Genomic DNA, 144179 nt, shown 5'->3' with positions numbered 1-144179 from the left:
CACTGGGGGAGAGCATACTTTCTTCTTGAAATGTTATTTCCATAGATACTTTAACCTTTTGCTGCAATAATGACATACCTCCAACGGCTCGGGCGCCGACGGTTAACAACGTTCGTAACAGACGCAGAGCCCGTTGACTTTCATTCATGTCACTGCAGTCAGCGGTCATGACAATGGGATCGCTACCAAAGTGGTCACATCGTCACTATCACAGAAGTCCGGTGTCACTCAGTTGCTGACAGTCTTTGGGCCCTGTAGAGGTTCAGAGGGTGGGGGTACTGACACTCTGCACAAGGAACAATATTAATTGTTCCACACTTACTAAGTTGTAAGCTCTTTGTGGCATTGACTCCTAATGTTTACTTTTTATTTTGAAGCGCTTATTCCCATTATGTATGTATGTATGTCTTTATTTATATAGCGCCATTAATGTACATAGCGCTTCACAGCAGTAATACACGTGACAATCATATAAATAACAAATAATAGAAATAACAGGTCATGGGAATAAGTGCTTCAGACATAAAAGTAACATTTCGGAAGAGGAGTCTCTGCTCCGGGAAGCTTACAATCTAATTATGTCGCCTATTATTCAAATGCATCTTTCACTGCTGAGACGCGCTATGTACATGGATAGCCCTATACTAGAATAATTCAGTGCTCTTTTTCTTTTTTTAATTAGGAAAATGTAATGGTTTTAAATGGGCATTTTCAGCTTTATATACAACAGTTGACATACAAATGTACTGCAGGGCGGTATTTATCTCTCATTCGTTTATACTGTGAAAAATATTGGGGCTTTACAAAGAACCTCATATACTTGTGAAATACACCCGCTACAGCTTGTCAATGTGAATTGAGGAAGTGGTGCAGCGAGGGGCAAATAGGGTGATGTACTGGAAGGCGGACAGAACCCCTGTAGATAGCACTCTTTTCCGGTGTGAGATGATGATTGATTTAAAATTACTATCTTTATTAAACAACTTTATTAAAACAATGGGGTTAAAACAATTATTAAATAGTACCAATTTTGCCAACTCTTGGAATTAGTAGTTCCAGAGAAGTGTGTGATTAATGTTAATGTCCAGTGTTAGGATATTCACTGGCCCTAGTGTCCCTCATATAGAGTGATATACTAGAGATTGGTATGATAGTAGGAACGGTAATTAGGACCATATATGTAGTGCCACAGTAATTGAATACTAATAGGTGCGCTAACACAGTAACCTTTACTTTGCTGCTATCTTTTGCAGTCAGTAGTATAATATTGATTTGTGAATTGCAAATCTAGGTTGTTATGCACCCAATGGTGTCCTCTTACACCAACAGTGGAATTGTTGGTGTATAAGTGCAAGATAGTTGTTTTGTTGTGACGTGTGAACCCCGGATCTAGTAGCAGATCTAAAGTTAACACTAGTATTAATAAATTACTGGTGAAAGTAGTGGCACTGCTGAAACTCCTGCTTATTCTGATACAGAGTTATCTGCTAAGTGCTGCTCCTTGTAGGGTGAAAATACTGGTCATCTGTATAAGACCTTTCCCTAATGGGTGCAGTACTATGCCATATGTGGTGATAGACTGGCACTCCAGGGGTTAATGACTGGATGGGTGCCGTTTGCTAGCTAAATTGTATCACATCTACTCACAGGTGAAGCACCTCCATCTTGTGCAGCCCACAGCTGTATGCGGGGAAGTATCTGCAAAAGAACACGTCCCCCTCCTCCCAATATACTTCAATCTCTGGCAGGAGGTATTTTATGAAAGAGGTCAGGATGACTTATTTGATCTTCCTTCTTTAGCAGCAGTCTCAATCACAGCAATTGAAGGTCCTCCCCCTTAGGATGTCCCTGAACTCACTTCCAGCCAAGGGCACCAAGAGTGGTTCTTGCTCTTCCCCTATTCCCTGGTGGGATAGGAGGTATTGGTTGACCCACACTCATCAGAGGGAGGCCTCAAGCCTGCCAGAGCCCTGACAGCTTGGTACGGGTAACCTTGCCCCTCTCACGGTAGGGACAGACTGACTAAATCAGGAAGTGCCATGCAGTAAGTAGCTCCAGTAAGCACCACCCCGTGTCTCTAATTGGACACAGAGCCTGATGACACTACCTACACTGACTCACTGCACAGCATGTGTGGGGAAAACCCATGATTGTTCCTGGCGACCTGCCCTTACCAGGTATCACAGCCATGAAGAGGGCAGACCTATAGCCCCAAAACTACCCAGGGCTACACTTCTTTTTTTTTTTTTTTGCCCTATTGTTTTTCAGACTTTATAAATAAACAATAATTCTGTCATTGTCACAAACGTACTCCTACCAAACTTAAATCAGGTTCATTATTATTGACTTTAATATGGGTAGGTCCGTTTCAATGTCTACCATCCCTTTCCCACACTAACGTGGTTTATCTTAATTTTATACTTGGAAAATGGGATATCCTTTTTCAAAGAATTATAATAGTTTATAGCTGATTTTCCCAAATATAACAAATATTTATTACAAAGAAGATGCATTATACTTCAGGAGAACCATGATGAAGCCTACAGCTTTATTTTGGTTCTTTTTAATGACTGCTGTATACCTAAAAACTTTCAGTATCTGATTACATGTAGTAATACAGTATGTTTGTATGTATGTATGGTATCGAAACTGTTTATAATTAATTATAGAAGTGGGTAATTAATAAATAGTGGGTTTAAAAGTGTCAATTTCTAATAGGAAAGGTTGACCACCAGTAATATTTCATGCAATTGGGTTTTTTATATATTTATATGCTATAATAAAGTGTATTTGATATTTCCCTTTGTTTTGATTTTTATATACATACAGTAGAAGAAGGTGCATAAGAGTACTATTCAAGACCTTTTAGATGTTTATTGGTTTATGAAGTACTGTATTTAGTATGGGTCTTAACACCATCATACTGTTGTATGGGTCTTGGCACCACCATAAGTGACCCAGAGCACCTCTATAGAGCCTGTTCTGTACCAGCCATAGGTGTGCCTATTTTTAAATTATTATTATTTTTTTTTAAATAATTTTCAAACTAATTCTCAGTTTAAAGCTTGCCTCTGAAGATTAAAACACCTAATTTACAATTAATTCAAATGAACTCTTGAGCACCCTGATTTAGGAGAAAAAGCCTCTCAAGGTATTTTCTCTTCAAACCCTGGGAAATTACAGGAAAATAAATCAAGGAGATGTCTTTCATTCTTTTGAACTCATTACCTTGGTGACAGGCTGTGCATGGCAGGGATTGACCCAGGTGACAACTGAGTTACAATCTGTTTATAAGGGGTAATAGTCTTAACCTGAGTACAGTAAAGACAAAAATACTGAAGGGCATCGACACTTGCATATTCCTCAAGCACTCGTTCACACATACACAATTAAGCTCTCATCCTGCCACCAGTTATTAGACATGTTTCTTAGCTACCTTGCCTGTCCACCAGTCATTCATCATGTCCCCAACCTAATCTCATTTCCATATAATGACTTGTGCTACATTCTAATCTCATTCCTGCGGTCACTTATAGTGATGATAAGAATTTGTCATGCCTTCAGTCTCGAAATTCCCAGTCACATCTCAGTCCTGCAATGTGTCTCTTTCCCAACTCCATCCTACTAATACAGTATACTGTGCTAGACTGAATCATCAATTTGTTGATTTTGCTTTGAAAAGAGTCAGCATGGAATTAATTGTATGACATCTCAATTTTCAGAATGGAAAAAGGAAGGTCACTGATGCATTTATAGCAGGACAAGAGTGACCTTTAGGAGAGGAAATAATGCGTGGAGCATTCTGTGCGCGATAGAATTTGCAATAAACCAAGCTTGACAATAGAGCAAGATATTGAGCGCACTTTACAAAGCTCACATTACAAAAGAATAATCCTTTGCAAATGTAATAAGATAGGTATTGTACAGGCAAAAAAAAAACAGCTTTTATGAAATATAGGCAGACACAGGAGGAGGGAGATAAAACACTACAGTATATCAGGTTAGGTACGTTGGGTGCCAGGTGTCCAGTATTGAACTGGACTGTCCTATATGTGGACACTGTCCAGTAAAAAAAAAAAAAGAGGCAATACTGGACATAGTGACCTGACCGACTTGGGAGGGCCGCGGATTTCCCAGAGCAGGGAGAGAGGGGTGCTGCACAGCTTACTCCATCCTGATTGACTACATTATCCAGCAGTAGCCAATCAGGAGGAGGTGTCAGGAGCCTGGGGGTGGGGCCAAGGAGAGGAGGAAAAATCATGGAGCAAAGAGAAGTGTGTATGTGTGTGTCTCGAGCATGTCACACCTTTCACCATCGTGTCCAGTATTTTTTGGAGAAGCCACCTGGTAACCCTAAGTAGGAGGCTAAGCAAATAATCAGACGTGCAAAGGCCCAAGCAGAAGAAAAAATAGCCCAGTCAGTAAAAATGAGGGAGCGAACATTTCTTTTTTTTCTACATTATATAAATTCGTATAAAAACCAAGAGGAAAGGTAATACTAAAGGCCAAGGCTGTCACATACACGCAACCCGAGGACCGCATGCAGCTCACTAGGTGCAGACAGACCCATTTCAGGCGCTGGAGCCCTGTAGTGTGTGGACAGTAAGCAGATTAGTCTATCCACCGACCGGATATCGGGGAGAAGGGGAAGAGAGGTGATACGTGGGAGAGGGGTACAGAGAGGGAATATGGGGGGAGAGAGAGGGAGTATATTGGGGATAGAAGGGGATATGGTGAAGGGGATATAGGGGAGAGAGGGTACATGAGGGGATATGTCAGAGATGAAGAGAGATGGGATATGGTGGTGCGAAAGATGGGAAGAGGAGAGAAGTGATATGGAAGAGAGGGAGAGAGAAAGTGGATGAGAGGGAGAGGATATGGGGGAGAGGGTATGGGGTAGAGGGCAGAGAGATGGGATATGAGAGAGAGAGGAAGAGAAGGAGGGGATGGTGAGAGAGTGTATATGGGGGAGAGTGATGAGATATGGGAGAGAGGGGAATAGAAAGTGGATATGGGGGAGGAGCATGGGGAGAGAGGTGAGAAATATGGGGGATTGGGGAGGGGATGGGAGTAGGGGAGAGGGGGATGAGGGGTGGAGAAGAGGGAGAGATGATGTATGGGGGGAGAAGGATGGGGGATGGGGAGGGAGAAAGAGGGAATGAGGAGAGAGGGTATATGGGGAGAAAGAGGGCGGAAAGATGGGAGGATGGGGAGAGTAGAAATATGGGGAAAGGGATGAAAAAGATGGGATGGGGCTAGGGTGGGAGAGATGGGGGATTAGGGGGGAGAGAGAGAAAGGGAATGGGGAGAAAGAAATGGGGGTGAAATGGGGAGAGAAGGGGGTGGTTTGAGAGAGGGGATAAGGGGAGAGATGGGTGATGGGGAGAAAGGGTTGATGGGGGAGAGAGATGGTATATGAGGGAACTTGGGCGAGAGAGAGGGATATGGCGGAGAGGAAGAGGGGATGAGGAGAGAGAGGGGAGAGAAAGAGGGGATAGAAAGAGAGATTGGATATTGGGGGATGGTAACAGAGAGGGGTTAGGGGGAGAGATGGGGGATGAGGTGGGTAAAGAAAGAAATGGGATTTGGGGAGAGGGAGAGAGAGGGAATATGAGGGAAAGGGGGCAAGAAAGTGGATATGGGAGAGAGGAAGAGGGAATGGGGAGAGAGAAGGGAGAGAAAGAGGGGAGAGAGAGAGAGAGATTGGATATGGGGGAGATAGAAGAGGGATGGAGAAAAAAAGGGGGTGGGGAAAAGGAGAGCGTGTGGATGGGAAGAGAGGAGGTGGGGGATGTTGGAGGAGAGAAAGAGGAGATGGAAATAGGAAGAATGGATTAGGAGAGAGAGAAAGGGAATGGGGAGAGAGAGGGGGATGAGGAGAGCGAGGAGATGGGAGTGAAAAAGAGAGGGAGATGGAGGTGACAGAGAGAAGATCGATAGAGAGACAAAGTATATCAGTATTTGGTTTACGTGAAAATATGATCTTATCATTAATTACATTTTACCGATCTGCTGGAAACTGTTTATTGTAATAGAAAATTAAATATTAATTCAAGAATGGCAGTTAGTCATGTTTACTAAACAGTGCTATGCCATCTTCAAGTGCCAAATATACCGCACAGTGCCTTCTGATGTTAGAAGGTGTAATGTTTTGCTTAGTATTTCACACTTATATAATGCACTCACCTCTCCTTGTACATTTCACTGAATCTTTAATTTGTTTACAGTCAGAGCCTCTATTGCATCTTACCTCATTTCCTTATTGCTCATAACATACAGTTAGAGGAGATAGGGCAAATCAGAACAGCTAATTAAATATCAAGCAACACAAATGAGTAATTTCAGTTTGAAAACAAATCCCTTCCTGGTGCTATCCTTTTGAATGCCTACCTCTTTATTCATGCCTCTAATTTTTGTTGCCCCTCATATTTCATAAAAGACTGTACATAGTACCGCGCTCCTCCCTATAGAAGTTTGCTGCTGGTAAAAGGATAGGCCCTACATATATAAAAACAAAAAGAATGATTCCTGCGTTCCTATCAATTAAGCTAAAATAAAATAGTGAACGCATGAATAAGGGTCATTTCGTTAAACCCTTTGGCCAAAGCATTATAAGCCTGCAGCCAACGTCAAGGCATAACCGAATTGCAGGTACCTACACTGAATATATGTAATTATTGTCCCTTGAACTAGTGAAAAATGTAAGAAAGCCCTGAAGGGGTTAAATAAAGCATATGCTTTTGTGAGTAGTACAATTAAAAGCTGGCTAAAGACAGTATCATAGTTACCTTGCTATAGAGGTAAACTGTGGGTGCACAAATTCCCTGGTGTGAATATAATAAAACTTAAATATATTTCTCATTCTTTTTGTTCCTGATACAATATTTCATGCCTTTCTTGCCATTCAAATCTCATTTGCATCTTGCCTCTTGGCTTTCATGCCTCCTATCCCTCATGGCTCCCCCTCTTGCCTCTTTGCTTTCTAGCCTCCTACCCTCTTGCGTCTTGGCTTTCATGCCTCCTATCCCTCATGCCTCCTATCCCTCTTGGCTCCAATCCCTCCTGCCTTTCATGCCTCCTATCCCTCATGCCTCCAAACTATCTTGGTTTCAATCCCTCTTGGCTTTCTTGCCTCCTATCCCTCTTGTCTCGTTGCTTTCATGCCTCCTACTCCACTTGCCTCTTTGCTTTCTAGCCTCCTACCCCTCTTGCATCTTGGCTTTCATGCCTCCTATCCCTCATGCCTCCTATCCCTCTTGCCTACAATCCCTCTTGCCTACAATCCCTCTTGCCTACAATCCCTCTTGCCTACAATCCCTCTTGCCTACAATCCCTCTTGCCTACAATGCCTCTTGCCTACAATCCCTCTTGCCTCTTGGCTTTCATGCCTCCGATTCCTCTTGGCTTTCATGCCTCTAATCTTTCATCCTCCGACTCTTCTTTTTTCATTTTAGTGTACACCTTGGAGCCTTTTGTCTCTTGGTGTTTTGCTCCTTATTCCTTGCATCTTTTTCCTGGTCTTCCTTGTTATCTAATTCTTTTTTACGTACTGTAGCTCTTTGAATCCTACTGATTAGCTAATCTATGTAGCCTGTTTAAAATCATGTACAGTACCTATAAATGTGACATATTTTTAAAGTTATTTTTAAAACTGAAACCCAAGAACAGTTGAGCTTCCTTTATCTGTTCTATTTTGTGTGAGTTCAATTTGAGTTGATGACATGGTCTCTCCTTCCATAGGAAAAGTGTCCTCCCGGTCAACCTACTGTATTTGTCTACTAGGAAGAAGAAGTTTGTCATCGACGAAGAAATTATATACTGTATAATCAACCAAAAAGAATAGTTACAGGTGCTGAAACTCTCGGATAACAATATCCACCCATCTATAAACAACAATTCTGTAATGTGTGCAAAAAGATGAGTACTGTAGCATTCCTTGTGTAGTACAAGTGTGGTTCTCCTTTATTGCCAATATTTTGGTCCAACATAGTGGGTCTTTCTCAAAGTTTTACTGGAACGTTGGCAATAAAGCAGAACAAACTAGAACTACATAAGGATGAAGGAAAGTTTAAATATATATATTTGTGTGTGTGTATATATATATATATATATATATATATATATATATATATATATATATATATATATATATATATATATGTGTATATATTTATATATATACATTCAGATTTTTCCTTGTTTTTCTACGGAGAAAGCTTTGTTTTGTTGAAGAAAGATAATGACGTTGTTGTTGTTTGAGCTGAACATCGATTTAAAAAAAAAATAAGGATTTGACATTACAATAACTCCCAGTCCTAATATAATGGGCCAAGGCATGTACATATTGAAAGGTCGATCAGCGGATGATCTGTAAGTGGAAGAATCTTTTGATATCTTGAAATGTGCAGTCCATAACCAGAACTGTCTTATAAAACGTTGAACTGGAAAGCGAGTTGTGACAGGTATATTAGGAAAAGATCCATGTACATTAAATGTGCAATTGCTAATTCACACAAGTGTTAGTCTTACATTGCTTGGAGCCATGACAGAACCCTTACTCGACCATCATAATATCTGTGCTGCACACTATGCATTCAACTCTCAGATTGCCAATGCAAAATCGTCCAAAAACATCATTCAACATATTATTAAGAATTATCCTGCAGGAAAATGACACGAAAAAAAAAATCATTTGCATGCACCTGTCACTCAATTAATGCTTAGTTGATGCAAGTCACAGCAGAAAATATTGCCTACCCCACCGAGAGAGAGAGAGAGAGAGAGGAAGAAGAGAGAGGGAAGAAGAGAGAGGGAAGAAGAGAGAGGGAAGAAGAGAGAGGGAAGAAGAGAGAGGGAAGAAGAGAGAGGGATCTTTTTATTTGGTGTATCCTTGTACTCAATACTCCCAAGTTTTTGTTGAATGGGTTAAACTAACAGAGTTTATGATGAGAATGTAGAGGTGGTGAGCAGAACTTCCCTTTAAATCCTATATGGCAGTGGTGGGGATGTGACATACAATAGCAGCACTGATATTGATGCCAATTCTCTCTGCAATCCGATTAACTTTTTTCCCCCTCTAAAATCTCCAATAAAATGAGTTGTGACTTGACCCAGCAACCTGGTGATTTCTGTTAAAGGGGCAGTGACGCCTTATACCTAACTATCCGTGGTACATATGTATATGTCTTTATTTATATAAGGCCATCCAGGTACTGATGCAGCGGCCGTTATTCGAACACATCTCGGCGCCGATTTTGAGTTCTCTGCTGTTCCCCACTCAGCATGAACGCGGCCAATCGCCCCAGGCACCCGCGCTTATCGCGATGTTTTGTTTGAATTTCATGGATTCTGTTTCTTCGTTTGGAATAAAATGGATGAATTGTAATGTGTACAGTATTGTGCTACTGTGTCAATTTCATGTTTTTAAAAGCCAGAACACTAAAATTCGTTTTTCTGCACTCGTCACGCTCGCATCTTAGTGCGGGAAGGCTAGAATTCATCCCGCAGTTTCAAATCGGGATCCCTATGTACATGACGCGTGAAGTGTTCAAATAACATCCGCTGCATCAGTACATAGCACTTTACACAACATGTGACATAACATTATAACAGGGGAATAAGCCCTTCAGACATAAAACAATAGGACAATGAGTCTCTTCCCTGAAGAGCTTACAGTCTAAGTTATAACTGGTTAAATGTGTGTGATTGACAGCATTTTTGTATTCTATTTGTATTTATGTAGCGCAAAAGGGAAAAATACAAAGTGTATAATATATCAAAGTAAAACTTGGACAAAAAGAATCCCTGCCCTGAAGAGCGTGCAAATCTAACTACTAATCAATAAACAGATCAGACCGGCATAATTTTATTTAATTTTTTTTACATTTTAGTATCTCCATAGTAACCAAATGACTTTTTACAACCTTTACATAGTCTTTTTTTTTGTGATTAGACTCTTTTGTAAACTGTTACAAATACAATCACTTAGACCAAATACCTTACAAAACGTTGTTGGCCCATTATTCTCTACAGAACGCTCCTGTCTGAAAATGTTCTCACTTCTGACTCTCTCCCGCCCAACTTTCACCAATCCCCATCTCCAAGTCACACCTGAAATCTCTCCTCTGCAGCGAAGCATGTAGTTATTTTGGGTGTGTGGCGTCTCGTCTCGCTCCGGACCCTCGGTGCCCTTACTCCCAATCTCTGATTTGTTCTATACTGGCCCCTATTGTATTCCGTACGTCTCCCCTTATTCAGTTCAGATTGTAAGCTCTGCAGGGGAAGGACTCTGTGTGGCCCACGGTTATACTCCTGTTTAATGCCTTTGTGACACTATGTACATGATATCCCTGTACTGTGTACATTGGTGGTGCCATATGAAATAAAACAAATATACTTATATACTGTTGTGGGGAGAATTTGTCATTTAATTTATTAATTGCAGAACACGCTATTACTATGTGAGCGGTTTGTCACTGTGTTCCTGTGATAATTGCAGAACACTGAATTTGCCTGAAGATTCAACTGTACTAATCAACATGGCAATATTATATTGTAACAGAAAAGGGATGGTTCCCTCGCAAGACCATCTTCATACTAATACATCACTACTTTGCGAGCTGCTGTTAGTTTGTTTCTTTCAGGCTTGGTGGGGACCTTTACAGATATTCCTATTTAAGTTTTACTTAGTCATTGAGAATACTTTGTATTTTGACATACATGAGTTTGAAGTAAATAAAGCAAGTGAAAATATCACTTGTGAGCAGAGTCACATGTCTCAGACAGGTCTGCAACCCTGCTTTCCCCCCGTTATCTCCTAGCGTACAGAACTACTATTGCAGCAAGGGATTCTGGGGAATGACAAGCAAACAAGCACATAGCGTCACCTTTTGCTTCAAACCCCTATAAGTATTTTCCTGAAACATTACACAGTTTCTCAGCACAGCCTGTTGCATAGCCAGTAAACTACAGTACAGTACTCACAGCCAGCTGTTTCAACCTATTGGGTCTCATCAGTGTGAGACTGGTTCTACTGGCTTTACAATTTGAAGCTGGGGTAGGTTTCAACCAGACCATATTTAAGTTAAAGTGGGTTAAAAAAGGGGACAAAAACCCTCCACCGTATAGCATACAGCAAATGAAAATATCACTTGTGAGCACATTCACATGTCTTAGACAGGTCTGCAGCCCGGCCTTTCACCATTATCTCCTAATACACAATGCTTCTACTGCAGCTAATAAATAAAGAAGAAATCTTAGCATCGAGTTAAATGTTGGTTCACAAAAACATATTACAAGTTGCAACAAATTCCTAGTCCAGCTAAACCCCTGAACAATCTGTTGAAGATATACCCTGAAGATACCAGAAGGAAGGCCACGTCGGCCCGTCAACCGTTTGGCGATAAGTGGACGTCTGAGTGTGAACGGGCCTTCCTGAAGTTGAAGAAAAGCCTGACTGAAGCACCAGTGCTTGCGTATGCCGATCCAGAACAACCATACATTCTGCATGTGGATGCCAGTCTCAATGGACTGGGCGCTGTCCTGCATCAGAAGCACCCCGAGGGTCTTCGGCCTGTAGCCTACATCAGCCGCAGCCTGACACCCAGTGAACAGAAGTACCCTGTACACAAGCTAGAGTTCCTGGCTCTCAAATGGGCGATCACAGAGAAACTTCCTGATTACCTCTATGGTGTTACGTTTGAGGTAAGGACGGATAACAATCCCCTCACGTACATCAATACTTCTGCCAAGTTGGATGCAGCAGGGCACCGATGGCTAGCAACCCTATGTAACTATGTACTCTCTGAAGTACAAGCCGGGGCCTTTGAACATTGGAGCTGATGCTCTATCACGACGACCAGAATTAAATGCTACTCCCGATGATGATGAATGGGAAGAAATCCCCGGGCCAGGGATGCGAGCAATGTGTAGCATAGCGGGCGTCATCAATGATCAGGTGGCCTTCTCCGAACTACGAGTTGCAGATTCGTTAGGATGCCAGTCGCAGGCTATCCCCGCCGCCTACTGCGATCCCAAGGGAATGAACATAACCCATGACAAAGTCATAAGATGGAAAGACTTAGTGGACTTTCAAATGAGAGATCCAGTAATCAGCATCATTCGGCAAGCTGTTCAAAGAAAGAATCCAGCTCTACTGAAAAGTGCTCCCCGAGACCTGATCGCATTGCTAATGCATGAGGTAGACAAGTTCAAGATAGACAATTACTTGCTCTATAGGGTAGTCCAATATCACAACCACCCTGATAGGCGACAACTGGTTTGACCCCAAAACTTGAGATATATGGTGTTGAAGTCTCTACATGATGAACATGGGCACCTCGGTGTAGAGAAGACTTTTGGGTTAGTCCGAGACCGGTTCTTCTGGCCCAAGATGCGGGAAGCGGTGGAACAGCACTGCTGCCGTTGTTCCCGGTGCGTCCAACGCAAGACTTTGCCTACCAGAGCAGCACCCATGGCTCATCTCAAGAGCTCTGTTCCAATGGACCTGGTGTGTATGGACTTTTTGTGTATTGAACCCGATACCCAAGGAATCTGTAACGTGCTGGTCATCACGGACCATTACACCCGGTATGCTCAGGCCTTCCGCACAAAAGACCAGAAGGCCATCACAGTCGCAAAAATACTATGGGAGAAGTTCTTCGTTCACTACGGTCTTCCAAACCGACTTCACTCCGACCAAGGGCGAGATTTTGAGAGCACTTTGATCCGAGAATTACTCAAAATGCTGAACATCGCCAAATCCCGGCCGACTCCGTACCACCCCGAAGGAGATGCTTTGCCTGAACGATTCAACAGGACCTTGTTGGACATGCTCGGAACCCTGAAGGGTGCACAGAAAACGGAATGGAGTCGACACGTAGAAGCTTTGGTACACGCGTACAACTGTGTACAACTGTACTCGCCATGAGTCCACTGGAATCTCCTCATACTTCCTCATGTTTGGGCGGGAGGCAAGTAGATGTGCGTATTCGAGTATCAACGGATGGGATACACAATGCTACCCATTTCAAGTATGTGCAAAGGCTAAAGGACAGTTTGCAGCAAGCTTACCAACAGGCTGAGAAGTCTACAGCTAAACTGAATGCTGGCAATAAGAGACAATATGACAATAAAGTCAAGTATCGGGAGCTACGTCCTGGGGACGCTGTGTTGCTTCGTAATCTGGGAGTCCCCGGAAAACATAAACTGGCGGACCGATGGATAGACGGTGTATATGAAGTAGAGTCACAGATGCCCGGCCTCCCGGTCTATCGCATCAAAGACACTGACGGCCAGGTAAAGGTTTGGCATCGTAATCACCTTCTTCCCATCCCCCAAGTGGGAGACAAAGAAGCAGAAATACTGGCCACACCGCTCAACGATGAGTCCGACTTATCAGAGATGGGTCAAGAGACAGTAAATAACGAAACCCACTCTGAAACTCCTGAAGACCCTATGGAAGGACCCTCTCAAAGGGACTATTCCACAGAAGGGGCATCTCCCGGAGGAGCTATGGGTAAAGGGCCACGTAGGCCAACGCCTACTAAGGTGGCACCAACAGGCCAACCTTTGGATCCACAGAGCCCGTGCTTTGTGCCTAACAGAGACTGTTCAGAGACATTTCTCCCCTCAAGGGAAGAGGCTGAGCCTCAGGACTGTTCTTATTACTCCCCAGAGGGAGTAGCTGAAGAACAGCTCCGTAGGAGCCAAAGAGTCAGGTACCCTCCAAATCGGGTAACCTATGATCAAATTGGGGCACCCCATTATGAGGCTCAGCAGTGGTCTCGGAGCAAAATCCAATCTCTGATTGTGATGCTCACCGAATTGTGCAACATCGTATAAAGTCAACGCAAATGTACTCAGTTATATAATTGAACTGCATTTTTATTATATAACTGATGTGTATAGTTTTGAAGTTATGTGTCCGAAGCGAGGACTTTGGGGTTTTCACCAGGGGGAGGATGTAGCCAGGTCCCCCTCTGCCTGTCGCCCTCCCTCACCTGGCTGGCGATCGCGGGTGCCGCCGAGCCCAATGGCGGACCCGTCGGTGATTGCAGGGGTGAGGGGCAGACGGGAACCGGAGCGGAGGTTGCCGGGGATGCGAGCGGCCGGTTGTCAGGGCCGCGGGCGCGTCGCTACGGCTCTCGGCGGCTCCCCGTGCAGAGCGCCGCCATCTTGGCCGGGATAGTTGCGCATGTGCGAGCAGCAAGCGCGCGAACCCTAGCCTACCAGGGACAGGCTCTTGTAGGGACTACAAGTCCCATAAGCTTCCGGAGCGCCCCACGTGACACCAGGGAGCCAATAGGGCTAGAGTATCTCCCTGCACAGAGGGATTGATACATTTCGCAGGCTCTGAGCACGTTAGGCAGTCGGCGACCGGAGCAGTTAGGGAAAGGATGTAGGGTGCAGGAGTCAGTGACTCCCTGCACTAGGCCAGCATCCCCCTAGGCCCCAGATAGCCCTGAGTCTCCAGTAGTATTGAGTGTTGTAGGGTCAGGCCCCAGGTTAGGGACCCTGCCCTCTTACTACCCAGAGTCAGTTAGGGACACAGTGGACGCTGCGCATCCATCCAGAGGTTTGGGCTCAGACCTCCGCTACCGCTGCAGCAGCCATCCGGGTGGGATCGCCCCGGACGGTAGTCCCTGTATTCGTCAGTCTTCGGATCCTTTGTGAAGCTCCTTGGCAGGCCCGGGCACTGGAGTGCTCGGCAGGTAACCATCAACAAGTGCACCAACGATCCTACATATATTATATTCATACGGGACCAGTGGCTGCGCAGTCACACATATCACCTCCCTTTAAGGGTGCGGGACCTATTGTGTGGGGTTATTGGACACAGAGTGGGATCACCCGGTGTAGGTGGGAGCGTCCTGCGAGATGCAGTAGTTAGTGTCTCCTCTAGAGAGGGACACCTGTTGATATATGAATAAGTATATGCTATACAGTAAAGTCATTAGTTATTTTACATGCGGTGTGTGGAGTGATATATATAGTTGTCCTGCGAGGAACCACTCCCCCTCTGGTGGGAGCCGTCGCAGGTGGAGGCGTTGCACCACGAGATTGTGTTATATGTATGTACCCCAGGCTCCCCGAGCGGAGGCTTAGGCTCCTGAGAGCCACACAGGTATACACAGCAGGTAGTAGCATCTGTATTCACAGGGAATACCCGTTACATGTATTTGCAACTTGCGACGGAGGTGTGGCCATGCCCCCCTCTGGCGGTTCAGCCAATGAGGGCGAAGCAGCCACGTGAGGTCATGACCACGCCCCTACAAAACCTCCACCATGCCCCCCCTTCCCTCCCCCCCATCGCAATCTCTGCTTCTCTCCACAGACCGCAGATCGCGGTGAAGCGCTGTGCACGCGCCGCCACCCCACCGGGCGCACGTGCTACAGTGCACACTGGGACAGCGGCCTTAGGCTAAGTCCCCGCTGCAGCCGGCGGCGCGCCTCTCACCAACCGCTTACCTCCTCCCTAGCAGTCCCCAGTGACTCCTCGCTTCCTGGCTCACTGCATATTGTGTCAGCCAGCAGGGGATACAACTGGAATGTGTTCCCGTGCGGCGACGCGTCACATGGTGCGCCAGGGAGCCAATGAAGAGGGGAGATCACCGGCAGCCCAGGGGAGGGGAGACCCAGGGGAGGGGGTGGATCTTCCTCAAGTGCACAACACACAACATATCACACACACACACACACGTAGCATGTTGATAGTAAGCGGAACCTTCACTTGGAACAGAAAATGTGCGACATGTCCGCGCCCCCCCACCATGGCTGCGCCCACCTGACCCATTTCGGCCACGCCCCGATGCCTCTAAAAGCTGCCTACAGACCGCAGATCACGGTAAAGCGCAGTGCACGCGGCGCCAGCACGCAAGGTGGTGTTTGTGCTTGCGCGTGCTGCGGGATTTTCGCCTTAGCTTCTCTGTATTAGAACACTGAAGAAATAGCTGTGGACCAGGTCTTGACAATGCCACCTATGGTTATGAGCTTGCTTCATATATTTCTGTACTTCTCATGTTTTACGTGTTTCATATTTTGGTAAAAATGCAGGAAATGATTCCAGCTTTTTTACCAATTCCTCTACCGGACTGAAGCCCGCCATTTCCATGACCATCGCAGACCGTGCAATCGTGAGTTCTTTGATGATTACTCCAAGGGACTGTTTCTCCAATTGCCACTGTGTTTTTAGAGGTATTTCTGGTGATCCAGCCCTATGGACCGACGGATCACCACTTAGGCACTTCAGACGGGATGAGTTCTTTTATCCTTCAGCTCATTCCTCTGTTTGTGCTTATTGGGTCCTTTTTATGGTTTTGTTGTGAGCTCTATACCATTCTTTACACAAATATAGTGCATTCTGGATGGATTCTCTTTACTGCTTATGGTCCTGGACACTAGCTATATTGCTACTACAGTATATACCTGGATATTATAATCACCTTTGTTGGGATTTATTTCCCGTTCTCGGGTGTTTCATATTTTAACAAGATAAAAGGCGCAGAAAAATCAGTAAAACAGACATTGTACGGGTGGAATTTTATTTGTGTGTGGTTTCCATGGGAAAAACTAAGTTGGGAAATTTTTTATGCTTCGTTTAATGCAATCGGCCTTTCAAATACCGCCTGTGATATTGTGATTGCCTAACAAATGTCTTTCAAATACACATATGACACCAATTGTAAATTATTAACAGGCGTTCATATTGCAGGCAGCACGCAGAGGGTTTTAATCTAAAAGAGATTTAAATTCCGTTTCTTTCAATAAAAAACAGAGCATACATTTTTAATAATGCAATATCAGTCGTGTGTTTCATTTTGCTTACGTCAGCTGTGCAGCCACAATGTGTGTCACACTGCACTAGTTCCTTATCTGTCTGTCAGTATTTTTTATTTATTGTACAATTTTGATCATGTTATTCTTTTGAAATAATTGGCTTAAAGAAGTGATATACAAAGACTCCTTTCTGTAATTGAAAATATGCAATCAAAAAAACCTGTTGTGCATTGTAGAGGTATCGGATTTGTTTGTGGATTTTCGCGGGAGCAGGTGAAATTTACAAATATTTGTCCGTGAATGATTTTGGGGGGAAAACTGCATACTTCGCCAACAATTTGGCACGCACTAAAATCAAATATGCATTGCAAATTACAACACAGACGCAACTGGCATCAGGTCAAACGGCGACATTTAAATACTGCCATTTTCACAATATTCTAGTGAAATTTGCGACATTAAGCGGTAATCTGGCAAAAATGCTGCACCTGCGTTTATTTTTGCATAGCTCAACTCATGAGTAATGTAAACTTTGGCAAAAAGTTTTTGACAGCATGAAATTTAAGAGAAAATTATGAAAACATCTTCTAAGTAAATTTGAACACATTCATTCAATGCTACTACATTGCAGCATAAATGTCATTATGTCCCCTCTGCATAGGACCAGCGTTCTAAGGGTTAACATTTGCTTGTACTTTCTGGAACGTCAACCCCACCCACTGGAATGTTAATGAGCCAAGAGGACAAAGAACTTTGTATTCACAGTTGCATTGAATCTGAACCAACCCCAGTCTACAACTGACTTGCCCAAAAGGCAGACAGCCTTTGGCGCAGCCGAAGGGCAGCTAAAGGGTGTTAGCCGTTTGCTTCCGTTCGCTGATGTTTGGTGATATAATGCTGCTCTATTTCAATCTGAAACTCACCAGCCCTTTATCCCTTGTACCCAATTTTCCAATTCTATCTGTCCATGAAATGTCTGTGAATTGACTGTATAACCTCTGTTCATTTAATGTATTGTTATAGCTCGGTTCCCAGTACATACTTTAAAATGAGAGGTAACTCTCAATGTATTACTTCCTGGTAACACATTTTTATAAATATAAAAAAGGGTGTGTGCCGAGAACGCACATTTTAAGTGAAACTTCTTTGTCATTTGTCACAGAAATTGTACTTGTAATGGTACTTGTAATTAAAAATCAAAACGCAGGTGAAGGTACAGAGACAGGGGGTTGTCTGTCTAAGTCCCCCGAAGCAGCCCAGGACCATCCATATAACAGAGTAATTAGAGGATAGTAACGGAGAAGTGGAATGTTGGACCATGTTCATTAAAGAGCAGTAGATGTACTGAGTGCTGTGAGCCTTCTGAAGCGAGTGGGCTTACCATGCGTAGTACATCCTTTAGTAAATGACCCTTACAATGTACATCCAGAACAGGGAAGGGCAATCAGGCAGATAACTAGTAAGACATGCTATGAACACAGAGATGGTACTACAAACGTATGGAGCAAACCAAGCATGAGGATATTGCCACCCATCATTGTGAGAACCTACAGAGTAAGATAATCACGTAAAACGATAAAGTGCTTTATAAAGGGAACATGCAGCTGAAATATAGAAGCAATGTAAGCGAGGATAAGGCATGATATGATAAATCCAGTACCATGTATTTGATATTATTATTATTATTATTATTATTATTATTATTATTATTATTATGGGACAACTATTTATTTCACATAGCGCTTTTCTCCCAATGTATTGTATTATATGTCTTTATTTATATAGCGCCAAAAGTGTACTCAGCGCTTCACAAAGAATACAGTACAGGGAATTATAATAATACAATAAGTGCAGCAAAATCAGACTATAGGAAAGGAAATCCCTGCCCCGAAGAGCTTACAATCTAAGGTTTGAGGGGAACTTACAGAGACAACAGGTGAGGGAATAAGTGCCAATGGAACTCAAAGCGCTTCATTCACAGTTCACAGTACAGTGCGCGGTAAGCCACATTGTGCATAGGATTTTTGCAGACACAGTCCCTGCCCAGATGATTTTACAATCTATGTGTTTTTGATGCCTGAGGCACAGGGAGATAAAGAGACTTGCCCAAGGGCACCAGTATTAGTAAACATGGTTGCTGTATTTTCTTGTTCTCATTTCAGCAAATCTTTACCAGCTTGCCAATGATGTAAGAGGGACTTATTTATACTGCCATATAAGATGCTGCATGGTGAAATACTATTGCAATCCACCAGAGTGATACAAAACTGGCACATAATATTTATCACGGAAAATAAATCATATTGATATCAATGTGATTTTTTTTTTAAATAAACATTATGCTATATTTTGTGCTATGTTTATATCAATTTTGCGGTTCAGAGGCTTGGATGAATAATTCCTATTCAGACTTTCACAAGGAGGCGGCACTGAAATGGGTTTTCTACATTATATCACAGGCAATATCTACAGGGCAGTCGTCACCCATCAGAGCTTAAACTCACGTGGTTTCTAGTACAACAGATTTAAGGATGTACAATATACTCTGTGATGTCGCAATATAATCACCACTCCTGAAAGGAGCTGAAAAATCAATAAATCTTTAAATGACTAAAAATGAGAATTATACTGCGATTAACATGGACACTTGTATAAGCTTTTACCATTAAGTTTCATGTCCCTATTCAATATGGTGAGAACTGCATAATTAGCACCGGTAAAGCTTACATTCAAGTGCATGGAAATCAATGCATTATTAAATGTACTGCAAACAAAGACAAAACTGGAGAACCCACATGAGCAATAAAAAAAAACCTCCAACGATATGTGTACCTTCTAACTATATTGAATAAGGGAGTTATAGCATCATTACAGTGTATGAAACTGATTCTGGGATACAGTATGTATTTTTGCCCCTAGACTTGTAATTTACTTTATTTGACCTAATCATTAAACTAATCACGCCCCCTAATCATGGTGTCTTTCTGCACAGAAATATATCTTGCCGTCCTTATTAAAAAATTCTTGCTATAAACAGCGTTTAATGTTTAATGTCAACAGTACGCAAACTATTTCTGTAAATGAGCACCTCTTCCAATATTAGTTATTGAGATAACATTCTCACTCAAGAGTCCCTTTAACTTACAGTACACTCTAAGTACATGAATAATGTGTAGGAGATGTAATAATCTCAGAGAATAGAAATATTCCCGCATGGAGAATATCTATTATAGTATAATTATTCTCGTATGTACCACTGATTAATTAATAAAAACAATAACGTTTTATAAAGTTTACTATAATAGATATTCTCTGTGCGGGAATATTTATATTCTCTGAGATTATTAAATCTCCTACATTATTTATGTACTTAGTGCAAGTTATAGGGACTCTTGAGTGAGAATCTTATCTCACTAACTGGTTTATGTATCTATTAATCTGTCCCTCCTCTGAACCAGAGTAAAACTAATATCATTTCATTTTGGCACGTGGGGTTGAGCAGTCAGCCCACATTTTAGCTGAGTACAATATTAGTTATTGACATACTATTCAATAAACTAAGGTTGCTTTTCGCAGGGAAATGCTTGTCATGAAATCTATCCGGGTGGGGGGGGAAGCGAGAGAGAGACGCTTATCTCTTTATATACAGAGCTGAGAACATGCTCAGCACTATAAAAGAACAAAAGACAACTACATTGAAATGCTGCCCCCGCATTGAAGCAAGAATCATTTCCATTTTAATTGTGTTATCTTTTATATGCTGCCAGAGGTGCTTGTGAGGTGTCGCCCCTATCCCTCTCCCAGCACAGGGGTTAATTAGAACACTGCTGCATTCCCAGGGCCATCACAGCCCTTTGAAGATAGCAACATGTTTATCAGGAAGTGTTTCTCCCAGGTTCGCTTCCTCTGCTGACACCTCTTGTGAGAAAAACACAAACTGAAGTTTTAGAGGCAACGTCGCCTTTTCCACATGCAGGTTTGAAGCCATTGCAATAAAGGTGCTTTTTTTGTTTTCCTCTTAGAGCAGTAGCAATGTAGCACGGACTCCCACTTGAGTAATGGGGCAGTCCCACTGATGGACATATTTGGAGAGAGAGCTTCTAATATGTAACGGCTGCTTCATAATCCAAGATATGTTTTGTTTTGCAAATGTGGCCTAAAATCCATAATCTCACAGGGCCCTATTAGAAATATCACACCGGCAAAAATGTCTCCTCTTACACGGTCAGCCGTATATAATTGTGTACACATGTGTGGGTCTGTGTGTATCTGTGTTCACGTGAGTGTGCATGTGCCAATATGTGCCTATCATTGTACATACTGTATCAGTGTGTCTGTGTGTATCAGTGTCTGTGTGTATCACTGTGTTAATGTGTGTGCACAGAGGGGGATATCCCTGCAGTAAGAGCCCTTTCCCCCGGATATGCAGGTCTGCGTATTCTGTAAGGCCGAGTCCATAGAAGGACAGGCCGTGCTGAGGCGTGCGGACACTCAGCACTGAGCCCCTGCATCCTCAATGAGGATGCCTTGAGAGGGGGCTGACGCGAGCGTCCGCAGGCGTGCGGAGGCGCTGGAGTTTTCAGCCGAGCGCCAAGCTGTTTTTCAGCGCGCTGCCGGCTGAAAACCTGCAATGGGAGCGGAGCTGCGTCAACGTCACGGCGCCGTGACGTTGGCACCGCGACATCGACGTCAGTGCGTCGTGAGCGATTGGCCCAGCGACGTCACTGCCCCGCCTCCCTCAGTCTCCCCCCGCTTCCGATCGCGGACGCTGGCTCGCCTGTATGGGCATGAAATCACCCAGATTTCAGCTGGCGAGCCTCAGCGTCAGCGCGGCTCGGAACTCCCCACCCCTCTATGGCCCGGGCCTAAGTCCTCCTCACATGTCCAAACCTTGTGAGGAAGGCTTTTTTTTTAGAAGCGGTTTCATTCCAGCTCTCCCAATTACGAGCGCGGTGACAAAAATGGCTCCAACTCGCTGGAATTCTTGTAGTTCCGTTAACTACAAAAAGGGAAAACTGCTTCACATAAACCGCAGATTTTGTCTCGCCAACTCGAGCCTCGCGAGATCACCCCAATAGTTTCAGAATTGCATCACTACAAGTCACACAACCTATGGCTAGGGCCCCAGTGTACACTGTTGCATGCGCGCCTGGTGGGCTGGCGACGCGTGCACGTGTGAAAGCCGTGATCTGCAGTCTCTGATTGAGCTTTCAGTGAGGAGCAGGAGATCCGACGTGAGGGAGAGGGGGGGGGGAGAGGGGTGTGGGGCAGCGGGGGCACGGCCATGACGTCACGTGGCTGGTTGGTCCTCATTGGCTGAGCCGTCGCCGTGACGTGGCCAACGCTCCTTCGCCACAAGAAAACACAACAATCTTGTCGCGTGTCGCGGTCGCTACATGCGCTTGCAGGCAGCTACTGAGACAAGCCCCATTGAGGGGCGGATCTTGTTTCTGCAGCACACGCCGTAGCGAGGGGGCCGATGCCTAATCCAGGTCTGCTGAGCATGCACTTAATTAATATGCCTAATTAACTATTCTATTGTCATTTCTTCACTTTTACACTACTGGCTAACTAATTTGCAGAATTTTTGGGGTTATAATGCAATTTTTTGTAGTCTTTAATACTTCTGGATAACATATATTTAGCTACATTATTTGTCCAAATATTGAGCATATATGTAGTTGCATATATAGTTATATTATATTGCAGGTTGCAGAATAGCTAGAAAGAAGCTACTGTACAAAGCACAACTATGACATCATTAAAAGTTTGCATGCTCCGTTTAAACGTAAGCAAAAATATTGCAATTTCTGTTCATATTGTTAACAAATTATTCTTTAATGTAATTGGTGTTAGAAACAATTTCTTTAAATGTAATATCATATTTTGGGGCTCTGAGGGTGGAAATAACTCATTGAATATTATTTTAGTTGCATTATTGTTATGAAAAATATGAAGCACTTTATGTTGTGGAACATAGGAATGCAAAAGAAAAAACTTGTTTAGAAAAAAATAATACAAACTCCAATACTTTTAAGCAATATTTATTGAGAGCATGTTATTTCCAATACTGAAAGTTATCATTTGTTTCCACCCCTTTTTGGTGCTGTTGGTTGGGCTGCTGTTAATTCCGCTTCAAAACTAAAGTACAATCCGTGCGGATTAGCTGTTTAAACACGTGGAAAATCAATTTGAATAGACGAGGTGTAATGAATGCAATTTCTACTACAGAATACGAGTCGTTGTCAAAAAAAATTCCACGACTTATGACCTTGTCAAGACTCGCAATTTAACAAGGACAATCTCGCGGCTACTAGGAGATCCCACTGTGTGTGTAAAACGTATATGTCACCGTGTATCATCAGTGTGTGTTATTGAGTTCATGTAGTGGGGTAAAAGAGCATCAGGTGAGGACACCATTCACGCCCCTGCAGCCAGAGGGATGAGAAAGGCAATGCTCTTGCAGTGAAGGGGTTAACATGTGTGCTTTCTAACTGTTTGCCCTGTCTAACTTCCCTGATCGGCACAAATACAAAGTAGCTGAAAGTATCCGACGTTGCTCGGGAATTCTGAGAAACCACAAAATACTGAGATTTATAAATGGATAATTAATTGTTTTAGTTTCTTAATGCGAAATCCCCTGCCAAAACTTAATAGTTGAATTGCCTATGGGGTCGTGAAGTGTTCAATTGGGAGCCTCTAATGCATGTTTGTGGGACATTGTACTCTCGTCCCACAACAATGATCTCACACTCTTGAAGAACTTTGGCTGCTCCTGTATTTTTGCTAATGTGCAAATTGGATTTTCAGTAACCAAGATTAAGTGGGAGTTGGAGGGTTGTGTGATTTGTCATGTTATATGTGATGTCAGGTCAAGGTTACCCCCACCTACAACCTTCTTCTTACCTCTCTCTCGCCGCTGTCATGGCAGGTGTTTCTGTGTGGGTTAACCTTGCCAGACGGGGCTCCGGTGGTACTGTGCCTTTGCCATGCGGTGGCATTTACTGGCGTATGGGCAGGGCTCACTGGCTGGTGGGTACCTGGGGCTCATGCTTGCAGCCAATACAGTGGATCAGCCAGGGCTATGCGGGGTTTGACTTGATGGGTCGCGGGCCACCGTATGAGTGCCGTTGTCCTTAGTGGCTGGTGGAGCAATTTGGCAGGGTTTGGAGAGTTGACGTTCTTTTGATGTTGTATTTAATAAAAGCCCTGGCCTTTGATACAGAACCCCCCCCAGACCATTCTTGTTTGTGTTTTATTTAAGACGTTATTCAGGTGGTGGAGGGAGTGACAATACGGGCTCTAAGATCAAGTAAAACAAAACAGACCTACAGTATATTCTTCAAGACAACAACAGCATACAGTGCAATGACAGGTTGTTTTATATTTGACTGGGAGCCATAAAGAGAAGGAATTGTGTTCATGTCATGTGTAGTATGTGCATAGAAAAATACTATTGGAAAGAAAACTAAATGAAGAGAGATTAAAAAAAAACACTAATTAATGAAGACATAAAACATATGACCCACAAAACAAGATGAATTACATTACACTTTAAAATATATAGATGTAGTTTGTGACATTATTCCATCAGATAATACATCATATCTCATTATAACTCAGAATATCACAGAGGTTCCATAGGATTGAATGGCAATGCTGGCACAGTTTATCACATTACATCCCAACTTATCAAGCTAAAACAAACAATAAAATCAGCTCTATCTGTACAGATGTAGCAAAACTTACTGTCCCGGCGCTGGACGGACAAGCAAAAGTCCATAGCGCCGGGGCAGTGTCTGCACGATGGAGCTGGGGGGGATTCATGCTTCTGTATAGGACCCACCCAGCGTTAATCCCACTGTAAGTAGCTGTGGCACCGAGGACAGTAAGCTTTGCGATATCTCTATATGTTAGATATTTTAATTTATGCCCCAACTCCTCCTATTGCTGCGTATGATAGTAATAAGAAGAGCATGTCATTGCCAAGGCTCCAATAAGAAAGATTGGGGAGATCTCAGGTTGGGATCCCTGCCATTGTTTTCTGGATGAGCATTATTTTAACCAGGAGAAAGTACAGTAGACACATTATGCATTCTTCATCTAGAAAGTATCTCAGTTGGTGCTTCCCAGTGCTTAAATAATAAATATATTAAAGTGACTGCTAAAGTGATTTCACTATTTAGTGATATAAATTAATGTTACTGTGATAATATAATATATATATAAAACACATGCAAATTAAAAATATGGAAATAAAAGTGCAATGGCACACTAATGGACAGTGTTTAAATATATACAATCAGTGACAATGAAAGTGTGATAAGGCGCTGTGAATATGCATTATGCATTCTTCATCTAGAAAGTTGGTGCTTTCCAGTGCTTAAATAATAAATATATTAAAGTGACAGTGCTAAAGTGATTTCACTATTTAGTGATATAAATGAATGTGACTGTGATAATATAATATATTATATATATTTATATATAACACATGCCAATGGCGCAATATCGTCACACTAGGTGTGTGGTCTGCGAATTCATATAAAAAATGCTGACTCACTTGTAGTTTGATTAAATGAGCATATCCCATACTGTGGCAAACTGTGGGTCAATCTGTGAACTGCAATTGATCTCAGAGGAAAGCAGAGAAAGACGTAATAGTAAACAAACTGTATCTGGAAAAACTGAAAAAATACACACTCACATAGAAAAAAAAACTTTCAAATCATTGCGGAGAAAATCTCCAAAGTGACAGTCTTGCTGCGATCTCACCGCCTCCTCTGCCTCTTGGCAGCTCTCGGCGTAATATACTCTTGAGCTTAGCTAAGTGCATCAGCGAAATATGTTGAGTTGCTGAGTTCCTGGTCTGCATGGAGAAATGAGGAGACGCATCTGTGTTTCCCGGACGACCAAAACCGGAAGTGCTGATCGCGGTCACGTTAGACACCGAAAGCCTTTGACAAAGCACCGCAGTGGGTGAGAAACGCGTTGGAGTGTTTTTCTCCCTCGTTTATATGTGCCAATAAAGTTTTTGTACTCAGTACCAGTCGTCCAGTTCAGGAGTTTTCTTGTGCTGTTCACCACCATCTATTTCTTCGTTTGCTGCTCTACATGCGGCTGGAGCACGCCTAAGGATTCATTAAATAGCAGGGACTGAGTGAGTACTTTCATCATTTTTTATATGTCAAATTAAATTTTTAATTTTTTAATTTATCTTCGCCATATCATCGAAGGAGGGAACCGTGCATAGACCTCACAAGGGTCGGGACATTCATTTTAATGGAACTCTCTAGTGAGACTCAACCAAACATGATGGATTCACAAGCAAGCTGATTGGTTGATGCACCAGGTGATTCCTCTTATTTTTTGGGTGCTGTGATGTCACCTTAAAGGCAAGGAATCAAAGGGTACACGATTCATTGGTGTGTACATGTGATTCCTTCCCTTTAATGCTCCTGTGCCGCAAACGGGCCACGAAATGTACTGTTTTTGGGGCCGCAGGCAGGCCATGTATTTCGACATGTTGGTTTGCGGTGTAAGAGACAGTAAGTCTTGTTACTTATGAATGTATATTTGTGTGTGGTAGTAGACAATATTTTATAAACATGTAGCGGGTACCCGCTGGTTACTATTCTACCCAATGGGCTGGCAGTAAACCCTGGTAGTAACAGGCTTGCCAGCAGTTGGTATGGGGTTTTCTCCTTCACCTTTGGTACTGCACTTGAGTGACAGCAGAGGGTGGCACATCCTGTTGTAGCTGGGAGAACAGGGTGTCTGTCTTCTGGCTGTACTTAAAGGCAGGACCACCCTAAATTTGGTTGTTGTTCCTTCCCTCTGAGACAGGCATGTCACATGACTGGGAGCCTGAGATTGGGGCCTTCCCATGTGCTCTTCCCTATGGGGAGGAGTGAGTGTGGACCAATACGTCTGCCTCCGCTAGGGAGGTGGGGAAGAGCTAGGACGGCTGCAGGTGCCCTTGGCCTGTAGTGGCGGTCCAGGGACCATCTTCAGTGATAACTGAGCCAAGAGACTGTATCCGGCAGAAGACTGCCGAGTATCTGTTTTGTTACTGCAGACCGTAGTAATAAACCTTTCCTGTTTACAATATATCTCCGGCCTGGTGTGTGATCTAACTTGGGGAGAGGTAATCAGTTCTACCATGGGACATCATCTCCAATTCCCTGGAGCCTACGTCAGATGGAGGCGCTGCACTGCTAAGTATCATGTGGGGTATGAACCCCTGAAGCCTGTTCCTATGTCCCCAAGTCATTGCGGACGACTCGGCCTTCCTGTTGCCACACACCCTGTAATGGCCCCTATCTGTGATTGGGGAGGGGGGCGGGGGGGACGACGACACCGTTACAAACATATTCATGGAAAGAAACAGGTATAGCTATGTAAATCTGACACCAGAAAGAATAGGAATGTGTGGGCCTCAAAATCTTATTGATGTCGGGTTGCAACATATTGGGAGCTATATAAATAATCATTTTAAAAATGAATTGAAAGAGTATATTGCCTCAAAAAAATTAATTTCTCCCCTAAAATAATTAGTGGCATATGTTAATATTTTATGACTAAGGAAGGCCTGATACGCCACGACTGAGGAATGCTGGTTGGGCAATACATTTTTCAGTTTTTATACAACCTGTTTCCCAATTTCTCTGGGCAGTACGCTGCTTTATGCATTTTTTGCATTTTCTCTGCTGTGTTGACCCTTACCTGCAGCTGGATACGCCAGGAATTTAGTTGGCTTAAGGAGTGGATAAGATATAAAGAAGACCTTTTGAAGATTGATGACAAGATTTACTACAAACTTTGGTGAGTTCTTTGGACCTTTATTATACTATTGTCTCCAATGAGGTGAGGCGAAGTGAGAACATCATTTTTCTGTTACCTTCCGGAGGCCTAAGAAAGTTGAAATTATTGTTACTCACCAAGTAGTATACCCACTCTAAATAAGGAAAGCCATTATTCCATGATATTCTTGGTGAAGATTTATTGAATATATTTCCTGGACTATTGGAACACCCATTACCCTATATACTCTAGAAAGTTCATGTTTAATGTTATTTTCCCATTATTGTTTATGCTCTCCCTTGTATTTTAATTTATCTATATACTTGTAATGTAAAAAAAAAACCTGGCATGTTGTTGCTTCTATATAAAAATAAATATATTAATAATAATTCTATACATATTTGAAAATATTTGAATGTATATTTAAAAGTCGCTTTCTGTTCTTCTAGTATGAGCCGTTTAAACCGATATCTAAAGAGTTTCACTATTGACAGGATTGTGTTATCATGAAATTGATCTAGTTACTGACTTAATAAACATTTAGTAGATAAATTCTTAGGTCTTAGGGTTGCTGCAAAGAGAAACTGATTGTCTGGAATAATCTTTAGCTGAAGCCACTTATCAATTTTATGGAGCCATTTAACCGGCAAACACGACAGAGGAGGGTATTCTTCCTACAAGAGGTGCTTGACTGATATTAGCTTTACAATATAATTTATTCTACTAATATCTCCCACTTCATATTTAAGCCATGAGTGGAATACAGGAACATATTAATAGGGCTAAACCAAGAATTGCATAACATTATTATGTTGCATATACAGTAAGTGTTATAAATATGACAGTTTGTGGTTGCAGTGTAACTGTTCTGGACGTCTGGTTATTAGTGAAGAAAGTGCAGTTTGATGATAATGGCACTGTGACAATAAATGAGACAGGACTTTGAAATGACCTTTGCGTGACCTTGGGCACTGCAGGTGTCACGTACAATTGTAAGTGGATTGGAGTCTTTAGAATTGCCTTTTATTTACCTATTTAACTTATGTCTCTAGTACACAAAGCTCTGCTAAGTCACTTAATGTGACATTGACCTACTGTAACTCAATGTCACGTTAACACTAACTGTGTATCTTCGAAGGACAATAACATATCGCTAGGCCATGTTTTCCCCTATAAATAGCAGAGCGTTAACCATGCAAATGAGTCATTATCATAAGATCGCATATGCAAAAAAGTCTATTACGGTTAACACAGTGACTTAACGTTACATTATGTACTGTAAGTCATTCTGCAGCTAAATGTGGTGTTGCTCCTATCCAAACACGCATATACAGTAGGGCTTTTGCAGTGTCTGTATGGGCGTATCAAACAGGTTAAACCAGATAACACACCTACTGTAGACACATATAAAATCAAGAAATTATCTTGTTTAATGAACTTTACTTGGCACTGATCGGGGACCTCTGGTTGTGAAGCACCCACGTTATGTATCAATCATCACAAAACAAACTTCAATCTTTCCATCAGCAAGAGCATTTATATTAAGCAGGCAGTGAAAGGACTAGTCTATTATCTTAGCTGTGCTCCAAAGGAAAGTATTTGAGAGAGAAAATTGTTTCAGTAATGTATGTACTAGGATCTTTTAAATAAGATCGCATCTGAAAATGTGTATTAGTAGTTTGATTTGTTGTTTCACTGAAGCATCAATAATTATGTTATTGCTTTAGGGATAATAAACTACAATGTTAGTGTTCCTGTTGCCTAATGCAAATATCACCACTTGGAAATTGTTCATGGAAAGCACAGCTGATAACATAATCAACTCGGCTAAAAGTATACAGTATATATTTTCTGGTTCCTCTAAGTCTTTGTTAGGCAATGTCCATAAGCCTCCCGACATAAAATTTAGATTGTAAGCTCTTCGAGACAGGGTTTGCTTCTGCCTTGTTGTCATTTGCCTGTTGCACTTAATCCCATTGTTTGTAATTGATTTACCTTGTATTGTAAATTTGTGAAGCGCTGCATACATTGTTGGCATTATATAAATTATATAAATAAAATGATACATACATACAATGTTTTCCATGTTGCTCTTACAGTGCTTGGATGGAAATTATGTGTCAGACAACCAGTGGTCACTAAAAATAGCTATAAACAAACAATTCACAATGATTTGTTATACTTCAATATGCAGTCGATTACAATCATCTACGTTCAATTTGTATTCTCGTTGATTAAATTGCCCATGATTTCAAAAGGATAAAAATGGTGACGGATGTGTTAATTTTCATCTAACACCCATTCACAAAAAGCACAGAAATGCCAAGCTACAGTAAGTGAGCTGCATTATCTTTAACACAGCTCGATAGCTTTGCAAGACTTTTCCCTCAAACCACACACAGTGCTAGCCAACAGGTGTCCCTAAACCAGAATATATTACAGCATGTACACCTTACATTTGTTATACTCCTTTACACAACACAGTATGGTGGTGTTGAGAAGTTGTTTTGATTAAGATAAATAATGCACAAATGAATACAGTATACAACATAATTATTATTATTAATAATAAAAAGCTGATAGAACTGTGCATTAATTCTGATGACCTTTTGGGGACCATAAACCCTCTATATGCTTGTGCTTAGAACCACAATTCAATCAGATCACAATGAATGTCCCAGCCCATCAATAAATGTGTGGGTTTGTTTGACCACAAGAGGCTTTTGCACTTGTAAGCTACTGCAGAGTAAGGGAGAGGTGGAGTGAGTTATTTATATTTAAAAATATCTCCTGGCTGCAAAAGCTGTGCAAGTGACAGCCTTACATTGATCAAACAAAGCATTCTCATGGAAAGCAATTAGGTCACTTCCGGTGGGCGGGCCTTAGCAATGGCCGCATTTTATGGAAGTTCCCTGCAAGCTCCTTCATACGGCCAGGATCAAACGGGGGGAAAACATGCGCAAACCAAGCCAGAAGGACTAGAGGAGCAAAGAATAAGATGGCAGAGAGTACAGCATAATAAAAAACAGAAACCGCACAGCTCTCTGCCACATACAACACAGGAAGACAAGTCTGGAGCACTTGCAGTCAGTGAACAAAGTGACGGCAACACAGGGCACCTAACAAGGGACAAAGCTGACTACATAAAAAGAAAACAAGCAGAAACACATTAAAAACAGCACCTACGAAAAAGCCTTCCACACATCACCACAGCAAAGAAGAGTGGAGCGGCAAAACAGTGGATAGATCAGCAGAATACGAATGACGTAGAAGACCGTAACCGCGTGTTACAACTGAGGGAAAAAAAGAAGAGCGGAGCAGAGCAGCCAGAAAACACAGGTGACAGGGAGAGAAATGAGGATCAATAAGAAAACAATGAAAGCGGAGACCTCTGCGGGATCAGGCGGGAAGGCCACGACCCATATCGACAGAAGGGATTCAAGAATCAGAAACCGGTGCGCGAGTCCTACCAAAGAAAACGGACGAAAAACTCGCGGAGACACCCTGCCACAAAGCCCCACCACATCACCCCCCAACCTGAGTGCCTCACCGCACCGCTGCCCCAACCTAAACTGACTGAGACAAGCCCCCAAACCCAAAAGAATCAATAGAGAGTCAAGATATCACATTAAGTAAAGCAGAGACAAGACAGGCCCAAGCACCTAAAACTAGACCCAACGACCAAACATAATTCATCACAGCCACACCAAAGATCTAGAAATAGATGTGCAAATAAAGTGTGCCTAAGGCAACCCAACTACAATCATAGCAAGAACAGTCAAGGTCTTGCACAGAGCAGCTAGCACTAAGAAGAATAAACAGAAAGAACGGGAACCCAAGAGGAAAAATATAACCCAGAGACATGTGCAGAGGTACAACCAGGGAGACACATTTGGGGAAATAAAACCATGACTTTTATTCAGCCCGTCACTTTAAACAATGCTGGAAACACAAAATAAATAAACATCCTATCCCTTTGTAAGGGTTGACTCACCCAGCCCCTATCCGCAGCGCTGGGAGCATGAGGTTTTTCGTTTTATTAAACCTTTTTCAAACGAATATTACGTCCAGCGTTTCTTTTAACGGTTTTATCAGTGCACCCCTTTTTTCTTCACTTTAAGTTTATTCTATGTTTACGGTTTAACACTAATACTCTTTAGAAATGTTAACATTTTGAAAATAAGGAAATGGGAAATTCACAACACCTAAGACATGGAAGAGAAATGTATGTGTCTGCAATTCTCTCAACTGGAAATTGCAAAAGAAAAAGCTGTAACCATGTAAATGTAAAACAAACGTGTAAATATATGTGGATAAAAAATATGAAACAAAAAAGGAACAATTAGGTTTCTTTCCTTTGCTAAATGAGCTGGTTTTGCCCAGGTTTTGCAGTGGGAGACTTTGATACATATCTCCTCATGAATGGTGGATTTGAAGCAGCTGCTCTACCCATTCACTCCTTGTTGATTTTACCAGGATGGGTCCCCAGAGCTGAAACGTGCTACTTTCAACTTCTGGGACGCCCGGGTTCCAGAGATAGTTTCCTGTTAAAGTAGTGCTGGTACTTTCCTGCTGTTAAAACCCCCTGCATCGCATGGGTCAATAGGAAACTGAAACGGATGATTTTGTAAGTATCTCAGGAACAATTAAAATGGACGGGGCTTAGAAAAACAAGCAGCACAAATTCTGCTTTAGAAGTTATATGTGTGTTTTTCCCATTAAGAACTAGTCATAAAAATAAATCCAGAGAATTCGATATTTCCAATCACAGAGGCACATAAAGAAATGGGTGAATTCTGTAAAAGAGTGAGACTCTCAAGACAATTATTGTTCTCTGCCAGTAATTGCTTGGGTTTACTGTGTCACAATTAATCTCACATATATTTATTAATTTCTTATTTCTTCTCTACTTATTGCTTTAAGCCTTTTTATCTCTGTTTGAATTTGTTTTTATTTCAGTTTTTCCTTCATCTGCTTTCTCTATTGTCACATATGTGTAACGGGTATTCCCCCCCCCCAATCTCACATTGGCCCGGGTAGTCTAACCAGTCCCCATTACATGTTCGTGTCTGGTGGTGCACCTGTAGGCAACAGGGCTCCTGAGTCTCCCGCTTGATGGTATTAGGGGATGTCATCCAGACAGGCAGCTGAGGTAGTGTGTGCGAGTCCAACTTACTTCATGTGCAGCGCCTCCACCTCATCAGGATCTGTGCTTCCGCAGGGAGATGGTCCTGGTGAGGAACTCCTTCTTGGTGGTGCCATCCACTGCTGAGTAACTTCACACTCACACAGTGGAGGTATATTCGAACAGGGCATCTTTATTGATGGTTGGTATGGGCAAGCTGCCCCTCACAGCTAGCAGCTCAGCCACTCATCTCCTTGCAGCACTCCATTAGGAAGGTCCCTTATCCTAATAGATCTGCTTTCCACCTCTACTCTTAAAGAGATTCCCCAGCTTCTCTGGCTGCTGTAAGCTCCTCTCTTGAGCTGCTTTGTCTCTCTCAGCTCCTGTAACTCTGCTGCGTATGCTCACTGACTCACAGCTAGCAGGAGACACTGCAACAATGTTGCAGACCTTCACGTGCCTCTCACTGAACTGAGCAGCTCAACAACAGGAAACTGAACTTCTAACTTTAGGCAGTGCTGTGTCTTATATCACCCCCCGGAGAACAAACATGCTCTGTATCACTAAGTGGGAACACACTGCATGTTGTCACTTCCTTTGGGGACATATGACACCTCACCAGGGTGTGAGGGCAAACCTCATGATTGATGCTGGCAATCCTGCATACTTACCAGGTTTACTGCCAACATGAGAAAGAGATATGTACACCAATCTTAGACATGGCTACATTCTCCCCCTGGTGGAACCCCAACGTCCTCGCTTGGGACCTAAATTTGCGGAACCTTCCTTCAGGTAGCACTGCAAAACATAACAACACATTATTACAGTACATATCTTTTCTCAAAACATTATAACAGATACATCCTAACGTAGATGTGTAACACCCAGAATTATTCCCTTCTGTAGAACCCATGACTGGTACCCCCATACCCTCTCATGGTGGCTTGCGCACAGCATGGTCCACTGGGCTTAGAGTATCAATGCGGTAACACTCTGGGTGACATACTGGACACCCACAATCAGCCCATAATTCTGGCATGGATGCTAATGAAATGAAAGGATCATGTCCATACACCTCCCTCAGGCATCTCCTGGAGATGTAGACTATCCCCTCTTGACTACACCACTTCTCATCTAACCCGCCAGGATCCCAATTTTCTTCTCCTAATCCTTCCTCTTCATCAGTGCCATATCCCCTATCTTCATCAGGGGAACCCCATTTCGAACTTACTTTCTCCCTCCCATGGATGGTGAAAATAAAGTAACCACTTTTGGCGATCCCTAATACCTCTTTCTGACAGTGAGGGCACATAGGGGGTTCCCCGGGCAATAGGCACCATATGAGCAACATTACCCAAATCCCCAGATGAAACTCCCAAAGTTCCTGGAGACCCAAAATTTGACCCAATGCTCTTAGAATCACATCCCACCCCAACAGCACGATTGTCATCATTAGGGCTGTACAACATTCTTTGCATAGCCATTTTCCTCCCCGATCCCTCATCAGCGGTAAAACAGTCACCACAGTCCAGATTTTCCACAGTCCATTCTTCAAAAGTGGCTCGAGACTCCCCAGACAACCCTTGGCTAGACTGGGATCCATAGGAAAAAGTGACAGGGGCATGGGTTTTAACTATGGCCGGGGGTTGGGCATAGGGAAACACTGCCGGCATACGCGGGGCTACGACCCGCAACTTCTCGCTACCTTGCCCGGTACCATCGGACTGGCACTCCGGTTCACTCGCCTCCTTACTTCCAGGCTTCCGCAGGGCCTGCCGGCTCTTCCCGGACCCCGGCAACCTGGTACAGCTGCTTGGCCGAGAGGACACGGCCCTCTCGCTGGACTCGCCGCCATCTTGCGTTGGGTTCCCAACCGGAACCTCTTCCTCCAGAACGACTTCCACCGCCGTAAGTGATGGTTCTGCTCTCTGCTCCGTTCGGGCCTGGACTAGGCCCGTCTCCGCCGTTGCCACCACCGGCGCCTGTGGAGGGTAAGGATGTATCTCACCGCTCCGTCGGCTCGGGATGGAATCTTCTCCTCCTTCCGCGCTGTAAGTCACCACGGCCGTGGGACTCCGCCTCTCGGGTTGGTTCTGCACTGGCAACACGAGACTCTGCTCCGCCGCGACACAGGTAAATGCCGGTTCTTTCACCGCACCGCTGTAGTGGTCCGCCGGTAGGCGCATCACCACCGACGAGACTTCCACCTCTTCCTCGGAGGATATCACAATCGGATCCTCCGCAAGGTAGTCACCGGGTTCTTCTGCGATACAACCAGTGATTGTTGGTACGAAGCTGGCGTGCTCCGGTACCTCCACTGCGGTCGCGCTCTTCTCCGCCGATGGTTCTTTCTGTTCCGTAGCCTGCAGCAGCACAGGCTCTAGGAACTGTGCCCCACAGCAGGCACACTTGGGACCCCAGGTCGGTTTGTCACCTGGGAATTCACACTGGTCACAAGCACATCTTATGCACCCCTCTCCATCCACCCAGGCCACCCGGTATTTTATGGGTAACCTAACATGGTTAAAGTCCATACCACCAGTCAGGTTCAATTTCTTTTGTAGACACGGGCACACCAGAAAGGATATTTTCCCCCCTTTGTATCGCCAGGCTCCATACAACTGCGGGTGTGCTTCTCTGCATTCTGTACTGTCTTTAGTATGAACAGCGGTTGCTGATCGCTGTTCACTGCGCTTGCTCCCCCTGGTGGACTGTAAAGGAGGGGCATGCTCTATAAGGGAGTGGTTCTGGCTCTGCGCTGAGTCACTCACATCACCGGGGAGGGGCTCTGAGTCCGTCACCGTCCCTGAGGGCGTGGCCACAGCTTTCGCGCCATACCCCCCCGCAGGGTGGGGTTTTTCCTTTGGCGCCAATCCCAGCCAACTCTCTGCAATTTTAGCATTTGCAGAATTTCCTGCAACTGGTCCACGCGGTCTCCCAGAGAAGCGGGAACCGCCATTTTGATTCGCACCATCAGTCTCTTTGAATGTTGAGGTAGCATTTAACCGTTGGCATGCCGACTGACATTCAATTTCCACAGGCTCTCCACACATCACTACAATGTCCTCCTCAGTATCCTCGGGGGTATTGCCCCTAGACCCCAGACAGGACAGAAACGGCGCAGCCACAGCTTTAGCACCACTCCATAGCAGGCTCACAAAAGTCGTTTCTGTAGCTTGCTCTTCACCCGCACACACGCCATGTGCGCTCTCTCCATCGGCCTCCGTCCGCCATTTTGGACCTTCCGCACCGCGCGGATCCTCCATTCTTGCGGTCGCCATTGGATTACTGTGTTTGTTCTGATCGTACATGGAGCTCCTCTCTGCGGGGCAGCTGCCATACCGATACAACAAACATGCCTTGTGCACCACCTTGTGTACCTAACGTAGATCTGACTCGTGTTTGCACTACCTCAGGCTAGGCTCACTCTTTCTGTGTCTACTGTATCTCCTTCCTCCAATCTGTGCTCCCTTCGGTAAGTGATCTGGAATGGAGACTAGAGTACTCTTCCATGCAGTACTTGGGCGTCTACCTCCTGTTGGCTAGCCTAGTGCAGATCCTCTCCAGAATTCCTGACCACGTTAACAGGCTATCCCTTCAGGCATCCTACCCCTAGCGCTACCTCAAGGTGACTAGGACAGCTATAGCCCCCGGCTCCAGACTCACTAACCCCTTAGGTCAGTCTAGGGCGTGCTTTGCGAGGTTTTTCGTTCTCCTGACTACCCCTAGATTTTCCCTTTCCAGCACAGAGTGGCAGCAGACACTCTCCCTGTTTCCTATTGTGTGCCTAGCAAAAGCCTGTCCTGTTAACAGGTATCTCAGCAGCGCCTCCAATTGTAAGGGGTATTCCCCCCCCCCCAATCTCACATTGGCCCGGGTAGTCTAACCAGTCCCCATTACATGTTCGTGTCTGGTGGTGCACCTGTAGGCAACAGGGCTCCTGAGTCTCCCGCTTGATGGTATTAGGGGATGTCATCCAGACAGGCAGCTGAGGTAGTGTGTGCGAGTCCAACTTACTTCATGTGCAGCGCCTCCACCTCATCAGGATCTGTGCTTCCGCAGGGAGATGGTCCTGGTGAGGAACTCCTTCTTGGTGGTGCCATCCACTGCTGAGTAACTTCACACTCACACAGTGGAGGTATATTCGAACAGGGCATCTTTATTGATGGTTGGTATGGGCAAGCTGCCCCTCACAGCTAGCAGCTCAGCCACTCATCTCCTTGCAGCACTCCATTAGGAAGGTCCCTTATCCTAATAGATCTGCTTTCCACCTCTACTCTTAAAGAGATTCCCCAGCTTCTCTGGCTGCTGTAAGCTCCTCTCTTGAGCTGCTTTGTCTCTCTCAGCTCCTGTAACTCTGCTGCGTATGCTCACTGACTCACAGCTAGCAGGAGACACTGCAACAATGTTGCAGACCTTCACGTGCCTCTCACTGAACTGAGCAGCTCAACAACAGGAAACTGAACTTCTAACTTTAGGCAGTGCTGTGTCTTATATCACCCCCCGGAGAACAAACATGCTCTGTATCACTAAGTGGGAACACACTGCATGTTGTCACTTCCTTTGGGGACATATGACACCTCACCAGGGTGTGAGGGCAAACCTCATGATTGATGCTGGCAATCCTGCATACTTACCAGGTTTACTGCCAACATGAGAAAGAGATATGTACACCAATCTTAGACATGGCTACATATGATTTTGGTAAACCTGTAAACTTGCATGGTGTAAAGGTATACAAACACAGGCAGAGAAGTGCTCCTAGCAACAAGTGGTAGTGACAATAATAAATCAAGTGAAATTGGTGAATAGTGGATTAAAGATGCAGCTCCAACCTGCAAAGGACTCTGTTCAGTCTGTTATAGATTTGGTATTCCATAGGAACAAAGCAACCAGTATCTGGCTCCAACCTCAGGACTCAGACCTCCGTTGGACATCAGATGCTGGAGAGTCAGAGGTCTGAGTCCTCAGGTTGGAGCCAGACACCGGTTGCTGTATTCCTGTGTTCCTGCTGTGTGCTTTGCTAGACTAAATGCTTATTTGCACCTTACAAAATGTCAGTGAAATGGTTGTATTTTAATACTTGCACTATACAGAATTCTTATGTGATAGACAATGTGTTGCCTCTCTTTATTTGGAAGCAAGACCCCTACAGACAGGAAATAAGACATCTGAGTTTGGATCCTTGCAAAACACCTGCCATGAGGGGCAAAACCTTGCTTTATGTCAGTGTACTGACCCTCATTCAACTGTATTTTTTATCACTGAAACTTTGATCCAATTTTTTCTCTTTTTTTTTCACTTTTTGTTTTACCTTTTCACCTTTTTATTTTCCGCTCCACCATCCTATAGAATATTATGGTATACAAGTATATACAGTACGTGCTTCAATGAGAACTATTCAGACTATAATGAAGGTTCTACACACCCATAAGACTTTAGGGTACTGGGTAAAGCTGACCAAACATACTCCCAAAGATGCCTAAGAGATTATAATTTCAATTTGTAGATCTGTCTTCTCTCGCTGATTTTTAGTGAGTCTCACTGTCTTGCAGTCTCTCTTAATTAAATGTTTAATACAAGTGGCTTCATATTTATATAATATTTTACCAGGAAAGAAAAACGTTGAGAATTCCCTCTTACATTCAGGTATGACATACTGGACACCTAACAAGCTCCTATTGAACCCCCAAAATAACCACAACATATATATAAGCATATGAGTGTCACAGAGGAGGGCTACTGAGCATGGCAATATATATTTAAAACCAGAGACAGAACATAAAACACAGACAGAGCTCAGTGCACATCCAGTGAAATTCATACACGGTACAGTGCCTAAATATAAATGTATAAATATCTATTAAATAAAATGGTCTTTTAGTTTAACATTTTTGGCCAAAATTGTTGTAAGCCCCTAAGCCACTGCACGGCAGACCACAATTCCAGGGGTCCCTAACACTAACATAAATTCTTAATAACCTGTGCAATACCTGTACCGTGTATGAATTTCACTGGATGTGCACTGAGCTCTGTCTGTGTTTTATGTTCTGTCTCTGGTTTTAAAAATACATTCAGGTATGTCCTGACTACAGAATATTAAGATGCCAACTACATATATTACATTTACAGATATTTTTAAAGTAAGAAATAGCCAAGGTCTTCAAAGCTCTTAAACAGCTGCTAGTTTTGAGAGCCTCGTGTAAATTGTTCCAGAAATGGGGTGCCAGGTAAGAGAAGGAAGAGCGACCTGATTCTTTATTGAACCTTGGGAACATAAGCAAGCTTCTGGAGGCAGATCTTAGGGGATAAGTGCCATGTACAGTATTGGGGAGAAGCCTGCTCAGATGCTAAACTCTGTCCGTGTGCAGAATCTTGGTGTTGTCCTTGACTCTGACTTGACTCTTAAACATCAGGTGTCCGCTATTATCAAATCTTCATTCTTCCACCTAAATATCACAACCAGGATTAATCACTTGATCCTCCCAGAGGATCTTACACCACTTGTCCATACATTTGTGTCCTCACGCCTGGACTACTGCAATGCACGATACCGGGGTCTTCCAAAAAAAGAGCTGCCCACTTGTAATCTGTGCAGAATTCTGCGGCCAGGTTGTTAACTAACCAGACCCGTCCTTGCCACATGACACCTGTTCTTTGTTTTCTGCACTGGCTGCCTGTAAAATGGCAAATGTCTTTCACAATAGGCTTGTTGACATTCAGAGCACAACATGACCAGGGTTCTAGCTATCTGGAAGAGCTTCTAGTTCCCTACAATCCCATTCATTCATTTCAATATGCAGATGAAAGACTCCTAACAGTTCCCAGAATGTCCTTGACTTCCTTTGGGGCCCCGAGCCTTTAGCCACACTGCCTCCACTCTTTGAAACAGTTTGCTTGGTTCAATTTGAGAGGCCACTTCTCTGGAAATCTATAAAAACAGGCTCAAGACCTACCTGTTTACCCAGGCATTTAATAAATGAACCATAACCTGTACGGCATTTAGCTACAGTACCATCCTAACCTGTATTTTGTCTTTCCTTGTGTTTGGTCTCTTTTATACCCTTAAATGTTTTCTCCTTTTTTTATTTGTGTGACTGTGAAGTGCTTTGAGTCGCATTGGGAGAAAAGGGCTATATAAATAAAGTTATTATTATTACTGGGTAGCTTGTGTAGCTTGTCCAGTATTTGAATATTAGACAGGAAAAATGTACCCTACATCTGGATTCCCAGGACAGACAAACTAGTCTTTTTAACATATCAGAATGATAAGTATTTAAGTTACATAATGAGATAAAATGGAATATTGAATTATATTGAGTATCAAGTTTGCTGAGATGAATTTGCGATGCCACACCTTGCAATATGTTTGCATAGTCAATAACTGGCATTAGCATCTGTTTAGCAATGTGCTTTCTGGGACTGAGGCAAGATTTATTCTAGAAAGTGCACCCATTTTGCTCTACATTGCAAACTAGTTTACTTGGATAGTGTTATCCATCTACTCGAGACAACAGAGATTCCTCGCATTACCAGAGGAGGTTTAACCCCATTATTATCTATCCCACAAGGAGTTATTTTCACCCTGATTAGAGAGTGTGGGGTAGGTTATGTAGGTTGTATATTTCCTATATTAAACACATTAAGGTTTTATATACCCAAGCATCTACTTAGTGCAAAATTTGGGTACAGTTCATAGATCGTCGTCGTTACTACTCCATTATTTTAAACCAACTTATTAAAAGTGTTTTTTATTTATTATCATCAATTCGTTACTTAAGGTGACTGAGTGCCCATAACTGAGTTTTCTTTCTCTGGTTGTAGTCTCCACATACACCTAGCCCAGAGGGGCCCTTCCCCTTTTCCCTTTAGGCTGAGCGAGGGTTACCTTTCCTGTATATTCTACTGGGTATACTGTAGTCCTCCCTTTCAGATCCCAACTCATTGGTTTGCAGCACACTGCAGGGTAATTGTACAACGTGCAATTTCACAGCGATTTAAGTGACTTAAAAAAAAGTAGTGGCACTGATCCTCACTTTCAAATAAATGCTAAACGTATTAAACATTGAAAAATGGCTATTTGGACCTATTTGGATGCAGGACGTCTGACGGGGGGAGATGAGGGCCCACCTGCTTCTAGCCTTTTTCTTCCAGCATAGGAAGGGGCCCGGCATCTCGGCCGATCCAGGAAGCCGTAACCTACTTCCTGCCTGATCCAAATTCTGGGTTCGACCAGTCTGGCCCAATCCCAGCCGCTGGGGCCAGGGCAGTTGTCTCAATGCTCCCTCCTTGATGGCGGCCCTGAATGCAATGGAACACAATATTAACAAACAGTGGGAGTGAGGTCCTTTTTCTTTAAATAGAAAGTGGAACAGTGAGTGTCAAAATAAGAAAGTAATGGTACAGTGCGGGTGCAAATAAAAAAAGAGTAGTGGCACTCAGTGCCCCCTCATAGCATCGTCTTTCAGCCCCTACAATTTCATACATGCACAGTATACTGTTTGCTGCGCTCCTGATTGTTTTGCTTCACAGTTTGACAGGCTTTGGATTTATCAACAAATCAAATGTTCACGTCTTTCATTCCCTGCTGCTGAGCTATATATTTTTTTCACCGATTGCATTTTCAGTCAATTTATATGCATGGGAAATTTGCAACAACAGATTTACAAGAACCCAGTTATCACTGACGATGCCTGTTATAAATATGCAAAAGGTTCTCGGAAAAATGTCATAAATAATAGGATACTGCCAAAAAGCAGAGCCCCATGTACCAATAGGGAATGGAAATCATGATTGCTGATGAGGAATGACTTGATTTAGTAAGAGGTTAATAATTGGGCGGGAAAGCTTGCAGCATTTTAGGTTAGCAACAGAAGAAGTAAGTTTCACAGCTGTCCCTTCCAATTAGGTTATACAATGTTGCATTTCCTGGACACTAATCACTATACAGGCATACCCCGCTTTAAGTACACTCACTTTAAGTACACTCTCGAGTAAGTACATATCGCCCAATAGGCAAACGGCAGCTCACGCATGCTCCTGTCATCACGTCCTGAACAGCAATACCGGCTTCCTACCTGTACCGAAGCTGTGCGCAAGCAGGGAGAGTATAGAGCCTGTTACAAATGCGTTATTTACATCAGTTATGCATGTATATAACGATTGCAGTATAGTACATGCATCAATAAGTGGGGAAAAGGTAGTGCTTCACTTTAAGTACATTTTCGCTTTACATACATGCTCCGGTCCCATTGCGTATGTTAATGCGGGGTATGCCTGTATATATAGAAAAAGATCAACACACAGTTGAAGTTAGCTATCAGGCTTAAGACGCTTTGGCCAAAGGGTTGAACTAAATGACCCTTTTTGAAGAGAATATATAGGTATTGCACTGTGTATTTTTATCACATTGGAAGTAGTTTTGGGCATCTTTGTTTTTTTTTGTTGTATACATTTAGCCACACCCACTAGCACTCCTTTTGACACTATATATATATATATTATGTGGTAATGTTTTGGGATTCTCAGAGCTTGTTGGGTATCTGTGTGTTTATTAACTATGTGCAGCTGGTTTCACCTGTTTTTGGGAGGTTAGTGGCCCCTCCCCCCAAGGTTTAAGCTCGCCCCTCCCCACTTTCCAAGTTGGCAGGTCAGTTTCATTTTGCTGTGTTACGACAGATCCAATGCTGATCATTCTTCTTGTAATTATACAGGTAAACAAGAATTTTAACTCAGGGAGTGTTAGGACCTAGCCTTGAAGTTGGCTAGCAGGCTTAAGACGCTTTGGCCAAAGGGTTGAACTAAGTTACCCTTTTTCAAGAGAATATATAGGTATTGCACTGTGTATTTTTGTCACATTGGACATTGCTTTGGGCATATTTTTTTGTGTTTTGTTGTATATCAGAAAAAGATGACCAGACAGCACCCAATGTTAAATGGATAAGAGATTGCACATGTAACTACCCGATACAATGTGTAAATAAGGTGAATAGTGCAAAAGAACAATCTGTGATTATGCTTGTCTCAAATCAGGAAGCGGACCCGCAGGGCTGAGGTAGGGATGCAAATAAACCGACCACAGCCCAGGGACGATCCGACCACAGCAATGGACGATCCAAGGCACTACGGATTTAAGAAATGTATTATTCAAAACTAAGCACAACGTTTTGACCTTCTCTGAGGTCTTTCTCAAGTGACTGGCGTGTAGAGTGAGCCCATCTGGTCTATAAAATACATTAAAAATGGTGGAACTTCGTTTGGCGATTGTGTGCGTTCTCCACTTAGCCGGCCTACATCTTTATGTCATTACATATGTGCTAATGCCCCCTTTGTGTTTTCTTATCTGGACTACACTGCACTATTCACTTTATCATTAAACTGTACCACTTGTTGTTTTGTATCCTGCTGCCTTTCCTTTAACTTCTGTACTCTTTCAAATGCACACTTGGACAGGTGACTAAGAGAAGTCACTAAAAGCCCTAATAATAGCACTCAGAGTCACCATACATTGATCTGTATGGTGGAGATGGATATACAGTGAAATCACTAGGACCAAAAAAAGGAGGTATATAGCCTCCAGCCAACGGACTACAAACACCAATTAAAACCAAAAATAATAAAGTTTTATTAAGTAAATGACCGACGCAACTTAACAACTATGGGGAACAAATATAAACACACACAGGATTTAAAATCCTCACGGACTGAACGGTGATGGGCTAGTAAATGGGACAGGTTTATGTGTTAATACACATTTGTATCAGATAAATACACCATACTGCTGAAGGTAGGTATATAGCTTGGTAAAGTCGCAATAGCACTGTTTTACGTATATGCTGGTGGTAAACTGAAATTCATACTATAAGTATACAACATAGCATGAATCCTTATTGGAGATATAACTGTTACTACCCCGTGTGTAGATGTAAATACAGTGTGTAGCGTAATAAACGGGGGTACTGCCCAACAACAGAAAACCAAACATAAGGACACCAGTAACAGTGATGTAACTCTACTGGACAGAATAGCTTAGAATCGGCTATAACTTATCTCTAAGTGTCCAGACTGCTACCGCATAACCAAAGCAGCGTGTTGCTGTGTATGGAGGAATACTACCTTCGCTGCATGTCCCTGCCCATACAGACCGTTCTTCCTGGTGACATGCAGCGAAGGTAGTATTCCTCCATACACAGCAACACGCTGCTTTGGTTATGCGGTAGCAGTCTGGACACTTAAGTTATAGCCGATTCTAAGCTATTCTGTCCAGTAGAGTTACATCACTGTTACTGGTGTCCTTATGTTTGGTTTTCTGTTGTTGGGCAGTACCCCCGTTTATTACGCTACACACTGTATTTACATCTACACACGGGGTAGTAACAGTTATATCTCCAATAAGGATTCATGCTATGTTGTATACTTATAGTATGAATTTCAGTTTACCACCAGCATATACGTAAAACAGTGCTATTGCGACTTTACCAAGCTATATACCTACCTTCAGCAGTATGGTGTATTTATCTGATACAAATGTGTATTAACACATAAACCTGTCCCATTTACTAGCCCATCACCGTTCGGTCCATGAGGATTTTAAATCCTGTGTGTGTTTATATTTGTTCCCCATAGTTGTTAAGTTGCGTCGGTCATTTACTTAATAAAACTTTATTATTTTTGGTTTTAATTGGTGTTTGTAGTCCGTTGGCTGGAGGCTATATACCTCCTTTTTGGTCCTAGTGATTTCACTGTATATCCATCTCCACCATACAGATCAATGTATGGTGACTCTGGGCCTCATGCAGAGAGCATCGTTATTTCAAAACTCGCCATTTTTTGTTCAATTTCCTTCAGAAAACGGCATAAAATGGCGAGTTGCGAAAAACGCGCCATTTTTTTATTTCTATGTTTAAAACTCGCCTCGCGGCTGGCGAGAACCTCCATCGCGCCATTTTTAAAACTCTCCGAATGCAGAGAGGTGCGAACGGCAAGTAGCGGCTGTTCGCGCCAAAAAAAGGCGCGATTCTCGCATTTTTGCCGCGCCACGAAAATATGGCAAGATGGCGCTCGCCGCCTATAGTAAAGGGGAAAAAAAAGGCGCGAATTTGTTTTTACACGTTTCTGAAGCGCGCATCTCGCCAATTTAAACTCGCCACACGCATCCATGTTAAACATAGCAGAATTCGCACTTTTCTGCATATGGAGAATAAAACTCTCCAAAAAAGCTACTTTTTATGAAATTCGCCATTTTTAAAATTCTATGCTCTCTGCATGAGGCCCTCTGAGTGCTATTATTAGGGCTTTTAGTGACTTCTCTTAGTCACCTGTCCAAGTGTTTATTTGTTATAATTCCCTAAGCACCGAGGTTTTAATCTCCATATACTACTAGGAGAGCGACGAGTCACTCTGTGTTTGTGAGATAGTGCTAGAGATACTTGGTATCTCTTACAAATGCTCAATAAAATCTAAGTCTTCCAATATAAATTGGAGGAACTTTTATGGGGTCACAAACCTACTATTGCTTCTTGTTTTCACAAATACAAATGAATACTAGGATAAACCCATATGTAGCAGCACATACACGTTTTATACTTTTAAGAGAATTTTTCTCCTGAATACTTGGGATTGTGTAAGGTTTAAGAAACCTGTTAAGCCATCTAACGTAAAACTGCAGGCTCTTCAAAGTTAGCCAATCAAATAGTATTTAATTCTAGTATAGATGTATGGTATTCCTCTGCAGTATATTGTAAATTGTTTTGTCCTAACCATGAAAGTGCAAATTGATGATGCTATGCACACGGGGGAACAAGCTATCATACTACTGCAGCTTCATAAACATCTAAATCACTGCAGCAGGCTCAGGACGTCCTATTTTTCATGCATATTTATATGGGATTTTTACTAGAGTTATTGCGATCGGCCGCTTCAGAGCATATGCGCCCCTCAGTGTGTGTTATATTCTTTTCAGGGCAAACAAACAGCATTAAATGGTCCAACAAATTGTGTCCATAATATTTTTCTATTAATTCAAACTTTAAAATGCAAAATGCTTGACAGAATGTTGTGTTAACACATTTTTCGAGCACGTTGTTTGATTTGACGAAATTAAGTGCAACTGAAAGAAAATTGGGGAGAAGGAGTAGCTTTATAAGTGGGCAAACCCATTTCAAATCTCAGTGTCCTTATGACCTTGGGTACGTCACTTTGTTTCCTCGTTATGTAGAAAACAGCTGCGCTGGTGCCACACATATTAAAATCAAAATGAACCTGCATATATACACGTATACATTTTTATGAAAAATATATGTCATAATGGAATTATACAATAGTCAAGAACGCAATAATGAAAGAAATAAAATGTAAAAAAGCAAGAAGGGCCAGTAGAGTTGTGGAAAAAAACATAAAGGTAAACAAAAAATCCAAAGAGTGGACAACAACAATATTTCTAAAGGATACCTATAGGAGACATTGTTTTTAGGGGAAATCAAAATAGGCTTTTATTAGCTGTTGGGTTTAAGCAACAAAAGCACAACTTAGGTTTCAGCAAACAGGGAGGAGCAAAATAAACAGACCTATAAGGAGCTCTGACTAACATCAGTCTTTAGTCCCTATCTGAGGGTTGGGAGGCTAAGCCCCTTTCCAACAACAAAACACCATAGTTCAATGGAAGGCAAGTTTTACCTTTGTCTACACTGGGGTATGGGAGGGGAAACCAGTCCAAAGGCAGGGCGCTCTGCACAGCGGTCCAGGGTCCAGAACCGTCATAGATCAGAGTGACGTAGTCCCCGTGTGATCTCTCCAGCAGTCCAGGATGTCTCCCTGAACTAGAGATCCCATAGAAATGAGAGCTTTAGGCTTTTTTAAAAAGTAACAAGCCAGCTGAGCAGGTTAATTAGACCAGTCTGCTCTGAATTAACCTGCTCAATGCTGGGCTCAAGCTCTCCACACAGCTTTTTCGGTAATGCTTTTGATACAGGGAAGGCACCCTGTTACATATACAAAATTGCAATGTGAGGACATCTTTCAGACACCAATCAATACATTTGTGCACCTCTTCCCAAACCTGTAATTGTAGGTCGGTTAAATTATGTTTGTGTGAAGAAAACTGTTTTCCTACCGCTTCTTTCTTCTTAGAATTTAGGATCAAAGTTTCTTATTCTACTTTTTTTTTGTGTTCTGTAAACCAGTGTTTAATGGATTTAAATGTTAGTCCAACATATCCCAGGCCACATGGGCATTTTAATATAGGACGTACTTTCTGCTATAAGTCCTAAATAGTTTTTAATGGTATTCTGAACTTTTTTAAGTGGTGGGTTCCAGTCTTCCCTTTGATAATACTAGTGCAATTGCCACAGTCGGGGAATGGGAACATGCTATATTGTGGAGTAGATACACAAACTGGTAGTTTAATGTCTGCTCTTATTAAATAAGTTCCTATGTTCTGACATCTTTAGTAGGCCAACATTGTTTTGCTGTAAATGTTCCATGCATAGTATCATTCTGTTATATTCCTCAGTAACGGGTAGTCATTTTTTGTAAAGTTATCTGCCCATGCATCAAATTTACTTTTTGTGGAGTCTAATAGTTCATTATGTGGGATCTGTTTAAATCATTGTTTTTGTGCAATTAAAATATATTTATCGTACACTCTGTCTATGAATTGTTTATCATCTCGTGATCTGGTGTCATATGTTTATTCTTCTCATACAATTCCTCTCACCCTGGGAAGTTCTTTTACCATAACAGGGAGGAGAAACTGGATAAAAGTAGCATATTGTTCCTATCTGTGGGTTGTTTTTATATGGATGTCAGTTTCAATTGAACTACATTGTTTTCTAGTGATCATATCTCAAAATACATTTTGTTGGGACTATATTTTAAAGTGAATTTTCCTGTATCATGAGTGGTCTTTGCTACTTCTCGTTTGAAAAATGTCCTTTTTATCTTTAATGTAGTAACACTTTAACTTTGAACTCAACTTGTGAACATTTTAACGGTACAATGTCAACCAATTATCTCACTATAGCCTCTACTTCCACTTTCTAGGTAGTACACCCCAGCTCTTGCTTCGTCTGTTTTGGGCCTCTGTCAGTCTGATTAAAATATTGATATAAGAAACTCTTCAATCTTATAGTTGTATAATTATACCGTCTTCACCACTCCTGTACACCCCTTTCCCATCCATCTGATGCCTTAAACTGTTTTTTCCACTATGACACAACATAAGGAAAGGGAGGGGAGGAACACTCTCGCTACTATCAAGTAGAAATTGAGGTGCTGGGGCTAATAGCATATAGACAAGGAGCCCTATAAACGAATAGGGTTGGAGAAGAAGGCCCCTATTACAGGTATACCCTGCATTAACGTACGCAATGGGTCCAGAACATGTATGTAAAGCGAAAATGTACTTAAAGTGAAGCACTACCTTTTTTCCACTTATCGATGTGCAATTGTCATACTGTATACGTGCATAACTGATGTAAATAACGCATTTGTAACAGGCTCTATAGTCTCCCCGCTTGCGAACAGCTTCGGTACAGGTAGGGAGCCGGTATTGCTGTTCAGGACGTGCTGACAGTCGCATGCGTGAGCTGCCGTTTGCCTATTGGGCGATATGTCCTTACTCGCGAGTGTACTTAAAGTGAGTGTCCTTAAATCGGGGTATGCCGGTATAGCACTCCCAATAAATGTAATGATGGGGTATATTAAAAGAACAAACTTTCTTTGGACAAACTGGACAAAAAAAACACCTTATAAATAATACATCTCAGCACTACTCCGCAGTGGTGTAGCGGACTTATTCAGAGGTGTATTTAAATGGAACAGAATATAAACCTCCTTAAGTCCAAATAAGGACTACATACCATAGCACCTTTATTTTTACTGAGAATGCAGTATATCCAAAATCCAAACTTAGGCTAGATACTGCAACTCAACATTTACAAAAAGCGATGTTCGCCAATAGCTGAGAATGTAGTGTTAATACTGTTACGGTGTAACAACATTAGAATTTAAAAGAGCTCCTTGTGTGACAGGAGTGGTATTGTTAAGTACAATGCCATGAACTACCATGTTTGTAACCCCCATAGAGCGAATTATATGCTCAAGTCAAACCGAGTGCCATGTGGTGTAACTCATATATTGGTCTCCCAGAACTTGTGTTTGGCTACTTCTGATAATTAGTAGCTACTTACTCAGTACTGCAGATATGCTATTTTGTCTCTGTATTTATAAACGCTTAGACTTTGTATCTGCTTTCCCTAGTGGTATGTGGGTGCAGCTGCAGAGTGATCTACTGTAAGCCATTGATACCAGACTGCTCCCAAGGGTAAAAATATCCCCTTTTCTTTATATACATAGATATAGAGGCACTATGCTTGTAGCGTTGTTTTAATGAAGTGGAGGGTCTTGAACGGGTTGTTTTGCAACACGTATGCTATTTAAAGCTCTCTATGGTTAGGTATGAGTATCCTTTGAAAAAGTTGCCTTGAGTGACGAAACGCGTCAGGACGTACGCAGCGTCACTGTGTCATCACTGGGGGACGGTGTATCGTGGCCGGATCGCGTCTCTGGAGCTGCAGGAGGCTGTCAGCACTGAATGCTCATTGGAGTTATCTGCCTTGCTAGGACTTTCTATGTTGTGGATCCAGGTTCTTCCCGGAGCTTTGTAAAGCTTGTTGAGGACATCACTTGCGGTTGCCGACGGCGTACCAACCCGATGTGGCGGTGACTATTTGTGTTCACAAATGCCTGATATTTTGCTTCCCTTGTGAGTGAGCCTGTTTCCTCCCCTTCCCCTAACCCTTTCCATTAAATGTTAAAGATTTTATGCTATGGGCCGTGCACTTTCTTTTCTTTTGTTTTATGTCCCTATATATGTATATATAGTGAGCCTTTGGCTTTTTATTCTGTGTACCTGATGAAGGGAGGTTTAGCCCCTCGAAATGCGTTGTTCCCGGTGTTCCTTGCTCATATGTTATAAATAAAGGATGCTTTTTAGCTTGTGTGCACCTTATACTATGAATGCAGCTGTTTTCTTCATAACTGCTGACTACCGTTGAGTGTTTATGTAGAGCATTCATAACCGCATGGCACTGGGAGCCAGACAGGTGTGTCACTGAAACTAATCGTAACTTAGTACAGTGAGTGTGCCAGAACGTGATTGTTTATGCCTGTTTATCAGGAATCAAAATTAGATTGCCAGCCAACTCTGTACATTGTCATCACTACAAAGTATTTAAACATTTTAATAAATGTAGGGAAAGCTATCAATCGATTTACCCACCTATATATTTTCATATATACATGTGTATATGGGTGTAGTAATTTATGTTTTATGAATTCTGCACATGAAAAGGGAAATATTAATTCCATGAAACTGAATATTTGCTCATTCTAGGAAGCAATAAATTCAAATATATATATGAATTCATAAATCATCTTAATTGTGAAATGAACTGCACTGCCTTCCTCTGAAGGATCATTAGAAAACTTTAATTAGCGATTTGCATTCTACATCTAATAAGTATATTTATGCCAAAGATTTTAGTGCAATTGGGAATCTTATTTATGACACTGAAGATGTTTAATCAAGTTTGTGATTAAAGAATGCACAGTGTCGCCTTCCCGTCTATACAGCAAGGAAGTGATATAGATGTCATATTGTTTAAAAAAACATCTACATTTTAATTAAACTATTTATCACTTTTTACTAATACGACTCAGAGTAGCAATCTGTGCTAATGGGTTTCAAAATAGATTCAAATCACAGGCAATACAGAATACATACTAAAAGTGTATAGGACTCCACAGGGGGCTATTTAAGAAAGTAAAAATCGGGCGGAATCCTTGAGCACTCATGCACAATGCTAAATTACCTAGCGCATCAAGCAATTGGCATTTTTCAAGCTGAATCTGATTTTATGTCTGCTTTTGCATGCTACCTTTATTTTCATGCAATGACTATTCATTTCAGGTGCATTTTCAGTACAATGTCAATAAATATTGTATAGAGTATTTTTTTTTTTACAAAACAAAATACACGCACAAATATAGATAGAGATATAGATAATTATCATGTTAATATACTATGTTTTCCTTAATATCCCTATTAGTATTGCCTTGCGATTTTTGCTATTAATACAATCCCTCGCTGAAGTGGAAACATTGCAGGCTAAGGGATAATGGGGAACGGCAGGGTTGGATGTGCTCACAAGTGGTGCTTTTGTGTTGTACACTGCACTGTGGAGGGGTTATTCACTTTTTCACTCTCCATAACTTACTTTGTGCCTGGTATTAATACTAAATTAGTAAGTTATACACCAATATTCACATACAGTTTAAAGAAAAAAACTCACATACACACACACATATCTATACATATCCTGTTTGATTGACTAACAGTCACAGCACAGCCTATTTAAATGCCTTGTACTCTCACTGCATAATTATTTTTTTGCATAAAAAAAACCCCACAATTAAATCTGCATATACTAGTCTACGTGTAAATGTGACACAAGCGCAGATGTAGCCAGGGTTATTGCACCCGCTGGCGCATGAGGTGGGATATTCTGTGTTATCACTTCCAATGAAACCTATGCTAATACACCCGCTAAGTAAAAATAGCCCCCCAAAAGTTTTTCAGAAAGGCACAGAAAATGATCAGTTTCAGCACCAAAGAAAAAGGAATGAAGATGGGGCACACGGATTTCCAAAAGAAAGGTAATTGTATCACTCTTTATCATATTGTGGTGTGCAGCATTTACTCTTTGTTATATCAGCACCAAAGAATCCATGCATTGCAATCCGCTGTGGTTCCCATTCATTTCCCCCGGGAATATTACAATTCCGCACGTGGAGTAATTGGCCGACAATATGCTTATTGTGTAAATAGGAGCTATTTTCTCCTGATCCTAAAAATTGCATTCTGCATCTCTGGAGTGGTTCAGCATACGCATGAAAGTGAATAGATCCGGCGTGGCCAACTGCAGTCCTCAACAGGTCAGGTTTTCAGCATATCCCTGCTTCAACACAGGTGTCTCAATCAGAAGCTCAGCCTGGGCCTCCGATTGAGCCACCTGTGCTGAAGCAGGGACTGATTGAGCCACCTGTGCTGAAGCAGGGACTGATTGAGCCACCCGTGCTGAAGCAGGGATATCCTGAAAACTTGACCTGTTGCAACTCCTTGATGACTGCAGGTGGCTACCCCTGGAATAGATACTCATCTAGCAGGGATTGCACCTTCAGCAAAGCAAACTACCGAATCCAATCCATGGATGCCAGGCTTTTGGAATGCTATTAACTCCTTCACTCAGTGGTTCAAGTAGTTTTAAAAAGTAGCGGTGTTGTGCCTGATTTTGAAAAAGATCCACACTCCTTTAACATTGGGGCAAATCTCCTTGAACTTCATTTTACTAAGATTTAAACAATGTTGATGCTGTAAAATAGGAAGCTCTCTAAACTAAATCACATTTTTAAAGGAAGTGTAATGGTTTGTGTAAAAAAAATAGTGTTGCTCTGGGTGTGAAAATAAAAAAGCAGTGGTACCCTGTACACCCTGTCACACTTTGTCCAATGCCTCCATTGTCCTTCAGCACCAAAGGGGTTAATGTTGCCATTATATCAATTAATAATATAGCTCTAGACCAGTAGTTTCCAACCTTTTTTAGTTAAGGAACCCTATAATTATATTGTTAAATTCTGCAGAACCCCAACCCTCTCTAATAGCGCGTCTGAGATCAGATGCATTGTAAGGAACCCCAACCCTCTCTAATAGCGCGTCTGAGATCAGATGCATTGTAAGGAACCCCAACCCTCTCTAATAGTGTGTCTGAGATCAGATGCATTGTAAGGAACCCCAACCCTCCCTAATTGCGCGCCTGAGATCAGATGCATTGCAGGGAAACCCAACCCTCTCTAATAGCGCATCTGAGATCAGATGCATTGTAAGGAACCCCAACCCTCTCTAATAGCGCGTCTGAGATCAGATGCATTTTAAGGAACCACAACCCTCTCTAATAGCGCATCTGAGATCAGATACATTGTAAGGAACTCCAACCCTCTCAAATAGCGCATCTGAGATCAGATACATTGTAAGGAACCCCAACCCTCTCTAATAGCGCATCTTAGATAAGATGCATTATAATTTATCCTGTATTTGGTACCATTTACAAATGCCCTGAACATTGCAGGGACTCCTGGTTGAAAAACACTGCTCTAGACATTTTTGCAATAATTGCCTTCATAAAAGTTTAAACTTTCTCTGCTTGAGGGATGTGCAAAGCATTAAATAGCATTGTGAGTGCTTAATACATGTATACCCAGTCTGGAACCTGCATCTGAAGGCACAGTAACAGTTGTTGGTGTTATCATAGCAGAATAGGACATTTGGACGCGGATGTCCCACCACAAACAACCCGCCTCCGGCGTTTAGCCGCAGAGGGACCCTCCGGAGCCGCCCACTTCGACGAGAAAGTACGTTTTAGGGTAGGTGGCTAGCATTAGGGTAAGGGGTTAACTTAAGGGGCTTTAGCGGATAAAGATAAACACGTACTGTAAAGGGTTTTAGGCTAAGGGGCTAACTAAAGGAGCTTTAGCGCTTAGGGTGTGTACAGTAAAGGGTTTTAGGGTAAGGGGTTACGTTTTTTAGTGTAAGGGTAGCATTAGTATTATGGTTAACATTAGAGGGTTTGGGGTGTGGGCTAAGGTTAGTGACTTACCTTAGCACTCAAGCAGCCGGCGGGTGAGTGCCCTGGCGATTAAGTGATCAGCAAACTAATTGCCGGCGTTCATTTGGTTGCGGTGAAATGGCTGCGTCCAAACGTCCTAGACTGTTATGTTGCATATTGCAATTATAATTAGTGCATGCTGCAATCAAGATTTAATTCAGTTACCACACAAATGAGAGATCTGTCCATTGCTGTCAGTGCTGATTTATAAACCTGGAAGGGATTATTACTTGTTATTAACCAGCACTGACTGCAAAACTGGTGCAAAACCAATGCAAAAAATACCATTAGATGTAGCAAAGAGCAGGAATCCCACTGAAAGCAACTGGTGTTTTTCCTTTGATAAAATGCTAAAAATCATTTGCCCTGATTTTGCAGCCTGGAGACTGTAATACATAAACCCACAAGTGTTTTTTCTCAGCTTTAAACTGCACTTACTGTAGAAAACCTGTGACCAATGGCCTCCTGACGTTCCTGTAAAGCTGCAGTTCAGTCAATATCCTGCATGTGTGTTTTTTTTAATAAATCAATTCTGTAGTAAGAAAAAATACTTTTAGCATTTTCTGTTTAAAAAAAAAAACAACTTTGAAAGACCAATTTTCTTGTATTCTATTTTAACAAGCATGCTTGTTCCTATAGCAACGATTTACATTCCCCATATTTAAAGATGTCGCCAAACTTTGAGGATCAATAGACGGAGAACGAATTGACCGGCAGCTATGCAGTTCTTTAGGTAATTAGAGATTGCCCACATGAAACTATTGAAGTAAAAAAAAAAAAGAAGACTGAACTGCAGCTTTAACATCACATTGTACATCACATTGTACATGATAAGCAGATCCTGCTGTGCTGACCCATAACCAACAGTGTTTGTTTTTCTTGTTATTGTGGCATCTGTTTAAACCTTGATAGTAATATGTGGTGTGATTTGCTACATTCAATGTGGATGTAAAACCTGACCTGTTGGGAGTACTTGAGGACTGGAGTTGGGAACCACTGTCCTTGAGAATGACACAGGGAATCATTTATCCAAGTCTCCATGGTGCAAACTCTAAACAAGCACAATGTTTATCAATGGAAAGAAATCCCATTAAAAGCAATATCATTTTTTTCCTGTGTTGATGTTTCCTCCCCCACATTGTACCAATTGTGCAGTAAAGACATGCTTGGCTAAAAGAAAATTAACCCATTTGCTGCCAGAAGGCTCAGTGAAGTGGCTGGGGTTCATTTTATCAATCACAGAGGGTCATTTTTGGGTTTTATTGCAGTGAACCTGGCCCCATAAAAGAAATGACAATTGTTTGGTGGTTTTTTTTTATTTAGAGTTTAAAATCAATGTCATCATATTGATATAAATATGTAAAAGATAAAAGAAGAAATGTCTGTTAAAGTGCTGGGCCAGCAAGTTTCCTATATACACATCAAGTGACATACAAGAGCACATTCACAAACAATAGTCAGCCATTGTACAAAATAACAACATTTGAGTTAAAAAATTAAAAAAAAAAAAAAAGCAATAGGTGAATTGCCTATTACCGTGAGCCATGAGAATTCCCATAAAATACCTCTTCACAATGCATCAACATAGAAAAGGGAACTACACATTGCAGTTAGTGTCTTGCACAAAGAACTAAAAACACTCCAGTCTAGAATAATGTTCATCAAAAGGCTTTAAGAAGGTGCACCATTAGAACGTCCATCACTCGAAGAGCCTCATGATCAGCTTCATGATCAGTCTGACTGAGGTATTGACATAGTTCTCTGTATATCAGGATCCAATCCATTGACCAGAACGTGTCTCTTTGCTCAGAACATTGTCCATGTTTATGTCCCCTTGACATTGTTGAGTAGGTCACTCAGTTCACTGATGTAGGAGATGGTGCACTTTAAAGTCTGGATCTTGGTGAGAGGCTGCCTCCCCTGGCTGTAAATCGGTGGCAAGTTATTGCGGAGGGTCCGAAGAGCCTCAGAAATTGCCCTCATCCGCAGCTTCTCCCTCTCACTGGCCTTTCTCCTGCGCTGTGTTGACATTGAGGCTTTGTGACCACGTTTGCGTCCCCCTTTGGCTCGCCCTGTCTCTTGCAGGCAGTGAGTAGGATAGTGCAGCAACCTGTAGGTCACCATCTCACTGCCGAAAGGCATCTCCTTCAAGCCTGGTGGGTGAGAGCAAGCAGAGAAGGAGGACTCATAGGAGATGGCAGGAGACAAGCTCTGTGGAGATGGAGTCTGGCTCAAGGAATAACTCTCACCGCTGTTCTTCCAGTCCCAAGAGGCTGACAAATAGGCAGAATCGGGGTCAGAATCTGAGCCCAAGACGTAGTCTTCTTCCATCTTCAGGATAGGTTGGTGCATGGTATCCATTAGAAAGAATACTTATTTCAGAAAATAAGTAATAATCCTTCCCAGAGTATTGGCAATCAGGATCAGGAGAGCAGTAGAGAGTATCACAATCAGAGTTTTGCAGGGGATTGCAATGAGGAGAGCTGTAGAAGACACTCCTGCCTATGTATGACAAGAAGTAGATTAGTAGAAGACCCCTCTCCTGTTGATTGCTGACTGAGCTCTCTGTGGGGGGTTGGGGGGTGGGGGGAGAGACCCTTTTATATAGATCTGCCAAATCTGGAGAGGGAGCTCAAATGGAAGAGTTCAAAGGAGACAACAAAGTGTTAAGATGGAAAATGAACTCCTGAAGTGTGACTTTCTTCTTAATGAGAATTATCATCCTTCAGCTAAATTGTCTTTCAATAAACAGACTGGGTGAGGAGGAGGAGAGGGACTATCTTTATGATGCAAATTAACATATATTTTTTAAAAGCAGGTAAATGCAGTTTGTTTTCCAACTAATTCTAATTTCAAAAGGTACACACAGAGATTGTCTTTGAGGCACTGTAGGGCTATGCAGAATATTCGTGCAAATAATATTATTACAACTGAATTAAATCAGGTTTTGTGAACAACTATTTATTTCTGGGAATTTAAAACAACTTGATCCTATTCTGGGATATCTCTCAGTGGTCCTCCTATATTAATAGACTTAATTACTCATAGACATCTTACTCCTACTTGTGACAGTTATGGCATTTTGGGATAGAAATTATTTGCTAATGTCTTAATTAAATAATGAAATTTTAAAATAAAATAAATGCAGGGTTTATACAGTATAGTTCAAATGTCCACAGGACCTGTGTGTGGCTAAATCTTGCTACTTTTACAGTACATTCATGAAGCAGCATTTTTAATTGCAATGGGGAATAAAGTGACAGAAAATAACTTGAAATGCAGTATTCGTTTTTATTTATTTTGTCATATATATATATATATATATATATATATATATATATATATATATATATATATATATAAAAGCATAATTGTATTTAATGACAGTATCATGCTTACACACACTAAACATTATGAAGTGTTCATTTACAAAGATGAGACAGGAAAAAAATATGGCTATACAGTATTACACAATTTGTTAATGAAATGTATATTTCTAAAGGGAAATGAAGGACTGCAGTAGTAATTTCAATGTATGCTTACTTTTATGCTAATTGCAGGCTTTTCAACCTTTTGCTAGATGCCTGGATAAGAAATCCAAAGTAGAGCGAGGGATTCTGGGTGTGGTGTAATTATAATAGATGCTTGGTACTGTACACTCCTAATCATTTGTTTTTTTTTTCCTAGAAAGAGAAATAGATGGGATGGTGCCAAATATCAAAGAGTTTATTATCAGGTCTGTTGGAATATAATTAGGACATTTTCTAATATGTTACATATTGCTGAATAATAATGGTCACAATAAAGTGTAACCTGCACACTTTATAAAACTGTTCATATATGTATAATTCTTAATCTGGCTTAGCGAGGAAAATATCTCAGTCTGCTACCAATCCATTATAGTAGATACAGTTTATTGTTTATTTATAAAAAATGTTTTACCAGGAAGTAATACTGTACATTGAGAGTTACCACACGTTTTCAAGTATATCCTGGGCACAGAGTTGAAGGACTGTACTGTACGTATCCTTTTACACAAACAAAAATAATACTATTCAGATTTTTTATTTGTGCACAGTTCTGCTAGTGCATTTGGGGTTTTAGTATAATACTATTGGTAGCGTCTCTGAAACAGGAAACCCTGTGTGCGCTCCTCCTGAATTTGTGAAAGTCAATTTGGGATTTAAAAAATCATAAGAAAAGCTACATGGGGCAGCAATGTATAACACCTGTAAAGTCAGTACAATGCATTGTAATCTGTCAGTACAGTGTTTATTATTATCATTTATTTGTAAAGCTCCAACATATTCCACTGTGTGGTACAGTGGTGGTACAGAGTGTCAATTACATACTGTAAACAGAATGACATACAAATCAGAACAAACAAGCTCAACCACATACAGAAGGTACTGAGCAGTGGTTTTCAACATTTTTTGGTTAGGGAACCTCAGAATTAGATTGGGAAATTCTGGGGAACCGTAACCCTCTCCCCCCCCCCCTGTATCTCGCCACCACCCCCCTGTCTCTTGTCTCTCCCAACCTCGCCTCCCCCCCTTGCACACACACACACACACACACACACACACACACACACACTCTCTCCCCCTCTCTCTTCTATACACACTCTCTCCCCCCACTCTCTTCAATACACACACACTCCCCCTCTCTTCAATACACACACTCTCCCCCTCTCTTCAACACACACACACACACACACACACACACACACACACACACACACACACACACACACACACACACACACACACACACACCCTCCCCCTCTTCAATACACACACTCTCCCACTCTCTCTTCTATACACACACACACACACACACACACACACACTCTCCCCCTCTCTTCTATACACACACACTCTCCCACTCGCTCTTCTATACACACACACAAACACACACACACACACACTCCCCCTGACTCTTCAATACACACACACACACTCCCCCTCTCTCTTAGGCTGCGGCCACGCCAGTGCTGAGCGCGCTGAGCATGCGGTGCTTACCAAGGTTCCTTTGTGCAACATGAATTCTGACGTCCCCACTCACGCGGCGTGCGTGGGCACGTAAGCCCTCCCAAGCTTGGTGCTTGGGAGACACTTCAGTTTGATTTTTGAGTGCAGAGCAGGGTCACATGACCCTGCTCTAACCAATGGGGAAAGTCAGAATAGACTGAGTGGAGAGTGGTGGAGGGGGGGGGGGACGGAGAGAGGGAGGGGGATGAAGATAGGTGGAAGGGGGGGGGGGGGCGGAGAGAGGTGGAAGGGGGGGGCGGAGAGAGGTGGAAGGGGGGGACGGAGTGAGGTGGAAGGGGGGGGAGCAGAGAGATTTTTATTTGCACAATTTTTATTTATTTTATTTTTCTTGCACAATTGCCATTTTTGGAAGGGGGGAGGGAGAGAATGGAGACACACACACACACACACACACACACACACAAAGCCCCGATCCAGCAAATGACACCCCCCTCCTTTCATAGCCCGCCCCCCCTCCCCCCGCTCTAAAAATTTTGCAGGACAGAAGAACTCTCATGCTTGAAGAGTTGGTGACGTCACCACTCTCAAGCATGAGCGCAGTCAGCGCCTGCGGGGACTCAGCCTTACACACACAGACTCTCCCCCTCTCTCTTACACACACACACAGACACACTTTAAGGGAGTAGCCAGCTGAGAGCGAACGCTCTTACCTGATTTTCCCCCTCCTGTCTGCCGGAAGTTGAACACGATTTCCGGCGCCAACGAGCAGGTAGAGGAAGGATAGCAGTGACCGGGCGGCTGCTGCTTCGGAAGCCGGGAGCTGCCAGATCACTGCTACGTGAGGTGCCGTCATGCAGCCAGGCCTGGGACAGCTGGGAAGAGTTGTCCCAGCTCTCCCCCTCTGGCGGCCGTGGAACCCCTGAGGGGTGCTCGCGGAACCCCGGTTGAAAATCACTGGTCTAGATGGAATATGGGACAGTGTTGAAACAAAAGGTGAGGTGGCTGCTCCTTGTGGGACGGAGTGTGCCCCAGGATAGTGTATGGTCCAGCCACACAGCTGGATCTATTGAGGTTTAGGGATGTGAATGTTAGGGGGTATTTGATAACATGGAGTTTGTTCCATGTGTTTGATCAACATATTCAGGGCTGGAGAAGAAGTGTCCATAGAACAATAATAATTATATATATATATATACACACATAATTCATTTTAAGTAAAGTTATAGGTTGATTGCCTATATCCAGAAAATTATTGTTACATGATTAGTATACGTTAGATACAATAGTAGTTGTACTGAATAAGTTTGAATAGTGCCCTAGTACACTGTGTACTGTTAGTATAAAGTTACGGTTTACATTTGCTGCTCTTTGATGTTCTCAGGTTGAATGGATAATAACATTGCAGTTTAGCATTGATGTTATCAGTGATTTATAGTCCATGCAAATACATTAACTGTTTCAAAACAGTTTTTTCCATATTAACCCATTAGCCACCGGATGGGTCTGTAAGACATTGCACGGCGATCTTTTGCTGATGTCCCAGGGCACTGAACGCGTAACTGTTTCATGTCTACGTCAACACGTTACTCCTGTTTAATCAGTCACTAATTATAATTGAGTAAAAAATTGGGAGGAGCGCACGAACCGAATGGAGCAGGAAAGGACCCAAAATCAAAATATATAAAAAGGGTACTTTATTGTGTCATGAGACCCATCCAACGCGTTTCGAGGATAAAGAACGCTCTGACGTTCGAAACGCGTTGGATGGGTCTCAAGACACAATAAAGTACCCTTTATATATATTTTGATTTTGGGTCCTTTCCTGCTCCATTCGGTTCGTGTGCTCCTCCCAATTTTTTACTCTTGTATACCAGCATTGGAAGCTGCACAGCCAGCCAGCCACACCAAGGAACGTGAGTACTTTTGCTAACTTAGGGGAACCTACCAATGAGATTGATCGTGGGTGGGCTTGTACTACCCACTACCTGTCTTCAGGAGGACTGTACCCATTATTGTTGTTGCATTATCACTACTCTATATTTGTGATTACGGATTTCCTTTGGATGGTGGTTCTGGCATTATATTATCATTGGCCTGGCATTTGAGTGCTTTTGCCATTTCTCTAACTAATTATAAGTGACCAAATTGCCCTTTTCTTCTTTTTTTCCCTCCCATAGTTCATTTTGTAGTACTTTTCTATATTTGTGAAAAACCGTGTTATTTATTGGGCATTATTAAAAATGACACCTTCAGGGGCCATCCCCACGGAAAAAATATACATTTATACGTTTAAATTAAACAGCTTCCTTATAAATATTTAGTCACCCTTAAAATAAACCTTTTTAACTCATTTGTATTCTGTGAAAAATTACTGTTTTCATTTTCATTGGATCTGCTAAATTCAGTCTTATGTATATGTGTCTTTATTTATATATCGCCTACAGCTGTACTTAGCGCTTTACACGAGAAACAATACAGTACAGGGAATTATAGTGCAATAAATTCAACAAATAAGATCAGACAATAGGGAAGAAAATCCCTGCCCTGGAGAGCTTACAATCTAAGGCCGGTTCTATACTGCGTGCGCGCGCTACACCGTGCGCGCGCGAGCGGCTGTTTTAGTTGGCTGAGGTTAGTCAGCCATTCTATAATGGTGCCACGCACGAACATGGCAGTGAGAGTGGAACCGGCCGACAGGGGAGAGGATGAGAAAAATAAAGAATTTGCGCCGCTACCGCCGCTGAAAATATATGCATATGTGTGTATGTGTGTGTATGTACAATGTTATTAAAACATTTATTAAAGTATTTATTTCGAAACATATTTAAACACACACATATAGACACAAACACACACACACACATACACACAGTACCTCACTATACACACAAAAAGCGTGCAGCACACGCATTCGCACAGGCACGCGCGCTCACCGCCGCACACAGTATAGAACGGTCCTAAGTGTTATGATGGGAGACGTACAGAGACAGCGAGTGAGGGAATAAGTGCAGTCACAGTAGATGGCAGTCGTTAGGAGTGACTGTGGGTGTGGGCTTATCGGCTATTTATGGGTTTGATTTAAGAAAGCATCATAATGAATTTCCAAACTAAGTCTAAAAGAAAACAAAAATCAATCTTACTATATATTTCTGAAAGCATTGTATGTTTCTCTGTCTGCACTGTCCCTAGCGGCAATCTCATTGGTCCCTTGGCCCGCCCGCCCCCGCACACCTCTCATTAGCCTGAGGCGGAGTGATGGGCCAAAGGTCCAAACACACACACACACACACACACACACACACACACACACACAGCACCTCAACTTCCACACACCCCCCACCCTCCCTCTCCCGGTGCCCGAAATAATTCGGCACGGTGGGTCCCTTACCCGGAGTCCCGTTGGGCCTGCGCGGTTGATGGGGGAGAGTGTGATCACTAGGAGCCGTTCGATGCAGGTGGTCGGTGGTGGTTTGGCGCCAGGGTAAGTGTGCTCGGGTGGGAGCGCGTGTCTCCTGTGTGGCGGGTGGGGGCTCCGGCCGTAATCGGGGGCGGGTGCGCAGGTTCCCCCCGCAGGGTGCAGCCTCCAGCACAGCAGGAGGGCTGTGGTGGTGTGTTTGGGGTGGGTGGCGCAGGGGGAGCCTCTGACTAACGGCCTACCCACAGGCCCTTGGTGCCGGGGACCGAGGTGAGGGGGGGGGGGGGGACAAGCATCGGGACAGAATAACGCTAAGCCCACACCACTCACCGCTCACAGCCGCCCCACACGCACACAGCCACTCTGCTGTTCTCCTCCTCAACCCACGGGATGGGACGCTGACCGCCGCCGACCAGGGTGAGGTGGGTGAACGGTCACGCGCGCCGGAGACCGAGGTGAGGGAGGGGGGACAAGCGTCGGGAAGATTTGCGGAGCGCCGCCTTCTCCTCACCCGCGGGACCGGGGGGGGGGGGGGGCGAGAGGGGGGGAAGGAGTGCCGGGGACAGGGTGACCCCAGTGCCGGAGAGGGGGGTGGGAAAACAAGCGCAGGGGACAGGGGGGGGACAACCACCGGGGACAGGGGAGGGACAGTGATGAGGGCCGCAGGGGGGGAGAGTGATGTGAGGTGCAGGGGGGGGAGAGTGATGTGGGGTACAGGGGGGGGGGAAGAGTGATGTGGGGTGCAGGGGGGGAGAGTGATGTGGGGTGCAGGGGGGGGTTCAGGGGGGGGGGAGAGTGCCGTCTGGTGCAGGGGGGAAAGACTGATGTAAAGTGTCCCGGGGGGGGAACGGAGCTTTACAGGGGGGAACCGAGCTGGGAAGGGGGGGGCAAATAAAGCTAGGAACGGGGGAGGGGAGCGGAGACAGAGGGGGAGCGGGAAAATGTACTCCCGGGCAACGCCGTGTATATCAGCTAGTATACTAATAAATTAAATGAGCTGGCAGACTTACTTATCCCAAAAAGATTTCAGAAAAAAATTTGTAAAAATCTTTTATTTGTTTAACATGGAAACATCAAAACGTTAACAATTGTAAAATACTTACACTCATCTAAGTTTTAAAGACGCCAATCTCCTACATTTAACATGTTACACACGTCACTGCCATTAGGATAACGATGGTCCTTTCCTAGTGGGATTGGAAATTTGGAAATGATGCAGTGATGTACCAGCAAGGGGTTAACTTTTACTTTGTATGTTCCAAGGAGGTTTTGGAGGCTAAATTAGAAACATTTGTAATGAGAAATGGTTTTTATTCCATGGGCTAACATAAAACCACCCTCCGAACTTGACCCACTAAGGGGCTTCATTCCACACCGTGGAGACCTTTCGTTTTTCATCATATTTTACATATTTCTCGCTCAATACCCATTACATTTGCACAATTGTAGGTCTGTTATGTAGATTAACACTAGATAAGAAGCACAATTTAGCCAATCAACGGATGTTAACTAAATTGATGCTGTATTATGTCAACAAGTGCCAGATACACTGCGGTAGGTTCATGTTTATTAAAAGAAAAATAGGAGTTTTTCCTTCATAGCTCTTAAATGTGATAAACGTTTGTAATCTAATCTGAAACACTAAAATGACTATAAAGTTTGAATTCAAAATGTCCTCATGCTGAAACGCGCGCCCGAAAACGAGAGCGCTACTGTCTGATTGCATAGTTGATAACGCGTTGATCCAGCTGCTCCCACTCCGGAACGACACATTGTTTTACGAATTCATTTTTTCTGTCCTCCGTGCGACCATCCTTTATCAGGAAACATTTTATGTGTTTTGGACCATAATCTGTGCTCTTTTTCAAGCATTTTATAACGTGCTTACAGATGCAGCTGCCGTTATTTTAACAAATCAGGCGGTGTATACCTCGGAATACCCCTGTCATGGCGCGGGATTTCTTCCAACCATACCGCCTTAAGACACGAGTGCATAAAATGGCATTTTAGTGTTCTGGGTTTTAAACACCTGAAATTGACACAGTAGCACAGTACTGTACACATTACAATTCCTTGCATTTAATTGCACACAATCCATGAAATTCAAACAAAGCAACCGCAATAAACACGTGTGCCTGGGGCGATTGGCCACGTTATGCCGCGTGGAGTACAGCAGCGCACACGAAAACGGCGCCGTGATTTCTTAAAATAACGGCCGCTGCATCTGTATATTCTTCGCTAAACACTATTTTGTAACTATGCACTTGATGAGGGCATCACGCCGTCACCAATCCCAAAGAATATTTAACAGATTATCAAATAACTCTTAAATGTAATAATCTGCCGTGACAGATTTATAATTGCTCAAATTTTCATGAAAATTTCGTGGTTTTTTTCGGCAAGTTGTGATGAAAAATAAAAAGGGTCCCTTTTTTTTCTGAACACTGTGCATAATCGTAGAAAATATAGAATAAGATCATATATGTTTTCAGCCTTCCTGTCTTTGTATTATGTGTGTCCACGTTCCTGATTGAAGGTTTTGAAAAAGAAAATCCAGCAAATTAAATTATACATTTATCTCCGAGCAGTTTTTATTTTTTTTTAAACCTGCAGTGCATTGCAGCATTGGAGGGGTTAAATGTATTCTTCTGCCAATTGGTTCAAATAATTTGCAGAAGATAGTTTGCAAACTAACTAAAGAGAACATTTCTAAGACTGGTTTAAAAGAGAAATTCATGTGCTTCCCCCCCCCCCCCATATGATTGAAGCAGGGGGTCTCCGGAGCTGAACCCCATACATTTTAGCTCTGGGGACCCCCTGCTTCACGAGATTGACCTCCTAAGGGGGTACCGGTATGTCAGCAAAGTTTAAAGCTCCCCGCGTCACACAGGCCTATACGAAGCAGAACCTGATGACATCACAGCTTCCTATTGGTCCACAGGGCGAGGGTGCTTTAAAACTCCACTATTACGCGATCCCTGCTAGGTCTGCATGTCTGCAAGCACGGGGTCTCCGGAGCTGGAATTAAGAGGGTACTGCTCTGCAGACTCCCTTCAATGCCATGTTAAAAAAAAAAATGGGGGGAAATAGAGTTGTTAGGATTGCCTCTTTAAAATGAATGTAAATTTTCGTTTACACAAGTTAAATGTAAAAAATAAAAAAGCTATGTAAATATTATCTGTGCCTTGGGGGTTCGTCTCCTGCAGTAGAGCACTAACTTCGAAGCTATGACGTGTCCTGAGAGGTTTAATATGTTGTGGTCAGTGGCACATATTACATCTGAATTTAAAAAACCCAGCATTGACATCACAGCTCGTGTGCAAATCTTAGCTTAAATTTGTCACTAATTGCAAATAAGGGCATTCCAGAGTTTTTTTTATTTCGCAAACTTCTTCGGCGGCTGAGCTGGTATTGCACTTAGAGCTCTCCTTCAATCAAAGGGCCAAGAAAAAAGGATGATATGATCCTATTTATATCAGACCCTATTTATACATGGTCAATTTCTGCAGATTAATTCAAAAAGCTTGGAAAATAAACATAAGGGCTAAATAGGTACATTACATTGCTGGTAAGAAAAGCCATTTGAAAGTTCAACAATAAAACACAAATGGATGTACATTTTTACACAGATGTAGCCAACGGTATTGTAACCCGTGCAGTGCCCCAGCGGGAGAAGCGGCCACTCTTTTGAATCAGCCGCTCAAGAGAAGGGGACGTGGCTAATGCCTCAATTCACCCGCGGGATCGCGCTACGGGTTGCAATAACGCTGGCGCTTTACAAAAGATACAATACAGGGAACGATACAATAAGTGCAACAAACATAAAATCAGCCAATAGGAAAGGAAATCTCTGCCCCGGAGAGCTGACAATCTACAACACAAATCTTACAGCCTAATTAAATGTTCATTAATAATATCTTCTTTATGTTTCACTTCATTTATATACTATAGAAATAGACACAGCGGGGCACTACAAAATACAGAGGTGTTTTTGTCCAGATGCAGAGGTGTAAAGATGCAGATACATTTCTGTAAATTAATCTATAAATAGCCCACATCCCAATCACGGCCACGGCGACGACTATTTAGCGACTCTTCACATTACTCCAGAAAGAGTGACGGATTTCTGTAGAAATGTTTAGACACTTTAGAATTTGTATCTTGACTTATTAAATAAAAATATTATTTTCACACATCAGAAGTTTCCAAGGAAGGAATTATTATTATTATTATGCGTGAGTTACTGTTGCATTTCTAATCCTTCATTTAACGTGTGTATATTTTAGTGCAAACAATGGTTGCTTTACAAAATAGGCATTATAATACAGTGAGATATAGTAAGTGATCAAATCACGGTAAGTAAAGAGATCCTTGCTGCACAGATCTTAATCTAAGTGAAGGAGCCAGAATATTCTATATTGCAAGGCATCCCAATTCTAGTGCAGACAAAACTCTTTGGACATTATTTTCAAAAGGTTTAGCCAATGATGCTCAGCTACGAGAGCCCTCTTACTATTCATGCAGGTCCTTGGCAGAATCTCTTCACTGGTTTCATCTTTGGCTGCTTGGAGCTGTAGTTCTGCTGATATAATAATTCCATTCTATACATTTCACTATTTGTTAAATGTGGTTCTTATTCTATTTCTAAGATATACAATATTAAAAGTTACATTTCATTGTGTCAGTGTGATATGGTCACGTGAGTGCATGATCTAGAGCAGTGTTTTTCAACAGGGGTTCCTAGAAACCCTTGGGTTCCCCGGGCGTTCCTAGCAGTTTTCAGGTCTAAGGAAAATTATTCCAAACGCAGAAGAATTTACAATGCACCTGATCTCAGACTAGCTATTAGAGAGGGTTGGGGTTCCTTACAATGCATCTGATCTCAGACGCGCTATTAGAGAGGGTTGGGTTTCCTTACAATGCATCTGATCTCAGACGCGCTATTAGAGAGGGTTGGGGTTCCTTACAATGCATCTGATCTCAGACGCGCTATTAGAGGGGGTTGGGGTTCCTTACAATGCATCTGATCTCAGACGCGCTATTAGAGAGGGTTGGGGTTCCGCAGAATTTCACAATAAAATTATAGGGTTCCTTAATAAAAAAAGGTTAAAAAAAACACTGATCTAGAGGGTGGGTGCTTTTTTTCTTCATCGAGTCCATTCTATAAAAGTCCGCAGGATAACATGCTATCTCTGGTTATATTTGATGGGCTGCTGCGTGAACATTTATTGAAGCGTGCATGGTGTGTGGCAGGAGAAATGTTTGTGCGTTGGAGGTGGTTCTGGTGTAAATTGGGGCAGTATTTTCAGTCTATACCAATTTTTACCTTCATGAAGTTTAGCAGGCACCAAACAGGAGAAGCTTGTAATCATCATGCCCTATTCATGCTGTAATTTCCACTACGTTTAGGATAAAAGATGCTTTGCAGGGCATTGTAACGCGGCTTTCTGAATTTGGAAAAATCTCTCAATACTTCTGTAACATCTCCTGTCCTGTGCCAAGTTCTGCATCATCATTTACAAATGTGTTATAGTAACTCCAACACAAACACCACACAACATTCAGCACAGATTTAAGCCACTGATTGAGCCTCCTGTGCTGAAGCAGCGATATCCTTAAAACCTGGCCTGTTGGTGGCCCTTGAGGATTATAGTTGGTCACCCCTGAGCTAGAGGGAAGTTCATTCTTAATTACAGAAAATGTGCTGCTGCAGTTCAGGTTAGTGATCATAACGAGGGCTGTGTTATAAAGCAGTACTCTTATCTTTTATTAGTGGTACATTACCCAACATCAGTATTTCTCCAGGAACATCAAGACTGAAACCGGAAATATCAAGGCAGCTTGGGGTGTAAAGTTAACTTCCATTTCAGAAAGCAGCAGATAGAAAAAGAAAAGGAAAAAAAAAAGACAAATGAATGTGACAATGACTTGGGACGGATTTAATCTTTTCATGTCTACAGAGGTGCTGATCCCTGCTACACTCTATCCCCAGATAAAAGAGAATCCCTGTTAGCAGCCCTGCTAGACTTGTTCAAGCCCAAGTGCTAGTGGCAAAACCATAAAAGTCACGAGTTGTGTTAGCACTTTCCTCCCCAGGAAGCAAACACTCGCTATACCCTGTGCATACACTTATTAGTTCAGACCCAAAGTGTCCGTCTCTTTAAACTGTGAAACTAGCAGCTCAGTGAAAAGAAAAACACAAACTGTTCTCTTGCATTCTTGTGAGGATATAGGAACGTTAGAGGTGCCTGTTACTTATTACTTACACAGCCCCCAACATGTACAGGGCGCTTTGCAAATTACACCCGGAGACAGATTAAAGGGTGTGATAATATAACAGAGATACTGCAAGATATAAAATGTAAACAAGGTGGGAAGGAATTAGTCCTGAAAACCTTACAATAAAAGGGATTATAATATTACATAATATTAATAACTTCATTTTATATAGCACTTTTCTCCCAATAGGACGCAAATCGCTCCACAATTACAGTATAGTGCGCGGTACGCAGCACATAGGAATGTTATGACACTGCTCCTGACCAGATGAGTTTACAATCTATGTTTTGGGTGTCTGAGGCACAGGGAGATAAGGTGATTTACCCAAGGTTACAAGGCCCTGACACTGGGATTTGAACCAGGTTCTGTTAATTCAAACTGCAGTGTCATTGTTTACAGAGTTAGTGTCTTTACTCACTGAGCCGCTCCTCCCAGTAAACTAAAGTAGGTGAAAATGATTCATCTGCATAAAATGTGTATCTAATTTTGAAAGCTGAAGCCCATGGCGATAAATGATATTCCCAAGGTCACATTTATCTGGCTCTGGCCTTTAAAGTCGGCATTCTCACTTCAGATTTAAATATTTTAATCAGCAAGGCTTCTCCTTAAGGGCTGTTATATAGTGTATGCGGCCATGCGCGCGCGTGCCTGTGCGAAGGCGCGTGCACGTGCCGCACACGTTTTGTGAGTATACTGTGTGCGCGACTCTGTGTTTGTGTGTGTGTGTGTATTTTCAAATAAATAAAACCTGTAATAATTTTTTTAATAACGTTGAACACACACACACACACACACACACACACACACACACACACACACACACACACACTTACATATTCAGCGGCGGTAGCGGCGTGATTGCTCTCTTTTTTTCTTCTTTCCCCGTCCCACTCTCCTTGCCGTGCACATGCGCGGCACCATTATAGAAATGACTATAAATGACGCGCGAGCGGCGTAGTGCGCGGCGGCACTATAGAACGGGCCTAATATGTTATTTTCTATTGTTATATTCCACAGGCCATGAGGAGGCCTTTTGAGGACATTGATTCCTGCAATACCTTCCATTCAATATGTTATTACAACATCTCAGTTCTGGGGAAGAGTTCATCTCTCCATATAATAGATTTAGGGGGAGGGAGAATAATCACATTTTCGAAATATCACCGTGCGCAGTCATAGAGAGGCCTGGCGTGGGACAGTGCAGGCCAGCAGCTGGGGAGACGCCAGGCCCGGTGGCATCAAGAGGCCCGACTCCAGCGCCGGCCGCCCTCCCCCTGCAGCCGGACAGTGAAGGAGGCCCATGTATCATCATTATCTAGCCATCTGGATAATTGAATCAAGATGATCAACTAATGATATTCCCAAGGTCACATTTATTACTTTTTCACTTTATGCTAAAGTCTCTAGAAGTAAAAATAAAAGTTTGATTCATAGCTTTTAATATGGGATTTTAATATCTGACATTAACACAAAATAAAACATCAATAATAATAAAATAGAAACATGTCCAGAGATATAAAATTTGTCTGCATGTATTTTTTGGAACAGACCTACTATAAAATATCTTTGCAATCAAAAGACAAAACAATGAAAAACAATAGGGACACTAAAACAATGTACTGTAAAAGCTTACAAGTAAAACATAGTACTGTATATTCCTGCAATGTATGGCATGAGTCTCTAAGCTGTCGTCTTGATTCATATTTTTACAATTGTGTCTACATCTAAGGGTATTCCAGTAAGTAATAAAAGGCACGATACAAAAATCTAAACCACAGGTAATCTTGCAGGAGCTCATGTTTGAGAAATCATGCTGTTTGCAAAATATAAGTTATATAGGCAATTTGGTGCACCCAAAACAACCTTCTCCTTGCTGGTGTCTCAAAGAAACCCGATGGGCACCTCCCATATTTTCATCCGTTGGCCCTATGGCCTTAATGACAGTATTATGGAACAGGACACATTTCTCCTTTCGCTGACTGCTGCAGAAACTAAAATAAATGACATGCATTCTAGACTTTGTGTCACATGGCCCCATAATAAAGGCGACTGCCTCCTGACTCCACCATTGAAAATGAGATTATAGCAATCATTTTATTTTGATTTCGAAGACTGTGCCACTGAGCCACCTGCGCTGAAGCAGGGATATCCTGAAAATCTGACCTGATTGTGGTCCTTGAGGACTGGAGTTGGCCACCCCTGATGTATAGTGTATATATTTTTAGAAATATAGAATTGAAAAGAAAAAGAAAAAACCTTGAAGGGAAATATTACGTCAATTGCAAATTCTGCGCGTCAAGACCGTTTTGTCACAATATACCAGTGTAACGTCCTAATAAAAGTACCAGTGACACAACCGATTTGTAGAGCATGATTGGTTCTGTGTTATCCCCTCTAAAAAACTCAGTACTGTTCTTTTTTATAATGAAGAATTTGAATACATTGTGAATTTGTTTCTCCAAAAAGTCAGCACCATTGTTGTTAAATGAAATACATTTCAGAATATTCAGAAAACGCAATTAAAGTCTGTGCATTATCCAATAGCCAATAGCCAATACAACATTATACCGTACACAGAAAAACAGGAGTTTTTGTTCTCTGATCAATGCTACTGTTTTAAATCAATTCTAACTATGCAGAAATCTCCAGGCAAATTCTGGATATGTGAGCGCGTCGGTTGCTACCCTATGATTTTGATCCTCGTGCGTCCACATATATTAAATTTAAAAAAATGATAATTATGAGAATAGTAATTCAGAAAACGAACCAGTGGAACAAGACAAGGAAGAGAAGGACACAAAAGAGAATAACTATGTCTCATAAATTCTATTAAAAAAACCAGAATTGAACATATGCTCCCAGCATTAACGTGTTAATAGGGAACTAGCATTTCCGTAGTAATCTTAGTTTTAATCTTTCAGACAATGGCAACGGACTGTCTATAGAAACAATAGAGTCGTCTCCATCACTCTGCTCTTCTGCAGAATGTTCAGACTCTGCGCTGGCGGACTTCTGCCCGAGACTATGAAAGCCACAACTTACACTGGAACTGTGAACCATACAAGTGCTTTGTAGTGAAACAACTGTGGGATTTTGTGTGGTAAAAAGACTTTTTATCACACCGGGCTCAGTTTTTGATTTAGCCTTTGCAATTCTTGAGTCACTAGAACTCAATGTGCTGGAGCTCTTGTACTTTATCTGTGTTTCATATTTGTATTTGTTATTCCCAGTCTCCTCTGATTCATTCTCTTCACTAGATGAGGACCCTTTATGGCAGACACTCTTCTTCACCTTTAATTTTGGGACAGCTTGGTTTTCCATTCTGTTACCAATATTGCCATCTAGGACCTCTCTCACAGGCAGGAGAGCTATCTTCCGTGGATCATTTACAAACGGGTCCGATTTTGCGTGAGGGCCTCCAAGAGCTCTAGAGTTAGTGTCTATGCAGGTCATTTGTTTTAAGGCCAGAACAGATTGTTCTCTATGTTCTTGTTGACTCAATTCTCTTGGTACCTTCTGTTTGTTTGGTTGCCCCCTTTCCATAACCCCAACACTAAATGAAACAGTAGCAGAGGAGCTTTCAGAACTAGACTTTGTTGGGTCCTTCTTGTGGAGACTTAGAGGTAGAAGCTTCATAGGAACAGATCTGACATTGAGGTTTTGAGGATAAGAGGCACCAGACTGACAAGCATTCTTTAAAAGTATCCGTTCCTTCAATGGTAACTTCTGAAGGCGTTCCAAACTTGAATCCCTTGAAGCAGAATATTCAGGTTTATTTCCCACACTAGGGATGTTCAGTCGAACTTGTGTAACCATTGTTTTACTACACTTATCTGAGCTACCTCCTATCATTTCCAGTTTGTTAGTGGTTGGTTTATGACAAAAGGGTTCCTCAAGCTCATCTGCCTCTGAGCAGCTCACTGCATCAGTGCAAGCTAGCACTTGGGGAGACTTGCTAAAGGAGGTTCCTTCCCAATCTATACTGCTCAGCTGCAGCTCAGAAATCAGGGAAGTGATATTTGGTGAAGCAGCAATAAGCTGCTGTGAGTTGCACTGTACTGGTGAAGAACACGCATCAATGACACTCTCCTTGTTACCGGCATTGTACTGATGTGTTGTGGAGACTCCCGTTGCAGTTTCTGTATCTAACAAAGACTCTTTATTTGGTGGAGGAATTGCAGCAAAGTGCAAGTCACTAGAGTGGGAAACGGCTTCTTGTTCCTCCTCCATACCGGAAAGGGTCTTTATATCAGCATCTGAATCTGGTGAAGACTGGATCGCTGACACAGATTTTAAGCTCATTTCAGACAGCAGAGAGGCAACATCATCAGGATCAGGAAACGACTTGCACTTAGGTTTGTTCTTCTTGCCTGAAAAATGACGGAAGGATATGAATAATAATAAAACAACTGTGGTTATCTTTTATGGCAGCTGGCGGTCTGATTGCATATTGCGCTCTGATAATTAGAATGTCTTTTAACAATGACCACTTTCCAATGCACTGAATCCCAAATGAATTCAGACTTTATGTATTCATTTTTTAGCGTAACTGACTAACAATAGTACTAACATAGGAGTGGAAGAGGGACATGAAGAGGGGGCAAAAAAACAATAGGTAGTTCATTTCAGTACATCAGCGTAGTCAGGCCCTCTGGGAAGTATTATTTAACCGCCTGTTATTGGGTGAAGGCGAATATGTGATAAATATATAAGTAAACGCAGAGAACTAAATCTGAGCAGCTTTGGTGTTCCAAGCTACTGATATTTTACTGCAAAGAGAACATCACAGCTCAGCAATTTCCAGGTGCCTTGCGTGATATTTCACCTGTGCGAGTCTAGTAATAAATCAGAGAAAGAAGGAGTATATAGCTAGTTACAAACAAATGTTTAGAACATTTATGCACTGAGTGAAACTATCTGATCAGCAGCCCTTGTATTAAGCAGCACGGGCGTGTACTCTGGAAACCCAACAGGAGCTTCCAAATTTAAATTAGATCATTTTGCGATCAATTTTTTTAAAAATTAAAACCTTCATTCTCTGATGTATTTTTTTTAGTTGCATCTCAGAACGTGTAGACATCTATAGTAAATAATAGTTACAAAAATAAAATAGATGTGAAAACAATGGGTACTTGATAAGAAATGTGGATACATTAGGGAAGTTTTAAAATGTGTTGTAAATGCTCAAAGGCCAGTTATTCAATATGCTGTGAATCGGGCTAATAACTGGGGCGTCAACGTTCCCTGAGAAGGAGATGGCAGCTTAGCAGCATAGTGAATACAATGCAGTCAGGAGGTTTCCCTCCCTGAGGAAGTTCTGTATGATCCCTCCCTGATGAAGTACAGTATGAGTAAAGAGTGTATCAGATCCTCCAGAACAGGCGCTGTAAATGCATTATATTTTGTTATCTGTTTGTAGTTGCATCCATTGCGGGTAAACAAAGTGCATATATCAGGGATCATATATCTGCAAGGAACACTCAATGATTATTACAGAAGCGGTGCAAATGTAAGAGGCACGATACAAAAAATATAAATAACAGAAAATATGTTACTTTTTTTTATGATCGTTGAGATCTCAGGCATAACTGAGGAATTAAAGTCTGAGCTGTAAAACAGTTTTTAGAAAAGATTCATAATTGCCAAGTCCATTAAAAAAAAATGCACATTTCTACAAAACTGGACACTATTGGCCAACTTCACATGGAAAGAGGAAGATTTTGGGGGGCTGATGTTTTAAGTTATTTAAGCAGCTGCAATCTGGTATTTCTGCCTTTTAACAACTTCCTCTCTCTATGGTTCACCAATGATAATGTGAAGTGAGGAAGAAAACATAATTATTATTATTATTATTATTAAAAAAAAAAAAACACCTTGATGGTGTCCAGATAGTTGTACAAAGAGCGACTTGCACGCTGACAATGTGAGTGTAATCACAACACTGACAACATACCTTTCGGTTTCTTTTCTTCAACTTCCAGTTTCTCCTTTTGAAATAAAGCAACAATTTGAGGGTAGGCAGCTTGGAAGAGCGATTCCTCCTCTATGGTCACTGGAGAGGACTCGGAAGGATGGTCATCAGCAAACACATAACTACCTGGAATCGATAGATTTCAGTCAGTTATTGAGGAATAGGATCGGGATTTGGGTAGACGTGTGTGGTCACTAGATTTCTGTGGAAGAGGATCCAATAACAGGACTCTTTTGAGGTTTTATGGGTCTACACAGGCAAGTCAAACTGTGTTTGTTTGAGTAGCACCTTTGGGTCCAGTGTCGGCTTCCTTCCCTAACCACTCCTTCTTCCATATTGTCATCTTGAAATGATTTTTCATGCTTTACTTTACAGTCACAGCGAAGTTGACATATAGCAAGCGCTTTTCAATTGTTTATGAGCAGGGGTAGATGTTTGAGATGCCATAAATGCCATAATAAGGGCAATAAACGGTTACACACAAAAATGAACACAATATAACATTAAGGTAAGATATGCCTGGAGAAGGAACATGGGTAGGATTAAGAGACTGCATGTTTCTTTAAAATATCAGTCATGTAATAAAGGTATTACTGTAATTGTATTTTATAGTGGGCGAAGAAGGGTGGGTAGCCGTGCTGGTCTTTTCTTCCATGTAGTGGAACCAGGGAGGGAGAGGGAGTAGGTGGTATGATACCTTTTATTGGATCAAGTAGTTGATATGTTACAGGCTTTCAAACATCTATGGGTCCTTCATTTGGTCCTACTCCAACCCTGAGAGGTTCAAAAGCTTGTAACATATCCACTACTTGTTGGCCCAATAAAAGGTATCATACCCCCTTACTGCCTCTCCCTCCGTTGTTACTACATGTATTTTATATTGTGCTCTCCATTATCTGAAAAATTAATTGTAGACTTCTAAAGTATTCCCTGTAGGAATATTAGGATTATTGAACAAGTTAAACACTACATACACTTAAATTGTATGCTCTATGGGTAAGGGACTCCTTTACCTAATGTTTCCTTTGATGTGTGAGGTGCTTATTCCCATTGTATGTCTCATTATTTTGTTGTACCTATTGCTACCTTGAAGAGCTATGTACATGGATGGTGCTACACAAATAAATATATACCACACATACATGAGAGCAATGGGTGGGTTGGGAGTGGGGGAGGGGAGGTGAGATGATGGAAACCTCTTCTACAAACTGGTCTGACACATGAAAAATAAGTGATCCCACAGCAGTGACTACTTCCCAGTGATTATCTGCTGCACTACGATATCCAATGGGGATCAGTGTACGTGCTGCCACCTCTCTATCAGGTGAGGATTTTTTTTTAGATGACGTTTATGGTACTTTGAATAGCATCACTAGTGGCAGATCTGATCTCAATAAGTGTGCTAACTATATACAGTATATATATATTTGAAGGCATCAAAATAAAAAAACCTTAAAAAACTAATCTTTAACACATCAGTTCTGCAGGGACCATCCAGCACCAACAGGGTAAACTAGGAATGATATGGGTACAAACGGTCTTATAAATTCTAAAGTGTGTGTAGTGATATTTTTCTGTGTGTATGTATATGAATCAGCAGCCTTGTGAGTAACATCATTTCACTGTCATCCCAGAACAAGGCAATCATTTGCTACCTTCCTCTCACAAATGCTACCTACGCTACGTGACTATACAGTATAAGCTGTATGGGCTACCATCACATTATTCCCCTGACGCAGTCACGATGACGAAACGCGTTGGGACATAGCGAACAAGGTGACGTCATCACCTTGTGGAGGTCTGATCTCTCCCTGCATGCTAGCAGCTGAGCGTGGATGCCGGGCTGCTTTACACATAGTGTTTGCTACAGGAGTGAGAGAGCCATCCACACAGCCATGATTTCAACCCAGAAGGCACATTAATCAAAGGCAGGATGACCCCAGTCAGTTTCCTGAAGTGCTTAGCTGTTTTGGTTTTGGACTGGGACTACCACCGAGTGATGTTACCTTCTGAGAGATTAGTCTCTTTTATATCTCCAATCCCCACTTTCTTGTTGGACTCTAATATTTACCTTTAAGCCAGGATTTCCTACTTTGGAGTGTGAAAAGCCCCAGAGTACTATCCTGTTGAGATAATACATCTCTACTGTAAATGCGCTATTTCTTGCTATACTTGTGAGTGTGCCATTTTAGATCCTTTACTTTTGATAATAAATGTCAACGCATATTTATGCTATGTGGCACGCACCTCTTTTTTTTCAATGTGTTTGTGTGTACACACGATACCAAAAGTCCATAGCAATCAGGAAATTATGGTAGTCAAAATAAGTGTATTTTGAAAAAGGCACAGTGCAGTGGAATGACTAACGTTTCGGTCCCAGAAAACGAGACAAAGATATGAACACTTTGTGAGACATATATACCCTAATCCCAGGTGTAGACAATCAACAATCAATCAAATAATCAAAAGAACCACGAAAATCAGCGTCCAGTGGTGTCTCGGGTGCATCTCCGTCAGCCATGATGTTTGTGTTTGGGCATGCGCCGGGCGCCTTGGTGTAGGAGGCCAGCGTATGACTGGGGTTCCCCTGGCATCCCTCGTGTCTTGGCAACCCGCCCGGAGGCGTCCTGTGGTTGCCTGGGGAATCCTCCTGTGGTAAGCACCTCAGTGCGCATGCGTGTTCGAGACTGGCCAAGTGCGCATGTGTGGAGGAGACTATCAGAGCAACCAACATTGGGCTTGTGTGCATTTTGGATGTAATAAATGTATCTTTTGCCCTAAATTTGTGTTGTGCCGGTAATATAGATTACTTGTGATCTTATTCTGACTGTCCCTTATCTCGTTTACCTTGCACCACGACTGCCTCCTGAAAAGGCTCCTTACCCCGGGTGATATTTTCCCAGCCCTGTAGAAGTGTGTGTGTATGTGTGTGTGTATGTATGTGTATATATAAATAATAGAATTACAGACCTGGTTTTAGCCATTCAATTTCAAAACAAGAAGTTCCATTCCGGATACGCGTCTTGACAATGCTGGCAAAGAAAATTGAGGTGTTATTGATTTTAACAACGTTAACAGTTCTATCAGGGCCTTGCATACATTTACAGTATGGTAGTCCAGCTAACACTTTCTCTGCCAAAGAGGCCTCCAACACCCTTTCTGGGAGAGAAGGGGTTAATATAAACAACGACCTTCTGCATTCTGAAGGCACCAGCTCATGGAAGATGATCTTTCCAAAAACACCATGATTCTACTAATTTCTTTGTATATATTTTAAAGATGAAAAACATTGGTGTTGCTAAAATAAGCCACAGTAGGATTTTTGTTCAGTTTTGTCCAAGGGGATTAAACTAACTGCTCATAAAGATGGCTTTAGTCTTTACAAAGTTGGTGTCTATTTTCAGAATTTCAGCTGTAACTAAACCCTGAAGGATGTTGCATCTCCGGGGTGAGAGCAATCTGTAGCGTCACAGGATTAAAAACATCAAATATGTATTTCTATGGAACGGACCCGTTTCTATCCTTTAACAGTGTTACCGTAGTGCCGCCCTCCTGAAATTGGTACGAGGTGGTGGAAGCAATATCATTTCTAGATGAAGCCGACATGATGTAGGGACATGAAGTGAATTCCAACGGCGCTAATGATGTTACCGTATTGCCCGCAGCTGTGTGGTATGCTCTCTGCCAGCCTTTCTTTCATTCAGGTCGTAGTGCGTCAGCAGCACCAGTAATTTCTCACAGGCATAGTGCTTGGGCCACTCCATCCGCTCTGAAGCAAAATTCTATTGGGGGAAAAATAGCATAATGGTGGTGGTTGAGGTGTGACGGATGGGGGGAGAGCGGGGGGGGGGTGTAAGGAAAAGTAATACACGCTGCACCTTCACTTTCTTTTTGATAAAGATGGTCTGGCTCTACAACCACACACTCCTATGCTGCTCGTTTAGCACAGGGGTGGCAAACTCCAGTCCTCAGGGGCCACCAACAGGTCAGGTTTTCAGGATATTCATGCGTCAGCACAGGTGGTGCAGTCATTATGACTGATCCACTGATGGAGCCCCCTGTGCTGAAGCAGGGATATCCTGAACACCTGACCTGTTGGTGGCCCTTGAGGACTGGAGTTGGCCGCCCCTGGTTTAGCATAAAAAAGTCCTTAGTAACCTCTGTAGTGAGGAGGGAGCCTGCAATGCATTATACGTCCCCTCTCCGTTACTTAAAGGGTGAAGTTGGGATCCAGAGAGCTCCCCAACACAGTTTGAAAATACAGACCTCTCTTTAAATTAGTCACAGTAACACGTGTTGAAATAGCACTTTGACTACTGCTGGCAGGTCATTTTGTCATTAGAAATGGCTTTTACTTGTTTTTTCTAATCTGGGTCACATGCTCCAGCAGTTTTCTATGCTACACATACAGTGGGGGGACAAAACGTACCTGAAGCTGGGACACTGAAAACTTGGTAGGAGCAACTAGAAAGCATTAAACAGTACTACCTGTTTTTTTCTTCATATAGTATAATGGACCAATACTGAGAGATGGTATGTAAACTGCAAGGCAATAATCAAATAGCTCTGTATATGCAGAAGACTTTGTGATAACTGATAAGTATTTGATGATCTCCTTTCAGATAATGGCAAATACAGCAATAATGTCATCAAGGTCAGTGTAATGTAGCCCAGTGGCACAGAAGAGGCTAAAAAATAAATGTAACCCCTCCCCGCCCCCAACGTTATCACTTCACAGCCTATGAGGAATGACAAAGCAGATCAACAGGGATGTGACAGGGGAGGGCTGAATCCAGCACGGTGCAGGGGACAGCTGGTAACACTTGCAGCTGTGGAACTTAACCCCTGTAGGGCTAGAGGGGTCTGAGATACTAATCCTCAATCCCCTCAAGCACAAGGGGTTTATACTTCAATTGTGGCTAGGAGTTAAGCCTGACTGCTGTAAAATAGATGCATTTTTGGGCTTGGTGTATATGTGTATGTATATATAGGGGACCATGTCATATGGTTTTGAAGCAAAAGGTGGCACTGTGTTCTTATTTGCATGTCATTTTCCAAAATCCCTTGCTGCAGTGGAAGCACTGTGTACTGGGTGATAATGGTGAAAGGCGGGGTTGCAGACCTGTCTAAGACATGCAAATGAGCATACAGTAATATTTCCAATTGCTATATGCTTTACTGTAGAGGGTTTTTATCACTTATTTTACCCACCATAACGTACGTACGTGTACGTATACGTACACGTGTGTGTGTGTACAGCAAATGGAAATATTACTGTATGCTCATTTGCATGTCTGCAACCCCGCCTTTCACCATTATCACCCAACACACAGCACTTCCACTGCAGCAAGGGATTCTGGGAAATTACATGCAAATGAGCACACAGTGTCACCTTTTGCTTCAAAACCATTTTTAACATGGCTCCCTATAGGCTTAAGCTTGCTGCATGGTCACAGCTTTGAGCACAGCCAGGGTTAAGATGCATAGCCAGTGAACCCACCCACAGACAGCCGTTTCGACCTTAATGAGTCTCATCAGTGTGGGGCACAGTCAGCAGGGGCATACAGACCGCAGCCGCAGATTCGCCGTATAGTACCCGGTACGCTGTGCGGATGGTGTCAGCAGATTTGTAGATATTCCGATCGGCAGGAGATACAAAACAGGCATCAGCAAGAGTCAGCAGTGTGACCACCCTACGCGTTTCGGAAGTGCCATTATACCCCTGAAGAAGGAAGTTGGCACTTCCGAAACGCGTAGGGTGGTCACACTGCTGACTCTTGCTGACGCCCGTTTTGTGTCTTCTGCCGATCGGAATGTCTACAAATCTGCTGACACCATCCGCACAGCGTGCCCGGTACTATACGGCGAATCTGCGGCTGCGGTCTGTATGCCCCAGCTGACTGTGCTGCAGAGAGCTGTTCCCACGCGAGCAGGGGGGCGCTCCATCCGGAAACGGTTACGGAGCACCAGCACGCCTCTGATGTCAGGAGATACGCAGCGGAGCTGATCCGATCAAGACGAGAGGGGATACTCTCTAATTATCCACCGCCTGTGACCATCTTACATCTGGTAAGTGGTCATTTCAGCCACAGCAGGAGATTTCCAGTGGGACTCATTCCATTTTAGCACATGTTTTGTATTTTATTCTCATTCTGTGTCTAATATTAAATGTGCACACCTGTTTATTAGAAACCCAGTGTTTCTCAGCCCATGGCATTTGTTATTTGTTGGTTAGTTGTGTTATTAGTACATATGCTGTGAATTTTCACATTTTACAGTATTATGCTATGTGATCTTCCTATTTTTATTTTCATGCAATACTGCTATCGTGTGGAAAAGGGAGACCAAAAAGCGCACCAGCACAAACGGAGCAGGAAGAACCCAGGACAAAAAATGATTAAAAGGGCACTTTAATGTGACAAAAGACCCATCCAACGCGTTTCGAAAGTCACAGCGTTCTTTTTCAAGGATATCGTGTGGAGCCTACCATTGGACCCGACGAAGCCACCATTACGGGTTGTATATATCCTTTATACCACAATTTGTGTATGTATGGAGCGCCATTAATGTGCATAGCACTTCACGGCAGTAATACACGTGACAATCATATAAATAACAAATAATACAAATAACAGGTCATGGGAATAAGTGCTTCAGGCATAAAAATTAACATTTCGGAAGAGGAGTCCCTGCTCCGAAGAGCGTACAATCTAATTGGTAGGTAGGAAGAACGTACAGTGACAGTAGGAGGGAAGTCGAAGACTGAGCCACCTGCGCTGAATCAGCGATATCCAGAAAAGCTGACCTGTTGGTGGCCTTGAAGACTGAATTGAGACCCCTGGTCTAACCTGATGGGTATCATAATCTATCAGACAATGTAAGTGGCTATATTTTTACACGGACACAGAAAAATTACATTTGCTTCCATTTCTGCCACTAATAGTACAACAGGATAATATGAACTGCTGCCTATAATAAAATTCACTCCTTTTAGTATCCAATACTTGTTGATCCATTAGGGGACCAACATTAACCCATTTGATGCCAGAGGAACCCACAGACAGTGAAAGGGTACAAATGGTTGCAATGTAGCTGAAATGAAAGTTTTATTGTTCACATTTGTGGATTTGACTACAGTGTATACCCAACAATATCCGACAGGAGCTCTGATGTGAAATCAACCTCATTCAGGCTTAGGTATGCAAAAATAATAATAATAAATAAATTATATATCTGCAAAAGAAACAAGAAAAAAACAGGCGCACTCCTAGTGTATTAAAGTATAAAAATATAGTTTATAGGACTGAAACATATAAAAAACGCACTCACAAACAGAGATATATCATAAGCATGTATGAGATTTACTCAATCGCCAGAGAGCTGCATGGATCATGCCAAACGTTCAGTTGGTAACAAGGAGCCTCCTCTGCTGCAAACAGCAGTTCAGCAGGATGTGTAGATCTTCTGTAACCCGGGTGGTGTCACCACTCTGTGTCCCATGGAAAAGCTTCCTCCGGCTACACCTCCTTGTGTTGGTATTGGTACCTCAGGAACTTACAATGCAATAGTAGATTGGCAGTCCATTCAGGACCCCCTGATGAAGTCATTCGTGACGAAACGCGTAGGGCGTTTAATGAAGCTACGATTGTAGCAGCTGTTTTTATTACTTACGAACAGAGAGTTGATTTGTGGCTATAGAGTGGTGAATGGACTGTCAATCTACTATTGCATTGTGAGTACCTGTAAGTTCCTGAGGTACCAATACCAACACAAGGAGGTGTAGCCGGAGGAAGCTTTTCCATGGGACACAGAGTGGTGACACCATCCGGGTTACAGAAGATCTACACATCCTGCTGTTTGCAGGAAAAATCCCACGCTCCACGGATTTGCAAAAGTATCAAATTTATTGCGCCATACACAATGACCATTTTGACCTTAGTAGGTCTTTTTCAAGTGAAAAGGCACTTTTCACTTGAAAAATACCTACTAAGGTCAAAACGGTCATTGTGTATGGCGCAATAAATGTGATACTTTTGCAAATCCGTGGAGCGCTGGATCTTTCCTTTTCACAGTTCAACCTTGGATATTTGTGGCAGGTATCCCTTTGAACCAGCAGCACCGGTAATCTGTTTTGTTTATTTGACTAATGGTGTGCAGCATATCACTGTTTATTTGAACTAATGTTTGCAGATTTCCCCACAAAAAATCATTATACAGTCCCCACAAGAAATTATATATTTAATTCAAGTGTGGGACAAGTTCGGCATTTGAACTTCCCCAAAGGTAAACAACTGTGAGCGCTGCTATAGCTAGGCACCGGCTCCAGCGAGAGGATCAGTGTCTTCCGGTTGGCCGGCTCCTGGTTCACTTCCGGTTTGACAACCGGTTGGTGATCCGGATCAGTTGGAGGAAGAGGGGACTCTGCGGATCTCACTGTGTTGGTATCGGCGGTGTGAGGGGATTTGATCGATCAAATGGCGGAACTTAATTGTAAGTTTTTAATGTGTGTTAATAAATGTGAACTATTTCTCCGACATCCTGCCTTCTCTGAGCTCCTATCTTTTTTTAACGAGACCTCTGGTTCGGCCTCTATTTTCTCCATAGTGTGACACCATTACTAGAGTATAACATGGCCAGAGTGAATCAGCAGGAGAATGTCCCAACTCATAGTCATGTTCCCGTTATTCCCTGGCATGTCGCCATTGAGTCGCCTGTGACCATACTTTCCTCAGAATCATGCCTGGAGAGGATAGTCAGATCGTGGCAGAACTGCAGGTCTTGTTGAGGTAACACTAGAGCATTGAACACGTCAGGAGATCCAGAGGTACAGAAAATTGTATTAAAACAATGAGCAGTACATACAATTGCTTTAAGAGGGATCTGCTAGAGAAGTCGGATACTATCTCTAGGAAGCCATATCAGACGACTGAAAATAAAATTAAAATATACTGTACCTGAAAAGACAATAGATTTGGCCTCACCCATTTCATCACCTTCACCATCTTATCCTTGTTTCGAAGAAATTCCTGGATAATCTAGGACAAATGAGGACGTTAAGAGGAAAGTCCATGTTATAAAAACAATCCCCATCTCGGCAGAATTGGATAAAGAAGCCTTCTTACCTCGTGGAAAGGAAAGCCTTCACATCTCCTAGCTTTCCTGCAAGGAAACACACACACAGAGAGACATTACAGGTATGGACTTTCACACGGGATTAGTAAGCAGGTGCTGAATAAAGTCCTCCATACTGCCTGATGCTGTACTCTACAGGATTGTCTTGTTTCTCCTGCTCTGCCCTATGCCACTCACAAGGGCAGCAGTAATTGTAGTCGTGCGGCTCACAGTATCGATCACTTTCGCACAGCTTACAACCATTTCGCTCGTGGTCTTTAGCTGAACCTAAAGGGAGAGACGTTACTGTGTAAGCAGCAATGTAATCCACCCCACACCATGCCAGAGGTGCTTGAAATGCATGAACGGGTTAAAACGACTAACGCGTTTCATAATAATAATTTGATAAAAATCGGGAGAAATAAAAGGTCACGTTTCTGTCCTCAGTAGGACCTCTCTCCAAGGTCCAGGAAAGATAAGAAAGGTTGGTCCACAATAAATCCCCATTTGATTTTTATTTGAGAGCGCAATAACAAGACGTAACATTGATCTTCGATTAATCGGATTTCTTCATGTTTTTTTCAGTGTGCAGTTTCCTGTTCTACATTATATTCTTCCGTGCACCTCATCATAGCCCGTTGTAAGGAGGTGTGTGTGCGTGTGCGGTGTGTGCGTGTTGTGTAAACAGTGTAAACAGAGAAGTGCCCCGACAAACACCAAATTAAAATGTGGATAAAAATGTTTTCATTGTTAAAACAGATTTTTGTAAACAAAATGAAGACACCAGAAACAAAACACAGATATATATATATATATATATATATATACACACACACACACACACACACACACGTGTGTGTATATATGTGTGTGCATATATATATATATATATATATATATGCAAATATAACTGTATGCTCATCTGCATGTCTTAGGCAGGTCTGCAACCCCGCCTTTCCCCATTATCACCCAGCATACAGCACTTCCACTGCAGCAAGGGATTCTGGGAAATGACATGCAAATGAGCACACAGTGTCACTTTTTGCCTCAATAACCATTTTTAACATGGTTCCCTATAGGCTTAAGCTTGCTGCATGGTCACAGCTTTGAGCACAGCCAGGGTCAAGGTGCATATCCAGAAAACCACCCACAGACAGCCGTTTCGACCTTGATGGGTCTCATCAGTGTGGGGTTGATTTTACTGGGAATGCAAGAGAGATATATATACTGTGTAGCCATGCTGTAAAATGGCTAGTCATCTCTCCTGCTGACAGTAAGGCCTGGTAAGTTATGGGCATGCCAGCAGTAATTATGGAGGTTTCCCCTCACACCCTGGTGAGGTGCCCTATGTATGGATGGGAGTGGCCACATGCTCTGAATCCATGATTAGTGATGTCAGAGTTGTGCCAGCCCCCAGAGGATACATAAGGCACAGCACTGCTAAAAAGTTAGTGGATCAGTGGAGTTGTTGGAAGGTGGTTCAGAGGTTATGAGACAAGGAGCAAGTCTGAGTACAGGCTTGGGAGGAGACATCTTATGAGACTGTGACCAGGGACCTGGCACAGGGAATATCTCCCTAAGGGGAGATAGGGAATCCACCAATTTGGGAAAGGACACCAAAGTGCGGTGAACATGAGCGGCTGAGTACACCCACTGTGAGGGGCAGCTGGCCCGCCGCAAGTCAATAAAGATGATCTTGTTAACTCATACCCTCGTGTGTAAGTGTGGAGTGATTACACCGAGGAGTGCACCACAGAGGAGTTCCTCACCAGGACCATCCACAAGCGGACGCTGGGATCCTGATGAGGTGGAGGCGCTGCACTGGATATAGGTAGGACTCATGCACACTACCTCAGCTGCCTGTCTGGGTTGGCAATCCCCACACAACATCATGCGGGAGACTCAGGAGTCCTGTTGCCAACAGGTGCACCACCAGACACTACACTGTAATGGGGACTGGTTAGACCACAGGGGCCAATTTGAGATTGGGTGGGTCAGGCTAGGCCAGAAAATCCGTTCCAACTGTATACATGATAAAAGTAATGATGCATGTATTCACACATTATGCAAACAAATCAACAATGTAATCTACTAATGAACGTAGAGAATGTTCTCCTTATCTATGCATATCATGCAGTCTCACTTGCACCAGCCGGAGTAATCACTAGGTCTATTTTTAAAACCTTTTCGCCAGCCAATCAGGGAAATTGATGGATGGTCATCGACCAACCAGAAAAGAAAAGGTTTTAACATGGAGTGAAAATAAAACAGAAGCCAGTGCACAGTAACTAAAAATAAAGTGCACTAAAAGAGGAGGTGTCATTTAAAAGAAACCAGATGGGGGATACCGAGCACAGCACCCCGCTTAAGGCCCCCTGGGAGGTAAATGTAGGTACCTGCCCCAGTGGCCGCAGCGTGGGTGAACTCTACTCGGATACGGGAGCGCATAAGCACCCAGAACAGAGCCTGGCAGGTAAGGGATACCTCGCTAGCCAAACACTGCTTCCTGGACTTATATACAGTATATAAACCTCCAGGAAACCATACAAGCCTCCGGGAAACCATGCAAGCCTCTGGGAAACCATGCAAGCCTCTGGGGAAACCATGCAAGCCTCCGGGGAAACCATGCAAGCCTCCGGGGAAACCATGAATGCCTCCGGGGAAACCATGCAGGCCTCCGGGAAACCATGCAAGCCTCCGGGGAAACCATGCAAGCCTCCGGGGAAACCATGCAAGCCTCCGGGGAAACCATGCAAGCCTCCGGGGAAACCATGCAAGCCTCCGGGGAAACCATGCAAGCCTCCGAGGAAACCATGCAAGCCTCCGGGGAAACCATGCAGGCCTCCGGGGAAACCATGCAAGCCTCCGGGGAAACCATGCAAGCCTTCGGGGAAACCATGCAAGCCTCCGGGGAAACCATGCAAGCCTCCGGGGAAACCATGCAAGCCTCCGGGGAAACCATGCAAGCGTCCCGGGGAAACCATGCAAGCGTCCCGGGGAAACCATGCAAGCGTCCGGGGAAACCATGCAAGCCTCCGGGGAAACCATGCAAGCCTCCGGGGAAACCATGCAAGCCTCCGGGGAAACCATGCAAGCGTCCCGGGGAAACCATGCAAGCGTCCGGGGAAACCATGCAAGCCTCCGAGGAAACCATGCAAGCCTCCGGGGAAACCATGCAAGCCTCCGGGGAAACCATGCAAGCGTCCGGGGAAACCATGCAAGCGTCCGGGGAAACCATGCAAGCGTCCGGGGAAACCATGCAAGCCTCCGGGAAACCATGCAAGCTTCCGGGAAACCATGCAAGCCTCCGGGAAACCATGCAAACCTCCGGGAAACCATGCAAACCTCCGGGAAACCATGCAAACCTCCGGGAAACCATGCAAACCTCCGGGAAATCATGCAAACCTCCGGGAAATCATGCAAACCTCCAGGAAACCATGCAAACCTCCAGGAAACCATGCAAACCTCCGGAAACCATGCAAGCCTCCGGGAAACCATGCAAGCCTCCGGGAAACCATGCAAACCTCCGGGAAACCATGCAAACCTCCGGGAAACCATGCAAACCTCCGGGAAACCATGCAAACCTCCGGGAAACCATGCAAACCTCCGGGAAACCATGCAAACCTCCGGGAAAACATGCAAACCTCCGGGAAAACATGCAAACCTCCGGGAAAACATGCAAACCTCAGGGAAAACATGCAAACCTCAGGGAAAACATGCACACCTCAGGGAAAACATGCAAACCTCCGGGAAAACATGCAAACCTCCGGGAAACCATATTTCTCTAAACAAGCAGAGAATTATTGAATATTTACAGAGGTACAAAGAACCATTATACAGTACAACGGATTCACGATCAAAGTGCACTGCCCCACAGCACTAGATTGAAGGTAGTGGCATGTTTAAAGTGTTGATCTTTGGTAATTGATGCCTTTGAAAAATACTTGGGAGCTGTCAATCTATTAATTATAATAAAACTATTATAACTGCCCACCCCTACAGGGTTGTCCTCTGACAGGGTGGGATGTGCATAGAATGACATTGTCACAAAAGGAAGAATAAAGTTATTAATTGTCACTTTGGTAGATTGTTAAGAAATGTACTAGCAAACAGTTTAGTGCTATTCATTTGAGAGCATATTGGATAGGGGTCTTAGCACGTGGTGGAAATAAGATAAAAAAGCAATAGGACAAAGAACTCGTTGTGAATATGTAAATATGGGTGCATTTCCCAGAATCCCTGGCTTCAGTGGAAGCACTGCATGCTGGGAGATAATGATGAAAAGCAGGGTTGCAGACTTGCCTGAGGCATGTGAATGAGCTCACAAGTGATATTTTTATTTGGGTGAATATGTACAATATCAGGCCATTTGGAGACTTGGTGTGAAATAGTAGAAGGAAGCAGTAGAAGGAAGCAGAACAAGAAACTATATACCTGGATGGCAACAAACAGAACAGTGAGTAATTTTCTTAGTGGATTTAGTAACTATTGTACGATCATCAAACTGTTTCTTCCATTGGTAAAACCTTAGAGGGGAACAAAAGACCAGAAGATTAAACCATTCGGCGACACAGGGTCCTACAACAAATTGTAATATGACCTCCTTCCTTAAGTTTTGTCTCCACATATACTCATGCAGCAACGAGTATCCGAAAACTTGCCTGGGAAAATCTGGGGCAATCTCCCAGTAATGCTGCAACATTTCTGCAGACAGACTAATGGCCCATCGGATTAGCACAGCGGGGGTCCGTAGCAGTCCCATTCAAACTGAATGGGACTGCCAGTGACCCCAGCTGTGTTAATCCGATGAGCCATTAGTCTGTCTGCAGAAATGTCACAGAAATGTTGCAGCATTGCTGGGAGATTGCCCCAGATTTTCAAAGGCAAGTGTTTGGATACTCGTTGCTGCATCTGTATGTACTCTTTTGTCATACAGTATAATATTATTGCTCTCCCTCCTACAGTGTACTACAGAATATGTTGATGCCAGACAAATAAGTTGTTTTATGTATATCTTTATAGGTATAGCGCCGCCCATGTACATAGCGCTTCACAGCAGTAATACACCTGACAGAATAATCGTGACATAATATGCAAAGATATTAATATATATATATATATCATAATAATTATTGTTATATAATTTAAGACGGCAATTTGAAAACCCCAGAGTTTTACCTAGCCGAGATACAGTGTATACTGCAGTAAAAACACTGAGCCATGTGTGATAAAAAGCACCAAGTGATGAATGCCATCTTACAGTATGGGTATCCCTTACTTATTTTGCACGCTGCAGGCACAATTACAAGAGTGAATGATGCAATGATTCTTAGTATGCAACGGTGGTGACCAAGTTCTAAAACTGATGTCAGCTGAAATCATTTGCGCATCTCAAAACAACAGCTGCAATTATCAATTTTATTTTTTGAGATGTGATCACAACACAAAAGTAGTAGAAGTATATAAACACGTGTGTGTATATAGATATATTTGGTCTTGAGTGTAAAGATGTAATAAGGGTTACTGCTCCCGCTGATGCTTTATGGTGGAATATATATATAGTACATTTCTGCCATTGAATCCCACGGAAACTCTGATATTCTGCATTACTACGCAATATTCTGTGTTATCAGTAGGTAAAATAAAGCTTGCTATAAATGTATATCTTTATGTATACAGTAACCACAGCTGTACTATGTGCTTTATAAGACAGCCAATACAGTACAGGGAATTATAGTGCAATAAGTGCATCAAATAAGATCAGAAAGGAAATCCCTGCCCCGGAGAGTTTGCTATTTAAGTGGTATGATGGGAAACTTATAGACAGCAGGTAAGGGAATAAGTGCAGTAGATGAGACATTGGTAGGAGTGGCTGTGGGTGTGGGACAGTAGCCTTGAGTATAGGCTATTGGAGAGCTTCATTTAAGAGGTGAGTTTAAAGGTTTGTCTTAAAGGTGGGGAGAGAAGGTGCTTGGCGTATGCTAAGGCAGTTCCACAGGTAAGGGGCAGTAAGTGAAAAGGTTTAAGGCGAGAGAGAGCAGTAGAGGTGAAAGCGGTGGAAAGGTGACCACTATGGGTAGAGCGCAGGAGACTAGCAGAGGCATCGCGAGAGATCAGAGTTGATATGTAGAGAGGAGCAGATGAGCAGCAGAATTTTGGATAGATTGCAAAGGAGAAAGTTGTGAGGCAGGGAGGCTTGTAAGCAGTCTGTTACAGTAATCCAGACAGGAGAGAATAGAGGCATGCATTAGAGTTTTAGCAGTAGCTTGAGAGAGGAAAGCGCAGATCTTGGCAATATTATGGAGAAAGAAGCAACAAGTTTTAGCAATGCAGTGAATAGAGAAGGAAAGGGTGGAGTCAAATGCCACTCCTAAGCAACGCGCCTAGGTAACAGATGGTAGTAACAGGAAGAAGGTGTGTTGGCGGTGCTCAGCACAAAAATTCAGAGCTGGACTGCCGGTGCTAATAGCAACAAAACTTTAATGGCACATAAAACAGGGAAAGAGAGCCACTGTAACGCGTTTCGCTGGCTATGGCGCTTTGTCAAAAGTATGGGCTCCAGTACTCATAGAAGATTTAAATAGCCGCATCACACCTGGTCTGCTAGTATCCGCAATCAAAAACATCAGGTGCACATGAACTACTAGGGAATATGGGAGGAACCCTAACTCCCATGCAATACGCAACCGTGGGACAGGTGTGATCCTGACCAATAAAAATGCAGCACTTAAAATTAACCCATTAGATCACGGTCATCAGAAAGACAATCTGGATCACCATGGGAATAGAGACATCAATAATATGGTAGTAACGTTCACTGTGATGAAAAAATGGACATTAGGTCGGGTTTAGGGGGAAATAGGTCAGTTTTAGACATATTAAGTTTAAATCGGCACAGCGCCGTCCATGAGGATATAGACAGGAGGCAGTGAGAGACTTGGGACTGGATTGCAGGAGTGAGAGTAGGGGTGGATAAATACAGTTGCAAGAAAATTTTTGTGAACCCCAATAATAATTATGGAAATTCCATAGTTTTTCCATGATGACCTTCTTGAATGAAAACCAGTCTTTTCTATAAATATCCAATAGGTTTGATATTGACCAAGTCCATGTCTTTTGAAATAAAATGATGTATGAATTAGACAAACAGAGTAATTGAGAGTCAGGGTATGTGAAAAAAATAAGTGAAACCTTGGTTTTACCAGCTAAATGAAAGGAGATAATTAGAATCAGGAGTTTAAATAATTAGGTACAGTAGATCTTCAGGGTGAGTTTGGGAGATCCCACACAATATAAAGATCAGAAACTTTAAGAGTTTGTCTTCACCATACAGGTGTGTAGAAAAACGTCATGCCACGAGCAAAATAAATATCTCAGGACCTCAGAGAAGCAGTTATTGATGATTATCAGTCTAGAAAAGGTTACAAAACCATTTCTAAGGATTTGGTACTCCACCAATCCACTGTCAGACAAACTCTCGCCTTGGCTAATGTGAGTGTTCATGAATCAACTATCAAAAATAGACTGAACATGAATGGTGTTCATGAAAGGATAGCTAGGAGAAAACCACTGCTCTCTAAAAAGAACATTGCTGCCCGTCTGAAGTTCTCCAAAGAGCACATGGATGATCCACAAGCCTTCTGGAACAATGGTCTCTGGACAGGTAGAATTTTGGCCTCAATAAAAACGTTATGTAAGCCCCAAAATGTCACTGAGTTGAAGCAGTTCTGTAAGGAGGAATGGGACAAAATTCCTCAAAACTTATATGAGAGAATGACAGCAGTTACAGGAAATGCTTAGTTGAATTTATTGCTACTCAAGGAGGTGCCACCAGGTACTGAATCTAAAGGTTTACATACTTTTTCACACATGGATATTGAATGTTGAATCATTTGTGGATAAATGTTGAAAAAGTATCATGTTTTTGTGTCATTAGTTTGATCAGGTTATCTATTAGGACTTAGATTAAGATATAATAACATTTTAGTTTTGAAATATATAAAAATCGTAAGGGGTTCACAAACTTTTTCTCACCACTGTATATCTGCATATACTCTGCGTAGAGATGATACCCAAGACCGAAAGAGTTGATGAGGTCACAAGTGATAGTGTGTAGAGAGAGAATAGGAGAGGTCCCAGAACAGAGCCCTGAGGTACACCAACAGAAGACGAAGACATGTTAGCAACCGAAAAGACATGTTAGAGACCGAAAATGTGATGGGAGAAGTCGGATGAGAACCAGGACAGAGCTTTGTTGCGGATACCAAGGAAGTTTAGAATATGAAGATGAAAAGGGTGATCGACATTATCGAAGGCAGCAGAGATATTAAACAGGATTAGTAGGAAAAAATGATGATGGGATTTGGCTTCGTGTAGATCAGTGGCTACTTTAGAGAGCACAGTCTCTGTTGAGCGAGCTGTGCGAAAGCCAGTTTGTAAAGGGTCCAAAAGGGCATGGAAATTAAGAAAGTAGATCAAACAGGAGAACTTGAGACTTTCTAGCAGTTTGGAGGCAAAAAGCAGGCGGGATACAGGAGATACTTAGTAGGCACGTAGGGTCTAGATTGTTTTTGAGAATAGGTGTGACCACCACATGCTTAAAGAAGGAGAGGAAAATGGCAGAGGGAGGAATAGAAGATGTGGGTGAGAGTGAAGACTAAGACAGGAGTAAGAGATCTGATAAGGCGTGAGGGGACAGGATCGAGAGGGCATGTGGTAGAGGGAGAACAGACAATCAGCTTCCAAAGAGAAAAGGAGTCAAGAGTGGATGAATGAGGTTTAGGTAGAAGCAGAGAGGACGGGAAGGAACAGAAAGAATCTCCTTGTGGATAGCATCCATCTTGCCTTTAAAGTGACCGGCACATATATATATATATATATATATATATATATATATATATATATATATATATATTTATATGTGTATATATATATATATATATATATATATATATATATATATATTTATACTGTGTATATATATATATATATATATATATATATATATATATATATTTGGACTTGCATTGCACTGCTGCTTTTAAGATGTACAATATATCAGAGGCCATGTGAAGTTTAGAACAGAAGTTCATGTCTGCAGGAGCATTTTTTTTGTCTCACCCGTAAAATTAATATTCAACATACTGTAAAGATGCTATTTTACCTGTGCAACACGCTTTGTCCATTCAGCAGCTCTATAAGCTTCAAGGCATGTTCTTTTCCAACTCCTGGGATTCCCTTATTTTAAAAAAAAGTGTTAAAAAAGATGCAAAATTAAAATGACTAAAACATTTTTTTTTTAAAGCAGCAGACCAATTTATTTTTTAAAAAGCATCATTTATTTACTCTACTGTGTACAGCTTTCAGGTCCTTATTCCACATGCCTGGAAGTGGTTAATGCTTGCAGTCACTTAAATATTTCACTAACAAGGCAATAAGAACTTTACAGCCAATTGAACAGAGCATATCTTGTTGAGCTAAGCATATTGGGGCTTTAATAGTTCTTTTTTTATCTATTGACATCACAGAGCTCAATCAGTTGGAGCCAATAGTCTGTGCAGTTTTCCAGCTAATACAGTAGCAACATCAAGCTTGGTATTCAACCTGAAAACAGCTGAGCAACGGGGCCATAAAGACTTCTGATGTCGCTGCAGAATTCCTTACACTAACTTTAAACCAGCAATTTTGGCAGCGTTGGCAAGACATCTATGACAGATCATTTCTATCTAACAAATAAAACAATACTTGGGCACAAAGGCACACAGCTGGAATCACTCTCCCTTCCTCATCTCAACTGTCCTGGACAATACGTAAACAATAACATGAATAATTGTTTTGTTTTTTTCTCCTTGAATGGCGATGGCAGTTTACACAGCGCTGTACATAGAATTTTACACACACAGTCCCTGCCCCGTGGAGCTTACAATCTATGTTTTTGGTGCCTGAGGCACGGGGAGATAAAGTGACTTGCCCAACGTCTGACACCAGTGTCACTGTTTTCAGAGTCAGTGTCTTTACTCACTGAGCCACTTCTTTAGTGTGAATCATGAAAAAGCGGCACATGTGGGAGTAAGGCTGAGTCCCCACTGGCGCTGACCGCGCTCATGCTTGAGAGTGGTGACGTCACCAACTCTTATAGCATGAGCGTTCTGCAAAATGTTTAGAGCGGGGGCGTTGCTATGTCATTGGCTTGGTCGGGGCTGTGTGTATGGGCCTCTGTGTGTCTCCATTCTCTCCCTCCCCCCTTCCAAAAATGGCAATTAATTGTGCAAGAAAAATAAAATAAATAAAAATTGTGCAAAGAAAAATAAAAAAACATCTCTCCGCCCCCCCCCTTCCACCTCACTCCACCCCCCCCCCCCTTTCACCTCTCTCTACAGCCTATTCTGCCTCTCTCTCCTCATTAGTCAGAGCAGGGTCATGTGACCCTGCTCTCCGCTCCAAAGACAAAATCTTTTGTCTCGCCAAGCCCCAAGCTGGGGGGAGCGTGTGCGTGCCCGCCCACGCATGAGTGCCCGCGCACTGTGTGCGCGTGGACGGGAGGATTAACTTGTATAAAGGTAAGCGAGCCAAGCGCATAGCGCGGTCAGTGCCAGCGGGGACTCAGCCTTAGACTCTCCATGAATTTCTATGACACTGTAACGGGCATCTCATCTTCAGACTTTTGATGCATTCACAAGTTTCTTGGAAAACAAATATTTCCTTAATGTATCCAATGGCATCGAGAGGAAATGATCAGGGAGAGGGGCACAGGTAACAGGTAAGGGGACTCACCCTATAAAAGCAGTGTGAGGCAGGTTTGAAAAACTGATGGTGTGGAATAAAATAATTTAAAAAAGGGTGTTGTCCCCCCCAAAATGGACTGCATCTAGCCACTATTAATGTTATTAATGTATCTGCCAGAAGTATCACCACCAATTGCTCTTGCATGTTAATAAAATGAATGCACATTAATAGTTTGCAGTGTGCTAAATAGGCAGCACGCTACAAAGTGTCTAACTTGGCGACACATACTGCCCCTACCTTTCCCCAACAGAAAATGGTGTTTTTACAATGTGACTGATCAGGGGGCAATAAGCTGCCAGCAGGCACTGGTCCCACCCATTTAATGCAAGACGTAAAACCTCACACTAGAGCAGGGGAGCGCAAACTGGGGGGCGCGGCGGCTGCACGGGCCCAGGGCTCTTCCCCAAGACATTTAAGTTAAATGCCGGGGGATCACGCGAGGCCTCTACAACTTACCTTCTCTTCGGCGACACGTTGGCAAATGACGCAGCAGGTGTCACGTGATGTGGCCACGTGACCCTGCAGCGGCATTTGACGCCGAAGACAAGATAAGGAGGGGGGAGCGAGCAGGGGTGGGAGATCGAGCAGGGGTGGGAGATCAGGCAGGGGGGGCGCGGACTGAAACGTTTGCGGCCCCCTCCCTGTACTAGAGCACTCTGCTGCTCAGCTCATCAGACAAAGTTTTACAGTCACTTGATGGATGCATCTTTTGGCAAATGTTAATCTTTATATTTGCTGTGCATTTCCTGTATGCTTGTGACACAAACAACCCCCTATTGTTTGTAGTACAGTACATGTGTGCATATAAACAGTCAGTATTTACTGATATTTATACATAAATGAACACAAGTGTCTGCTCTCACGTGGGACATTTCTCTTTTGATGTTCACATGGCATATCATTCTGATCTAGCGCACGCGCCGACCATCACCGATGCTTTAACACAGCGTTTCCCAAATGGTGGGTCGCGACCCGGCACCAGGCCACGGCACCAAAATTGCCGGGTCGCAGCGAGGCTGGCCGCGCGGTGCCTCCCCCCGCTCAAGTTGCAAAAAATGGAAGCGATTCCCCCCGCGGTCCTGCGCGCATGCGCAGGACAAGCTCCCTTCCTCCCCCCCGCTCCCAACGTGGGACGGAGGAGGAAGTACCAGCTCCTCTGCGGCCCACTTCCCCACGCGACCCGCTTCCAGAGCTCGCCTCCCGTGGCACCCCCTCCCGAGCTCACCTCCCGTGGCACCCCCTCCCGAGCCACCCCCTTCCGAGCTCACCTCCCGTGGCACCCCCTCCCGAGCCCACCTCCCGTGCCACCCCCTCCCGAGCTCACCTCCCGTGGCACCCCCTCCCGTGCCACCCCCTCCCGAGCTCACCTCCCGTGGCACCCCCTCCCGTGGCACCCCCTCCCGTGCCACCCCCTCCCGAGCCACCCCCTCCCGAGCTCACCTCCCGTGCCACCCCCTCCCGAGCTCACCTCCCGTGCCACCCCCTCCCCGAGCTCACCTCCCGTGGCACCCCCTCCCGAGCCCACCTCCCGTGCCCCCAAGCCCACCTCCCGTCCCAGGCAGCAGGGGATATCGAGGGCAGCAGGGGAGAGCATCCGGCGGCAAGGTAAGTCACCCCACCCAGTCACTGTCACCCACCCAGTCACTGTCACCCACCCAGTCACTGTCTCCCACCCACCCAGTCACTGTCTCCCACCCACCCAGTCACTGTCTCCCACCCACCCAGTCACTCACCCACCGTCTCCCACACACCCACCCAGTCACTGCCTCCCACCCAAGTGTCTCAGTCCCCCCTCCCACCCACCCAGTCCCCCCTCCCACCCAGTCCCCTCCCACCCACCCCCCACCCAGTCCCAGTCCCCCCCTCCTACCCACCCAGTCCCCCCCTCCTACCCACCCAGTCCCCCCCTCCTACCCACCCAGTCCCCCCCTCCTCCCTCCCACCAGTCACCCCTTCTCCCTCCCACGAGTCCCTGCCCCCCCCCCACCAGTCACTCACATCTGTCATTGCATGTAATTCACTGTTTGTGTCTGTGTGCGTATAGGGGAGAGCGAGTGTGTGTGTGTGTATCAGGGGCTGTGTGTGTGTGTGTGTGTGTATCTGTATCAGTGTCTGTGTGTGTGTATCAGAGTGTGTGTGTATCAGGGGCTGTGTGTGTGTGTGTGTATCTGTATCTGTGTCTGTGTGTGTGTGTATCAGTGTGTGTGTTTGTGTGTGTGTGTGTATCAGTATCAGTGTGTGTGTATCAGTGTCTGTGTGTATCAGTGTGTGTGTATCAGTATCAGTGTATGTGTGTGTGTATCAGTGTCTGGGTGTGTGTATCAGTGTCTGTGTGTGTGTATCAGTGTTTGTGTGTGTGTGTAGTAGTGTCTCTGTGTGTGTATCAGTGTGTGTGTGTGTGTGTAGCAGTGTCTCTGTGTGGCTGCGTGTGTGTCAGTGGCTGCGTGTGTGTGTATCAGTGGCTGTGTGTGTATCAGTGTGTGTGTCAGTGGCTGCGTGTGTCAGTGGCTGTGTGTGTGTGTATGTGTGTGTATCAGTGGCTGTGTGTGTGTGTGTGTGTGTATGTGTATCAGTGGCTGTGTGTGTGTGTATCAGTGGCTGTGTGTGTGCCTGTGCAGGCCCTATAGGCCAGTATAGGCGATAATTCAAAAATAACCGGGTCACGGAAAAAAAAGTTTGGGAAACCCTGCTTTAACATATTGAAAGATTGCATCAGTTTTCATGTCCAATGACCAAGGGATCGGGATGTTGCCACACTACCCTTATGGATATAGCATCTTTAGCACTACTTTAAATGATTGTTAAATCATACAATAGATGTTTGTTTGTTTTTTTAACAAGTTTACATTTCTAGACACAAAACCGTAAATGCAAACAGCACAAAGGCAAATACCCAAAAGTATTAAATCTGTATTGCATGGATCTCATGACAGAAGAAAAAAAATAACAATAGCTTGTTGCAATACACGTTTTTATTGTGCACAGCACTGTACATAGCACATCAGGCACAACCAATCCCTGCTGTGAAACGCTTCCAGTGTCATTTCTGGTCGCGGAGGCACAATTACACTGGCGACACACTTTATTCGAGCTCGGCTAGTCCCACGAATTCGGGTATACTCGGGTGTATTGAGGTTTGTGACTGTTTTCTGCCCGAGTGCATTGGGTTATTTTCCAGGCAGGGATTGAAGCATTTTATTCCCGCTGGCTGCAATACTGCACAGTATATATATATATATATATATATATATATATATATATATATATATATATATATATATATATATATATATATACTGCATTACAATTCATGAATTTATGCCATCTGGTAGACACGCGAAGCATTGCAGCCTATTAAATCCTAATCATTATCATTTAACAGATCAGCCGCCCGTCAGCCAGGCATGAACCCAGGCTGGGAAGGCAAACACAACGGGGCTTGTCAGAGGTGAGGAGCGGCGCATTCCAGGTATCTGCCAGGTACCTGCCAGGTACATACTGGGTATTTGCTCGAATAAAGTGTGTCGGTGCAGTACTTGCTCAAGGTTACAAGAGGCGGGCGAAAGCACCTTGCACCAGGGTCTTCAGTGCTAACCTAGTCTGCTTTGCTCCCGCTGAATTTAGAGCAATTCGAATCTAGCAGCAATCCTGGCAGCATATGAAGCAGCTCAGAAACAATGACGTGGCAGCCATTTTACTAACCCAGTGATTTTATTTCTAAAACAATGTTGGAGTATTTAACCTTTGTAAGAGTAATATATATATATATATATATATATAGAGTGTGTGTGTGTGTGTGTGTGTGTGTGTGTGTGTGTGTGTGTGTGTGTGTGTGTGTGTGTGTATGTATATATATATATCTCTATATATATATATAGAGATATATATATATGTATATATATATAGATGCAAGGTATGATCAGTGAGACAAAGCAGATTATCAACACAAGCAACAAGAAAAAAAACGAAGGTGGCCTTATTAGTAATTAGTTATTAGTATTAGAGAGGATAATGATCCGATATGCTAAAACACATACATTCGAGAAATTACAACACAATTAACTCATTCCCTGCCAGAGGGGATTTGCCAGACTTTTTGTTTAAGTAGTGAATGACTCATGGTAGATTATTAAACTATATTGCTATTGTTTGCTCTGTCTGTAATTAAAAAGTAAGCAGGGTAACACAAAGATAAGTGAAACCCATATTAACCTCCATGTTACAAAGTTTACACAGGTTTTTTTTTTTCTTCCTTATTTCAAATGCCTATGAGATAAAAGAAATACCGCCAGGAATTACATGTATAGATATATAAGAACATATTACTATCACTGTCATTTTGCCTTCCATGGGACTGCACCTTTCAAGGTATAATAAAGAAGCAAGTCTCACTCTACAAAGCACAGCGGTCTCATTGGGATTCTTCAAACATTACCAAATAGGAAGTACTTCCCGGGTAATTAACACTTGGGACCTCTCTCTTATGGAGGTGAAGCCCATTTAGCACAGGTATGAGAGGCAGACTTATCAGAAACAAATTGCTGCCAGATGCAGTTTAACGAACACATTCTGACTGCTCAGCAGTAAAAGCTCACAGTGCCTCACAGTTACTTCTCTGTGTTATATGGACAATGCTCTCTATGGATAAGCAGTGCTATTTATTACATTTATCTGGAGTGTCTTCATAACCCCCGAGTCTGCCATAATGTGTCTTCGGACTACAGGGGCAGGCCACAAACTAGTTTACAGGGTATAAGCCTTACTACTCTTCATACTCATTTTTATTGATCACCAATCCGTAGAATTAATCCCGGTGTTCACAACATTTTCCTTCGCACAGACCTTTTGAATGGTTCATCTTGGTGCAGATGACCACCACATTGATTTTTACATGGTCTTGTTCGGTTTGTATATTAAAAGTGATCTTTTTTACCTGTGATTCTGTAATATTGGGAATTAGTGGGGAGAAGGAGTAGCTCGGTGAGTAATGACACTGACCTTGAATCAGGGGATCATGTCCCGGTCTTGGCACAATTAACATTGGGCACTTTATCTCCCTGTGCCTCGGGCACCAAAACCATGGATTGTAAGCTCACCTGGGAAGGGACTACAGTATACAGTTATTGTGAAGCGCTTTCTAATCCTATAGAGAAATGTGCTATATGAAATAAAGTTATTATTATTACTACAATCCGAGAGCTTGGGAAGAATCCCTCTCTGTTGACCACCTTACACCCTATTTTGGATTCTCAGGCTCATTGCTTTAGAAATTGTGTTCTCTTTCTGCTCCTTACACCATAAAGTACACACTGATTAAAGAATGACACACTGTGGTAAATGTGATTTTACCAGCACACCTAGAAGACCAATAAGAAGCAACAATGAATCACAGCATATGTTGGCCTCTTCACTGCCACATATGTAGTTAAATCAAATGCCACAAGGGATACCTCATAAGCAATGGCTAGTTTGGAACATAAGCAAATTGCAGACCTTCACATGTGATGCCATCTAAGGGAGGTGCATGTATCTAGGGGCCACAGCCAAACCTGCCACCCCTGAAAGCACAAGAATTGTCTGTCGCCTGCTTTCTATTCCTGCAACATCCCGAGCTTTATAGTTGGCAAACCGCATTGCCGTGTTTATCAAAACAGAGTTGACATTATATTTGGATAGAGTGCAAATATCTGCTCCTATTCTGCTGGAGACTGCTTCATTGCTCAAGCATAAGTCTCAGAAGTTGGAATTCTCACCTAGACCTGTAATACTCTATCCTAGTGAAAGCATGGCTCAATAAAAGCGCTCTGTGACTTAGGGCCTTATTTACCAAGTGAAGCCAAACTGTAGGGGGCCTTACGGCACATACACTCTAATGGGCTGCAAGTTGCCTTACAGCTCATCACTGCTTAATGAATATGGCCCCTAGTACTTTCAAACAAATACCGAGCACCTCAACAAGAATGTCACTGTGCTGAAAAGAGCGAACTGGGTGGGCCATACAGTACGTTACCATGAAACACAATAAATTACTCACTTTTGGAAGGTAATCACAGCCCAGAAAGATTGCCAGGCCTACCAGGGCATCTCTGTCCAACCCCAGCTTCTCTTTAATAGATGACACTTCATAGCAGTCCACATGAGGATCCTAAAAATTAACCAGCGATAAGAATGTTATAATTGGTATGAAAATGTCCTTCAATGCAGCCCTTTTTTCTGAAACCGGCTTTAATAACTTGGCCTGAAATCCGCAGCTGTAAGAGAGCTGCATTCCTTTCTCATGTACTTTCCAATCAAACGTGCAAGGGTTATACATTGCGTGTTACCACTGGTCTTTCATGCCTGAATTGGATTTGTTTTACTAAGCTGCAGCCCCAAAGTACGTTGCCAAGTTGAATTGCAACTTTAATTAGAAGGAAACGAGCATTGCTTGTAAGGATTTTGTCTGAGCTTTATAATGGGTATGGCATCAGAATGAAATACGGAAGGTGTGTCCAGGAGGTAATGCAGAAGTGTTCTCTTTAATTCCTTATTGTGTGTCTACATTGATTGATTTTAATTATATGGCATTTTGTTATACATTATACATGTTGGTTATTCCAGTAGATAGTACATGTAACAGAATGAGTGTTTTCCTGCTCTTTGGATGACATCTTAAGAAGACAGTCTTTTTGTTCGATGGACGGGTGACCAAATTTAATTCTGATTTAAAATAGGTAGTTCTGCGTGTACCCCAGAGTAGAACCCTATGCGGTTCTAAAGTTTCTACCTCCGTAAACGACCTTTCTTTTTACACATTAAATATCACTGTAGATCATTGATTCCATTTGTTCATCCTAGCAATGGTCCCTATTCAATATGCTGTGAAGCCACTTTCCTGTGCTGGAGAATATTTTAGTTACATTGAACAGGGGCTTATATCTTTTCAGCATGCACATTTGTTATAATATACTTCTTCTGAAATCCTAGTGGTGAGAAGGGCAGTCAAAACACATCAGAATTTCTTAGCCAATATGCCCAATATAGTTACCACACACACACATTGATCATTTCTTCAGACCTTGGTTTGGACAAACAGCACACGAGTCTTCTGTGAAAAATATATCATTGTAGCCCAAGAGAAAGAGCTTTGGACTACAAATATAAATATATTTTTCACTGAAGATTGTGTGCATAATTTCTTCACACCTTGGTTTGGGTAATGTATGTTGTAATTTACGGAGATTGCTATACACACTGTATATTATATTTATGCTTTAAAGCAGCAATACTACTCCATCCCCCCCTTTTTTTCTTATTTTATATGTACAACATGTGACAATGAATATTTATACATTCTTACCTACACTCGCAATTGTTTGGTGCTCCTGTTATAAATCTGTAAAAATTCTGATTGTGTGCCTAACATAATGGCCGCCTTTCAGTTTTAATCAATCCTTCAGTTAGTGTAACTCAGCAGCTACAATGTATCCTTATATTACAAAGGTATCATTATCAATTGTTACAGTTTGCAGCTCAGACTGCTAGAAACATTGGCAACAAATTATCACAAACAGGAAAGTGTCGCAAAGATCTTGCACTGCTTGGGAGGTGGGCTAAGACCTCGTATAGAAATTAAAGGATGCTTTAAAGAGGCAATCCCAGGGGGTGGCAAGCAGGGATCTCATAATGGCCACTGTTCAGATATTTCCTGGCCTACGAGTCAATAGGAAGCCGTGACGTCATTGGTTCAGCTTTCTATTGGCCCATGTGACGCGGGAGCTTCAAACGTGAAAGCTCTGCTGCTGAGCTGGATCAGCTACAGGCACCTACTTTATTGGCAAGTATCTCCGGAAGAAAGGGGTCCCCGGACCTGAAATTAACCTAACTTGTCGGTGGCCTGTGAGGACAGGTCGTTGACTGAACCACTGATTGAGCCACCTGTGCTGAAGCAGGGATATCCTTAAACCCTGACCCGTTGGTGGCCTTTGAGGACTAGTGTTGGCCAACCCTGTTCTAAAATGTTGGGTTGGCCAACACCAGGTTAAGTGAAACTAGAAATCTAACAAATAACCAATCACATGAAATCCTACTTCGTGGCCTACTCATGCTACCATCATGCTTATATACAGTCATCGAACATGTGAGAGACCCGTATTATAAATGAAAGAAGGTCTATTTTGGAAGGAAAACATTGGTATTGAGGCTGTGGAGGGGATTTGGTCGAGAAAAAAAAGAAAGAAATATATATATAAACAGCTGAGAAATGATAAATTATTCAACAGAAAAATCATGAAAGGAAATATACACGGACCGCAGCACAGAATGATAAAGGAGAGAGACTGGAGAGGAACCATGAATAAACAAATCATGTGAAACAGCAGGAAAGCTGTAAAATTCAAGATAGCAAGTGCTCTTAAAATATTCAGCACTATTCTTATTTCTCCCGAGAACAAACCTGGGCACAGCACAAGGATAGAGACAAAGCACGAGAGGATACAAATAAATACACAGCCAGAGACTGTCGCTTACTCTCAAAGAAATGATCTTAAATAAATACATTTACAATGTTAGAGATCCAGGAACAATGAACAAAATATGCAATAAAATTGAGAGCATTCAGGCATATAACACAGTCTTATATACTACAACTATAATAATAATATTACTATTCGTAATGTTTGTTTTAGAATTTGACCTTGAAATGTAGTCCACATTTATTCAGCTAGAATTATTTTACCGGGAAAGATACACTGAGAAGTACAATCTTGTTTGTAAGTAAAGTGCAGAGCCCCAACGAACAGGCCCCGGAAAGCACAGCAAAGCCCATAAACAAAACGGGAACCAGACTGAGATGCCAGCAAAATGGTAGGTGTTTATTCTGTGCTAAAGCACTTCACAACATGGCTGTTTTGTACAAAAAAATCCTCTTACGCGTTTCGCGCACCAGGCGCTTTATCAAAGAGTGAATTACCTTAAGGATGGACTTACTATAAGTACGAGCTGCGGAAGTAGCCGCCCCACCTCCAAAAACTAACAGGCCGATGGGAAGAAGCCACCGCCCCTGCTCAGGTGAGCGCAATAAGTCAGATGGCAAAAAAGGGAAGGACAACGGACACTCCCCAGGCCGCGCAAAAGTCATAACAACAAAATGGCATTTGTGAAATAAAAAGTATTTAACCAATTGTTTGTAGGTATGTCCTGGCTTACAATGCAAAGTCAGAAGATTCATTAAAGACGTAACGGACTGTCACAAGCTTAATTAGCGTCCGACAGTGAGTACAAGAGACTTCGGACGGGATTCCCTTAACTCAGATAAGTGGTATCACAGCTCATCTTGTGTTAATTACCATTCAAGTTAACGGGTGTTAATGCAGATCCAGCTGCCATAGCTCTTATTGGCCCTGTTTGTCAGAATCAGGTAGACAATTGCGTAAGTATTGGGCCAATATAAAGATGAAGACTGAATGGCTTCTTTGTGAAAAGAAGTGTCAGTAGGTATGTTTCTATATGATAACCTTGGGTGGAAAGTTCTGGATTTAGCGGTGACAATGTTCATTTATTTTGGGAGCAAAAAAAGGGTGGGTAGCCGTGTTGGTCCTTTCTTCCATGTAAAGAAGGGAGAGGTAGTAGGGGGTATGATACCTTTCATCGGACCAACAAGTAGTTGATATGTTACATGCTTTCAAACCTCTCGGGGGTCCTTCTCAATTCAAATCCCAACCCTGAGAGGTCCGAAAGATTGTACCATATCAACATGTTGGTCCAATGAAAGGTATCATACCCCTTACTCCCTCACTCCTTTGTCCTCCAATGTTACCACAGCACACATCACTGCGAAATGCTCAAAGAACTAGGTAGATCATCACTCGAGTCTACACGCAAAGTTCATCTTTCCTGTCTTGCCTTCAAATACTTTCTGGGCAAGCTACCCTTCTATCTGAACAAGCTCCTCACCCCTACCACATGCAGCATTTATCATCTGAGATCTGACTCCAAAAGACTGTTCATGGTCCCAAGGTTCAGCACAGTATCCCAACCCTCCTCCTTCTCTTACCGTGCACCCCACCCCTGGAACACCCTACCGGAGACCATCACAGCCACCACCAGTCTAAGTCCTTTCAAAACTAAAGCCGTCTCACATTCTAATCTGGTCTGTAACTGTATCATACGCCTAGATGATAAAATATGTTAAACTGTGCGTGCAGTGTCTTTATACATAATATATAACCCTGTTCAATAATGTAACCATTTGTTATCATAACCCTGTGCCCAGGACATACTTGAGAACGAGGGGTAACTCTCAATGTATTACTTCCTGGTAAAACATTTTATAAATAAATAAACAAAACATACTAGTGGTTTTACATCTAAACATGAGATGTTTTTGACATAATCCCTACAATTTAAAATAAATAAATATCACATTCAAAATATTTTAAGAATGTTTCATTTTCACGATTCTTCTGAAGAAGCAGCTTTCCTGGAGTGTACATCAGCATTAGAGTGCAAGCTTTGCGTACCACAATGGTCCCTTCTTCAGGTAGATTACACAGTCAAACAAATTGTGTGTGCCGAGCACGCGCATGTTAAGTGAAACTTCTTTGACTTTTGTCACAGAAATTGTATTTGTGTTGGTGATGTTTTAATTAAAAATCAAAAAACTATTTCATTGACAAAACGCAAATAAATTTGACTTAGAACGCGCGTGCTCGGCACATATCCCCTGTATTAGCTAGTTGCACTAACTGTGAATTCCTTGTGTGTGTGTGTGTGTGTGTAATAGTGTCTGAGTGACAGTGTGTGAAAGTGTGTGTGTGACAGTGTGTGTGACACAGGGGGTGTGGGTGGGTGGTCTGCGCTCCGTGTCCTCTTCTCCTCTGCTGCCCATGCGCGACGCACTGCCGAGCTCCAGAAGCCTCTGCACATGCACGCCGGAGAACTGAGCGATGCCAGCCGCTTCTGCGCATGCGTGGCGTCCGTCAGCGGCGCCATCACTACTGCGCATGCGCGGTATGTGACAGCGGGCGTGTGGGGGGAGCGGCGGCCGTTAGGAGCGTGACGTCATTTCCGTTTCACATTTTCGTCTCCATGAAGGAGTTTTGTTCCATCAAAATTGACTAGGTGCCACTAAAGACGTTTCACTACAAAAATAAATAAATCTTCTTTTGTGTTGTGGTTCTGAAAGCTTGCACTCTTTTTAACCACAAGTTTGCCGTTAAAAAAGGCATGACTTCTACCCTACCTTGGTGTGTCTATTCTCTTGCCTAACACCATGCCCCAGCTCATCCGTTCCCAGGAAAGAAAATACAAGCATGGGAGAAACTGAGTTAATAGCGCCACCTAGTGACCACAAGCCAGATTTCCATTTTTCTACTGCGTGTTTAAACCATTAGTGGGCAACAGGCGACCTGCTTTACAGGTGGTCCCCCAAGCACTCCCTGTCCCAGCAGCGTGCTCGCTCTTTCACCAGTGCAGAGGGAGGGGATGTTGCTGCCACAGATCGCAGCTCCTCCAGGCTCCCTCAGTTGCTTAATGACAGTGCACTGATAAATATAGGCCCTCTCCTGTGCTACGTGCTAGTTCCCAGTGCAAGAGAAGCACACTGCCATTAAGCGGCCCTGGAAGTAAATCATGTTGTCCATCGCTGGTTTTCAGCCTGTGGTTCCATCAAAGGAATAATAAGGTAGTAATGTGTTGGTGTTGATAGCCCAATTTAATTTAAATAAATATAGTTGCAATTACAGTACTAAATATTTAACAAGCACAGTGCAACCTTGCATTTTATTGTTTTCACTTTATACAGCTAGACCACTTGTGGAATTGCCCAAACTCATAAGGGATTCGTGAAAATGACTTAATAAATGAATATACATATATTTTTTCAAATCTCCAAACGTCACCATGCACATACATATATACATACATACCATACATAGTTTAAGCCAGCGGTGCGCAAACTGGGGGGGTGGGAGATTTGTCGGGGGGGTGGAGGGGCGGTTGCAGAAGCCCCGCGCTCTTTTCCAAGGCATTTAATTCAATGCCGGGGAATCGCGTGAGGCCCCTGCAACACTCCACTTACCTTGATTCAGCCGGCTGTGGGACGGCGTGGGGTCACGGCATGACATCACATGACCTCTGCACGCTGAGAGGCGCGAGGGGGGGAGGGAAGGGGCGCGAGCACCAGGGGATCAGACAGGGGGGCGCAGCGCAAATAGTTTGCACACCCCTGGTTTAAGCATTCATTCATTAGATTCGTGTATTCAGAATCTTTGCTTTGTAAGCCAGAACATACTGTACATAAAAATGTACTTACTGTCTCTTTCTTGGTAAAATAATCTTAAATTAATATATTTTGACTAAATTTGAAGCTCAAACTAAGACACACATTAAAAATAGTAATATCATTGCAGATTAGAATACTGTATTCATATAAGCATTCATTTATTAGGGGTGTGTATGTGTGTATACATATACACATACATACATATATACACACACACACACACACACACACACACACACACACACACACACACACACACACACACACACACACACACACACACACACACACGAAAACAAAATACAAAAGGCGCAAATCAGAGACAACAGGTGAATAGATACACAACACCTGTGGGATAAAAACGCTGAATGTCCTTATAAGAATTCCTGGACGAGGTAAGACCTCTGTTGGACACTGCTCCTGGTTCACTGTGGTGGGGGAAACCTTCACGCAGATTGGACCACACTGCTTGTCCACTACGCCGATAGATTTTGGCTTCTCCATGCCTCGGTTCCTTCGCCAAGTCGTCCCCTTATACCACGTGACCCCCAAAAAGTCGTGAAGCAGGTAAACCGGTTCCACTCCAATCTTTTACACGCCAAACTGGAGTGGAACCGGTTTACCTGCTTCAGAGTTCTTACCATGTCCAGGAATTCTTATAAGGACATTCAGCGTTTTTATCCCACAGCTGTTATGTATGTATTCACTTGTCTCTGATTTGCGCCTTTTGTATTTTGTTTTCCTCATATATTTCTGGTGTTGTGCACATCCATTACATTGTAGTTGCATTGATTTGATACACACAGACACACACACACACACACACACACACACACACACACACACACATATAATTTTTTAAGCAATATAGCTACACTATCTTGTTCAGCATAAGTGTCCAAAATATCTCACAGTTGCCAACTAACTCCTTTCTGTGATAATGAACCAGTACTGGTATTCTATCTGGTATAGTAGAGTGAGATCTAAAGAAAAGCTGGACTGTTTTTCTATCACACTAGTGGCGTGCAGTCAGTTGGCAAGTATGGTGTCACTCTAGTTTCCCTCACTTTAGCCTCTACAATTATGAAAGTCCAATGTTACAGGGTTCATGCGTGTATGGAGACCAGTGTTGTTTCATAGTGTATATGTGCTTCCAAGATTAATATGTGATTAATAATGCCTACTGATTCACACCATCAATGTTTCGATCCTCACAGATGAGACATTCCACATATGAAACAATGGTGAACAGAAGAAGTTCTATTATCTGATAGATCTAAGATCCCTTTGCAGTTTTAGAATAAGGAAGAATACAACGTACCTTCACATTCATGGTAAAATTCCTATAAACCGTACGGGCTCCATATAGAAAGACGTCTCCATCATTGGTGATGCAACCATCCACATAACCATTAGCATTTAGGTAAGCACACATTGCTTCGGCTTCTCCAGCAGCCTGAACCCATGGGATTCCCAAACAGTCCAGCAGCTGAAGACACTGCACAAAGAAACAGACACAGAGAGAATGTTCCGTAAGCACAACTATCGTACGCAAGAATGTTATCCAACACTAAACATCCAATATCTGGACACTGCAAGTCAATACAGCACAGATCGTACCAAAACACAAATTAAGGGAACACACTTTTTTTTTTTTTTTAACTTGAATTTTTATTGAGCATTTTTTCATACAAAATAAGAATTAACAAAACATATAACAAATAAAAAAAGGGGAGGTGGGAAGGTGGGGAGGGGAAGCATTTATAAAAATATAGCATTGTACACAACATTTTAGTTACAACATGTTCCGAATATTCTAATCTATATATGGGGATATACCTGCATGGCGAAACCAGGGGGCCCAAATCTCAGAAAATCGCGAGGTAGAACCGTTCAGATAGGCTGAGAGTTTTTCCATATAAACTATATGCCAGATTTGATTGTTTATTTGGTTTAAGGATGGGGGGGCAGGTTGTTTCCAATTTTTGGCAATTGTACACCGTGTAGCATTTAACATTTGGGCTAGTACTCTAGATTTTTTTCGGGGAATATTGGCTATTGGCTTGTCTAACAATATATATACTGGGTCATGTGGGACAGTAATTTGTAGGATCTTGTGTATTAAGGTGAACACTTCCGTCCATGTTTGTTGGATTTTGGGACATGACCAGAATATATGCAGAATATTCCCCACTTCGCCACAACCACGCCAGCATAGTGGGGAGACCCCTGGGAGAAAAGAGTGCAGTCTGGCAGGAGTCATGTACCATCTGTATATTAACTTGTAAATATTCTCTTTTATTACAACGCACGATGAATTTTTGGAGGCAGCTTCCCAGATGTCTTTCCAGGTATCAAGATCTATACAAACGTTAAGATCCTTTTCCCAGGATACCATATATTTATCGGGGGTTTGATTGCTCTTGATAGAGGATAGGCTTTGATAAATTCTGGAGATGATACCCTTTGTGTGGGGCTGGTGTAAACACCAATCCTCAAACAGAGTTAAAGCATGGGGTTGGCTCGGTTTATAGGCTGATTGGATATAATGTCTAACCTGGAGAAATCTGAAAAAATCGGAAGAGGGGATATCATAATTCATTTGCAGAGAGGCGAATGGGGGGACTTTCCCTTGAACGAGAATATCTTTGACTCTCGTGAGACCTTTTTGAACCCAGGTATGGGAGAGCGGGTTTTCTGTGTAAAAAGGAAGAGAGGGGTCCGAGAATAGGGGTTGCATGAGGGAAGGGGTACCGGTTAATTGAAACTTGGATTTGAGGGAGTCCCAGATATTACAGGCAAAGGATATCACCGGGTTCTTGAAACTCTCGGGTGGTCTAGACTTTTTGTTGAGCCAGAGAAGATTTTTTATTCTGCATGGGGAGCAAATTAAATCCTCTATCTTGACCCAACACATTTTTTTTAATGAATTAAGTTACACAGAGGCAGAGACAGAGGAAAACTGCCATTTTGTCTGCAATTATGCTGAGTTTATAGTCTAACCAGTACTGTTACATGCACATTTGCAAGAAACACTGTTTTATCTGTCATACAGAAGGTGCATTCCCTCTTGGTCAATGTCAAAATCTACCTGCCTTCTGTGTGTTGTTTCCAATGGACTTACAGTAATGTAAAGACAAAAGGAAAAGCAATTGTTGTAAATTACTTTCAGTGATAATAATTCACTCCCTCAGATTCCCAAATCTGAGCAGCTGCAATGAATAATTATAATAATAATAGCATGTTCTTGTATAGCGCTGCTAGTTTTACGTAGTGCTTTACAGAGACATTTTTAAGGCACAGGTCCCTGCCCCGTGGAGTTTATAACCTATGTTTTTGGTGCCTGAGGCACAGGGAGATGAAGTGACTTGCCCAAGGTCACAAGGAGCTGACACTGGGAATTGAACCAGGGAGTGCCAGTCAGTGTCTTTACTTACTGAGCCACTACTTCTCACTAATAATCTTTACTGCTCTGACTGTCTTGTCAGTCAAGAAAAAGAACCTATGGGTTATTTATTTATTGTGCCCCAATGAAGTTGCACAAACCTCCTCCGCCTCGGCTATTCTGAATGTGTTTCCTTTATGTGGAAATTTTGAAGAATAACCTAGAATCATAATGTAATAATTCCAATTTTGGCAAAATAGCCGCCTGGTCAAAAGAACAAGAATAGAAAGGATCGTGACCCAGGACCAACTAAATGCAGAGAGCTAGAATGTGACAGCAGCACTATTACAACGAACATAGAAATGATTCAAGTCCCCTGGCTTCAAATCTTTCCAGGGTTTTCAGTATCTGTTGTGCAAGGGGCATTGCAGTTGACGTTATTGGCTGTTATTGGGGACTGTTTCCCCTCCTCTCTCGCACCTTGCTGTTATCCACCTACGTTACTCTTTCTTTTCTGAAGTGGGCGGTTTGCGCTTCTCCAGTCATCTGGAACTGCTCCTGTTAATAGTGACTGGTTAAATAGTTCTGTAAATAGCGGGGACAGTGTGTCCACTATGCTCTTTAATTCGCCTTGGATGTATCCCTCTCTGGCCTATTGACCTGTCCACTTCCAACACTGGATCAGCACTGGATCAGCACGATTAAAGGAAAAAGCATTTTTTTTAATTTTTATTATTTTGGCAATTTAGGCAATTTGTTGCGTAACTACAGTCCGGGAAGAGGAACTCTTGTGTAGCCACGACTGCTTATGTAGTCTCCTTGGAGAAAAAATAGCATAAGGAGTAAGCATTGTGTAAGTGTACACGTAACCACATAAACGGTAGTCACACCGTAATTTGCGCAAACTGCTCAACTATAGCGGGAGTTTTTGTTTTTTAAAGAACAAAAATGCTTTCAAACGCATTGTGCAGTGCTGGCATGATTTCTCATGCCAATATTGCGATAAATCAATTGTGTTTAACATAATGTGCACTGCAGCTGTAATTAATCTATTATTGCTTCATTGTTAGTGAGCTCTTTCATCCATTGCTTGGCTGATGCCCCTTGCAAGAAATCCAGGTAGTCCAAGCTTGTGGCTACAGATGTAAGAGAGATGCCAGTCCACATCTGGCAGCTTGAAGTCTGCCATAAATCCTTTCATCTCCTTTAATTGTTATTTTAGTGATGTCCTCTATTAACACCATGTCCAATTATTTGTCTTTTCCCCATTTTCCCCAATACCGTGTACTAAAGTACTGTAGCTTTTATGTTGCTTTTCACAGAAATGCAGCTCCAACTCCCTACCCTGTCCTTTATTGTATAGAGTATAAGCTGGCACAGCTGCTTTGGTGCTGATTTTCACTGTACCCACATAACCCAGTAATAGCTACAATATTCAAATAATCCCATCATTATTGCAGTTAGTTCTGGTATTTTATTTCCCAAACTATGAGCATTTGTACACATAGCCCAATGACTGTGGTTACCGCTCTTAATCCCTCCTGTACACCACATTCTGCTTCCGTTATTCATCTTTTTTCTATTCATAGGACCTTTGCCTTAAAAATAAAAAAAAGTACCTACCGATATTTCATTTATTTCAAGTGTTCTATGGCAGCCATAACAGCGGGGATGTATAACTCCTCCTCCTAGCTGGGGTAGGCAAGAGTTCTGATGTAAGAAAGGATATCCCTTGAAGAAGTGCGCGCATGCGCACGAAATGCGTCGGGAAGATTTGAGTGTATTAGAGCTTCAGACTGGTTTGTGGAAGCAGTTGACAGTACAGAGAGTGGAGCCGTGTTGGAGCTGTGGGAGCCAAGTGAAGGAGAAAGTCAGCGCTGGGGACTGTCGGGTGGCGTGACGTCATATCCGCCCGGTAATCCCGCGATTCGTGAGACTCACCTTCCACCCCTGTCACGTGGGGACGCCGGAGAGGACACTCCGGCCGCCATCTTGGATATCCTCCAGCACGATTGCTGTCTGTTTGCCTGCTTTATCCAGCTTTCTGTGAGTAGGGTTTAAATTTTACCCCTCCGGAGGCGTGATTTTATCCACTTTAATAGCCAGTAATAAATTAGCTTTGACTTTTACTGAGCCTTGCTAAAGTGTCTTTGTTTGTTTGTCTTGTGTAGTTTGTTTGTCTGTTTTTAGCTGTCATTGTTGGCATACTGCACCATAATTTGTTTCTCTTTTTTTATTTCATGTATTGCACTCCATGGACATGAGATCCTTCATTCACCAGCCTTATTAGGATTCATTTGGACTTTACACCACATGGTTTGGACTTTTTATATTGGTTTGTGGCGCCGGTATTTTCTTTTTTTCTTGTGTTCTTTCACTGACTGTACTGTCAGTTTTTACCTGGCTGCCAGTGATTATTTTAATAGTAATTATTTATTGTTAGCGCTGTTTACACTGTCTTTTTCTGTTAAGAGTTCTGATGTAGGCATAAAGGAGGTGAGGCCTGTTTCCTAATCAGTTATCCAAGCTTCCAAAAAGAAGCACAAATTAACCAAAATAGACAGGTAACAAAAGAAAAACAAAAAGGAGGGAAGTAGGATGCCATAGAGGACTTGAAGAAACTGAAATATCGGTAGGTACATTTTCTACTTTCTTAAGTGTCCTCTATGGCAGCCATAACCACTGAGATGTCCCAAAGCAGTTAAGTAGATTGGGTAGGTACATTCTTAGTAGCTGACGGAATTACGGCTTGTAAAACCTTCCTCCCAAATCAGCCGAGGCCTGGAGATCTAACTATAATGCCTAGAGAAGGCATGCAATGAGTACCATGTTGCAGCCATGCAGATGTCTTGTGTGGAGGCCTGTGCTTTCTCCGCTCAAGAAGTTGCCATAGCCTTCGCTGAATGAGCCCTAATCGACTGTGATGGTACTTTCCCTAAAGAAGCATAAGCTTCGCTCGAGGCTCTTGTGATCTATCTTGAAATAGATGTGGCTGATGCCGCTTGTCCTTTCTGGAACCTTGGAAAGAACAAACAGCTTTAAGATTTTCTAACACTCAGCTGTCTTCTGGATATAGGCACTCTAACTACATCCAGATTATGTAATATTCTCTCCTTTTCATTAGAAGGGTGGGGGCAAAAAGATATCCTGATTCATGGCAAACCAGGATACCCCCTTAGCACGGAAGTGAGGAACTGTTCACTGGAATTTGGAAATACGGTGAGAAATACAGTCTAGATGGTGAGTGGTTTAATGGATAGGTCACTCAAAGGTTTAAACGCCGCTGAAGTGAAAGCTTCCAAAACTAAATTCAGATCCCATGAGGGTGTGGGAGCCTTTGTCCGTGGTTTGAATGGGATGGTTGGCCTCATGAATCTGGCGACCATAGGATCGAGAGCAATTTGCCTAATAAGAGGGACGCTCAATGTGGATACTTGTACTGTTCCTTCAGTGAAACAGGTTTGAGCTCTTTTTGAAACCATAGTAGAAACTGTAAAATCTGTGGGAGTTGTTGCCTGGAGCGAAGAAATCTCCTGATTGTGACACCACTTAAAAAATATCTTCCACATTCTGTAATATAGAGAGGAGGTGACATGTTTCCTGGAGTTCAGTAAGGTATCAATCATCTGGTCTGAAAAACCCATTGCTCTGAAAGATCTCCCCTCAACCTCCACGCTGTTAACTGAAGTAAACCAGGATTGGGGTGGAGAAACTGACATTGCGTCAGCAGGGCAGGAAGTGGGGGAAGCCTCCATGGAAAGGTTCGTAAGGTCTGAAAACCATACCCGTCTGGACCCCAAAGTGGCAATATTAGTATAGCATTCGCCTTTTCTCTAAGGATTTGGCCTATCAACATCTGAAGTAACAGAATAGTAGGAAGCACATATATATGAGAGGGAATGTCCATAGAACTGTCATGATGTCCCAAACTATGGTTTTGTGGTGGAGGCTACGGGAGGGGAAACCTGCGTCTCAGACAACCAATGGAGCAGCCCTGTACTTGGCTGCCAATTCTTCAGCACAGTCAAAGGGCGCCATGAATGGGACCCTGGCAGTGAAGGTGGTCCTTCCCTCGTGGACAGTTTAAGAGTGGCCAGTTTGAGAGAAAGCCTAATCCACAATGCCATTTCCAAAAATAAATTAGGGGAGGAGATATACATTCTTCCCCCAGCTTAGGTATCACAAGAATAACTGACCAGGGAACAGGCCACACCTCCTTTATACCTGCATCAGAACTCTTGTCCTACCCCAGCTAGGAGGAGTTCTATCCCAGCTGTTATTGCTGCCATAGAGGACGCTGAAGAAGAAAAAAAATTCCCTTAGGTTTGAAGCTTAGGGTCTCAGGAGCTGAACCTCATTAATTTCAGCTCCGGGGACCCCTGCTACCAGAGATATTTACATCTGAAGGTGCTGCCAGTTTAAAAGGTCCCGTGGTGCCGTTTAAAGGGTTCTTTGTCACACAGGCCAATAGGGACGCGGGACCTTTAAAACAGATATTTTTATGTACCCAGCTAGGACTGCTACCAGCAGCTCCTTCCGATGTACTGTAAGTGTCAGCCAGTTTAAATATTTTATAAGAAAACACCTGAACTGCGCATTGAGTATCTTGGGGGGGAGGGAGGGCAAAGGAAGAGTCGGGACGCCCAAGACCTGGCGGCTGCGGGGGGCGCGACTGGCTGACGATGGAAATTGGAGAGAGAGGGAGAGAGAGATGGGGATGTGAGAGATAGGGGGTCTTGCAAGACCTTCGGCATTGAGGGCTTGGGGGCTGTGGAGAGTCTCTAGCCCTGGGTTGAATATCCATATTCAATACATCTAAATCTCTCCTCTTTACACCACTTCCTCAACCCCGCATGAAAGTCTCTGGTGTGAAGAGTCCTGCTTTCCCCACCACTTCGGCACTGTAGACGAACAAGCAAAAGTCTGCAGCACCGGGGACTGTCTGCCACGATGGAGCTGTGGGGGGGTTGGGGGTTTTCAATCCTTCTGGATGGGGAGCGTTTATCCTCCAGTGCCGTGTGACCTCGCGTCGCAGTGGCACCGAGGACAGTAAGTCTTGCTACACATGTACAGGTACAGTACCAAAGAGCTGCCCCTAACTTCCTATATTCTTCCTGCACGACCCCAACGTCATCCCTAGCCAAGGTCTTGGTTCCTAGGTTTAAAATGACATCAACCTCACTCTTCCATCTTGCTGCCTTAACTCCCAGAATGCCCCCTATCCCTCAGAGCTATAGCTTTGGGTAGGCAGCTGGGCACCTTACTGCTATTTTCCCCTCACTACCAGCTCCCAAATCTATACCTCTTACAAAAGAAATCACCCAAGAGGGGACCCCCTCCCCCAACCACGTTTCTTAGTTACAAATGGTCTAACATGCTGCATGGAGCCTACAATTCCCCCTTATCTCCTACTTAGTTCAAAAGAGGGAATATTTATTTCATATTTCGGCCAAAATATAAAACGCCTGCCAACCAAGGTCAGGTATTGTAAGTTCCAAAAAGTATAATTAACACAAATAATACATTCTGGAATCACAGGCTGGATTTATTTAGTTTAGTTGTATTGCCACATTGGGCTTGAACTTGCACCTAGCTTCTAATATATCAAGTTGGGTGTACTGGTCTAGAAGATGTTATCTTAAATCTTTACCAGGTCTTCCAAGCCAGTTATATTTATTTTCTATTGTTCTGCACATTAGATAACACCTTCATAGAAATCATTATTATTATGTACTGTACACGGGGTGACCTTACTAAATCTATGGACTCTAAATTAGGCCTTCGTGAGCCATTTTAAACACTGTTGCAAACTACGACTATCCCTTTTTGGAGGAGAAAGGAGTGTAAGGCTGCGGCCATGGTGATCGTAACGACGCGCAGGAGGGCGCGCGCTGCCCGATCACATAGATGTGCCTCTATGAGGCTGTCTATAGAGCACGCCAACGCACGTGGGAGCAGAGGCGCCGGCGCTCGCGATGCAGGAGGAAACAGAAAAATCTGTTTTCATGTGCGGCGGCCGGGTCACGTGAGCAGTTCGCCCAATGAGGGCGAACCAGCTTCGTGACGTCATGTCCCCCGACACGCTTCCCCGTCTCCTCTGCATGCAGGATACATCTCTCCTGCTGCAGGCGGCGGGGAGAAGCCGAGTGAACGCTTGCGCCCTCTCCAGTGTTCACCATGGCTGCAGCCTTTGGGTCCCAGTCCAGACTTTGGCTGGAACCTGCCCTTACATGGCTGCTGTGGACATCTTGGTTGCTGGCAAGCCTCTTCCTGAACTTTGTTATTGGCTGCACCTGTTCAAGAGCTTAAATAACAGCCAGTGACTTCCAGCTCCTGCTTGAGCACTGTATACTTTTCGTTGTCTTCCTGGCTACCCTGGACTCTAGTTCCTGAGCCTTCCGTGTGCCTTGCCAGTCCTTGTGGCTTGCCTGTTCTTTGGATTACCAATTGCCAACCTTTTGCCTGTCCCCTGGATTTTGCACCACTGCCGCCAGCCCTGACCTCCTGCCTGCTTACCGACTACGGATACTCTAACAGGACTCTGTCCCTGGGCTCTGGTCGGTTAATTTGCATCCTTACCTAAGCCCTGCTAGTCTGCTTCCTGATCGGAGACGTGCAGCATCACAAGGAGAAATTATGCTTATGTTTGAAGGTTCTACCCATGACTTCTTTGGAGAATGAGGGTAGAGAAATACTTTGTATGTTTTTCAAGCAATAAAAATGTTGGTCTATGGGTATAGCTAAGTAAATGATTTTTTCTTTGGAAAATTAAAGCCATACTAATACTGGTTGCAAAGCTTTTATGTATCACAGAAAATAGACAGTATATTTAAAGCATTGAGCTTAAAAAAGTATCCCCCCATTCAGACCAGCCATGCTCGTGCATGAATGCAGTAATGTTCATTCTTAAGCTAAGACATCGCCACCATACACCAACATCAGAAAGAAGTTACAATTCATCACTGACTTTCTACTGCGGAAATGAAGGGCATTTTAGCCACAAAATTGAGTACATTTATTATAAGACATAAATCTCTCGGTAAATAGCCACACTAGGCTTTCATTGATATTGCACTCTCTTGGTGCCTTTGAAAATAGCAGTTTATGAATAAAAACAGGAAAAAAAAAATTGTGATAGTCAGAATACAGAGGACACCCACAAGTGCAAATACAAGACCATGAAAGTGAAATAACGTCAAATATGTAGAGAGAGCAATAGCAAAAACAAGCTGATAAATATATCAGCAGAACATCGTATTCACTACACTTAATAAAGTTGACATAGAGGCTTCAATGTTCTACGTAACACCAACAACTACAGTACTTAGCAGAGCGCCATGTTCTTGAAAGGATCTATATCTGTCTGTTCCCAGCTAACAAACATCAATCAAGAGGTGCATTATTGTTACAATTGTATAAATTCACTGATCAGAATGCAGTAGATATTGTTCAAAAGGACATGCCGCGCAACCATTATTTTATGGCAGGGCTTGACCAACCCTAGAGAGAGGACCGCATTGCTGGCACAGCTGTCAATCACCACTCTACTTTCCAAAGCCGCACAATGCCTTGCACAGCTCTACATCAATGTGGTCAATGTGGTCCTTCTATGCACGCGTCGTCTTCCAGTGCCATGAACAGAGGTTACCGGTCCTTGTGAATAGAGAGGAAAGAAGGTGGGGTCTTTATTGGACCCACGTAGCAGGTACATTTTTTATAAAAAATAAATAATAATAATTATATATATACATGTATATATTGTGATGCCGTCACTGCCCTCTAAGGGTTAGAATGGGCCAGTTGTGGGACTATACAGCTCCCATAGAGTTAATCCTCTTGGAAAGGTCTGTTCAGCTGAGAGTTAATGAGCTAATTAGCCTAGCCTGTACAGTCAGGAAGTGATACAGAGATTCCCCCCCCCCCCATGCTGCCAGACACACACTGTTGAGAGTTATACAGAGAGGGTGAGAGACGCTGCTGCTAGACTGATCTGAAGACACACAGACAGCCCTGTGAGAGACTGAAAGGAGACCTGCTGCAGGTACACTGTGTAAAGTGGGGAAATAGTTTAGTTCTCCCACGATTAGTTAGGGACTAAGCAGTATTAGTCAGTAATCCTGGAAGGAGTTAGGTCTTTTGTTTCTGTTTTGTGTTATGAGCTAACCCTGTACCTGCTTTGTACCCTGTAAATAAACCCCTGCTTAGAAAGTACAGTGTTTCCTGCCTTTGATCTGGACAAAAGATCCAACAGTGGGACTGAGACTGAGACGTCACAATATATAGATATATATATATCCCCTGATGAAATCACCTAAGTGTGAAGAAACGCGTAGGGATTGCTAGTGTGAGCTAGTGACAGCTATCACACCAGACCTACCTACACTCTGGACTCTAATATGACTCTAATATGGCGTTGAAGGTCTATTTCTGCTCAATGTGTGTGATGTCTTAGTAAAGAGCAAAGGAGGCTCCGGTGTGGCGATGGTGGCAGAGAGGAGGTGTGGCGCTGGTGGCAGAGGGGAGGCGTGGCGCTGGTGGCAGAGGGGAGGCGTGGTGCTGGCGGCAGAGAGGAGGCGTGGCGCTAGCGGCAGAGAGGAGGCGTGGCGCTGCCGGCAGAGAGATGTTATCTTCTCAGTTATATTGAAACACTCCATTGCTTTCTTCCAAGCACACTTGCTAGACACAAGAAAGTATGAAACAAACTTATGTATTTTACATAACAGAGTATTTAGTGATTTGTCTCAAGAGCAGCATGGAGCTGTGTCCAACTGCAACAAGTTGTCACTCTCTTTACAAGATGGCTTCCATGTGTCCTCTTGTTTACTTCAGTCATTCTCTTGCTTGTACTGTTTAAGGCTAGACATTACAAGAGGGACACACAGTGAAGCAAGAAAGGAAGAAGGAATATTTATGCCTGTAACAGAGAGGCACAGGCCAATCTCTGCCACTTGCCCTATCACATCTGTGAAAAAGGTCTGAGACGTAGAGGTGCTGAAAGGGGGCAGAAGCCACTGAGACACTGAGCAGGGAGACGATATGTCAGTGGGAATGTGATGGATTTGGGGGATTTGAATAACATAACTTTGCATTGAAAGTTCAAATACTAGCTGGCTAATGAAAGATCTATTTATTTCAGATGTATTTAAGAGTAGATCCAACCTGTTGACTAACATACAGTATACCTAAACCTTACGGGCAGAACGGACATATGGTTAATTGTTTTTCTCTTCCACCACAGGCTTTACTTTGCAGGTTGTTCTGAGATCACTTACCTCCTTCAAAACAGACTTGAAATAGGACCTCCCGGTTCTTGCAGGGCCTGGTTTGCTGGAGGGCCCATACCTCATCTCATTCCTTTTGCTCATGGTGTCCGCTTTAATCCTTGGGGCCTCTCCTTCAGACACAAAGACCAGCTTCACTCCCATTAAACTTAACGATGACACACGGAAAAAGAGGTTTCTTTCAACAGAAATTAAAAGAGATAAGATATTAGCCTTCAAAGAAAAATAAAAATGTTAAAAAAAAAAATATATGCGTACATTGGTGTGGGTAGAATATCAATCCAAACACAGTTTCACCGAATTGTGAGCATAACATAAATGAATGAGATTGCAGGTCATAAAGCAGCAATCCTGGTGACACACACACACAGGTTTTTTGTTGCCTTTTTCACTCACCATAACACACACACACACACACACACACAAAGCTGAACCATGTTAATTTCAGCTCCGGGGACCACCTGCTTCCCGAGATACTTACCTCGGATGGGGGTGCCAGTAGCAGCTCCGGATGCGCTAGTTAGGGATAACATAATGGCAGATTAAATGTCCTGTGGGCCAATAGGAAGCAGTGACATCATCCTGGCGGCTTCCTATTGGCCCACGTGACGCGGGACATTTTATACCCAGCAGAGACACTCGCACCCCCTTTCCGAGGTCTATTTCGGGATGCATGGGGTCCCCAGAGCTGAAATTAACACTGTTCAGCTCCGGAGACTCCACTGCTTCAAACCTACATGTCCCGCTGCTTTAACGGTGGTTCACCACCCTGTTGTTTACATCCGTAGCTGTATTTGGCCTGCTGTACAAGTTATACTTGTGCTTATGCCCCCTATGTCTTTGTACTTGGGACCTGAAAGGTCAGAGTGAAAAACATCCACCATTTCTCCTGCAATCCTAACGATTTTCATAACGTAAGCAGGTTGTTAGTTTCTAATTACACAAGATTTGGCATAAGAATGGCTGTTGTAGATTAGGCTATGAAAGTGTCAAGAAGTTTAACAGTGTTAGAAGTTAAACCCACTAAAACCTGGATTTTTTTCACCTTTTAAGCAGAAAATGAACATATCCGCGGGTGAAATAGAAATGCCAGGACAATGGCATTAAAACATACAGAATTAATTATAACGATGTAGTATTTCCTAAATGTCCTTGTCAGCCTTAAGCAAGACTGAATCTGTCAAATAAAAAGCAGGTGCGTCGTTTTATGCTCGTCTCAATGTTTCCATCAATTCACTTGAGCGTGCAAGTGCAGGAAAAGATCTATGTGAAGCGTGTCCACAAAATAGTAACTAATAACAGAACCACTAACTAAAACATACAACAAGGTAAAACAGTGCCCAGTGCACAAACAATTACTCAAATGTGAAAATATATAAATGTATCAGAAGGAATTATTGTGGTTAATTCAAATGGGAATGGCTGCCAAGGGGAACCTCATATACAAGTTCTCTCAGGGGACTTGTTACAAAACAGTAAACGAAAAGGAAATGCAATCCCCGGCGCAATAAAGATGGTATAAATACCAATTCCCACTGTCCATAAGAATGTCCTTGATGGAGGAATCAAGTCCCAAAAAGTTCAGTCCTTTGATGCAATCCAGACGGAACTTCCTCGTCGATGGTTATCCTCCTATTGCAAAAAACAAAGGGAACACACCATTGCGCAGTAGTCAGAGACAGTGGGCACCTCCACCACAGGGACACTGTAGCGCGTAGCTCACCACAAACGAAGTGGGACCGCGGTGCTGAGGTAGGGAATTGGTTAATGCCGACCCACAGCCACGCGGGCGCGCCTAGGATGTAGAGTAGTCGTTCAAGCCAGGTCAGGATTACAGATTCAAGCCAGGTTCAGGAGTGGAGAGTTGCGGATCGTCGTAGTGCGTAGCCAGCTTCAGGAATGGAGAGTAGCGGATTATATCATCTTTATTGCGTCAGGGATTGCATTTCCTATTCGTTCACAAAATAGTAACGTTGTAGGACTGAAGGGCAGATAATAAACCAAAATGACCTATACAGTATCGTTTAAAAGGAGAGAGCATGAAGAATCGGAGAGGCTTAGCTGCACCAAGGCCGAGTACTAATATTTTTATGTTTCTATTCTTCTTTAGCAGGCACTCAATACTAATAATGTGAGAAGTATTGTATCTTCACTAAAATATAGCTTTTATTTTATAGTCTGAAAGACAAAATTTTTAGAACACCAAACAAGAAACGCAAAACTAATTTAATTAACAAGATATTATCATTCTGTTGTCTTTAGAATCTTCGAGTGTGTTCAATTTTTCAATCTGTCTAAACCCCCTCAAAGTATTTATTATTCTGACTCATGCACACTGTGGCAAGTGGTAGAGTCATGCAGTTAACTCCCTCCCCGCAGATGCACACCGGGTCCTTCTTTTCTTTCGTGCTTTTATTGCAAAACAACAACAATAACAAAAGGGTGAGGAAACTGGGCAAGTGAGGGAGAGGTATATTATATTACCTTTACCAGGAGACGGGGTTCATGACTGTTCCTGAAGGCTGCTGGTTTAAAGACGAAGCGGATATGACCTGACATGCAGGAAAAGGGACAGGGAGAGACCAACAGCCAGGAGTCCTAGATCAGGGGTCTCCAAACTCAGTCCTCAAGGTCCACCAACAGGCCGGCTTTTATGGATATCCCTGTTTCAGCACAGGTGGCTCAGTCTTTGACTCAGCCAATGATTGAGCCACCTGTGCTGAAACAGGGATATCCATAAAAGCCGGCCTGTTGGTGGTCCTTGAGGACAGTGTTTGGTGACCGCTGTCCTAGATCATACCACTCAGCCAAAAGGAAAAGTTGTTAGGGTGAAGTCCCAGTCAGCACTATGGCACGGGACATTTATACACACTATGTTTTTAGGTAGGATGTTATATTTCTATACATGAGGACTGGGGAGGGAATTGGGCTGAGTGGGGGTGTATCTCTAATCTATCCTTCTTTATACAGAACAAACCTATCCTACGTATTGTATATGGCAGCCCCGTGTCACAAGAACAAGAGGGATTAGGAAATCATCGGAATTTCCTGTAACCTCTGATACTTCTGATGCCACCAACACAGCACAACAATGTTGAAATATTTCAAGGAATTATTATTATTATGTTTTCAAATAATTTTCCATAGGTTTTATAGTGTCCATATACAGTATGTGTGTCTTAACATTTTGAAGTTACGTTTTAAGGAGGAGTATACACTCATCATTTTACACATGCAGCACATACAGTAAAAAACACAAAGTTAACACAAAGTTACCTGAGATGAGGTTTGGTAACTACACCAACCATCTTCTTAATCGTTTGTGCCTCGCAGACCCAAATGCTCAGATCCACTGCGAGAGTTTTCCCACGGAGACTGTGCAATGGGACATGCTGCTTCACTGGCTCCAGGATGGACCACAACTCATGCACTCCCATTCTGTTTCCTTGTTTTCAGGTCGTACGACCTCAGCTGTAAACACAAGCAGTATGCACTTAGGCCCAGATCCACAAAAGGGCGCTAAGCTTTAGCACACCTTTACTTTAATTAACATGACTGGGAGTCAGCTGAACACCTTTTGTGGATCTGGACCACTTACACGGAGATGACAATTTCAGGCTTCCATCAGCAATTTTAGGTTCACATGGGTTAGGATAGTAATAAGCATTCCCTTGTTTTATTGTTCTCGGTTACCTTGCTGTCAAACCTCGTTGAAGGATTCATTGCACTCGTATATTTATTTACAATTACAAGGAGGTTGCTTATAAAGTTTTTGAGATAACTTAAGTAACGTTAATGCCCATAGTTAGGTGGCAGCAAATCACTGCTTTCCTATACAATACAGGACCATCAAGCATTTAACGGTTACATTCTTTTTTTTATGGAAAACCATACAATGTCAGCCATGTGGTCTTAACTTAAATGCAAAAACAGAGTATTAAGCGCAAACTGGATGTAGATATGTGAATAATAGTGTGATTAAACCCAGTAATTAAAGCTGCAGCTCAAGCAATATCCTGCATGTGGTTTTTTTTAATAAATCAGTTCTGTAGTAAGAAATAATACTTTTAGCATTTTCGGTTTTAAAAAAAAAACAACTTTGAAAGACCAATTTTCTTGTATTCTATTTTAACAAGCATTTCTATTTTAACAAGCATGTTTGTTCCTATAGCAACCATTTACATTCCCCAGATCTAAAGATGTCGCCAAACTTTGGCGATCAATAGAGGGAGAACAAATTGACCGGCAGCTATGCAGTTCTGTAGGTAAGTAGAGATTGCCCACATGAAACTATTAAAGTTAAAAAAAAAAAAAAACGGGAGCTTGAACTGCAGCTTTAAGGTCAAAATACAGGATCAAGATACTCTCACATACTGTAGCAATATCCTCCGTAGAGGAACACGCTGGGTAGAGGAACACGCAGTAATCCTCATGCGAAGAAGACAAAATGGAACAACATAGTATAGTATTGTAACGTTTTTACTGTGTTAAAGAACCTACAACACAGAGGGGAAAGGACATAAACTCACACTTTCCCCGCTGGAAACAGTGACAAATCCCAATTTGTAAGGCCACCGTACCAGCAGTTAAACCTGCAGCTGTCCCAGGGCTCCCAGACTCCAATGCGGAAGTGAAGTACCAGGGAAGCTGTGCGTACAGTTTGCTGCCAAGGACGTGACCGGAGTGGGTGTGGGTGTGCCCTAAATCCCTCAATGCTTGCTTCCAGCGTGGAAAGTGTATATATATATATATATATATATATATATATATATATACACACACACACACACACACACACACACACACACACACACACACACACACACACACACACACACACACACACACACACACACACAGTAAATATTTTGTGTGGGGGTTTAAATCTGCGGGTATAATTACAGCAGCATGGCAGCCATTATCGCTGGTTAAAGACCATTTTTGGAAGATTGCCCATTTAAAATGTGAAACATCCGTGCTGTTATTCATTTAAGTGAATGGCCCCTAACAAGCGTTAATGCCTATCGAACGTTAGTGATTATGTGCATGGAAGTGTTTGTACACGTGTGGCTGTGTTTGTTTATATATGTGCGGAGGTGTGTGACCACACACACATTTATAGACGTGGCTTAAAAAAGTTATGGAGATGTTGCTGATGGCACTGTGGGGGACCACAACATTTTAACTTACAGTCCCCTGGTACTGCTTCTTTTTTACTGACAGACTAATGGCTTCACTTTGTCTTTCTGGTTTCTTGGACTTGGACACTGAAATAGAAACATTGAATAAAGAGCCCACAATATTAATTTCATGTAACCATGCTGTAAAATGGATTACAGTCATCTCTCCTGCTGACAGTAAGGCCTGGTAAGTTATGGGCATGCCAGCTGTAATTATGGAGGTTTGCCCACACACCCTGGTGAGGTGACCTATGTATGGATGGGAGTGGTCACATGCTCTGAATCCATAATTAGTGATGTCAGAGTTGTGCCTGCCCCCAGAGTATACATAAGGCACAGCACTGCTCAAAAGTTAGTTGTTGCTGAGTGTTGGAAAGTGGTTGCAGAGGTTATGAAGCAAGGAGCAAGTCTGAGTACAGGCTTGGGAGGAGACAGCTCATGAGACTGTGACCAGGGACCTGGCGCAGGGAATATCTCCCTGGAGGGATAGGGAATCCACCAATTTGGGAAAATACACCTTTCAAAGGGAAGTGCGGTGAACATGAGCGGCTGAGGGGCCGCTGTGAGGGGCAGCTGGCCCACCGCCTTGCAATAAAGATGTTCTTGTTAAATCATACCCTCGTGTGTAAGTGTGGAGTGATTACACAGAGGAGTGCACCACAGAGGAGTTCCTCACCAGGACCATCCACAAGCGGACGCTGGGATCCTGATGAGGTGGAGGCGCTGCACTGGATCTAGGTAGGACTCATGCACACTACCTCAGCTGCCTGTCTGGGTTGGCAATCCCCACACAACATCATGCGGGAGACTCAGGAGTCCTGTTGCCGACAGGTGCACCACCAGACACTACACTGTAATGGGGACTGGTTAGACCACAGGGGCCAATGTGAGATTGGGTGGTCCGGCTAGGCCAGAAAACCCATTACATTTGGAGACGCTGCTGAGATACCTGTCAACAGGACAGGCTTTTGCTAGGTCACTTGGAAACAGGGAGAGTGTCTGCTGCCACTTTGTGCTGCGTTGGGACGGACCTAGGGGTAGTCAGGGGGCTGATGGAGTTTGTCAGTTCGCAGGGACGACCTAGGGGCCTGAAAGGAGTTGGAGGTTTGGAGAGGGGCTATAGCTGTCCTAGTCACCTTGAGGCAGTGCTAGTTGGTAGGATGCCTAAAGGGATAGCCTGTTAACGTGGTCAGGAATCCTGGAGAGGGTCTGCGCTAGGCTAGCCAACAGTAGGTAGACGCCCAAGTACTGCATGGAAGAGCCAGAGAACTCTAGCCCATTCCAGACCACTTACCGAAGGGATCACAGACTGGGAGGAAGGAGATACAGCAGACACAGAGAGAGTGAGCCTAGCCTGAGGTAGTGCAAACACGAGTCCAGCCTACATTAGGTACACAAGGTGGTGCATCAAGGTAATCTTTATTGTACTGGTGTGGTAGCTGCCCCGCAGAGAGGAGCTCCATGTACAATAATCCTAAGTACAGTGAAAGAATGGCGACCGCAAGAATGGAGGATCCGCACGGAGCGGAAGGTCCAAGATGGCGGACGGAGGTTAATGGAGAGAGCGCACATGGCGTATGTGCGGGTGAAGAGCATGCTACGGAAATGACTTTCGCGAGCATGCTGTGGAGTGGTGCTAAGGCTGTAGCCGCACCGTTTTGGTCCTGCCTAGGACCGCAGGGTACTACTCTGGAGGACAGTGTTGAGGACATTGTGATTGTGGCTGGTGGAAACGAAGGATCTGCTTGCCAGCCGGTGAGCGCTATACAGAAGGCTACCTCAGTAGCTAATGTGATTGGAAAAGCAAACCAAGATGGCGGCTCCCGCTTCCCTGGGAGACCGCGTGGGCTCGTTGCAGAGAATTCTGCAATTGCAAAAGTTGCAGACAGTTGGCCGGGATTGGCGCCAACAGGAAGACCCCGCCCTGATGGGGGGTATGGCGCGAAAGCTGAGGCCGCGCCCTCATGGACAGTGACTAACTCAGCCCCAGTGCTGAGCCAGCCGATCAACCTGTGGGACCTCCCCCTAATCTCAACCAGGGGGAGTGGTTTCCAATTGTGCCCAGTGGGAACGGATCTTGCCGAGCGAGGAGCTGGTGAGCCGGCCGCACCCTTACAGAATGTAATCACTGTAATTGGTGCTGCCTGTGAAAGAGTGGATAAAGAGGCTGAGAAAATTTGGCCGGGGATGGCGCCAAATAAGGAGTGGTGCTCGGGTGTTGGCACGAAACCTGAAGCCGCGCCCTCCCGGACTGTGAAAGGTGCGGCCTCAATTGCAGGACATCCTATTAAGCTGTGGGACCCGCCCATAATTGCTACTAGTGGGGGTGGTTTCCAGCTTTGTCAGATGAGGGTGGAGCTAGTCAAGGGAGTGGCTGGCAACTCAACCCCTGCTTGCCAGTCACGAGGAGCCAGTACGCTGAACAGACCGTTACTGCGAGTGCCTCCTATCGTGACTATGGCCAGCAAGCCAGAAGAAAATACAATGGTCTCCACTCAACCCTATTCAGCACCAGGAGGCTTACTGGTGATTCGGGTGGCGGGCACCGAGACTGTGGTGTGCCTCTGTCTACAATGCAGGCTACCCGGCGGTACCGTGGGCGCGGCGGCGCGCTGCCCGCAATGTGGTACACAGTACTTGTGGCCTATGCCTACATTTGTGCCCATGACTATCGAACCCGCGGGGGATACGGCTAGGCTGTCCGCCGAGTCCCCCGGTGCACTGTGGAAAGAAAGTGCGGATCCCGGAGAATGGGGATCGGGGCCGGTTGTTAAAGCCGAGCCCGAGAAGAAAGGAGCGGTCGGTCAGCGTACCGACCGAGAGACTAAAAGGCGGTCGCCACGGACGGTGACCCCGAGCAGAGTCGGAACGGATTCCTCCCATGAAGAACCCAGAGTGTCGTCCAGTGCAGTGATCCGGCCTGTGGCAGTATCCTGTGGAGAAAACGGGAGGAAGCTACCACTTACCGGGAGTATCGGTGAGAGGAGTCGGGTGTCGCCAGTGGAGCGGAAGGCCGAGAGGCGAAGTCCTTCCATTCCTGGGACCGGCGGGTCCAGCGGTGACGGCGATCCACGCCCACCCTGCGGAGCGGTAAGAGCAACCCTTGTTCTCACCAGGCTCCGGTGACGGCATCCGTGGAGGAGAGGCGGTGTCAGGCCCAGGCGGTGCAAGAGAAGGCAGCGGAACTTCCGGATGTCGTCCTGGAAGAAGAGATCCCGCATGGGGATCCATCTCAAGATGGCGGAGTTTCCGGTTCCGGTGATGACGTCACTTCCGGCGGAGGTAGCGGAACGACCGGAGAGATGACAACAACGCCTCAGCGATCGGGCAGTGCTTCCCGATCACCTGTGACAACCAAGAGCTGGCAAGCTGCGAGGAGAGTCGAGAAGGGTGAGGCTCAGCCAGCGGAGAGTCCTCGCAGTGATTCTGGACACTCTAAGGGTAGAGAGCGGGTCGGAGCCCCACGGATTCCATTTGCCCGTCCATATGCCCAAACCCATGCCCTAGATAAAGCCCCTGTCCCCGTCAACTTTTCCCGAGGGTCCTCATCCAGTTTGGGAATGTCGGGAGGGTCCCAGGGAACTTCGGAGGAACGGACTGGGGAGAGACTGGCGAGTTATACGTCCGATGATGGGTCGGTGGGTGGAGGCTATTCGGGGGAGGCATCCATGAGTAGTTGGAGCCCTAGCATGGCTATCGTGAAGTTGGAGGAAAGGCCAAAGCTTGTGGGGTAGCCTAAGTCCCGATCTACTGGGACATCGGGGGTGTCTTCTTGGGGGGACACAGAGGAGGGAGATTCCCTAGAATCAGAGCCCAAGAAGGTTAGGGAGAACCGGTGGTGGGCCCCATTATTCGAGGGTTATGTGGGATGGATGGACCGCACTCGGTTCCTACTACAAAGGGAGGATGTAGTAGATTACTGGTGGGCTAAGGGAGAATTTACCGCAGAGAAGCGGCAAAAGGAGATGCAGGAGCGGTGGTTTCAGATCTGTCACGGCAGTATAGAGCCCAAGGGTCCCAGTATACTGACAGACCCCGTGGACCCAGACGAGCCCCTGTCATGGGTGTTGCCAGGGAAGGCAGGGAATGCTAATTTGACTCGGTGCAGCCGGGGTGAGAGGGCTATTACCGCCAAGTACAAGTATTCCCATGGCTTGGAATATCCCTACGTTCCGGAACGCCTCATGCAGGAGATCGAGGACAATAGGGACAGATGGTTATGAGAGACCATAGAAGAGTATATGGTAAATAAGGGGGGTGCCATTAAGGGCAGCAGAGCTGAGGAGAGGATAGCGCACCTTATGCGGGTGTGGAGTATAGGCAGGAATGTCTATAAGCATAAAGTGGTGTATAGACCTGAGAGGGGCTTGCCACGTGATTACAGTGTGACAGTCCTGGACATGGGGGGTCAGAAAGTTAAGAAACCCGATCCTCGTCACTATTATTAGGGGGAACAGGATGGCTGTTGCGTAAGTTAGTGGCTGCTGGTCAGGGCTTGCTTGGTGCAATATGTTGTGAAATCTGTCAATGTTGTGACTAATTATGTGTGTCATTCATTTTACAGTGCTTCCTGAAGAAAGGTACTTCAAATTCCTGAAGAAAGGTACTTCAAATTTAGGTCCCAGCCGGGGTCGGTGGGATTCACCAGGGGGAGAATGTAACCATGCTGTAAAATGGATTACAGTCATCTCTCCTGCTGACAGTAAGGCCTGGTAAGTTATGGGCATGCCAGCAGTAATTATGGAGGTTTGCCCTCACACCCTAGTGAGGTGCCCTATGTATGGATGGGAGTGGTCACATGCTCTGAATCCATAATTAGTGATGTCAGAGTTGTGCCTGCCCCCAGAGTATACATAAGACACAGCACTGCTCAAAAGTTAGTTGTTGCTGAGTGTTGGAAAGTGGTTGCAGAGGTTATGAAGCAAGGAGCAAGTCTGAGTACCGGCTTGGGAGGAGACAGCTCATGAGACTGTGACCAGGGACCTGGCACAGGGAATATCTCCCTGGAGGGATAGGGAATCCACCAATTTGGGAAAATACACCTTTCAAAGGGAAGTGCGGTGAACATGAGCGGCTGAGTACACCCACTGTGAGGGGCAGCTGGCCCACCGCCTTGCAATAAAGATGTTCTTGTTAAATCATACCCTCGTGTGTAAGTGTGGAGTGATTACACAGAGGAGTGCACCACAGAGGAGTTCCTCACCAGGACCATCCACAAGCGGACGCTGGGATCCTGATAAGGTGGAGGCGCTGCACTGGATCTAGGTAGGACTCATGCACACTACCTCAGCTGCCTGTCTGGGTTGGCAATCCCCACACAACATCATGCGGGAGACTCAGGAGTCCTGTTGCCGACAGGTGCACCACCAGACACTACACTGTAATGGGGACTGGTTAGACCACAGGGGCCAATGTGAGATTGGGTGGTCCGGCTAGGCCAGAAAACCCGTTACATTCACAATGAACTCCTTTGGTGCCAAGAGATGCACCGCGCATCCCAGCCTTATAATTTACTAATCTCACTTGCAGTAATGGTATTAATACAAAGGTAGAGGCTATTTACCTGGCAGATTGTGCAGCCCTATTAATCAGGCAGCCGGGTAAATAAGGGACTTGTTAAGACTTACTTGATCCCTTCGGTGTCCATGAAGGGTGGCACCCTGGAGGCCCTTACCACGGCCGCTGTATGTCATCGGGTTTTGCTCTTTTTCTAGGGGGCGTTCACAATCACAGCAAACACTGATGAAGCCAAACCAGGCGAAACTAGTTTGACGTGGACATCCCCTTTTTGGTCTTTTGGAGCCACCATACCTGTGGAGTCTGCAGATCAGCTAACCAACACTGACAAACAGCAGGGAGCTCTGCACACGGAGAGTCACAACAGACTGTGCACGAATCTGAGAAAGCCTCCCATCCCCGTGGACCCAGACAGACAAGTCAGGAGTTGGGAAAAAGTGACTGAAAAGCACCTCCAGCAAGGACAATTTTAAAGGACACTTGCAGCAATAGAAACCACCACAATCCATGTGGTTGGTCGTTTGTAAGTGTATTTTTATCTCACCGCCCTTATTTTTGTAAAAAACAGTATTATGCTATGCTTCTCTCCACTTTTTAAGGTAACAGCAGAAGGAAAATAGAGGAGTATGCACTACGGGAACAAATACACAGGCAAGTGTCAAGTTCTCTACTTCTCTATAGATTAAGATACTGAGTGTCGACGCCTATTATACCACTTGTGTGTGGTGTTCTTTTGTTGTTGTCTTTTTGTCTACATAAGGAAGAAAAGAGCAATAAGACCACGCGCTGGAGGACAACTTTATTTTCTACCAATCTACTGTATGTTTGTCTGCATGGCCTGTGTCCCTAGGGGAAATCTCATTGGTCCCTTGGGCCGCCCGCCCCCGCACACCTCTCATTGGCCTGAGGCGGAGTGACGGCCCAAAACACACACACACACACACACACCACCCCCCCTCGCTCTCTGCAGCTCTCCCCTCACATAGACCCTCCCCCAACTGACCATCCCCGAGAGCGCTCCCCACGGCTCTCACCACCCATAGGCCACTCCCTCACCCGCTCACCCCCCCCCACACACACACTCAGCACGCTCTCTGCGGCTCTCCCCTCACACAGGCCGCTCCCCGTCCCCGAGGGCGCTCCTCCGGCTGTCTCCGCCTCTCCCCACGAGAGGCACAGCACCTCCTCACCGGAGCGTGTCAGCCTCGCTGCGGAGGAGCCCAAGGTGGAGGAGGGTGGCCGTGACCCGGAGAAAGAGGAGCGCAGCCGTGTACAAGGTGAGTACACACAGGGGAATGGGTTATTTACCACGTCCCTGACTCCCCCTGCCCTTTGCCCCCCCCTACCCCTTGCCCTCCCTTCCCCTTCCCATTGCCATCCCTCCCCCTGCCCTTTGCCCCCTGCCCTCCCTCCTCCTGGCCTTTGCCCCCTGCCCTCCCTCCCCTGCCCTCCGCCCTCCCTCCCCCTGACCTTTGCCCCCTGCCCGCCCTCCCCCTGGCCTTTGCCTCCTGCCCCCCCAGCCCTTTGCCCCCTGCCCCTCCAGCCCTTTGCTACCTGCCCCCCCAGCCCTTTGCCCCCTGCCCTCCCTCCCCCTGCCCTCCCCTCTTTGCCCCCCCCACCCTGCCCTTTGCCCCCCCCGCCCCTCCCTGCCGTTTGCCCCCCCCGCCCCTCCCTGCCATTTGCCCCCCCCCCGCCCCTCCCTGCCATTTGCCCCCCCCGCCCCCCTCCCCCTGCCCTTTGCCCCCCCGCCCCTCCCTGCCGTTTGCCCCCCCCGCCCCTCCCTGCCGTTTGCCCCCCCGCCCCCCTCCCCCTTGCCCCCCCACCCTTTGCCCCCCCCCCGCCCCTCCCTGCCGTTTGCCCCCCCGCCCCTCCCTGCCGTTTGCCCCCCCCCGCCCCTCCCTGCCGTTTGCCCCCCCCGCCCCTCCCTGCCGTTTGCCCCCCCCGCCCCTCCCTGCCGTTTGCCCCCCCCGCCCCTCCCTGCCGTTTGCCCCCCCCGCTCCTCCCTGCCGTTTGCCCCCACCCCCGCCGTTTGCCCCCCCCGCCCCTCCCTGCCGTTTGCCCCCCCCCCCGCCGTTTGCCCTCCCCACCCTTCTACGCCCCTTGGCCCCCCCCCCGCCCTTCGACGCCCCTCCCCCCCCGCCCTTCCACTCCATGCTCCCTGCCCTTCCACGCCCGGGCAACGCCGGGTATATCAGCTAGTCTTATATAAGGAGGAGTTTGAATTACCTCCTGGGACACCAGCTGCGGGACTTTATTTATTGCACCTCATTAATAGGACTAGCGCCACTTTTATTTTTTCTTTAAATGGAAGGGGGGCCATGGGGGCTGGAGGTAGGGGCGTGCCGGGGGTCCAGCAGCCCCCCTGGGTTTATACATGTTTACATTATGGCAATGTATGTATGTTACTGAGGTTGTATATACAGCATCCTGACCTCCAAAAATGTTCCTGCACTACTGGGAGGACCCTTCCGTTAATGCCACAGGAGGGGACATGGACACAGGTGATAGGACCATCCAGCATTTAAGGGGGTTAACAAGCAGCCAGGTAAAATCAGGGGACTTGTTCATATTAGGGCTTAACCCCAACCAGCACTGTCTGGACCCAAAGAAGCTGAATGAAAAGCATAGCCAGTTAAATATGGGAGGAGGTGGTGGTTGTAGTGCCGGCTATCTGGCAAATAAGCACTTTAATTAATAAAAGGCGCTGCAGATACAGCAGGTTTTTTTTCTTCTTTTCTTTAAGTGATCGGGCATAGGGTTGGTTTCAAATTACGGTGACCAGACGTCCCGGTTTTTAATGAGCTGTCCCGGTGCCCCAAAAATTGTGAAAATGTCCCGTTTTTTCTGGGCAGTCCCGGTTATTAATCAGCCGGTGTCCTCCCGGTTTGGGTTTGGGCGGGTGAGAGGAGGATGCCACTGCAGATCACATTGGAACAGCTTTAGCCGGCAGGAGGGAGGAGGAGAGCAGGCTGTCTGGCTTCTGGGCAGCAGGTGGCGCTGCAGAGTTGGTCACATGGCAGGAGGGAGTAGGAGAGCAAGCTGTCTGGCTTCTGGGCAGCAGGTGGCGCTGCAGAGTTGGTCACATGGCAGGAGGGAGTAGGAGAGCAAGCTGTCTGGCTTCTGGGCAGCAGGTGGCGCTGCAGAGTCGGTCACATGGCAGGTTAGAGCAGGCTGTCTGGCTTCTGGGCAGCAGGTGGTGCTGCAGAGTCGGTTACATGGCAGGAGGGAGGAGGAGAGCAGGATGTCTGGCTTCTGGGCAGCAGGTGGCGCTGCAGAGTCGGTCACATGGCAGGAGGGTGGAGAGCAGGCTGTCTGGCTTCTGGGCAGCAGGTGGCGCTGCAGAGCCGGTCACATGGCAGGAGGAGGAGAGCAGGCTGTCTGGCTTCTGGGCAGCAGGTGGCGCTGCAGAGTCGGTCACATGGCAGGAGGAGAGCAGGATGCCTGGCTTCTGGGCAGCAGGTGGCGCTGCAGAGCCGGTCACATGGCAGGAGGGAGGAGAGCAGGCTGTCTGGCTGGCTGCTTGGCAGCAGGTGGCGCTGCAGAGCATTCCTGCTCTGAGCTGCTCCTCTACATCTCCTGGTTCTGTGTGTGTGTGTGTGTGTGTGTGTGTGTGTGTGTGTGTGTGTGTGTGTGTGTGTGTGTGTGTGTGTCTGTGCTGGCAAATGTGTCTGTGCTGGCAAGTGTGTGTATGTGTGTCTGTGCTGGCAAGTGTGTGTGTGTGTGTATATATCTGTGCTGGTAAGTGTGTGTGTGTGTGTGTGTATCTGTGCTGGTGCTGGTGTGTGTGTGTGTATCTGTGCTGGTAAGTGTGTGTGTGTACAGTTGTGTGAAAAAGAAAGTACACCCTCTTTGAATTTCATGGTTTTACATATCAGGACATAATAACAATCATCTGTTCCTTAGCAGGTCTTAAAGTTAGGTAAATACAACCTCAGATGAACAACAACACATGACATACTACACTGTGTCATGATTTATTTAACAAAAATAAAGCCAAAATGGAGAAGCCATGTGTGAAAAACTAAGTACACCTTATGATTCAATAGCTTATAGAACCACCTTTAGCACCAATAACTTGAAGTAAATGTTTTCTGTATGACTTTATCAGTCTCTCACATCGTTGTGGAGGAATTTTGGCCCACTCTTCTTTACGTCTTTACTTCTGAACGTTGCTTCAGTTCATTGAGGTTTGTGGGCATTTGTTTATGCACAGCTCTCTTAAGGTCCTGCCACAGCATTTCAATTGGGTTGAGGTCTGGACTTTGACTGGGCCATTGCAACACTTTGATTCTTTTATTTTTCAGCCATTCTGTTGTAGATTTGCTGGTGTGCTTGGGATAATTGTCCTGTTGCATGACCCAACATCGGCCAAGCTTTAGCTGTCGGACAGATGGCCTCACATTTGACTCTAGAATACTTTGGTATACAGAGGAGTTCATGGTCGACTCAATGACTGCAAGGTTCCCAGGTCCTCTGGTTGCAAAACAAGCCCAAATCATCACCCCTCCAACACCGTGCTTGACAGTTGGTATGAGGCGTTTGTGCTGATATGCTGTGTTTGGTTTTTGACAAACGTGGCGCTTTGCATTATGGGCAAACATCTCCACTTTGGTCTCGTCTGTCCAAAGGACATTGTTCCAGAAGTCTTGTGGTTTGTTCAGATGCAACTTTGCAAACCTAAGCCGTACTGCCATGTTCTTTTTAGAGATAAGAGGCTTTCTCCTGGCAACCCTTCCAAACAAACCATACTTGTTCAGTCTTTTTCTAATTGTACTATCATGAACTTTAACATTTAACATGCTAACTGTGGCCTGTAGAGTCTGAGATGTAACTCTTGGGTATTTTACAATTTCTCTGAGCATTGCACGGTCTGACCTTGGGGTGAATTTGATGGGACGTCCACTCCTGGGAAGATTGGCAACTGCCTTGAATGTTTTCCACTTTTGAATAATCTTTCTCACTGTAGAATGATGGACTTTAAATTGTTTGGAAATGACCTTATAACTCTTCCCAGATTGACGGGCAGCGACAATTGCTTCTCTAAGATCATTGCTGATGTCTTTCCTACTTGGCATTGTGTTAACACACACCTGAATGCTCCAGACCAGCAAACTGCTAAAACTTTGGCTTTTATAGAGGCGGTCACACTTGCTGATGATCAATTAATCAAGGGCATTTGATTAGCAGCACCTGTCTGCTACTTAGCATCTTAATTCCTATGGAAGCAGTAAGGGTGTACTTACTTTTTCACACATGGCTTCTCCATTTTGGCTTTATTTTTGTTAAATAAATCATGACACGGTGTAATATGTCATGTGTTGTTGTTCATCTGAGGTTGTATTTACCTCATTTTTAGACCTGCTAAAGAACAGATGATTGGTATTATGTCCTGATATGTAAAACCATGGAATTCAAAGAGGGTGTACTTTCTTTTTCACATGATTGTATGTATCTGTGCTGGTAAGTGTGTGTGTGTCTGTGTTGTTAAGTGTGTGTGTATCTTTGGTGTGTGTGTGTGTGTGCTGGTGTGTGTTTGTAATGCATATGTGTTTCATGCATTATGTGCATGCATATGTTGTATATTTAATGTTTGTATATGTTGAATATAAATGTGTATTTGTATATGGTATGTGTGTGTTAAACTAATGTTGCATTTTTGGTATGTGTGTATATGGTGTAGTGTTTGTGTGTACATATAGAGGAGAGGAGGGGGTAGAGGGTAGAGGATGGAGACTGGGGAGAGAGGATGGAGAGGGAGTGGGGGAGGAGGGGGATGGAGAGGGAGAGAGGATGGAGAGGTAGGAGGGGGAGGGAGAGGATGGAGGGGGAGATAGGATGGAGAGGGAGTCGGGGAGAGAGGATGCAGGAAGGTAGGAAGAGAGGATGGGTGAGAGAGAGGATGGGGCAGGTGACAGATGATGAGGGAGGTGTGAGAGGATGGGGGAGAGGGAAGAGAGAGGATGGGGGGAGAGGGAGGAGAGAGGATGGGGGGAGAGGGAGGAGAGAGGATGGGGGGAGAGGGAGGAGAGAGGATGGGGGGGAGAGGGAGGAGAGAGGATGGGGGAGAGGGAGGAGGAAAGAGGGGGGGAGAGGATGGGGGGATAGGGAGGACGAGAGAGGATGGGGGTAGAGGGAGGAGAGGATGGGGGAGAGAGATGGAGAGGATGGTGGGGGGATGGGGGATAGGGAGGATAGAGGATGGTGGAGGGAGGGAGGATAGAGGATGGTGGAGAGAGAAAAAAGCAAAAAAAGGGGGAGCGCCGTTTGATTTAATTTGTTTTCTAAATATTTTTTAGTATATCCCGGTTTTTACATTTGAAAATCTAATCACCCTATTTAAAATATATGTCTCTTCCAAATTGAAAAATCACAATGATGTATGTTTAGCCATGTCTGGTTTTGGCTACTAATCTGCCCTGCCCGACACGTAAACCCTGGTACAAGGCAGTGCAGGCAGTGTTAGGCCCAATCCGGGTTTTCCCCTGCAGTAAGCAGCTCCCTTGAGTGACTGGGGGTGGGGGAGGACTAGGCCTGTGTCCTGCCCTATCAGGGGCTCAGACCTAAGACCCTCCCCCAGGGTACTTAAGAGGCTGCACATGTAAATGTAGTGAGTTGTCTCTCCCCTGAGAGAGACTGTCCCACGGAAGAGTGTACGCAGGGCTCTGGCCACCTTTCATCCCCTTCCTTAGGGGAGTGGGAGTGGGGACTATACCTCCTGCTCCACCAGGGAGTAGGGGAAGAGTTAGGACTGACCCTTGGGGCCCATGCCTGGGGGTTTAAGTCCAGGGACCTTCCTGAGGAGGGAACAAGTGCGTTGTACCAGTTGTATGCTGATACCCTGTTGCCAACGAATAAAGTGTTCTAGTTCTAAAATATACTCCTGCCTGAGACTGCAATCTATCAGGGGGAGTATCAGAGGGTTCTCCTGCAGGGATTGTCTCCGGCACTCCTGGAGCCTGCACAAGATGATGCTGCTAAACCACAGAGCGAAGAACTAAACACCAACCCAAAAGCCTGTCCCGTCTTCCCCATACCACCGGCGGAAAGCTCAGCATTATGTGAAGCAGCAGGTATCCAGCACTACACACCCAGTAATAGAGGAACCTCCCAGAGGGCGGGGGAAACACTGTTACATATGTTATCGGGATGAAAAGTAGTAAAGTAACGCAACTTCTACTGGGATAGCTAGAAAATCCTGCACCGCGATTACTGTATCATGTTCTCTGAGTGTGTCTCCCCCTCCATCAGCCTAAGTCAGGGCTTCTCAACTCCAGTCCTCAAGATCCCCCCCACAGGCCAGGTTTTCAGGATATCCCTGCTTTTTGGCTCAGTCAAAGACCTGTGCTGAAGCAGGGATATCCTTAAAACTTAACCTGTTGGGGGGGAGGGGGGGTCGAGGACTGTGGTTGAGAACTGGCGCGCAAACTTTTGGTGCTGCACCCCCCTGCCTGCTTTCCACCAGTGCTTGCGCCCCTCCTTGCCTTTGTGCCGGCATAAAATGACATCACATTACGTGGCACAGCGGCGTCATTTGACATGTCCTGGCAGTGCGTGCACAGCTTAAAACCGCGATCTGTGGTCTGTAGGGAGCAATGGGAGGCGTGGACAAAAGGGGGAGGAGGCGCAGCCAAAACAGGGGGGGGGAGAGCACGGCCATTGGTCAACAGTAGCTGCGCTCCCATTGGTCCGAGCTATCTGCCCCCAGATAGCTATTGGCTCCTAGCGCACCATGTGACCGCGCCGCCGCACGGGAACACAATCATGATGTATCCCCTGCTGGCTGACGCGGCACCGCACTGCGTGAGCCAACACGCGATAAGACACTGGGGCCTGCCACTAATGAGGTGAGTGATTTGGCGCGCGCCGCCGGCACCACCAGGGACATAAGACTACGCTTATAGTGCCCGCGACGTCGCTCCAAAACAAAACAATGGACTCCATCGCGAGCGCTTATAGTAAGCACGACGGGCGACAGAGCGACCAAAAATTTGGAAGCTGGGGAAATTTGGCTGTCTCTGAACCAATCAATGACCCCGTCGCTAGCGACGTCGCTGAAAGTTAAATAACTTTCACGGGTGGCGATAGCGTGGGTGACATTATCGGTCGCCGTCGCGGGCACTATAAGCGCGGCATAATTAAGTTACAGAAGCTTCACGCGGTCCCCCGGCATTTAATGCCTTGGGGAAGAGCACAGAGCCTCTGTAACTGCCGCGCCCCACCCCCCACAAAAAAAAAAATCTCACGTCCTCCAGTTTGCGCACCCCTGCCCTAAGGCTGGGGCCATGATGCATTCGCCGTCCGGAGGCGTGCGCGGCCGTAACCTCACCCGCTTGAAGCTGGTGCATTTTTTGGCCATTGTACGCGCGCCGTCTAGGGGTGTGCCAATGACATCACAAAGCTGGTTCGCCTTCATTGGGCGAACCGCTCACGTGACCGGCCTGTCATGCCAAGAAATCCGGGCGCGAACACTGCCTTAGGCTGCGGTCCCAGTGTGCACTGTAGCATGGGCGCCCGGCACGGGGGGCGGCGCGTGCACAGCACTTCACCGCGATCTGCGGTCTTGGGAGACAAGGAGAGATTGCGATGGGAGGGGGCGTGGTGGGGTTTTTGCGGGGCGTGGTCATGACCTCACTGAACAGCCGGCGGGGGCGTGGCCACGCCTCCGTCACAAGTTCCAAATACAATTTTTTTGTATTTGAGAAAACTTGCAGTACAGTGCTGCTGCCTTAGGCCTCGTCCAGGGTGGGTAGAGGCGCGCTGGCGCTCCAGAGCTGCGCCCTGCTCGGCCTTGCTTTTCCTGGCCGGCTAGGTGCGCGGCCTCTACGTCACCGAGCTGGTTCGCCCTCATTGGGCGAACCGCTCACGTGACGTGCTTGCGAGCGGCAAATTCAAATTTGCTCGCTCGGCAAGCGGCTGAGCGCCGAGCAGGCGCACCCGCCCGCTCACGCAGGATACGTGCATTGTCGCAACGTGTCCAGTGTGAGCGCGCGCCCTGGACGAGCCCTTAGGGCTGTTCTATAGTGTGCGCTTGCTGCGCCGTGCGCGGCATTTATAGTTGGCTGAGGTTAGTCAGCCATTCTATAATAGGACCGCGCGCGCACGGCGGTGTGCGTGGAACCGGCCGACAGGGGGGAAATTAGGAAAATAATTAATTTGTGCTGCTACCGCCGCTGAAATGTGTGTGTGTGTGTGTGTGTGTGTGTGTGTGTGTGTGTGTGTGTGTGTGTGTGTGTGTGTGTGTGAATAAGTGCACAAATAAAAAAAAAATTATCACTTTTTTTTCTTTTAAAAATCTTATTTAAGTAATTATTCACTCACACAATCTACTCACACACACACACACACACACACATATATATACATATATATATATATATATATATATATATACATATATATATATATATATATGTAGCGGTCATGTAAAATGGCTACAGTCATCTCTCCTGCTGACAGTAAGGCCTGGTAAGTTGTGGGCATGCCAGCAGTAATTATGGAGGTTTGCCCTCACACCCTGGTGGGGTGCCCTGTGTATGGATGGGAGTGGTCAAATGCTCTGACTCCATGGTTAGTGATGTCAGAGGTGTGTCAGTTCCAGAATGTACATAAGGCACAGCACTGTGTCCAAAAGTTAGTTCTGCTAAGTGGAGGAGGAGTTCTGGGGAGTTCTGAGAAGAGTAACGTTATGTAATAGTAGCTGAGTAGGAAGACTGTGTCCAGGGACCTGGCACAGGGTAAAGACATCCCGGCTGGGATAGGGAATCCCTATTAAAGGAGAATTACACCTTTCAATGGGAAGCACTGAGGGACAATGAGTGGCTAGAGAAACTACTGCGAGGGGCAGCTAGCCCACCTCAACCAATAAAGATGCTCTTAATCACAAACCCTCTCGTGTACATGTGTGGAGTGAATGTACAGAGAGGCGCACCACAGAGGAGTTCCTCGCCAGGACCATCCCCGAGTGACCGAAGGGACCCTGATGAGGTGGAGGCGCTGCACTGGAACTAGGTAGAACTCAGCATACTACCTCAGCTGCCTGTCTGGACGGGTCCTCCCCATACACCATCATGCGGGAGACTCAGGAGTCCTGTAGCCAACAGGTGCACCACCAGACACTACCACACTGTAATGGGGACCGGTTAGACCACAGGGGCCAATGTGAGATTGGGTGGGTCAGGCCGGGCCAGAAATACCGTTACATATATATATATATATATATATATATATATATATATATATATATATATATATATATATATATATATATATATATATATATATATATATATATATATATATGTATACATTACCGCATAGCAGCAAAAAGGGAGACAGCACTCAGGTGAATGAAAATAAATGTATTAAATACAGCACATAACTCCAACGTTTCGATCCCACAGGGGGATCTTCCTCAGGGTGGTGCACCACCCTGAGGAAGATCCCCCTGTGGGATCGAAACGTTGGAGTTATGTGCTGTATTTAATACATTTATTTTCATTCACCTGAGTGCTGTCTCCCTTTTTGCTGCTATGCGGTAATGTATACTTTTATTATTTATATGGGACATGCACCTATTCATTATTGAATTTCTATTGGAGTGCCAGTGATTTTTTATCATATATATATATATATATATATTTTTTTTATCACATATATATATATATATATATATATATATATATATATATATATATATATATATATGTAGCGGACATGTAAAATGGCTACAGTCATCTCTCCTGCTGACAGTAAGGCCTGGTAAGTTGTGGGCATGCCAGCAGTAATTATGGTGGTTTGCCCTCACACCCTGGTGGAGTGCCCTGTGTATGGACGGGAGTGGTCACATGCTCTGACTCCATGGTTAGTGATGTCAGAGGTGTGTCAGCTTCCAGAGTATACATAAGGCACAGCACTGAGCCTAAAGTTAGTTCTGCAGGAGTTCTGTCAGAGATCTGCATCCAAGTACTAGCCTAAGAGACTGAAAGTTATGTTATAGTAACCATAGAGGAGACTGTGTCCAGGGACCTGGCACAGGGCAGTGATCCCTGCGGGGATAGGGAATCCCTATCTAAGGAGAGATACACCTTTTAAAGGGAGGCACTGACTACAGAATGAGTGGCTAAGAATATACTGCGAGGGGCAGCTAGCCCACATCATCCAATAAAGATGTTCTCATTCACAAACCCTCTCGTGTACATGTGTGGAGTGAATGTACAGAGAGGAGCACCACGGAGGAGTTCCTCAACAGGATCATCCCCTTGCGGACGCAGGGACCCTGATGAGGTGGAGGCGCTGCACTGGAACTAGGTGAGACTCAGCACACTACCTCAGCTGCCTGTCTGGACGGGTCCTCCCCACACACCATCATGCGGGAGACTCAGGAGTCCTGTTGCCAACAGGTGCACCACCAGACACTACCACACTGTAATGGGGGCCGGTTAGACCACAGGGGCCAATGTGAGATTGGGTGGGTCAGGCCGGGCCACAAAAACCGTTACATATATATATATATATATATATATATATATATATATATATATATATATACACATACACACTACATTCCCCAGCATGTCGCTCCCGGCAGCACGGACTCTATACACAAGAAGTGTGCGGTATGTGCACGCGTCTTCGCACAGGCACGCGCACAGCCACACACAGTATATTACGAGCCAAATGCGCACCAAGGCAGGTACTGGGCCCAGTCTGATTGGGGGGCAGTGCTTGTGCGCACAGCGCACGGTAGAACGCACTGGGACCGCAGCCTTAAAGCTGCAGTTCAGTCTTTTTTTTTTTTTTTTTAATTTATTTTTTTACTTCAATAGTTTTATGTGTGCAATCTCTAATTACTTAAAGTACTGTATATCTGCAGGTCAATTCGTTCTCCATGTATTGATAGGTCGAAATTTGGTGACATAATTAGTGAAGGGATCTGTTTATATTCTGCTTGTCTGTCAGTGGAAGCTCATGAATATTCATGAGCACTCCTGCACTGACATGTGCTAGAGGGAGGGCAGGGCAGGGCTGACGCTTAGGCTGTATGTGCATGGAATCGCACAGCTTCTGCAGGCGAGCCAGCGGGCGCGATCGGAGGTGGGGGGAAACCGAGGGAGGCGGGGCAGTGACGTCGCTGGGCCAATCGCCCGCGACGCACTGACGTCAACGTCACGGCGCCGTGACGTTGACGCAGCCCCGCTCTCATTGGAGGTTTTCAGCCGACAGCGCTGAAAAACAGCTTGGCGCTCGGCTGAAAACTCCAAAGCCTGAGCACGCCTGCGGACGCTCGCGCGAGCCCCCTCTCAAGGCATCCTCATTGAGGATGCAGGGGCTCAGCGCTGAGCGTCCGCACGCCTCAACACGGCCTGTCCTTCTATGGACTCGGCCTTAGTGATGATCCAGGTGACAGTACACTGCACCCTGCATATTAACCCTTTCACTAGCAGGGGGTCTGCAGTGGAAGTGATAATATATATATTATCTTAATATGCTATATGGCACTTCTGCAAAAAATAAAAGAAGCACATACCCACTTGGAGGTGATTTCTGCTGCAAAACTGGGACACAACATTTGCCAGAGATGTATCAAACAAACGACAATCCCGACAAAAACACTTTTTACATAAATCGTGTGCGGTTTTCTGCACCAGTTTCACAGCTGTGAGAGTTTAATAAATAGCTCCTGTGGTTTAAACTACATTATAATAGACACAAAAATACTATTATAATAAAATAGTCTTTCATCTTCCATCTACCATAATTGTTACCCCCAAAGTGCTCATTGGTGCCCTTCCTTCTACCAGTGTGACACCCACCCACTCTGCTCCCTGTGTCCCATCTGTCACCCATACCCAGTGGTCAATGTCTGATAGAACCAAGGGACACCGAGTATCACCACTTTGTCATTTAGCATGTCAGAGTAGCACTACTTTTTCTATTAACAAACTTATACTGTAGTTCCACTTTCTACGGTTTCTCTCTTGCTGGTTTGTGCAGCAGCTGCTGCACACAGCACTTTCTAAGCCAATTTCTCCTTACCTTTCTTTGGCGCTTCCCCTTCATATATCCCCCTCCCTTGTGCTGCTCAGATTCAATTCCCCTCCTCTTCCTCTCCAAACCCCAGAGAATGGGGGGGAGGAGTGTCTGTGCAGCTTGTCCCCCCTTCTCTCTCTCTCCATCCCGCTCCTCCCCCGTCTCTCACACACACACAGCCAAGGCAGGTGAAAGAGAAACTACACAAAACAATGGAGGAACTGTCTGTTTACTCTTATGTAGCTGACAATGATTCTCTCCCACAATATGTTTTGGAGCAGTGGTTTTCAATCTGTCTTTGGTTAAGGAACCCTAGAATTTGATTCTGGGGAACCCCAACCCTCTGCCCCCCCCCCCCCCAATCCATCTCTCTATTCCTCCCTTTCACACTCCCCCATCTGCCCTCCCCCCAATCCATCTATCTCTTCCTCTCACACCCCCCCCCCACCTATCTCTCTTCCTCTCTTTCACATTCCCCCCTCTCTGTCCCCCCTTACGCTCCCTCTCCCACCCCTTATGCTATCTCCCCCTACCCCTTTTCTCCTTACACTCCCTCTCTTCTCCCTTTACACTCTCCCCCTCACTATTCCACCTTACACTCACCCCTCTCTATTCCACCTTACACTCCCCCCCTCTCTATTCCACCTTACTCACCCCTCTCTATTCCGCCTTACACTCACCCCTCTCTATTCCACCTTACTCACCCCTCTCTATTCCGCCTTACACTCACCCCTCTCTATTCCACCTTACACTCTCTCCTCTCCATTCCCCCTTACACTATTCCCCTCTCTATTCCCCCTAAAGCCGCGCTTATAGTGCACGCGACAAGCGACGCCGCCGTCACGAAAATCTGAAGCCGGCAAAATTTGATTTTTCAAGGGTCGTCGCGTCACATGACGGCCGTTGAACAAATCAATTTGCCGGAATCCCGCGACCCCGCCGCCCGGCGAAACATAACTTTCGGCGACGGTTGACGTCACCCGCCGTGTCGCCGTCACCAACGACGGCACTATAGGCACGGCCTTACACTCACCCCTCTCTATTCCCCCTCACACTCTCTCCCTCTCTCTTGCCCTCTTACACCCTCCTCTTACACTCTATTCCCCCTTACACTCCCCCTCACACTCTCTCCCGGTTGTTACATTTTTTAAATTCCACCACTGATTAGATTGGCATATTAGGGTTAGGCTGGTATGTTAGGGTAAGGCCTTGGCCATGTTTGGCGCTTGCTCGCTCTCGCTTGCTGCCGCTCGCTCTACCAGGAGCTTTTTGCTGTCCTGACAGAGGAGACAGCAAGCGCTTGGGAGGCGGGTATCACTGTGTGTGTGTCACTTGGTAGCTGTCAGTGTGTGTGTGTCACTGGGGAACGTGTGTGTGTGTGTGTGTGTGTGTGTGTGTGTGTGTGTGTGTGTATTATATAATATTTTAAAAATGAAAAAAAAAGACGTGAGAATAAATTATTTATTAACATTGTGCAACTTTGATAAATATATTCACACACGCACACGCATACACATACACATGCATACACACACATGCATACACATAC

General features: G+C 44.2%; 2 protein-coding genes across 4 annotated transcripts; both read right to left on the bottom strand.

Moving 5' to 3' along the window:
* Positions 1-55172: 55172 nt before the first annotated feature.
* On the bottom strand, positions 55173-55785 carry MSGN1 (mesogenin 1). Its single transcript, XM_075594842.1, has one exon. It carries the CDS (start codon positions 55783-55785, stop codon positions 55249-55251), a length of 537 nt encoding a protein of 178 aa, XP_075450957.1. The 3' UTR covers positions 55173-55248.
* Positions 55786-69531: 13746 nt separating this feature from the next.
* GEN1 (GEN1 Holliday junction 5' flap endonuclease) lies at positions 69532-142734 on the bottom strand. Of its 3 annotated transcripts, none has more exons than XM_075598413.1 (14): positions 142637-142734; positions 122181-122375; positions 118896-119082; positions 107560-107736; positions 100011-100121; positions 92355-92428; positions 87626-87717; positions 83329-83479; positions 83203-83239; positions 83035-83115; positions 77732-77862; positions 77051-77112; positions 74063-74206; positions 69532-72479 (listed from the first exon to the last, which is right to left on the bottom strand). In XM_075598413.1, exons 2-14 carry the CDS (start codon positions 122339-122341, stop codon positions 70993-70995), a joined length of 2895 nt encoding a protein of 964 aa, XP_075454528.1. In that variant the 5' UTR covers positions 122342-122375; positions 142637-142734; the 3' UTR covers positions 69532-70992. The 3 variants fall into 3 exon arrangements, with proteins under 3 accessions (XP_075454528.1, XP_075454529.1, XP_075454530.1); XM_075598414.1 differs by having other exon boundaries at positions 83062-83115; XM_075598415.1 differs by lacking the exons at positions 122181-122375; positions 142637-142734 and adding an exon at positions 120431-120838.
* Positions 142735-144179: the final 1445 nt, after the last annotated feature.

The sequence above is a fragment of the Ascaphus truei genome, chromosome 4 (assembly GCF_040206685.1).
Source record: "Ascaphus truei isolate aAscTru1 chromosome 4, aAscTru1.hap1, whole genome shotgun sequence".
NCBI lineage: Eukaryota > Metazoa > Chordata > Amphibia > Anura > Ascaphidae > Ascaphus > Ascaphus truei.
Note: the sequence above shows the minus strand (reverse complement) of the source record. Positions and strands in the feature narration are given on the sequence as shown.

What these genes read in the sequence shown, in the direction of transcription:
- MSGN1 (XM_075594842.1), bottom strand. Translation starts at nt 55,785, where the DNA reads ATGGATACCATGCACCAACCTATCCTGAAGATGGAAGAAGACTACGTC.
- GEN1 (XM_075598413.1), bottom strand. Translation starts at nt 122,341, where the DNA reads ATGGGAGTGCATGAGTTGTGGTCCATCCTGGAGCCAGTGAAGCAGCAT. An exon ending in ATTTTACCATGAATGTGAAG is followed by an intron (nt 100,122 to 107,559) that starts GTACGTTGTATT and finishes GTTAATTTTTAG; the next exon opens with GATCCTCATGTGGACTGCTA. An exon ending in GCTGTGATTACCTTCCAAAA is followed by an intron (nt 92,429 to 100,010) that starts GTGAGTAATTTA and finishes TTTTAAAATAAG; the next exon opens with GGAATCCCAGGAGTTGGAAA.